Below are 128,872 nucleotides of genomic sequence, written 5' to 3' on the forward strand. Positions count from 1 at the left end.
GCCCATGCTATATAATGCCGCATGCTATTTTAGCAAAGATGTGAACACACACTGAGTGACATATATGTTCTCTTTGAATTACCACAACAACAAAAAAGAAAGAAAAGAAAATCTCCTGGCACCCAGTTAGTGAGTTTATAAAAAGCTCAGACTGATCCTTATTAATCCGGCCTACAAGGCAGCAAGAACAGCACGAGTGCTTCATGGACGGGGAGGATAGCTGGGAAAGACAATGGGAACCTCAGTGCAGAGCGTTGCTTGCCCCCATGGTGAGACCCAAACTTACAGCATGGGAGTTATTAGGTGGTCGTAAGCCAGCAGGTGATACACAGATAACACATTTTCATTTAACCACCCGCAATGCAGGTATAATCCGCCAATATCCTGTTCTCCGCGGCTTTGTGCAGCACATAGATTCATATAATAGAATAAGGATAATGGATAGGTTTGTAATTGACGTCTTTATAGAATGACATACATTATGCTAATAACAACATAGATGCTTTATATTGTTTAGACTGGAACCAAAGAACATGCAAGAAGAACAGGTATCAAAGAGAACAACGCGGAAGAATGGAAGGAACAAAGAAATGATGGAGATGAATGGCTGTCACTGGATGGGGGGCTACATGTTGGTAATTAAAGCTTATCATGTCTCAGAACGCCCGACGTGCAGAACATTTCATGTAGGAGACGTGATGCCATAAAGGTCACATTGAAGTAAATTGTATTCAGCTGGGGTTGGATATATACTCGGAGACAGGAGGTTTTTAACGTAACTTGAAGTTTTTTGTCACCTATGCAAAATCTGTAACAGAACCCCCCCTCCCCCCCCCCCCCCAACTACCATGTGCCATTGAAAGTACTAGCGTTTTCTTAAATGGCAGAGGGACCTTTGGGTCCACTCAGGGACCAGGATCCTGGCATCACTGCCATGGGTAAGGGACTGGCATCCCTTTACAAATGTTCTACTGACAGACATCACCTGGTAAAAGAAGTAATTAAAGGAAGGGGGTGGATTGTTCTATCAAGAAAGGACGGAAAGATGAGGTTATTTTGTCTGGAGAAAGGACGGCAACAGACACGTGGTTTTGCGGACCGAAAAAAACAATCCAGTGTCGTGCACATAAGGCCTTAGACCTCTGTCTAATGATCTTCTTCATAAAAATAGGTTGAGATTGATGGACTTGTCTTTCTTAAAGAGGACCTGTCACTAGGACATATAAGTTGAACTGGTTTACAGATCTGAATAGCGCTGTCTCCCTGATTCCAGCGCTATTTTTCTTTTTTTCCTGGACCCCCCCATTCCAGAGATATGGCCCACTGTTGTGTTGGCTTCCTATATGCTAATTTGCTGTAGCTAGCCAACAGGGTGGAGCTAGCTTCCCTGCCTCTGATGTTGACCAATCAGCACGAGGCAGCTTGAGGGTAGTTATTGAGGATAGGTTGGCTATCTACAGCAAATGAGCATATGGGGAGCCAACACAACAGTGGGTCATATCTCTGGAACGGGGCGGTCCAGGAAAAAAAAAAAGACAACGCTGTAATCAGGGAGACAGCGCTATTCAGGGCAGTTACCAGTTCAATTTATATGACCGAGTGACAGGTTCTCTTTAACTCCAACACATAACCATGGGAGGTCATTAGTTACTGTTGGCCATATCTTCTCTATAAAGTGAACTATATACCTATAAGATTTACTTGGTGATTTTCTCCAAGTTTTATCTGCTTTGCATCTGACCACTTAAGGTTGAGGTTGGGTTATGGAGCATCCATGAGTCCTTCTTCCGGTTGGGTCTATCATGGTCCTATAACCTGTGACCCCCCCTTTGCATGCCTTTAAATCTTCACCAATTATAATATCTATATACAAAAACATTCAATATAAGCAGAAAACCTGAGTATTCCCATAATGCACTTCTATTGATTGGTCCTATTGAATGTAAAGCTCTATAGATATGTAGAACTATTCACAGCTCATCTCTCGGTTACGAATCCCATTTGGTACGATGCTCGGTAATTACTTTTCATTGTAGTTTATCTGTTTGAGAGGTCACATCTGGGGTCTACAATGAGGCAATATATTTATATACCATAGCTATATATCTGCACAGTTCTTCCAGTCTTTTTCTCTTGGGATTGTGTAATATTTGTCTTTATTCCTATCCGTTTTTTTAGTGCTATTAAGTATATACCCATAGTGTGGTGTCTATAAATAAAGAGCTGGATCGGGGCAGGCATTCTGTTATGTCATGGTGATTACAATGTATATTTAAGTGTTCCTAGAATTATAATCAAGCTTTGACAATTACTCCTCGAACAATAAGAACCTGCTAGCACAATCTTCCGAGATGACAATGCCACGGCAGCTTTATATTATCTCTACTAGTTGTCAGGTGAAACCTCGCTCAAGAACAGTACTCAAGTGTTCAATAAGAAAATATATGTAATCTTCTTGTTCATCTTTTTCTTCCAGAATCAAAAAATCACCAGTAAATATATCGGTCCTTGAGTTGTCCTCAAGTTTTTAAAAATACTATTCAACTGTTTTTTAATTATATGTGTATCTTAGAAGGTTGTGTGATAGTCACGGTGGACCGTGGTCATCATTACATCTCCAACAAGGGTTGCTATCCAGGTTTCCTGGAGTCCTGAAGGTCAAATATGGAATTTATGAGGATGATTTGAGGACTAAAGGTCCTCTCACACGGCCCGACGAAGGCCGTGTAAACGATCACGGATCAACGAGACAGCTCGTTGATCGCCACTCGTTTGCTCCTTTCACAAGGTGCTATGTATGGGGACGGCACTCATCCTCATACATTTCTATCATGTCGGCACCACGTCTCAGGATGATGTTCTGCCGACAACGGTAATATTTTGTGCTGCCGACAACGATACAATCGTTTGCTCGTTCATTGGCTGATCGTTGCCCTGTCCACACAGGGCAATTATTGAGAATGAGCGTTTTCTCAATACTCGTTTGCCCCATAATTGTCCGCTGTATAAGGGCTATTAGACCTAAAACACATGGCTGAATTTCGGCCTCTGAAAGTTCAGATGTGGCGGAATTGCAGCGGTAATTTACAGTGCAATACATGGGGATGAGGCTTTCAAAAGCCATAGATTTTCAAAGGGAATTAATCCAACTCAATCTGCGTCAAAATCGGCGTATAATTTTGCGACGGCTTTGCCGCGGATATCCACAGTGGAAAAATTCTGCCACATCTGAACACACAAAAAAAGTTGAGAGATGTACAGAGTCGTAATACAGCACCTATAGAAGTCTACGGACTATACTGTACCTCTCTATGTATTTTATTTAATGCGTGTTCAGAGTTTTTTGAATTTTGGAGTCAAATAGAATTTGCAAAAAAAAAAAAGTTGGGGCATGTTCCATCAGATGCTGCATTACGGAGAATTAACTCCCTAGAAGAATTGCTTCTGTGGTGCCATATGGAGGCACCATCCAGTCTTCATCCATTTCAACGTTTTAGATGTGGACAAGAATATATATCACAGAAGAGTGATAAAATAATCATATATGCGCATAATGAACATAAGGTACCATGAAATGTTCCCTGCTGAGTGTTTCATGTCGTTTCTATGTGTGAAAATCAAATATTTAAGTTTGTTGTGCAAATTCTTATTATTATGATTTCAAGAAAAATGGGAGAATTACTGGAAGCGTCCCAGAATATTATTGAGAGTAATGCTTGGGAACAGGAAAACAGTGAAGGACCATTTGCTAAGACTAACATGGGAATTACAAACAACGCTCAGGCAGGGAATGAAAGGGCAGGGCCCCTTTTATAGTCCAGAGTGATTAGGGCTAAATTGTAATATAATACATGTGCACGCTGGCCCTTTAAAGCCAGGCACGAGCCTATGGGATACAGCCAAGCGGAGCGGAAGTGAGCACTGGCGTCTCCTAATAAGGAGATGCCGGCCAGCACTCACAGATCCATGGCCGCGGCCGCCGATGGTTGAGTAGGAACGTGTGTGGCGGATGCTACAGTAGATAGATTAGATTATTTTATGTTTAGCTGTCTCTCACGATAATTGAAGTTATGCAAATTTATCTTATTAATGTTGTTGAAAAACGACTGTCCCTATAGAAACACAAAATGTGAGACTACCGCAGTATAACACTAACCTACAATGGTAGGGGATTATATATCTTCCTTGTTCATCTTTCAATCAGTTGAGCGACAGGTAGGGGGCAGCATTGAAGCGGGTCATCTCAATCCGCACAAAGGGATGGAAAACTTTGATTAATTCAACAACATAAAGTATCCTCCTGGTCTCTCTTCAATACGCTTAAAAGAATTTATCTAACCTTAGATAGAGTTTCTTCAAGACGTAGAAAACCCACTCCAGCCGGCACGCTTCCTACTGATCGCTCGCTACTTCTTTAAAGTCTAAGTAAGAACATCTGGCCTTGTCTCTTTCATAGAACAAGCAACACAAAAGCCTCAAAAAGCAATAACAAAGATAAATAACTCTGCAATAAAATTTCAGCTCCAGCAATTTTTCCATTTATATTTCCTGACTGAATCATGTAGCTGTCGTCAGCGCATCCCTTACTTTAAGCCTGTATCAAGAAAGCCATTTCATGTCCAATAGCTCTGTGAGCGCCATAGTCACAGGGGATCAGCCTGCATATCTAATGAGTAGCAGCGCCGCTCCCTACATAATATATCTGCCGCTGTCACTTAGATGCATTCGTCACCCTGTCACATCTAATCTTGTCTGTAAATGCGACGACTTGGCCCGTTTCTACCGAGCCGACGATATGTTCTTTATCTTCAGCAAATTTGCCCTTTCTGCATCTTAAAACATTATACTAGATGTTCTATGTCCCAAAATATAGTATAAAGTGGTCCCATGTGGGACTACCATGCAGAGGGGACTTTGGGTCCTCCCAGTCACCAGGACACGGGTGTGACTGCTACCTCTGCACCCCCTATAGCTTTGCTTCTTACCCCATTAATCACACATTGATGGCCTATCCTAAAGCCATCAATATATTTTCCCTTTAAAGAAGACTAGGTCACTAGGTCATAAGTTGAACTGGTTTACTGACCTGACTAGTGCTGTCTCCCTGATTGCAGCGCTGTTTTTCTTTTTTTCCTGGACTCCTCCATTCTAGAGATATGGCCCATTGTTATGTTGACTCCCTATTTGCTGTAGTTAGCCTACGGGGTGGAGCTAGCTTCCCTGCCCCTGATGCTGACCAATCAGCACGAGGCAGCTTGAGGGTAGTTCACTCACTGTTGGCTAACTACAGCAAATTAGCATATCAGAAGCCGACAAAACAGTGGATCATATTTCTGGAATGGGGAGTCCAGGATAAAAAGTAAAACAGCGATGGAATCGGGGTGACGGCGCTATTTAGGGAAGTAAACAAGTTCAACTTATATGACCTAGTGACAGGTCCTCTTTAAGGGGTGATTTCCAACAATATTTTAATCCTCTTGTAGCACATCAAGATGCCTATTGCTGTCAATCATTAGCCAATAATTTTTTGGGGTAAAATCAAGTCTTCGGGCAATCACGGTAGTATAAAGAATGAACTATAAAGAATAGAAAAGTAGTTCCCATGCTGGCAGTGGAATACATAGAAGAGAGGAGGCTCCATTGCAAAGACCAGATTGGGTTCCCCATAATGGTGCTAGGTTTTGTCACCCCGGTTAGAAGGGCCTGGTATTTCTTTTCAACCCTCCACAAATGGTCAAATTCTCCAATCCTGCAAACCCCAACATATTGGAAGAACAAGGGGCCTGTGTTTCCATTTGTGTTAAGCAAAAAGTAGGCCAAGCCTTAAGGGGGTTTTACACTGTGCCTTTTTCTGGCAGATGATCGTTCATAGAACGCTCGTTGCCGATAATTGCCCTGTGTAAACAGGACAGCGATTAGCAGAGGAACGAGCAAAAGCTCTATCATCTGCTGGTCGTAGCGTTTTAAAAAAGTAAAATATTATCGTTGTCGGCAGCACATCTCCTTGTATAAACAGGGAGACGCGCTGCTAAGATCATAATAATGGATGGGGACGAGCGATCGGAGTAACGACCATCCATAGCTCCGTGTGACAGGCGCAAACGAGCGCCGATTAACCATGTCTCGTTGATCGGCGCTCACTGCACCGGCCGATTATCGGCTGGTGTAAAAGGGCCTTTAGTGCTTCCCTCTCCATTAAAGTCTGTGGTAGTTACAACATTGACTTACAGGGTAGATACCTATAGGTGGCACTAGTGAGACAGTTTCTGGAGGAGAGCTAATTTGCATTCTACTTCCCATGGAGCATTGCCTGTAAGACTTCCCACACCAGCTGGTTCTCCGCAAGGAGAAATAGGACCTTTCAAAAGCTGTGGGAGTAATAGGAACAGTTGTGCCAACGCGTTCTGCTGCGTCAGTAAATCCCACAAAATACAACAGAGAGACACTCCCATGCTGTACCTACATGCTGTACCTACACTCTCCTTCTCCTCCCTTTCTCAGTCACAGCGGAATATTTTGGTTGACACAACGACAGGGGTGAAGTCAAGGGGCCCCGTTCCTCAAATAGGTGGAACCCCTACCTATCAGATGGTGAACATACACCTTTAAAGGTCTTATAGATGTTCTATCTGCTGTACAACAGACTGCTTCTCCATGTTACACGGACTTGTTTCGATTCTTTTCACTTAAAGAGGCTCTGTCACCAGATTTTGCAACCCCTATCTGCTATTGCAGCAGATCGGCACTGCAATGTAGATTACAGGAACGTTTTTATTTTTAAAAAACGAGCATTTTTGGCCAAGTTATGACCATTTTTGTAGTTATGCAAATGAGGCTTGCAAAAGTCCAAGTGGGTGTGTTTAAAAGTAAAAGTCCAACTGGGCGTGTATTATGTGTGTACATCGGGGCGTTTTTAATACTTTTACTAGCTGGGCGCTCTGATGAGAAGTATCATCCACTTCTCTTCACAACGCCCAGCTTCTGGCAGTGCAGACACAGCCGTGTTCTCGAGAGATCACGCTGTGACGTCACTCACAGGTCCTGCATCGTGTCAGACGAGCGAGGACACATCGGCACCAGAGGCTACAGTTGATTCTGCAGCAGCATCAGCGTTTGCAGGTAAGTAGCTACATCGACTTACCTGCTAACGCCGATGCTGCTGCAGAATCATCTGTAGCCTCTGGTGCCGATGTGTCCTCGCTCGTCTGACACGATGCAGGACCTGTGAGTGACGTCACAGCGTGATCTCTCGAGAACACGGCTGTGTCTGCACTGCCAGAAGCTGGGCGTTCTGAAGAGAAGTGGATGATACTTCTCATCAGAGCGCCCAGCTAGTAAAAGTAGTAAACACACCCCGATGTACGCACATAATACACGCCCACTTGGACTTTTACTTTTAAACACGCCCACTTGGACTTTTGCAAGCCTCATTTACATAACTACAAAAATGGTCATAACTTGGCCAAAAATGCTCGTTTTTTAAAAATAAAAACGTTACTGTAATCTACATTGCAGCGCCGATCTGCTGCAATAGCAGATAGGGGTTGCAAAATCTGGTGACAGAGCCTCTTTAAGTAACAGTGATCATAAAGCTTCAGGACAAAAATCAAACACGACAATAGGTTTTCCCCATGATAAACATTGATGACAAGTTTCTGGACTCCGCCTAATGGCTTAAGAGGCTGTATATGACCCAGGGATTGACTCTATGGTGTACATTAAATCCCTGTGTCATGCTCTGCCCCTCATGTCCTGCACTAGGTAGAACACAGTATCAGTTTTTCCTGGACTGTTACTTCAACCCTGTCAATTCTGCAGGTATTTCTAAATATTTCCCCCTATAGACAGTATATAAGTAAGTATATTCTCCATTGTTTACGTTGTGCTCTGTATAGCGGCTGCATGTGTAATATGTGGTGGGTAGAAGAGAAATAATACGGTTTTCCTCGTTTTTATTTGTGCATTTATGTCTCAATAGCTGTTATGTATAATTTATTATATATCAGTTACTTGCTACAACTGATTTTTTTTCTAAATATTTTTGCCATATGTTTTATATTTGTAACGTTGTTTTGTAAAGCTGCTTAGAACCATTTATATATTGTATGTCGGAACTGCTGGGCATTCTATAGTCAATGACACTCCAGGTAAATGTTCTTATAATAATATCCTTTTTGAATTAATTAACATTATTACCAAATGGCAATTGGGGCAGGTAGATGGGTGAGAGTTCAGCAGCTGCACCATCCATGGGGCTAGGTGGGAACTTCTCAAAGAGTACCCCTTCTTAACTCCATGGGGGTAGCATCTTGATATATACACAGTCCATCCCTACACTTTTGCATCTCCAAATTGGCAATGGAGATGAACTTTCACCTTAGGCAGCAAAAAAGGTTACCCCAAAAAGAGCACCCATGGGTAGTTGGGATGCCCACCTATCTCGTTCTCCATTGTGAGCGCAGTGGTCACCACACTTCAGAGAGAATGAGGAATGGGACCACTTTTTTCTTGAGAGGACCCCAATGAGGTGACTTTTATGACATGTGTATTTTCTATAGGATTGAAGGTATACATAATGCTTGATGTTAACCCAATGATTCACAAATAATACAGCCCCTTCAGCTCTACCACACTGCTAGCCACATATCCCTTTCCATAGAAACATTCCAAAGCCAACCATGGCTGCTGGTGAAGAACCTATACGTAACTCACTGTCAACCCAGGGTCGGACTGGCCCACCAGAGAACCAAGGTCAGACTGGCCCACCAGAGAACCAAGGTTGGACTGGCCCACCAGTGAACCAGAGTCAGACTGGCCCACCAGAGAACCAGGGTCGGACTGGCCAACCAGAGAACCAGGTGATCCTCTGATGGGCCAAGGTTAAAACACAATAGGAAGCCTCAGCAGAAGGCAATCCCATTTGGAGTTGACTTTGGGGCCAAATGAAGCCTTTGATACAGAAGTAATCTCATTGACCCGAATAATCATATGTCCTATATCTGCAATGAGAACAATAAAGTTTACAATTTCCTCTAGTGGACCCAAGGAACCCCAGTCTGTCCTTGCATCAACTCTACCACGAGTTTGTATGTTAGGCTATGTTCACATTTACATAACGGAAGCCTCAACGCTCTGCAGGATCCATCATACGATGGAGACCATACACCTACAATGGGGTCCGTCTGGTTGAATCTGTTTCTCCCAAATTTGCTGGGCTAGCCGATAGAAGCTTTGACGGCAGAGTGAACATAGCCTTACAGCCCCGAATTTGGAGCCATGAAAGAAACCAAATGTTCAGGTCACGTGATCGTTTCTTCTCACCCTTCTTCCTCTCAACGCAAGACATTTGGGTCTTTCAGTCAATGAGAGAATATGAATACATAACAAAAACCTAATGTCAGACAAAGTGAGAGACAGACAAGAATCCAATTATAGACGTACACAGCTAAGAGAGGAGTTTATGCAAAGCAGAGTTGTGTGTTCTATTGCCGGTTAAGAGATAAGACGCCACAAAGTCTCCGAATTCCAATTTCCTCCATTCCACTGATCACAGATAAGAGGCACAAAAGAGGCGCAGTCACTGCTCTCCGACTCAATAACAGGATTTACAATATTTGGGCAGGAAAATGTCAGCCCTTTCGGAGGGTGGGATCTGTGCATTGATTATTCATTTGCTCGGCTCGTCAGCACAACGGTATAAATTACAGAAATTTTTGCATTAATTGTGGCTCCTTGACATTCATGGGTAGATGGGCAGAAGAGGCACAGCTGACAACCATGGCATCTTAAAACCGCGCCGTTTAGTAAGAAATTAAACATTTATATTATGTCTCTAATTCCCACTTTTAGTGTGCACGGCGAAGATTACCCTAATTCATTCCCATCAGGAAATTGGACAATATTTTCAGGAGGAAGCAGCGTCTTCAGAGTTTAATCGTACCCAGGTGACGGGGAAAGGAGCGTTCTTCATTCAGCAAGGGAGCAATTCAGCTACATGAAAACTGCAGTTCTCACTGATGAAAAAGGAACCTAAAGTAAATGTCCACAACTTTTTTTTTAAATCTAAACAGATCTGAAATTCTGCACTGATTAATTTTATAAAATATCTTTATCGAGATCAGAGCTCGGTTTTTCTGTTACTCAGCTCCAAATAACCTGATTACTTTCACACAGCCATTGAGATGCAATTTTGCTGCCTGCAGCCACCACTAGAGGGAGATTATTTCATATAGATTGATACAGCTTCCTATGAACGCAATAATACATGAGTATGCAGTAAGCTCCTAAGCTCCCTCTAGTGGTGGCTGCAGGTAGTTAGAATTTTATTAAATCATTTGATGGCTATACAGGGATTTGGAGCGCTGTATCTGAAAAATGGAGCTCTGAAACCTATAAAGATATATTAGGAAATTTATCAGCACAGAACTTTGTACCTAAAAATTATATGAGAAAGAAAAGCAGAGATTGGTTTTAAATTAAATACCACTGTTTAGGTGGCCAAAGACGACCAGGAGCCGTAAAATGCAATATTATCTGTATATATGGCCAGATTTAGACATGGTAATGGGATTTATCCGGAGGCAGTAGCAATAATAGATTGGAAGATTGCAAATTCCCACAGCCTCCAAATCCCAGATGCAATATGAGATACCATAAGCAGTTGGGGTGCCAAACCCACAGTGCTACATAGAACTAATGCAGTTGTCTGGCAGAAGCCGTCAGTAAATACGTCACCTGCCGCACAGGTATTCTCTAGTGATGGGGTTATGATTTTTGAGACTATATGGCCCTATGCATGGCATTATAAGGGAGTTCTAACTGGTCTTATTGGCATTATGGACGTTATCATGTGGACACTGATGCTCGTATCATATGGGCACCATAGTTATCAACAGAGCTGATATTGTGGGGTCTGCTGTAATGTGGGCACTCTGGTGGTATATGCACTATGATTGTTTTATATGGGCACTACAGTTGGTATGTTTAATGCATTATGGCACTTACTATGCCCTATGAACTGAAGTGATACTATTTTACATGCACTATAGCGGGGAACGATTACATATGCTAATATATACTATATACTATGTCTCATACTATTATATATCCATTACAGCTAGTACTAGTATATGTGCACACCATAGGGATAGTCAGTGTGAATGGTAGTCTAAGGTAATGAATGGGTTACTGCCAACATCCCTATGATCTTGGGTAGTGATGGGGTTACTGCAAACATCCCTATGATCTGGGGTAATGAAGGGGTTACTGCCAACATCTTTATGATCTTGGGTAGTGAAAGGGTTACTGCCAGCATCCCTATGATCTGGGGGTAGTGAAGGGGTTACTGCCAGCATCCCTATGATCTGCGGGTAGTGAAGGGGTTACTGCCAGCATCCCTATGATGTGAAGGGGTTACTGTCAGCATCTCTATGATGTGGGGTAGTGAAGGGGTTACTGTCAGCATCTCTATGATGTGGGGTAGTGAAGGGGTTACTGTCAGCATCCCTGTGATCTGGGGTAGTGAAGGGGTTACTGCTGACATCATTATGGCCCTAGTGACAGGGTGAATGTCATCATCCCTGGTGGTCTAGAGCTGTGAACGGGTTAATGTCAGCATCCCTGGTGGTCTAGAGCTGTGAACGGGTTAATGTCAGCATCCCTGGTGGTCTATGGCAGTAATAGCGTTAATTATCACCTAGTGTCTAGAGGATTATTCGCCTCCCCGGGATCTGGACTAGAGACGTCTCTGCAGCCTGTGAAATGTAGATACATATAATATAATCATATACAGATGTAGCCACGTTTATCTGGACTCTGCAGCGTGAGATCTGACAACAAAAGCCATTGAAAAAGTCAAGCAAATTTTTTTTTGACACTGTGTATTTAATGCATTAAAAGTCAAGATAAAGATGGCTACATCTGTATATTCATCTTCCCCTTCTGTCCTGCGCTGATCACAGATCATATGAAGATCAGGACAGGGGATAGAGGACTGAGCAGCCGCACCGTTGTCTCTAAGGTTGGGCATCCTGCCTGATGACTAGTGGTCTGGGTGTAGGGGCTGCCTCGGCCTCTTGACTCCTGGACCCGCCCCCCCCTCCCTCCCTTAGTCCTATGGAATGGGTGGCCTTCATCCATTATATTCTTACTACTATTACTGTGGTCTTGATTTAATACTTTATTTCAAGATCTACCTTTAGTTCATAACTTTTTTCCAATCACACAATTCTATATGTAAAACCTGTCTGCAAGCATTACACCTGCACGTCACGACATACGTACACCAGAGGGGTCACTAGTCACCTTCAATAACCGAGGACTCGCCCTGTGCCAGCACCCTACTGGCACCAATTGTGCTTATCTGAAAACCGGATTTTGGAAAGCTCAAATGATGGAGATTTCTAAGTGAAATTTAATCTTGTGTCCTTCCCCCACCTCCCTGCACCGTTGGGTTGAACAATACATAATTTTATCTTTAATCTCAGGCCATGAAAGGTGAGTATGACTATCCTGGGCAATGACATCCGAGCATCAGACGTATTGTAGGACTGATATCACCATACGGCATGGTGAAATTATAATATTTATTCATTGTCTTGATGTATATATGTATTCTAATTAAAATATCCCTGCATTGTGTGCCAGGCCCACCCCGCCGTCTGCCTAGAAATACAACAGTGCCATCTATAGGTGAGACCAGTGAGGCGCAGGTGTGATGCCACCTGGGAGCCTGCATAATATCATTTCCACATTTAGTGTCTTCCAATTAATGAGTAAGTTGTATGTAAAATAATAGTTATTGTTCCGTTCATTGTGGCTTTATATTTATTCTCAGATAATCTCCATGGAGACGTTTCAGAAAGTAATTAATTCCCCATCTTCATTCTTGGTTGGAAGAATCTTCTCTAAGGATTACGTCACATAATATAAAACTAGAAGGATCATGGACGGAAGAAGTTGTTTGAGATAAAAAAAGGGTTTTTTCTTTTTACAAAAACAGCGCCACTTTTGTCTATGGCTGTGTCGAATATTGCACTTAAGTGAATGCTGCAATACCCAACATTGCCTATAGACAAAGGTGGCGCTGTTTCTGGGAATAAATTAAAAAAAATGTTTTTGTAATCTCATACAACCCCTTCAATAATGTGTTAAACTTTTAAGGGCCAAATGTGCACAACCCCATATTATATGTCCTGCTAAGAAATATAGATGTCATAGAGCAGCTCTATCTCTGACAGCTCTGGTTGTCCCTTTGTTACATGGTTGGCCATTCATTTCCTTTGCGCTTCTACCGATTCTCGGGCCCCTTGGTGCTCATAAGAGACAACCCTTTTAATTTCGATGGCCACCCTATGTGCCTGGATTTACCAAGCGTTGTCTTTAACTGTTCTTAGGCTCCCTGCAAATAGGACGGAAAAGCTGCAGAATTTCAGACTTTCTGGTTGGGAGGAGTTTGAACTGCAGTGTAAAGCATAGAGAGAGAGATATTGGCATACCAGAATAGGATGTTCCATGAGATCCAGACTGATACATATTACCTGCACTGATACAGTGTAGCAAACTAACAGGACAGGAGGGAGATTTGTGCCACAGACGTCTTTAGCACAGAGGATTGTCTAGATGATACAATTGTAACAAACTGTCAGCTGTGAGGGGTAAGTCTGGGTTTTAGCTTCTGAATCTAGGCAAGAATGTTTCCATTCACTGATAGCAAGCAGAAATCTTGAAAATGGTAAGGAAGTGAAACTCAAAGTGTAGTAGAAGATGCAGAACTTTTCATTATACAACAATTGTACTTTATTTAAGAAGAAGAACCCCCCTCTGAATGTATCTTGGCTTCTTTACCTATTCATGTCATGTTCTCCTAAATCTTTCTAGTGTTCAGACGTCTTTTCTTCTGCCTTCAAAGTAAAGTCTTTAACAAATCGATTTCACTGTATTCCCTCATTCAGAAACAAAGTAAATGAGATGATCGGCTTCCATATTATCAATTGATCTGTCTTGTTCTATCATAGTGGTCCTTTGTGTGTGCTTGGCAGAGAATGAATGCTGAGATAGATAGATAGATAGATAGATAGATAGATAGATAGATAGATAGATAGATAGATAGATAGATAGATAGATAGATAGATAGATATGAGATAGATAGATATGAGATAGATAGATATGAGATAGATAGATATGAGATAGATAGATAGATAGATAGATATGAGATAGATAGATAGATAGATAGATAGATAGATAGATAGATAGATAGATAGATAGATAGATAGATATGAGATAGATAGATAGATAGATAGATAGATAGATAGATAGATAGATAGATAGATAGATAGATAGATAGATAGATAGATAGATAGATAGATAGATAGATAGATAGATCTACTGGACTTAGGGGGTCTATGATGGCTGTGGCTCTGCTGTTCAAGGTCCCTGATTCTGAACTGTAGATTATAAGCTCACAGCACATTGTACCAAATGGCAAACTCATCACTGGTGCACTGACAATGTCAGCTCTGCTATACCTTCACACACATATATTTGAAGTAGTTTGACCTAAGCAGCCGGGATGGAAGCGTTCCCATTGCAGTCTCTGTACCAGTGTAGAATGTTAATGGCGGATGAAGACGGATCGCACTCTCTTGTCTGATGTCTTTCATTTTAATAATTAATAAGTCCAGACACGAATGTACAATCCAAGGAAAATATAAGAGTGTTTTGTTTTTTTCCTGACAGCATCTGTTGTCCGTCTTATCGAAACATCTTCATATGAAGAGAACTCATATTCTCCAACCCGCGTCTAAATATCTCCAACTTATAGAATGGATTTAATCCCCTTAAATGGAAATATGGGGAAACTGATGGCGGTCTGACCCAGGGACCTGCAGACACTTCTCACCTGCCTGGTACTGCAGCTCAGTCCCATTCAATTGTATAGGACTGAGCTGGGACAGAGATGCAATACCGAATATAGCCAGATAGAGAGAGTGGCGCTGTGTTGGGTACTACAATTATTTTAATATTCGCTTCCTTAGGAATCTTTTTCTGTAGAGCAAGAATGCATAGCTTTCAGGTATGATGCGGGTGCTGGTCGCTGACAATTCGACAGCAGTGAGTAATCAGATGGTGACGCTTTATATTAACACAATGCCACCTGCTAGCCACTTTAAGAGAGTCAGTAGGTTTCCTTTACAATGCTTTATAGGAAACTTTCTTGGTGCCCTCTCCAGTTGTGCCCATCAGAGTCATAGCTAGGCTACCTTTGACCCAGGGCAAATGTCCTCACCAGGGCATTTGGCACTCCCTGGGCATAAGACCCTCCAAGCTTTCCGGCAACACCCCTGGCATTCACGGAAGTTCTCCTTTTTTTTGTGATCACTCAACAGTTCATTTTGGACATATGCCAAAATTTGCAGCTTTTCTACGCCAGAAATTAGCTTTTTAGTACGACCCCTGCTACTAGCAATGATTGTCGATGGATATTGCATGACTGTGTGCCTGATTTTATGCACCGGTTTGCAATGGGAGGGGGGTCTGCATATTTTTGGTCACATGATTGAGATTTTCCTGTATATTTTTGCATAGTAGAAAGAAGTTAGTGTTTATGTAGAAATATATGAAATCCTAAATTCCTTTTACTTTGTGGGTGGATTTATACGGAAAGAAATCGCTGCCTGTAGACTTTTCCCAACAAATCATGCCGCCTTCAATAGAATTTTTTTTTTTTAGAAATAATATATCAAACAATCGGTGCTTCAATTAAACCACTCATAACCCCCCCCCCCCCTTTAATCCTACAGATAATCTCTATAATAGGTGATAGATGCCTACCAAAGAGGATGGACTAAAAGTAATAACCCCCTTGTCACGGACACTGGGTTTGTGGACCCACTAGGCCGCTCCGCCGTAGCGGGGAGGCAGCTGACCAGGTCACAGTCTATGTGAAAGTAAGATAGCAGACAGTAATGCTTAGGTACCTGAAATAGTCCGGACGGTGACTGTGGCTTCAGCACGGATGGAGGCAGGTGCGGAAAGTGGCGCCAGACGTGGCGGGCAGTATCCGATGAGCAGATGGCACTTGACGTGGCAGACGGCACTTGACGTGGCAGACGGCACTTGACGTGGCAGATGACACTTGAACACGGGTAGGCACAGGAACAAAGCGGAATACAGGAACGGTAACAGGGCATGGGTAACAGCTGGAACGGGAGACACTAAGGGACCATTTGCGAGACAGACAGGGAAAGACTAACAACGCTCAGGCAAGGATCAGAAGGGCTGGGGCATTCTTATAGAGCAGGGAATCACGTGGGTTAATGATCATTGTTTTCATGTGCGCGCGCTGGCCCTTTAAAAACGGGCGCGAGCGTGCGCGCGCACCCTACGGGACCCGGCCGGACGGAGCGGAAGTGAGCCCTGGCATCTCCTAGGAGGGAGACGGAGGCCAGCGCTCACAGATCCATGGCTGCGGGCGTCGGGAGGTGAGTGAACCTGACTGCCCGCGGCCATGGGCGCTACACCCCTGTCATGGCGGTAGGGTATGTGGACCCATAAGGCCCCCGTAGTGGAGAAGCAGCTGGCCAAACAACAGTCAATAACAGTCTCACGGATATGAGTACCTGGGTAGATGATCAGGCAGATACTTGAAGTATGGTGAAGCAGGCACAGATGATGCTTAGCGTAACAGATGACACTGGACGTGGCAGATGACACCAGATGTGGCAGACTGCAACAGACGTGGCAAATGGCACCACACATGGCAGATGGGGCACACACGACTCCAACAACAGGCTCAGGAACAAACACAGCAACAGGATACGGGAAGCAGGATACGTGGGACACTGGGGGCAGGATACAACTAAGGGACCATTTGCATGGACGAACACAGGAGTCAAACAACGCTCATGCAAGGAGAGGAAGGACAGAGCCCTTTTTAATGTCTAGGGTGTAACGGGGTTGGCTGGGGAACTTTAGACAGGTGCGCTCGCTGACTCTTTAAGACCGGGAGTGAGCATGCACGCGCGCACCCTACAGGACACAGGAGAGAGCTGCAGCCGTGTGTGTTTCGGCGTCTCCAGGGAGGGAGACGCTGGCCGTAAGACACGGTCCTGCGTTCGCAACAGCTGGCAAGTGGGACGGGCCGGTGGTCAGCAACTGCGGGCACAATACCCCCCACCCCTGTATTGTACAGAACATATAGTACGCATGCACATCTTGTTCATGTCAATAAACATGCTCGTAATTCAGAAGAAATCCATTAGCGGAGCATTATCTCATAAATATAGTCTTAACATTGACTATCACAAGGAAGATTTGGAACCACTGACTGGAACCATCATTTTCACGAAGACGCCATTAGAGAGCACAATGGACGTTTAACTCAAGCTTAAATGGGTTAAGTCTTCTAAACAGACTTTGCACCAAGGTAGAGTGGATAGTAATGACCAATGAGCTATACCCTACCGCGTCTCTCTCTGAATTACAAGGACACCGAGCAGATCCTGAAAGCTTTTAATGGCCTCTTAATATGGCCCAGTGGCATCACACTTCTTACAAATTAGCACTTAACCTTGACAATGCGAATGTGATACATAAAATAGTATAAGCGTCTGCGCTGTTAATTAAACTCGTGGCCGGGTATATCCTTGCGCACCTGCTCCTGACATGGGGATTGAGCTGTAACGGAATTATCTGGTGTCAATTCATCTTCATTCAGCAATGACTTACTGTAATATAAGCTTATGATGAGTATTGTGACAGTATTTATCAGATAAATGACAGTCACATTATATTGTGCAGAATTAAGTCGAACGTTATACTATGGATAGTTATGAGGAAAGAAACATTTCTGACGTGTTGCCTTTAAATGAAAGGTTTCCTGTGCAGAATGGATATGATAGGACTCCAATAATATTTCATGTGTTCGAATATTGTCTTTATTTAAAGGGTTAATGTGGGGACCAAAAATCATTATCAGTGTAGTCCCTGCAGTATGTGATACACTCGCTAATATACATTCCGGTCCCCGTCGCGCTGGTTCTGAGATTTCATCGATTTTTATAGCGCTGCCGGGGGACCGGAGGTCTAGTGGCACAGTCTTCTTTGATGACGACACGACTCTTAGTCATGTGACCGATCCCGCTGTACTCTATGTAATCGCTGTACTACTGCTACTGCTTGTACACGGAGCATAGCAGGGTTGGTCACATGACGAAGAGCCGTATCATCAAAGAAGACTGCCCCCCCCCCCCAGAAAAATCTATAAAAATCTCAGAATCATCGTGACGGGGGCCCGGAATGTATATTAGCGAGTTTATCACATACTGAAGGGACTACATGATAATAATTTTTGGTCCCTGCATAACCCTTTTAAAGGAATTGTTCTCTTTTTGAATCCTGCCCGTTCTCCTTTTCAAATCCCACGACCTCTTAAGAGGATCGGTCCTATTATTAGAAAATGTCTTCCCTAAGTCTTCTGATTGGGACCGCAATAAATAAATACTGGAGCCAGGGCAGGAAAGGGTTAAAGAGTACCATCTGCTATTGGCTGGGATGGGGTCAGGTGGTCTCATTTGAGCGGGATATTATTCCACTGATAGGAGGGCTGGGTCTCTTTTGGTGTCCTATATCAAGTGCCCACCCATCCCCTAATGATTATTAATACAGTTATAGCTGACATAGGGGAATTGGGGCATCGGCCATAAACAAACCCAGGTATGGGTACAGGAATCCAGTGTTGGCTGCTAGTCAATTACCTGTGTAATAAATTAATTGAAAAAATAATATATGGCCTACCCCACCTATAAAAATGAATTGGTGTCTGTGTTCCTTTTATGGGGTATTTGGGTAGGCCTGGCTGAGGTGGTATTTGGTGATCCCTGCAGTCCCCTCAGAACATAGATAGGATCTATTTCTTGTGTCATCTTATCACCCTCCCTGAAAGCAGAGATATAGTTAGAGAAATCTTTCAAGAAATTCTCACTTTTTTTTTTTCATAAACTGGAACCGTCCAAAAACACTAGAAGCAAATCGTAACATTGAGTCTACAAACCGTATAACTGTGCACATGGAGCAATCCACAAATATTTACCCAATGGCAATAAGGCACTACAAATGCCCTTAAAAAGGGAATATTAATCTACATACTGTACTGACCCTCTTTGCCTTACCAAGTGTTTACCATTCGGTGGCATTACCATCTCTTCCTCTCTTCTGTTAGTTCCTACAGTAACTCCTCTAAACAAGAGGGTTATGTGGTCTGTGGTATCAACATATTACTAGGGGCTCTTTAAGCTCTTAAGGTAAGTCTCCACTTTTGGGCAACACTTGGGTTGGATTATTTGCATTGAACAATTGGGTTCCCCCAGTCCGGACTTCAATACCATTAAAGGAGTTTTCGACTTTTGATAATCGCAACTTATTAGAAGGGTCCCTTGACAAAACGCTGACTACAAAGTGTCCTCCTGCTGTGATCCCCAGCAATCAGCTGTGTGTGGAAGAACTTGGCAGTAAGTGTTCAATTTCCCTGCAGCGCCACCACAGGGGAAACGAAGCATGACACAGTGTCCATTCATATCAATGAGTTGTCTACGTAACGCTAGTAAGGACAGTTCCTCCAGAGCAAGAGACATTCTTTGTAACCATTCTTCAATTTGGCGGAGAGATGAGAATCTTGAACAGAAGACCCCCCTCTATTAACTCTGAATTCCTTAATAGGGTATATGTCAATGAGTTTTCAAAATCAGACAACCCTCATTGCCTTCCATTCTTAGGCTGGGTTCACACGACCTATTTTCAGACGTATTAGAGGCGTTTTACGCCTCGAATTAAGTCTGAAAAAACGCCTCCAATACGTCGGCAAACATCTGCCCATTACTTTCAACGGGTCTTACGATGTACTGTGTCGACGACCTGTCATTTTACGCGTCGCTGTCAAAAGATGGCTCGTAAAATTACAGCCTCGTCAAAAGAAGTGCAGGACACTTCTTGTTACGTTTTTGGAGCCGTTTACTCATAGACTACAATGAAAACAGCTCCAAAAACTGCCGTAAAAAAACGCTGCGAAAAGCGCGAGTTGCTCAAAAAACGTCTGAAAATCAGGGTCTGTTTTCCCTTGAAAACAGCTCCGTATTTTGAGACGTTTTTGACTCTACATGTGAACATACCCTACACTACCTCGCTTCCACCATACTCATGTTGACCCAGGAGACTGCCCCAAAAATTACCCATATAATGAGTCATTTCCTATCTAAAAATGTAAAAAAAAAAAAAACACTCATCATATCAGGCCCAAATATGTATCTAATTATTCTTCTGTTAAATACAGCCGGTCAATGCCGCATTCACTAACTGCCTCCACACGTTACATATCCACCTGGTCTCACTGGATCCCATTCCTCTCTTCGCCCACATACCTTACTCTAGTAACATGATACATAATCTTCCTTTAGGGTCAACCGACGATACAATAGGGAGATTTAATGGGATGTTTTTTCTAGTTTCACCCGCTTTCGTCATACTAATGCCATGCAAATTGCTACTCTTGACTTTCTTTCTTCATTATGATATTCCGGAACTGGAGTCCAGGCTCACCGTGACCTCCACCCACCCATGTGCCCTCTCCGCCCTTGTTCTGTATCCCTCTTGTTTCTCCCCTTCCCCTATTTAGGTGATGATTTGTACCCTATAATTCATTGCAATGGCTGTTGATAAAACGCAATTTCGGAAGGAGCCAAAATTGTTATTGTGATTTTCTTCCGATATCTCGCAATTCTTCCGCTCGATATACCTATTCATACTGACACTATAGGTCGTTGCTTGTAAAGGGGTGTGATTCCCACCTTCCCGTTGTGGCTATACCCCTATTGTTATTCTCTTTATTTCTCTATATCATGTCTGTTTTGAAAATCAATAAAAATGTGGAATATGAAAAAATATAAAAATACAGCCGGTCAAGGAGAGCAGGTTACGGAGCGTGCTGTGCGGTGTAGTTATCCAGCCTAACAAATCCACAAAACACAAATTTTTTATATTATACAACTCCGGATCATGATGTGCAAGTGAATCTTTGTTGCTTCTGATATTTAAATATTTACCAACTATAAAACACCGAGGGGTGCTCCGAATCTCCACTGGGATCCCATATTTCCAAGTTAATATTCTTTGTATAATATTATGCAAATAGCAGGAAGTATTTTTCTTCTCTCCTTGCTTCAAGCCGCCTATCCCAAGGCATTTACTCACCAAGTTGAAACAGATCAAGTTTTAATAATAAATAGTGCCGACAAACCAGGCAGAAAGTTTAGACTATGTTAATACCCCCACAAGATGGGCCACTAGCGGTTTATTAAATAAGCAAATATATCTTATTAGCTTTTGAGGTGTCCTCATTTTTGCGCGTTTGGAAATTTTTTTATAAAATATGGAGCAGTGAATGGAACGGATGACCCCTATCATTATGAAGGCAGTTTACACCTTGACGGGAGAGTACTATAGTTAATGTAGTCAATCAAGGGTATATATATACCATAAAAAAAGCCCCTTGGGGCCCGTCAACAGGGGGAAGTCTAAACCTCTTCCCAATGGATGGTCTTCTACAGGTCAATAACCTAATGCTTCTCCCTATATATACACACACCATAGAAAAAGACCCTTGGGACCCTTCAAGAGGGGGAAGTCTAAACCTCTTCTCCATGGATGGTCTTCCACAGGTCAATAACCTAATGCTTCCCCTATATATACACACCATAGAAAAAGACCATTGGGCCCCTTCAAGAGGGGGAAGTCTAAACCTCTTCCCCATGGATGGTCTTCCATAGGTCAATAACCTAATGCTTCCCCCTATATATACACCATAGAAAAAGACCCTTGGAGCCCTTCAAGAGGGAGAAGTCTAAACCTCTTCTCCATGGATGGTCTTCCACAGGCCAATAACCTAATGCTTCCCCCTATACATACACAATAGAAAAAGACCCTTGGCGTCCTTCAAGAGGGGGAAGTCTAAACCTCTTCCCCATGGATGGTCTTCCACAGGTCAATAACTTAATGCTTGAGAACTGGCGTGAGGGTCATCCTAAACCTCCCTCTTAAACGTGAAGCAATGGAAGGCCCACATGCCCAAAGACCTCTTGTCATGAGATGGACCAGAACCAAGTAGGAGGCCATTTTTCTATTAACCTCTCTGGGAGAATTCAGACTCATCTTATACATATCCATTCCCCATGTGAGTCTCAAGACATTCATCTGTCCCGTCCCCCTACAGCACTCACTCATCTGTGCCCACTATTGGTCACCTTTATGGCCCAAGACCTACAATACATATTGGATACCCATCAGAAACTTCTTAGATGTTACAGCACTGACACCTCTATAGAACTTTCTTGGAACATCTTCCAACCATAATTTGTGGACATGATATATAAAGTTGGGCAAATTGTACTAAGATCTTTCGGACTTTATGCACTTTTGGGCATATCGAGAAGACTTGCTAAAAAAACAAAGCACGATGTACAGTATAAATTTATTGGCAGGAGGTTCATGGAAGCAGATCTTGGTGCTAGTGCAGTATCTATGAATTGTTTGGACATTTAGATTGTTTGCTTCATATCAGGCAAAAAAAACAGTATGACCACCATTAGGCCATGTTCACATGTTGAGTATTTCATGCGGATTTAGACGCGGAGCATCAAATTTTGTCCATTGACTTCAATGAACTTCAAAATCCGCTTGGAATCCGCGTGCAAAGTAGACAAGCCACACAAATAATCCAGGGCAGATTTCCCGCCAGGATTCCTCTGAAATCATTAACGTGACCATACCCCTTACAGTGCCCATATGGGTTGTCACTACAGGTTCCAAGGTGCTGAGATAGGCATTATTACACCGTTCTCACATCATACACTATTCTCATAACTAGTTATATTTGCCATTCAGGAATATGAGAAATCTGGGTAGCAACTCCTGTTCAAGCTTCAATGGCAGCCATGTTGGATGTAATCCATCTCAACTAGAAACAAATTTAAAGAGGACCTGTCGTCTCTCCTGACATGTCTCTCTTGGTATATACTTGTATTCCCCATAAAATTAAAATTCTGGAGCACCTTGTCTTATATTTCTACGTTGTGCCGTTCCTCTGTTATTCTTCCTAGGACTTTACGAATAAATTGACAACTGGCTGTTACCAGTTGGGAGTGTGTCCCTACACAGACTGACACTGTCCAATCAGTGCTGACAGAGTGATCCTGTAGGGATACGCCCCACATCAAAAAGGGGAATGGTAACACCCAGCTGCTAATTTATTCATACATTTCTAAGAGGAATAACAGAGGAATGGCACAACGCGGAGTTCTAATAAAATATGAAACAGAATTGTGATTTCATGGGAAATACAGGTATTTACTAAAAATAGACGTGTCGGGAGAGATGAGAGGTACCAAGGACGCAATAATTGTGTTAACCAGTGGCGGATTAAGTAGACCATAGGCCCTGGATTGGTCCCCAAACATGGGCCCCCCTTCTATACTGTCGCCCTGCCATGTCTATAGTGAACCAGAAAGAGTAGCAAATACACACGGCGCCAATAATGGTACGGATCTTCAGGTAAGTAGTTTGGAGTATAAAGCCGTTATCCAATTATGAAAAATCCATAGAACCGCTGCAGCCAGGTACACAAAAACCAGAGGCTAAACAAAGTCACTGCTGGAGAGGATTGTAGATGAGAGAAAAAAGTTGTGAACCATAGTGGCGCTGCTGGTAAGAAGGTTTAGGAAGATGAGGAGAATATATGAAAAACAAAAAGGTTTTATTATGAGTGGCTACGCGTTTCAACGCCGGACCAACGTCATCATCAGGCCAAAAATACAGAGCAATAGAAAACAAACCTCTTTAAATACAGGTGATGTGACTAATACAGACAAGGTTTTGAAAAAAACAGACAAGGTTTTGAAAAAAATCGCCAAAAAACAGGGGTCAAAGTTCGACTGTGACGTCAAATGTGGTTAATAAAATGTAAACAAATAGTGAAATACAATCATGAATGGGGAAGCAAAAAATGATGCAAAAAACAAATAACGATGCAGAACTATTCATTATTATTTGTTTTTTTCTACATTTTTTGCTTCCCCATTCATCATTGTATTTCACTATTTCTTTACTTTTATTAACCACATGTGATGTCACAGTCAAACTTTGACCCGTTTTTTGGCTTTTTTTTCAAAACCTGGTCTGTTTTTTTCAAAACCTTGTCTGTATTAGTCACATCACCTGTATTTAAAGAGGTTTGTTTTCTATTGCTCTGTATTTTTGGCCTGATGATGACACTAGTCCGACACTGGACTATAAGAAGGGCTCAGCCCCTTCCTCCCTTGCCTGAGCGTTGTTGTCATACCCAAAGTTTGTCTATGCAAATGGTCTCGTAGTGTTTTCCAGTTCCTGTACCTGTATCCTGTATCCCGTGCTACCTGGTCAAGTGCCGTGCTGAGCTGTAGTCGTATATATAACAAAATTGGATAGCACTCCTGGTAGAGATGTTGAGGTGCTGTGAGGGTTCGGGTTTAGCAAACCCACAATAGTCATTCAGCAAATAACCCAAGCACTCAAACGTATGAATGAATAAGTATCGTTTAATTCTTGTATTATTTAATTTTCAGTTTATTCTTCACTGAAATAAATCTTCACAAAATTTCAGTAATTGCTAACAAGCAATTGTAAATCTTCAGTGATTGCTGACAAGCGATTGTAAATCGACCTTTCGGCCAACTCTGGCCTTTTTCAAAATCGCTTAAACTGAATGGAGCTGTGGAACGAGGCGTCTACCAGACGCTCTGCATGTGTGTCTGCTCGTGCTTAAATAATACAAGAATTAAACAAATCTTATTCATTCATACGTTTGAGTGCTTGGGTTATTTGCTGAATGAGCTGTAGTCGTATTGTGCTGTATACCACGCCTGTCCTGCTACTCCACGCCTGACGTCTGCCTGCTGCCTAGTCCCAGCCCAGCCTGCCTTGCTAATGTCCGAGATGCCACAGGTACCCTATACGAACTATAGACTGTGACCTGCACCCTGTTGGTCAGCTGCCAAACCGCCAAGGTGGTACGGCCCAGTGGGTCCACGAACCCAACGTGACATTCTCCTTGTCAAATGGCTGTGTTCCTATATACTGACAGTCTCCAACCATCACTGACAGTATCACACTGTGTAGGGACATATCCTCTTGACAATGGACAGGTCATCAGTATATGATTGGTGGGGGTCTGACATCCGGACCCTGCGCTGATCAGCTATTCCGGCTGCCTCCGAGTACGGGATGTTATGCAGTGTTCAGCACCGGAAGCAGATGGCTCCGACCACTGCATAGCGGCCGTGCTGCAGACCTGCAACTCCGCTCCTATTCACTTGAGTAAGAGCAGAGCTGCAGTACAGCTTCTATACTGTCACCGGAGCCAGTGCTTCCGGCACAGACATCCTGTGGATAGGTCATCAGTATGAAAACCGCCCCGTACCCGGACGACCCCTTTAACACAGACTAATAAATTCAGACCCCGGACCTTCTAAACTATTGCAGTCCCAAGACCAGACCCCCCCCCCAAAGCAAATACAGACCATAAAACAAGCACCCTAAATAAAGACCTCAGACAAGACCACTAAATACAGACCCCAGACCTGACCCCATAAACTAATATAGACCCCAGACCCCTTAAATACAGACACCTAAACTAATTCAGACCCCAAAACAGACCCCCTAAATATACAGACACCAGACCCCTCAAACTAATACAGACCCCAAACCAGATGCCATAAATACAGACCCCAGACCAGACTCCCTAAATACAGACCCCAGACCAGAACTCCTTAATACAGATCCCATAAAGTAATACAGACCCCAGACCAGGCCCCCTTGATACAGACCCAAGACCAGACCCCCTAAATACAGACCCCCATAGCCCTTAAACTAATACAGACCCCCAGACCAGACCCCCTAAGTATAGACCCTAATACAGACCCCAGACAAGACCCCATAAATACAGACCCAAGACCCCTTAAACTAATACAGACCATAGACCAGACCCCCTAAATACTGTTCTAGGACCTGCAGGTATCTTAAAAGCAACAAGAACTGCAAACATAAGGTCACCTGACTTTATGTCTACAGGTCCTTTTGCAAGACATACACAATACAGTTTTGTGTGTCAGCTGCCTAGAAAGCCCCTACGATGATCTGCCACTGGTATTGATGATTATACATTAAATGGAATAAAACTGGGGATAATGGAAAAAGAGAGGGACCTGGGTGTTCTGGTTACAAATAAGCTAAGCAGCAGCACTCAATGTCAGGCAGCAGCTGCAAAAGCAAATAGGGTATGTTCACACGAAACATCAAAAAAATCAGCCTCTGATTTTCAGCCGTTTTTGAAGCTGAAAACTGGGGGGTTTTTAGGCGTTTTTTCTAGTCGTTTTTGGAGCGGTTTTTCCATTAGCACAATGAAAAACAACCCCAAAAATGGCTCAAAAATTTACATGCTCCATCTTTTTACAGGGAGTTTTTTCATGTCGTTTTTTTTAAATGGCGGCGTAAAAAAACACCCCGTCTAAACGAAACGCCGTTTTTTCCATCCAATGGGCAGATGTTTGTAGGTGTTCAGCTCCCATTTCGTCAGGCATATTTCGGGGCGTTTATGCCCCGAAATACGCCTGAAAACACCGCGTGTGAACATACCCATAGGATTTTAGGCTGTATAAAAAGAGAGATAAAAACCTGCGATTCAAATGTGATATTACCCCTCCATAAATCCCTTGTAAGGACACATCTAGAATATGGAATTCAGTTTTGGGCTCCAAATATTAAAAAGGACATAGGAGAACTGGGGAGGGTTCAAAGGGGGGCATCTAGATTATTAAATGGGATGGGAGGTGTCGCTTACAATGAAAGGCTAGAAAATTGGGCTTGTTCAGATTTGGAAAAAAGACATCTTAGAGGGGATCTTATTAATATGTATAAGTATATGTGTAGTCAATACCGAGAACTAGCACATAATCTGTTCCTTCCAAGGACTCTACAAAGGACCAGGGGACACCCATTGCGAGTGGAAGAAAGACCTGTGACTTTTTTTCAAACTATGTAATACCCGACCTGGCTAAGTCCACCATAGCGGGTGACACTGTTTGTTGGCGCCTTTCCACTCTGGCTAATAGAGGAGGGTCCTAAATGTGGTACATCACCCTCTATTGTCTAGAGGACATATGGACAGGGTTATCTTCTTGAGACAACCCCCCTAACTAATACAACTAATAGAGTTTTTAACAATTTAATAGAAGACAAATCACAAACGTATTTGTCTTTTAGGGGCAAATTATGAATTTGAAGGTTGATGGGGCAAACAAGAAGATTGGAGATGCCCTTGTGCAGTAAGACAGATCAACCTCCCCTCCCTTCCCAAACACAACGTTCTGTCTGTGCTCATGTTTCATGGTGGGCTTCAGATTTAGTGTAGCGTGCCCGCTCCCTGTCTCCTCCATCCCCATGTATGTAACTCCATCGGCTCCAGGCATCGGAACAGATGTGCTCCTCCTGAGCGTACCTGTGTCTCGTCATGGGGAAATAAAGTCAGAGGATTACTCTTGGCAAAAATTAGGCAATCTGTCGGTGACTTGGAGAACGCTGACTAATTGTTTTGTCAGAATTTGCGGGGAAGCCCCAAGCAAGAGCAGCAGGACGTTCCAAGAGCAAGAAGTGAGCTGAGAGGAGTCATTTAGAAGAAATCGCTTTTTTTCAAAGACCGAAAGAAATGTTGTGTGTAAAGAAAATTCCGGGAATTAATATTTCTCTCCGGTTTCTATCCTGCTGCTCAGGTGCCTCCATGTCCATTAATGAAGTCGCTGGAGAAGACTTCCGTCTACATTGAGAGGTCGTGTAGTCAACTAAATGACAGATCATGATGGAAACCCCCCCCCCCCCTTGAAGACGCTACAGTGTCTTACCATAAACGAGGTTTTATTCTGCATACAATATACCATAATATACATATTCAAATACTCCGGAGCTGCTCTTAAAAGTCCCTCATATATGTACAAAAATATCAAAAAAATCACCTGGAAATAGAAGACCTTGATTGGTCCTCTCGTGTAGCAAAAGGTGACAACCTCTAGTGACAGCCATGACAGTGCCCATCGGGGTGGTCACGCAGCAATCCTTAGCTTCGCCTGTTCTCTCTACTACTGCCCACTCTGTAGTAGCTCTGGAATTCTATTCATGAACAAGACAGCTCAGGATGAACAACACTTTTTGATACATTTCCTCATGAGATATTTTTGTAATAAAAATTCCTAGTTCACAATTCAAGTCAATGGGTACCAAGCATAGCCGAACGTACCATCTTACCACTGTGCCTGGAAAGGTGTAAAAGGGTCCCCTAGTGAGCACCATGGCTCCTTCAGTCAGATATGCGGTAGGGGTCCCACCGGTTAGACCCCCACTAATAACACATTGATTGCCTTTTATAAGAATAGGCCATCAATGTGTATGCAAAGAAAACCCCTCTAAACCCATGTTTTTCTAATCCTAGAATACCCCTTTAAGGCTAGAACCGTACTGTCTGTCTGTTAAAACTGAATATCTAGCTTTTAACACAGTCATAGCAGCCAGAGTAGACAGAGTTAAATGAAAAGGTATAGATCCCTGCAGTCACCACTAGAGAGTGTTGAGGAGCTTACTGTATTCTGTTTTGTTATTCAGTTTAGTGTATAGACAGTATGCACTAAGCTCCTTAGCTCCTACTAGTGGTGGCTGCAGGTAGCCAGAATTTTTATTATTACATTTTCAATTTTATTTCTATAGAGCTCTGACCAGTGTAAAGAGATATTAAGAAATTAATTATATTAAGATATTGAGAAAATATTTAGCACAGAATTCTGGACATATTAGATTAGACAAAGAAAATAGTGAAAATGTAAAATATGCATTACATCCTGCTATGGTTACTATTATATAGAGTTCACCTAATTCCAGTTTAGCGGACTATGAATGAAGGCGGTGACCTTAAATCAGAACAATAAATTAAATATCAGACTTCTCTTATAAACCATGTTATACATAATACATTCAAATCTAAAAATATGGGACACGTCAAATATGAATGATACAATTTACTTCAGGACTGTGCTTATGTCACATCAAATGATATCTCTTCTAAAAGAATAAAAAATTATTTACATCATATTTTTATAACGGTTTTCTGCCAATAAAATGAATAGAAACTTCCAGGATGTTCTTGTGGCTGTTATGTTGACAACTTTCCCCTTTGGGTATTAATCAAAGTAGGCATAAAAGGCATAAGAGTATGACTATGGAAAAAACATATACTAGACGGATAGAGAAGGAGAAAGGATTGGTGGGAGGGTAGGGTAGTATTCGTGTATACAGGTGGGTGACCAGGTGACTACAATACATCGATCTGTAATTCCATAATGGCTGACAATGTTTCCAACTTCCTGTCCTCACAAACAGTAGGAAGAACAGCTCTGGCCCTATGTATTTGGGCAGAGAGAAAATTTTACAATATGCATTATATTACATGTCCCATCCACACAGCCCCTTTTACGGTTGGAGCTGGCCGGCTAAACATGGGGCTAAGGGTATTTTGGGGCTCGATTGTCTGAGAAAACACATTGATGGCCTATTCTTAGGATAGATGGCCACTAATTTGTGTCATTGCTGCAGGTCCCAGAGGTCGGACAAAATCAGAACAAAAGGCCCCCAGGGCTGCAGTGCCACCAGTACAGATGTGCCGCTGAAACTGGAAAAACATTAAAGGGTCTGCGACACTTGCTGGAGTGCCATGGTGCCACAAGTCCTTATATATAGACCCCCTCATTCCTCGGGGGCCCCACCAATCAGCAGCCGCTGCTACAGACAACGTCCTGACTCCGCCCTCTCCTGACCCCTCCCAGGAGTAAAAAGGACTGCACACTGAAGGAACAAGGAGCGGTTTGTATTTATTTAGGGTTCTACGGTCTGTATTCTTTTAGAGGTATTTATTTATGGGGTCTGATCTAGGCTATGTATTTGTTTAGAGGGGTCTGCTCTGAGTTTGTATCTGTTTAGGGTGATTTATTAAGGAGGTCTGCATTAGTTTGGGGGTCTGGTCTAGAAATTGTATTTATTTAAGGGGTTTGGTCGTTTGTTTATGGGGTTTGTGTTTTTTAAGGGGTCTGGTCTGGGTCTGTATTTGTCAGGTCTTGGGTCTGTTATAGATTAGGGGGTCTGGGGTCTACATTTATTTAGGGTGTCTATTAGATTGGGGGTCTGGGTTCTGTGTTTATTTAGGGGTCTGGTCTGGGGGCTGTATTTATTTCGGGGGTCTGGTCTGGGCTCTTTATTTATTTATTTAGGTGTTGGGTCTGAAGTTGGATTAGTTTACAGGGCCTGGTCTGGGGTCTGTATTTATTCAGGGAGCCTCAATTTATTTAGGGTGTCTGTATTAGTTTTGAGGTCTGTTCTGGGTTCTGTGTTTATTTAGGCGTCTGATCTGGGGGCTGTATTTGTTTAGTCAGTCTGGTCTGCGGTATTTATTTATTTGGGGTGTCTGGTCTGGATCTGTATTAGTTTGTGGGGTCTGGGGTCTGGATTCATTAAAGGGGTCTGGTCTATTTTTTGTATCTATTTAAAGGCTCTAAACTGCGGTCTTTATTCATTTATGGGTCTTGGTCTGTATTTCTTTAGGGGTTGGGGGTCTGTATTAGTTTTAGGATGTGATGATGGGGTCATATGCACTACTTGTAATTCAAATGCCTTAGGCTGGGGGCGTGTCTTATATAACTGGGTGGGGCATATGTAAAATAATTTTGTGCGGGCCGCTTCACTTTCATGATGTCACTTCTCAAAAGTTGACACGTCTGCTGCACCTGCACCCCCATTTATGAGTGGCGTTAGGCCATTATACACAATATCAATGTAGGGGTAGGATTAGATACGGCGGTACGCACTTCCAGAATATACTCGTCTTTAAGACTGCAGAGCATAGATCACACCCAGATGAAGAACAAGATCCTGTTCTCCGTCTCGCCCTTTCCTGCGCTATAAATATTTCACGTTAATGAGGCTTCCCTCCAACTTCGCGGCTTCTCGTTCTGCAAATCCATGCACAATTGCCTTCCTTTAACGCCAATAAGAAAGCACATTAAGACGAGGAGATTTTTACATGACCTGCAGCCATGCACCGTGCGCAAAATCCGGAGGCAAAATGCTTTATTGACCAATATTTCTTTATTGCTGCTTAACAGTGAAGGAATATGGGGAGATAAAAGCCGTCGAAGTACTAAAACAAGCGCCATGTGGGTTTTACTGCTCAAGTGAAATTTACCTTCACAATTTTCTTTCCCTGTTAAGCTGCAATAAAGAACAAAATAGTTGATAAAATATTTCTTTTCCGGCATTGTTCAGTGAACACATTTATCCTCCTCCCTCCGTCTTCTCTGCTCATAAATGGCGCTAGACTCACACATCTCATCACCATGCAAGATTACCCCACCAAGTATATAGAGGAAGGGTTATTACAGAGGGACAAGGTCTGATATCTAGATATAATCGGGCCGCCAGTATTCACTTCCCATCTAGAGTATTCTTTTACACGCCATGTTGATGAATGTCTTGTGCCATGTGTGGGAAAGTGGCGCGATTTTCCCCTTAAATAAACCTGAGCTTCTTTTTACGAGTGTTGGGAAAAAAGGGTTAGGCCTGAATGCCTTATGGGGCCTCAGATGTGACCCTTGGCCAACTTGAGGGCCATACATTACATTCGATATCCATTGTCGGCCCGTTTTAGGACTGGTGGTCTCAGATGTGCTGTATCTTTCCATGATGGTAGATGGAAATGGTCTGCAAAACATTGAGGCAAATTTGCTTGTCCCGTCTTTCAAGGTGCTTTTGTTGTCTCTCCCCACCCCTAAGAGTTCTAGGTGTTAAATTGTAAGCTTCATGGGTCCTATAACGCAAGGATCCATTTACTGTTACTTTTTCTTATTGTCCAGTAAACAGTGCCACACATGTCCACTGGTTGTGTGTGGTATTGCAGAATGAGGCTTGGTATTGCTTCAATAAGGCGGAGCTGAAATACCAGACACAACCCATGGAGAGGCATGTTTTTCTAATCCTCGACAACTTGTTCGGTCTGTGTGCACTTCTGATTTGAAGACTCCTTTTAATGACTGCATTGCAAACCCTCTAATATTTGCCGGAAAACAATAGCACAGCACGCAGCGCTATTTTTCTGTTAAAAACGACTTACACTTTGGCGGAACTTGACAACACCCATTATAAGTCAATACAGTCCGTCAGCATCATTGGTGTCCGGCACATTGTTATATTTGTTGTTCTGCCCTTCTGAGCAAAGCAGAACAACAGAATTAACCATCGCAGATGTGAACGAGGCCTCAATGGAAAAAGTTACCTTTGTACACCAAGTTATAAATTATATATAGATATAATCTACAGTATGTAAGAAGTTAAGTCATGGTGTACATACATTACATTACTTATCCTGTACCGATCCGGAGTTACATCCTGTATTATACTCCAGAGCTGCACTCACTATTCTGCTGGTGGAGTCACTGTGTACATACATTACATTACTTATCCTGTACCGATCCTGAGTTATATCCTGTATTATACTCCAGAGCTGCACTCACTATTCTGCTGGTGGAGTCACTGTGTACATACATTACATTATTTATCCTGTACTGATCCTGAGTTACATCCTGTATTATACTCCAGAGCTGCACTCACTATTCTGCTGCAGGAGTCACTGTGTACATACATGACATTACTTATCCTGGACTGATCCTGAGTTACAATTGATAGGAAGCAGATAAAATCCTTTAGAAAATGTTGAATAAGTGAAACAAGTTAATAAATGAAACCTCAGCCTCTGAAACTCGGATGAAAGAAAACAAGGTGATTACATCAATTTTCTACTGTTTTTATCATTCAGTCGGTATGTGTGCTTCTGCTGATTTTACTTCTTCAAGTATGTACTTGATGTTCTTAAAGAAGAAATGGCAGAAGAATTATATACAATCTACTGTGTGAAGATATTATTAAAGAGGTTGTACAGGATTAGAAAACATAGCTGCTTTCTTTCAAAAACAGCGCCACACCTGTCCGCAGGTTGTGTGTGGTATTGCAACTCAGCCACATTCACTTAAATGGAGATGAGATGCAATACCAGACATAATGATGATTTTATCTATACACTGTTGCCATGAACGGTAAAAGCTCAAATTGGGAAGTGTTGTCATGGGGACACTGGGGCAGAGAAGCTGTAGGATTTGGACCTAAAACTTCAATTAATGATAACATCACACTGTTTATGACTGGTAAAGGAACTTTTTTTTACTTCATAGAGATGGGCTCCTTGTGCGGGACCCCCCTCAATGTGCCAGAAGAGAGAGCCGCTCTGGCACTACTTGCATTATGTGGACAGCCATTTATTTGACTTTCCACCATGTAATGCTACATTTGCTACAGTGCTAAATGTGTGGCTGGCCCTGGCGATGACAGTCACCTTCTTTTTAAAAAGGGGTTGTCTCCATGACACAATCGGGCCGGCGTCAGAACCCGGCAAACTCGGACAAGTGCCGTGGCCCACTATGCTTGGGGGGGCCCACTCGGCTGCCGGGTGCTGACACTGCCATCATGGCTCCACCAGGAGTGGAACCCCCGGCCAGAGTCTTGCTTCTAGACGGATCCATGTCTAGGAGGCAGCGTAACTAAAGCTATAGCAGCCATAGCGGCTGCCACACAGCCCGTGGCATGAGCGGGCCCGTGCCGCACGCCATCACGGCCCCCCCATGCCCAGTGGCCCCGCTAGCAGCCGCTATGGCTGATACAGCGGTAGCGACGCCACATTCAATAGTATCTGCGTCCTTAGGACACAGATACTATTGAACGCTATGATAGAGCAGGGAGGTATCTCCCCGCTCTGCCATTTACTACGCTACAGACTACCAGGCAGAGTACTAGTAGCTAATAGCGCTCTGCCGGGACTCCAGCTCTGAGGAAGCCCCAGACATCCCTATCCATATATGGACAGCGATGCCAGTAGGAGAGCAGTGTCCCAGGCAGAGTTCTAGTAGCACTCTGCCAGGGACTTTGGCTCTGGGGTTGCCCCTGACATCACTATCCATATATGGACAGTGATGTTAGGGGCTTCCCCAGAGTTGGATACTGGAGCAGAGCCTTTACTAGCACTCTGCCCGGGACTTCAGTTCTACTCCAGACATCACTATCCATATATGGGTACCTGAGAGGGGGTCTGTGTGGCACTACCGGAGTGGGGGGCAGTGTGCCACCACCTGGGAGGAGGGTGTTGTGTGACACTACCTGGGAGGAGGGGGCTGTGTGACACTACCTGGGAGGAGGGGGCTGTATGACACTACCTGGGAGGAGGGGTCTGTGTGACACTACCTGGGAGGAGGGGGCTCTGTGACACTACCTGGGAGGAGGGGGCTGTGTGACACTACCTGGGAGGAGGGGCTGTGTGGCACAATCTACAGAGGGCACTAAATTTATGGGGGTACAATCTGGGGGCCTAACTTCTATATAAGGGCATAAACAGGGCCTAACTTCTATATGGGGGCATAAAGTGACGTTTTCTGCTATTTTACTGCCGCCGTGAGTTCCCCCGCAAAGGGTCCTACTAAGTCTGTCGCCCAAGGGCCCACATAAACCTGGTGCAGGCACTGCACAATCTCTTTAAAATTAAGATTTGTGGAGGTTACAAGCCTCAGGTGCCAGGCCATTTGTGGCCATCCCTTTAGCCAGGGCTGCTAATGCACCCTGTGCTACCACACAGGGTGCATTAGTCCTTTTTCACACAGCCGAGGGCCACTCAGGACGTTTTTCATGGCATCTGAGGGGCACCCGATAGTTATCACAGACCAATTTACTTCAGTGGATGAATCGGGATCGTGAAAACTGACCCAACTCTCTGATCCGTGGAAAGTCATAAAATTTCCTATCTTTCCATGAATACCAGGCGGGACTCTGGTGGCACACAACGGTCGTGTGCAAAAACACTAAGGCTATTGATACCACAACCATAACTTTTTGGATTTGTTTTTTTTCGATACAGGTGATGTCCCATGCACACGCCCGTAATTTGAATCTGCAATTACGGATCCGTAATTGCGGATCAAAGTACGGATTTATTCACTTCTACTCAGGGCCGCCATCAGGGGGGTACTGGGGGTACTGCAGTGAGGGGCCCGGGCATAAATAAAAAAAAAGGGGCCGCACTCTGCCGCTGGAACTAATATACTCACGGCAGTGTGGCTCTTACGATTTCATTTCGATGAAAGGAACAGGTCCCATCACGAAGCAGGGGCCCGTTCATTACATCAGAATAAAACCGTAAGGGCCCGCTGGAGAGTGAGATGTGCCCGCCCCTCCTCCTCCACAACAGCGTGACCACGTGTGGGGTGTAGACATCACAGCAGCGGGAGTTATGAGCTCAGCCTCGGAGGATACGTCCAGCAGCAGCAGTCATCGCCTTCAGTGAGTACTAATATCTGTGTCCGGCTGCTGCTGCCCGGGGCCTCCTGAAAAAATCTCCTCCTGCCCCCATAGAAAGTAAATATCTTCCCCACGTCTGTATTATGTTAACACCGCAGCATAGGATTGTATCAGCTCTGCGGCTCTTATCTCCCGTCCTGTGTAACATGTGCAATAAACCTGTCTTCTCCCTCTGTTTACACAGGACAGGAGAAAAGAGCCGTCGTGGAGCTGATAGTGATACAATCCTATGCTGCAGTGTAAACTAATACAGACGTGGGGAAGATTTTTGCTTTCTATGGGGAGGGGGTAGAGTTAGATGATAATGGGGGCAGGGAGATGATAATGGGGGCAGGGAGATGATAATGGAGCAGGGAGATGGTAATGGGGGCAGGGAGATGATAATGGGGGCAGGGAGATGATAATGGAGCAGGGAGATGGCATTGGGTAAGGAGGGAAATGATGCTAGAGTGGGAAGGAGATAATAATGGAGGGAGGATGGCACTTGAGTAGGGATGCACGATGCATCAAAACTTCGATACTGTTTCGATACCGTGCACCCCCAAACGGTTCGATGCCGTTATTTCATGTATTTCGATACTAAGCTGTGCGGCCGCACAGCTCAATATTGTAATACATGAATGTATGAGAGCGGAGCTGCGGCTGTGTAATAGCCACGGCCCTGCTCCGGATTCCTGACATGTGCGCGCCGCCAGGATGATGCGATGCGGGCGGCGCTGCACTAATGAGCGACGGCACTGAAAACAGAACATGGCGGGCGCACTACAAAACACCCCCACATGTTCTGTCTTCAGTGCCTGAACCGCCGCTCATTAGTGCAGCGCCGCCCGCATAACCTCGTGCTGACCGCGTGCGGGGCAGGGCAATGGTTGTATTACACAGCCGCAGTCCCACTCTATAAAGGCAGAGATCAGAGAAACCTCTCCTCTCCGCCGCTATTCCCCTGAATGCTGCGATCAAAGCTGACTGCAGCATTCAGGGGAAAATAAGAACGGGGGGATGCCCCTTGGATCACGTCACAGGAATCCCTGTGACGCGATTGAGGGACATACCATATATGGGCAGACAGCCCAGGGTCCAGTGAAGGACCCCAGGGCTGTCTTACCATATTTCCTGTTAGGGCATACTCAGGTGTGTCCTAACAACTGCCTGTGTACTATCCGTATATAGATATATGGCAGTACATTAAAGTTTAAAAAATAAAGTAAAAACATAAAGTAATGTTAAATAAAATAAAAATACACATACACCTTTTTTACAAAACACATTAAAATAAGTCTCAATACATAAAATATACACATATTCGGTATTGGCGCGGCCGTAATAACCTGCACAACAATTTTTTTGCGTCATTTATGATGTGTGCGCTGTAAAAAATAAAATAAACACTTCTTTCACTTAATAATGTGGGGCACGAGGTGTGATGATGAATTTAACCTCCATGTGCTTCACATTAATAGTAATTAACCCCATCATGTACCTTACACATTAACCCATTATAATTGAGGAACATGATGGGGTTAATTACTATTAATGTGAGGCACATGGAGGTTAAATTTACCATCACACCTCGCGCCTCACATAAGAAATGGAAGAACTGTTTTTTTTTTTATTACTGTTGGCAAAGTATCGCTTTGTTATCGAAATCACAATACTACACAAAGCATCGGTACCGAAGTCCAAATTCTGGTATCGCGACATCCCTCCACTGGAGGAGGCATTATACAATGGGGGGGGGGGTAATAATTGGGTGAAAAGTGATGATATCTGAAGGGAGGGGAGAAATTATACATGGGGAGGGGTAGAGGAAGGAGAGAGTATACCTGTGTAGGGGGAGAAAGCTTATACCGGAGGCATAGTTAGCAACAGTCCTGAATTTGCAGGGACTGTCCTGAATCTACAGAGGCAGTCCCGGCAAATTACTGTCCCAGACGTGTCTCAGCCACTGCCATATTCAATTGTATCTGCGTCCACAGGATGCGGATACAATTGAATACTATGGGAGAGCAGGAAAGTATCAGCTTCCTGCTCTGCCATTCACCCATCCAGGAGCGGAATCCCCAGCCAGAGAGTTGCCGACACTCTGGCCGGGGATTCCTCTCCTAGAGGTAGCCCCTGAGGTCACTGTCCATATATGGACAGTGAGGTCAGGGTCTCCTCCTGGACTGGAATCCCCTGTAGAGAGTGCCACACACTCCCCTGTAGTTAGTGCCGAACATACCCCCTGTAGATAGCGCCACACACACTCCCCTGTAAATAGTGCAACACACTGCCCCATGTAGATAGCTCCACACAATCCCATGTGGATAGCGCCACACCCACCCTGTAGATAGCGCCACACCCCCCCCCCTGTAGATAGCGCCACACCCACCCCTGCAGATAGCACCACACACAGCCCCCTGTAGATAGCGCCAAACACAGCCCCCTGTAGATAGCGCCACACACAGCTCTGTACATAGCGCCACACACAGCCCTGTACATAGCGCCACACACACCCCAGTACATAGTGCCACACACCCCCATGTAGATAGTGCCACACACCTCCCCTGTAGATACCGTCACACACAGCCCCCTGTAGATAGCGCCACACACAGCCCCCTGTAGATAGCACCACACACAACCCCTGTAAATAGCGCTCCACACCCCCTGTAGATAGCACCACATACACCCCCCTGTAGATAGTGCCCCACACTCCCCCTGTAGATAGCGCCACACACACACCCCTGTAGATAGTGCCACACACCCCCCTGTAGAGAGTGCCCCACACCCCCTGTAGATAGTGCCACACACACCCCCCTGTAGATAGTGCCACACACCCCCCTGTAGATAGTGCCACACACCCCCCCCTGTATATAGTGCCACACACCCCCCCGGTATATAGTGCCACACCCCCTCCTGTAGATAGTGCTACACACCCCCCTGTAGATAGTGCCACACACAACCCCCTGTAAATAGCGCCACACACAGCCCCCCTGTAAATAGCTCAACACACAGCCCCCCTGTAAATAGCTCCACACACTGCCCCCTGTAGATAGCGCCACGCACACTCCCCTGTAGATAAAAGTCTAAATGCTAAACTCTGGCCACAGGTAGGGGTCTGGTGGAAAGGTGTCTGAATTACCTAACAGGTCTGGTCTAGGATCTGAATTTTTTTCTGGTTTGGTGTCTGAATTAATTTTGTTGCGTGGTTTTTACACAGATAACGCGTGTGCAGCGTGTGAAGAGAATGCAAAAGCATCATCCAGGCATGCCCGTGGCGGTGGGAGATCTTAGGGACTACATTTTGGTGAGTGACTCTGCTGTGTATAGGGCTTCAGTGCAATGATTTTTGTTTATATTGCCCTCCTACACCCACACACACACACACACACTTTCCCTTTTTGCCCCCCACAGAGCCGCAGTCTCTTGTCTCTCCCCTGTCACTCCACAGAGCCCCTGTGAGGTTGCGTCTCCCCCCTGGCTACCACTGCTACCTTCAGTTCTCCCAGCCCTGGCACTTAGTCTCTCCCCTTTGCCCTCCGACACCCACCTCCTGTCTCTGCCCTGCTCCTCCAAAGAGTTTTCTTTTTAATGTGCCCTACCTCCCGCCCCTTTACATTTCACCCCCCCCCCCTCCTAATAACGAGGGGGGCGGGGGCCCAGACTCATTGGCAGTATGGGGCCCAGAAATTCCGTATGGCAGCCCTGCTTCTACTGCCCACGGACACCTTCCCGTATATTTACGGGAAGGTGTCCGGACCATAGAAAGTATCCGCAAAAAATGGTACGTGTCCTATTTATTTATTTTATGGACCGTGCTCTTATACCTTATAATGGGAGCACGGACCGCAAATGTGGGTGACTGTCCGCGGCTGTCCTTGCCCGTAATCACGGAACGTGATGACGGCTACGGCAATGTACATGAGGCCTAAGATGTTATTTCTTACTTGATGTTCTAGAAATACCCTGGCATCAATAATATTGATCTTAATCATGCTCTTAAATCTTAACTTGTAGAATTTCGCCCACCTTATTTCTTGTTGAGAACATTAAGGCTATGTTCACACATGGCGGATACGCTGCGTAAAAGCACACAGCGCATCCACCCTGGTCACGCAGGGAATTCTGGCTGAAAAAAAAAATGGATACTTACGATGGTGACGCGTCCCTCCGACGTCCTGACAGCCATGGGATAACGTTTCTTCCCATGTGACCGCTGCAGCCTGTGATTGGCTGCAGCGGTCACATGGGATGAAACGTCTTCCCAGGAGGCCAGCCTGGACGAAGAAGCACAGAATTCTGGGTAAGTATAAGATTTGATTTTTTTTCTGAGTTGCGATTCTTGCGGCAGAATCATTGCTTTTCCACCGCAAAAATGACAACATCTGCTATTTCTTGCGGGTTTTACCTCCCCATTGAATTCAATGGAGAAAACCTGCAACAAAAAAGTAGCAATTAGACAAATACAATTGTAATGCCGTACGGCGGATTAAAAAAACGCACCGCAGGTCCATTTCTGAGCATTTTTCCGCTTATCATTTACTCAGCGTCTGGATACGATTTGTTTAAATCTCATCCACTTTGCTGCTACTGTATTATTGCTGACGATTTTCTGTAACTAAATCCGTTGTCGAAAAACCGCAGTATTTCCGCTACCTGTGAACCGACCTTAACAGTGTAATGAAGAAGCTTCGTTATCTCAGTCTCCCCATCTTCCCATGCGTACTCCTTGCAGATGGTGTCTTGATAAATATGGCAAATGAAGCAATCGGAAGATAATTGGTGAAGACGTGTAGCAAACCAGCAAAGGAACGTGAGACTATGTATTTTTAAAGGACCGTAGAAGGAGCGCTATCCCTTCATCTTGGCCGGTTTGGTTGACTTCAAACTATTCGCCAGTCTCCCAAGAAGACTCTTTAAACTGATTTTCTTACTTTTTTTTTTTCATTTATTTAGACAGTTTCTATCGTTTGAAGCCAGTTTCTCAGCTGGAAACTTGTTTTTTATTTTTTACGAAGTGTCTGATTTTCTTCTCGGGTGCTTTGGCTCGGCTCCACGGCTTCACTGATCAATGTGAAAGTTTTTGACAGGCTGGCAAAAGAGGTGGGGGAGGGGTAATTTTCTCTCCCGTAGCCAAGAAATGGAATCTTATCCATCACAAATACAGCAAGGTTCGTGTCAAATCCCGGGTAGAGGGTCTCAGGTGCCTTAAATATAACCCAACACTCCGGCAATACTTAATGTAAGACATTGCATACCGAGACTTTGTTTTCCAGACGTTTGATATATTCTGTAATACCTTTTTTCGGTCTTAACCCTTTGATTGACATTGTTACTCAAGAGGTCTAGGAGTAAGCTGGATAAGTGGATCTGAGCTGTAGCAGATGGGTTAATAAGAGAAGTAGGAGACCAATTATTTCTTATTTGAAACAGCAGCAATTCGGAGAAAAGAGCTTACAAAATGGCAGGAGGTGGCGCAGAATGCGGCCGGGTAGACCCAAAAGGTAAAAAAGATTTGTGGCTATTAAAAATACCTTCAAACAGAATGACTGGCTGCCTTTTCCTACAAACTGTTTTAACTTTCTTTAGGGAAAACAGAGACAAAGGGATCATCAAATCCATGAGGATGCAATAGGGAGGTTACGAATGTGGCTTCGAAAGAAAATCGAGCTGTAATGTTACCAAGGAAGAAGATTGGATCCAGTTACTGAGCAGCATGTAGGAAAAAAATCCTAGACACATGCCATGAGCGCACAGTATCTTTTAATCCTGCGCTATTTTGTTAATTGCTTGGAATTGTTTCAAGAAAATTGTATTTGCTTGTTTAGTAGAGGCGCTCAGTGTCAGGCTGCTGCATGCCAAGCTCACCTTTGGAATTCTATGTAGAGGTTTATTGCGGTTTATAAATTTAAGCTTCACTTCCCTGTAGTAACTGCATACATAGAGTGTAATTAATTTTACACAGCTTTGCAGAATCTATATTTATTTCCTTTCTGAAAGATTTTACTTTTACATGCATTGGTGTCTGTGGTCAACCAGTACATTGCAATTGGCCAGAAGTGATCCACCTGCTGTACAATATACTGACTCTCCAAGCTACACAGACTTGCTTTAGCTTCTTCTCACTCAACAGGAAGCATGAGGAAATGTCACAAAAAAAGTTTTAATATAAAAAATATGGTAGACAAGGGGAAATGGGCATGAAGAATAATGATTGTATGTTATATGCTGTCCGTGTACTGAAGCAGAGGCTTACAGTGAGACATTGTGTAGCAAATGGAGATATGATATAATCTTGTAGGGTCTAGGATAGCCACTAAGAGCAGTCACCTAATTGGGTCTTCGGAGAATATACCAGTATATTATAGAAAGTGGAATACACTGTTAACATATAAATAGAAGGCTTGCACGAAGGACTTAAAGGTGTTATCCCACAAAGAATATTATGTTTATTAAAATAAAGCACCAAATTATAAAGAAATTTTGTATTTAAACGCCAGTGAAGAGTATTTACGTACATAGTATGGTGCCACCTGGTGTTTAAAGTGTATAACAATGTGCAAGTCCACCAAATGAGCTGAGTGCCGGCGGACACTAATGCTCAGTCACTCTCTCCACAGCCAGGTCTTTGCATTGTGATCCTCTGTTTACTACAGAGCAACCAATAGAAATAGATTTCTGCCTGCTTGTCAGGAATGGAGCAGAACCTTAGCATTAACATGGCAGTATAGATAAGGAGACGACTTCTCCGTTTGTTAGGATTATAAAGCTGGATTGAAAAGTAAGAAGGGACTATATAATTAGCCGCCGGAGGGGGAAGGAGGCTGAGTCGGCTCACAATGTCATCATAATAAAGCCACAATGCCTAATTATCACATTCCTGTCTGTGCCTATATATATATATATATATATATATATACACATATATATATACTGTATATAGTGTCTGCTACATTCTGGGCACACTGTCCAGATTACGCCATATAGTATCTATAAAAAGTAAAAAAGTAGTCAAATAGTGCTATATTTTGCAAACATAGTGGTTAACTATGCGGGGAATCCCATACTTGAGAGAATATAGATGCATATTGTGCTTCCATACTGCCTGTCTCCAGAGAGTACCATACTTTGCCAGCATAGAGCCAAACAATATCCACATCATGCGTGACAATGCCCAGAAGGTGCCATACATTGCCTAAGGAAATAGTGGATTGCAGTGCACAGCTGTCAGGACCTTCAGGGCTCAGCGGGATGGGAATTGGGGTATTTGGGAGCAATAATGAGAAGCTGTGAGCATGTAATCCAGTCATCTCCAAAACTGATATAACTAAGACATGGCTGCAGATAAATGTTGACTATCTATCTGTCAGAAGAAGACTACACAGTGACTTATACTTTCTGGTCATGTTTGTAGTCTTGGGGGTACAAGGGTCCTGCCCAAATTCGTCTTACTAGATTGTAGTTAGTTAATAGAAGAAGTGTATGTTTGTATGTGTGGGTTTGTTTTTTAGAGTGATTTTCATTTGTTTTCTACGAGTTGGCAACAGACGCTTTTTGATCTTTACAAAACACACAGTCGTTAGGCGAGGTCTTACATCTCCACTTTGTCTAATTATCCCTGACATCTTGCAAATGTTTGTAAAGTTCTTCAGGGTAGGAAATACACACAGCTTTGTCTCTCTGACAACAAAGAAGAAAGGAGAAAGATTTGTTATTTGCATGGTGGGAGACAGCTGTTTACTTCTTGGAGAAACGCATTCTCCTTCTTTATAACTGAGGATTTTGTGGCCGGAGAGCTGTTCTGCTTCCTATTTGTGTGCCATTTAATGTAGCTATTGGATTTAAAGTCGCCATTTAAAGAGCAGCTTGGTGATCATTGCCATGTCCCCGTACACAGTCACATCTGTCTTGTGGAACTACTGACAGGATACTAGGCATTCACTTTCTCTGTATACATTATATGGCTCTGAAGAAACAGTAAAGAGCTAGGCAATTGGGGGTGTTGCACAGTGTAGAGCTGAAAAAGCAGTGGCATGACACATAGCCAAACTGGGAAGGGAGTGGTATGACATATAGCCAAACTGGGAAGCGAGTGGTATGGCACATAGCCAAACTGGGAAGGGAATGGTATGGCACATAGCCAAACTGGGAAGGGAATGGTATGGCACATAGCCAAACTGGGAAATACGTGGTATGGCACATAGCCAAAGTGGGAAGGGAGTGGTATGGCACATAGCCAAACTGGGAAGGGAATGGTATGGCACATAGCCAAACTGGGAAATGCGTGGTATGGCACATAGCCAAAGTGGGAAGGGAGTGGTATGGCACATAGCCAAACTGGGAAGGGAATGGTATGGCACATAGCCAAACTGGGAAATGCGTGGTATGGCACATAGCCAAAGTGGGAAGGGAGTGGTATGGCACATAGCCAAACTGGGAAGGGAATGGTATGGCACATAGCCAAACTGGGAAATGCGTGGTATGGCACATAGCCAAAGTGGGAAGGGAGTGGTATGGCACATAGGCAAAGTGGGAAGGGAGTGGTATGGCACATAGCCAAACTGGAAAGGGTGTGGTATGGCACAAAGACAAAGCCCTGGCATTCAGCAACCCATTCTCCTTGTTAACCCTTTATCCTCCTGAGCTCCTAAGTTAACCCTTGCTGTCCCTGTTACCTGATTAACCCTTAGTGTACAGGGATAGTTATTGCTAGGTGGGAGTGGGATAGAAACAGTGAGCATGTGCATGTGTATTGTATTGTAACGTAACTGTATTCATATGTACGTTTAGGTAAGTGGGTGGTGGTATAACTTAGAATTGTTTATACTGTACTACGTATAGTGTGAGTATACTCAGTATATATTAACTTGTTATATGTATTGGGGTATACTGATACTATACTTTGATCAGTTTCTGTGTTCTGTGTATTTGATATGTAAGTGTGATTATTGTTAGTAATAAATATTACCCTTTATTTACTATACAATTGTATTTATTATACGGTCTTATTTCCTTGAGTAGCAGCAAAATAATTAGATCAACATTAGTATAAGGATAAGGAAGGGGAACTAGGCATAACCCTAGTGACCCTGATATAAAAGAGGTAGCAATGGTGCGTGACACAAGCAAGTGAAATCCACCATTATACCAGCCCTTTTACAGACACATAGCCAAACTGGGAAAGGCGTGGTATGGCACATAGCCAAGCTGGGAAGGGAGTGGTATAACACATAGTCAAACTGGGAAGGGAGTGGTATGGCACATAGCCAGACTGGGAAGGGAGTGGTATGGCACATAGCCAGACTGGGAAGGGAGTGGTATGGCACATAGCCAAACTGGAAAGGGCATGGTATGGCACATAGCCAAACTTGGAAGGGTGTGGTATGGCACATAGCCAAAATGGGAAGGGAGTGGTATGGCACATAGCCAAACTGGGAAAGGTGTGGTATGGCACATAGCCAAAGTGGGAAGGGAGTGGTATGGCACAGTGCCAAAGTGGGAAGGGAGTGGTATGGCACAGTGCCAAACTGGGAAGGGTGTGGTATGGCACAGTGCCAAGCTTGGAAGGGTGAGGTATGGTACATAACCAAACTGGAAAGGGCGTGGTATGGCACATAGCCAAACTTGGAAGGGTGTGGTATGGCACTTAGTCAAACTGGGAAGGGTGTGGTAGGGCAAATAGCCAAACTGGGAAGGGTGTGGTATGGCACATAGCCAAACTGGGAAGGGTGTGGTATGGCACATAGCCAAACTGGGAAGGGTGTGGTATGGCACATAGCCAAACTGGGAAGGGTGTGGCATGGCACATAGCCAAACTGGGAAAGGCGTGGTATGGCACATAGCCAAAGTGGGAAGGGAGTGGTATGGCACATAACCAAACTAGGAAAGGTGTGGTATGGCACATAGCCAAAGTGGGAAGGGAGTGGTATGACACATAGCCAAACTGGGAAGGGTGTGGTATGGCACATAGCCAAACTGGGAAGGGTGTGGCATGGCACATAGCCAAACTGTGAAGGGTATGGCATGGCACATAGCCAAACTGGGAAAGGCGTGGTATGGCACATAGCCAAAGTGGGAAGGGAGTGGTATGGCACATAACCAAACTAGGAAAGGTGTGGTATGGCACATAGCCAAAGTGGGAAGGGAGTGGTATGACACATAGCCAAACTGGGAAGGGTGTGGTATGGCACAAAGCCAAACTCGGAAGGGTGAGGTATGGCACATAGCCAAACTGGGAAGGGAGTGGTTTTCAAGAAGTAGTAGTGTGGCACATAGCTTGATCTGAATATTAAAGAACAGGACAATGGGTGCTCAGGCACAAAGTATTGCTAAAGGTGTGATATGACAGAAGCAGAAGATGATGTGAAGAAGTGATATGGCACATAGCCAAACCGAGCAAACATTGGTCTGACAGATTTAAGAGATGGTGAATAGCTGGTATTGTACAAAAACAGGGGCAGGTGGTCTGGCACCCGCCCATCAATAGCTATTACAGACCAAGAAAGGTGACATGCATGTCATAGGAAAGCTGTATGCCAGTGGTGTTGGGAGCTGGACCTACAGAGATCAACTGATACCAGTGCGACTGCCATATGAAAGAGGTTGTCTCTGGTGAGACAACTCTTAAAGGAACACTTAAAGCAAAACGGATACATTGTGTTATATCTAGTGCAGGTTTGGCAGGGGTGGGGCCTGACATAGGGATTCAATTAGCACCAAGGAGGTTAGTCCCTGCACCGCCCCCTCTGGTGTGACAAGCACAGTGCATCAGACTTGCCTGTTTTGTGTTCTTTGTAGCTTCTCGTGCATCTAAAATATGCTCTTAAAAATGGGGGTGTGAAGTTTTTTCTTTTATGGATGTTTTATTCAACATGATAAATTATACATTATGCAGTACAACTGTTGACAAAAAAACCTCGTCGGTTATAACTGCAGTACTCTAAATGAAAAGACAATATTGTAATTTCTTTCATTTTAATGCCTTGTGTAAATGCCAATGTTTAGAAGAAAAAAATATATAATTTGAAAAAAAAAAATCTAAAAAATGCACTTGGAAAAGTAAAAATTTATTTGTAAGTGTGTAATAAAACTCAGTCTCCTTGTGAGGGTTTTCTGGGATTCTACCTTGATTGGATTATCTTTAGGTTTCCAATGTGGGATCAGTGGGTAGCGACCTTATTGCAGTACCACACAGCGGCACACTGGACCTTTTGGCAACCCAGCCCCGTTTTCAGCCCCGGTTGAGCTGCAATACCACAGACATCCACATGGAAATGGATTTGGCTGTCTAAGTTACTGCCATTAAGGGGCCACTACCCTTTAGTTCTACTGATTGTGGGGGTGCTGGGGATGGGATACCCACCAATTACACAGTAACGACCTGTACTATGGAGTGGCCATCAATACAAAATTTGTGAAAAACCCTTCAATACTGTAGTTGTCTTGGGATAAATGCTGTCCATGGTCCTGAACATATAAAATAAAATAAAAAAGCTAAACTTGTGCAAAAAATTGTGTAGACAAAAAGTGTGAGGTGTAACCGGACATCAGAAGCCCATCAAAACTTTGCGCACTTCACCATTTTTATGTCTAAAAACCAGAACATTACCAAAAATAAAAATAAAAGATATTAGGGCACAAAGAGGAGTTGCATGGTGAGCATGGTAGGGTTTAGTGCGGGAATGGCATGTCCCATAAATAATCTAGGAAGATGGGAATACTTCTTTAAAAACTGCTGTTTTTTGTTTTATTTCTGCCATTAGATACAGGCCCTTATGGAGTCTGGGGTCCAGCATTCGGATGAAGAGTGACGGATGGCAATTGGTTGTCTTTAGATTGTGTCTGTGTTATGCGGAGACCATTTTATGGGTGTTTTTAACTTTTTTATGTCAATAAAAAGATCATTTGTTATTTTGTGTATTGTTATCATTTTTTCTTTTGGATGGTTTTGTTTAGGTTTAGTATTTTATGGTGTCGCTGCCCCCTTTAAATTTGGAACCTGCTCAGTCCTATGGAAGCAACTTGATTATATTTTGTCATAAGTGACTCGTATTTCATTAGTACAAGAAAATGAGCCAACATTTGTTTCGAAAAGTTTAAGTTTAGCCTTGGGAATATTTTAATTTGTGCCGTAAAGTTCCTCGGTGCATACAGTTCGTACATATTCTAAATAAAGGTTCATTAGACTTACATTTTTATATTCTCAGTTCCAAACAAAGACTTTTCTATGTAGATGAGTTATTCAACTTTCTTAGCAGAAGAAAGCAAAAAACTTTATGTTGCCTTTTTTTTTTTCCTGCAAATTTAGCAAATTTGTAGTGTTCAATATTTTATGCTTTCCTGGCAAATAAATTCAGACATTTAAAAAGGCTGTGGATTGTGGAGTTGTTATTGGCTGCAGTCATGGGCAATATTTAGCCCAGATCAGAGATCCAGGGGGTGAAGTAAAACATGACTACAAAGTTAGACTGTACAGGGTTTGTTTGTATTTTGTTACCATGGAGACGCATAGGTCTGCATAGGAGCTGTATACCCAAAACTGTAGGAGATTTTTAATCGATACGGTTTGCAAAGTTGCTTCATTTATTCTCTTAGATGCATCACAATAAATATAAGATTGCAAAAGTATATACCCTTTAAGAAAAGATTTATACTTTTGCTTCCACAGTTTACCCTTACTTCAGTGTCGTTTCCCTATGTGCTGTGCACAGTACTGACCCAATAAGATGTCTGACCACTTCTGCTCCCCCTCCCCTCTCACAGCATACACAGCAGTTTCACAGAAAGACTAAGAGAGAAGCTGCAGCTGCATCCCCCTCCTCCATGTTTAATATTTTTGGTATTAAGACAGTTTGTTTTTTTATGTTTCTACCAGGGTAAAAGGATCTGACCCATGTTCCATTATAGTCCATCTGATTGGGAACTTGTTAAATTGCATATAGTATGCTAAAACCTTTGAAGACAGACAGAGAGCCATTTTTTAATAGTATTCGAATGGTGTCCATACAGAGGGGGCTCCATGGGATTCTATAGTGGAACATCCATACAGCCTCTGATGGAGTAAAGCTCCACCACTAAAATTCTGCTTGAAGTGCACAACCTATTCTTTGAGCCTGAACTATAAGACCATAAACAATATGAGAATTTGGATGTAATTATCCGGTATTACTTTCCAGACTTTTTCCTGATCTTTACCTGCAATGAAGTTTGACCTTAGAGGTGTGTGACCTATGCAGTCCCAGGAAACGGAAGTGCCGCACATGGACTAACAATTTATATATGCCACACCATAGGGAGGGTGTCAATAGAAAGTATTGCAAAGGGCAACATGCAACCCAATATATAGGAAAAGGTTAGAAGAAATAGAATTGCAACTTTTTGGTCAACTCATGGTATACGTTAGGTATCCATTTATTTGAATACATGTGGTGACCATTAAGTGAACCTTGTTCCCACTAAGATAAATCCTACACCTCACATCTTCTCTTGGCCAGATATAGCCATGACTTTGTGAATGCTCGTAACTCTGTTCTATCTAAACCTGAAATTCGCCAAGTCATCCGCTCAATAACCAAGGAAACTGAGCAATGATTGTAATCTAATTCTTTCAGACGAACCCTGGAGCTCTGGAGAACCTGGAACAAAGCTCATTAAAGGCCGATTCTTCCTGTGCTGCTTTCAAATGGCAAATCTGTTGTCAACCTGGACATTCCGTGAGCTTTACATAAAAAGGTTTTTCTTGGTTTGAGGAAACTTTAGTATAAATCAGGAGGAGACACATTCAAGGCAGAGCCAAAGAAGAAGGCAGAAGGCTCGGGCACATCGGAGGTGAGCAGAGGGAAATGGGGTCCAATTACAAATGGAGGATTATTATGGATGGGTCGTAAATTGCAAAACACGAACTACTGAACACAATTGTTTCCTGGGGGTATTTTTTATTTTTCTGAAATTTAGTGACTGTCAATAACATTGAATGATGAAATGTAAAAGCAGAGCTGGAATGTCTCTCAAATGGGGGAACACAGGAAGGAAACTTAATATATGTATGGCGTCCATTGGATGAAAGATGAAGAAGGGGAGGTGAGGGAAGAAAGGAAAGAAGGAAGAAGGAGAAGATTAGGAAGAAGGGGAAGTAGGAAGGAACGGGGGAGGGAATAAAAGAAGGGGTAGAGAAATAAAGATGAAGAAATGGGGGAGAAGATAAGAGGGAAAGAAGGGGCAGAGGGAGGAAGGAAACAGGAAACAGGCAGGGAAGTAGGAAGGAAGGGAGGAGAGAAGGCAGTAGAAAAGTAAAAAGGGGTAGGTAGGGAGGAAGGGAGGATGGGAGGGAGGGAGGGAGAAAGGGAAGGAAGGGAGGAAGGAAGAATGGGAGGGAGGGAGAAAGGGAAAAAGGAAGGAAGGACGGAAGGAAGGAAAGGAGTAAGGGAGGAAGGAAAGAAGGGAGGAAGGAAGGCAGTAGGAAAGTAAAAAGGGGTAGGGAGGGAAGGAAGGAAGAAATATAGGAAGGGAGGAGGAAAGGGGGATGAAATGAAGTAGTAAGGAATGGAAGGTGGAGGGCAGTAGGAAGGAAGGGGGATGGAGAGAGAGAGAAGTAAGGAAGGAAGGATGACTCGTTCCTGGCAGAGAGGAGAATTAGAAAAACGGTATGTGTGGGGGGCAGTATAAACCACTTAAAGTGAGAAACTAGCTTTTATACACATTCTCAATATTGAAGATACTGTAACCATGGAGACCATGCAGCTTCACATTTGGAGTAGATTTTACCAAGTGTATCTTAGCATTTATGACTCGTTTATGACTTACTTTAAATTTTACTAGAATCGCTGTTAAGTGAGAGGGACAAGCACTTAAAAATATGTAATATAACTTAATGCCATTAAATGATCTCATATTATACAATAAACATGTAATAATTATGTATTAATATTGTATAAAAACTGGGGCACGTTCCATTGTACTACAGAAATATTATTTTTACAGTGCTTCAAGGAGAGAAAACGGTGGCACCATATGGCGGCACATGGAGTACCTATGGGACCATACACACCTGTAGGGACTTCATGTGCCACCGTACAGCGTCTATACATGCAGCAATGCTGTGTGCATGGCCCTCTACAGTATTTTTAGTTACTTTGTCCATTTTATTTCAAGTAAGGATTTTGGTCACCCGCGAATTGCAGTAAACAAAATTGCGGGCGATCTTGAGACCTACTCAAAAGTCAAATTTTTTTTTTGCAATGGCCGGAACGTCATCTGCATAGGGGTCTTATTATGGTAATGACACAATTTTATCCCAAAATCTCGTGGGTGACCAAAATTTGCAGCACAGTAATACCCCTCCTCTAAATTTTGTATTTCCATAGACGTAATGATTACATCTGTGTATAAATAACTTCAGGCAATTTTTACATTTGCATCTGGTGATTAATAGGATTTGAGCCTCACAATTTTATCGGAGTTATTTCCCTTATCTTGGTCATTACGACCAGTTTGGCGCGGATTCTGTTATCTTTCATAACACTGACACATTCAATGACACGACTAGGAAATATTGTACATTTACATACATCGCATTACATATATACCCTAGGCTATAAATATATTACTGATTACACATCCCTAGCATCAGATACTGTAGCTCGGGGCGACGCTAACAATGAATATATTGGATCCTATGTATTTACAGCCCCTCTATTTATTTTCAATATATGTCACATTGGGATAGTGTTATGTTGATGTGTATTAACTGAGTTGAGTTGTGTTTGTCATACCCTGTGTTATAATTATTTTTGAAATCCCGATGGCGTTATCACCCCGAACGTATTCATTACACTGGGATTGTGTTAATGAGCTGGTACCAATTTCTTCGATGTCTGAACCTTATTACTCCTACACCAGTCGCTGGTCTTAATCGGCCATTTAAGGGGCACTCCCATCGTGTTGGTAGGTTTGGCTGGTATTTATGTCGTTGACACATTCCTGGACATTACTCATCACATTATGTAAATTCATCTATCTACGGACTGTGATGCAAACAGGACATCAGAGCAATGCGCGGTGGGTAGGGTCGAGGTATGGGACTAAACCTATGTGGTCACCTTTTTAAAAAAAAAATTGTGCAAATAATTCTCTATCTTAGATAGTAACTTCTTGTATTTCATATTAGCCATGAGGAACGAGGATTCAGATGATACTAGCAAAAGGCAATGTCCACACTGTGCATCTATGGTAATAATCCAACCATCTCCAAATAAAATAAATAATACAAAAATAATATATTGAAGGTCTCATGAGCACAAGCAAATAAGAAATACAGTACCATAAAGCAACCAACACAAACTGAACCTCTGAAGTCTCAATATAGTGTGGAGGAACATCAGACTGGGGTTCCTTGGAGCCACCAGAAAAAAAATTCCACCCTCTGTCTTAACAGAATCATATAAGATCTTAAAGGTAATTTGTGAATCATCCCATAAGAAATAGACCCAAGTGGCAAGTGATTAGCTTCAAAGTCAGATCTACATAGGGTTGTCTCCTGCTAGACCTTTAGGGTCTATTGTTGTGTCAGAGCTTGGGCCCATCAGAAGGTCCTCAGGTCCCTCTGGTGGGCCGGTAATCAGTACAAGAACCATACTTGTTCCATTTTATTCTGTATGTCCATGTGAAGACAGACAGAGAGACATTTTCTCAAGGTTTAGCTTAGGGACAAAAATAGTACGCGAATGGTACCCATACAGAGGAGACTCCTTCAGATTCTATAGTGGAACATCCATACAACCTCCAACGGAGCGTAGGAAAATTACTTTCCATATGGCATCACACAGACTGTATACCCAAATAATGCCATACAATGCCAAATAATACTGCCATGCAATGCCAAATAATAGTACCACACAATGCCAAATAATACTACTATACAATGCCAAATAATACTACCATACAATGACAAATAATGCTGCCATACAATGCCAAATAATAGTACCATACAATGCCAAATACTACCATACAATGCCAAATAATACTACCATACAATGCCAAATACTACCATACAATGCCAAATAATACTGCCATACAATGCAAAATAATACTGCCATACAAGGTTAAATAATACTACCATACAATACTAAATAATACTGCCATACAATGCCAAATACTACTACAATGCCAAATACTGCCATATAATGCCAAATAATGCTGCCATACAATGCTAAATAATACCGCCATACAATGCTAAATAATACTGCCATGCAATGCCAAATAATACTGCCATACAATTCCAAATAATAGTACCACACAATGCCAAATAATACTACCATACAATGCCAAATAATACTACCATACAATGACAAATAATGCTGCCATAAAATGCCAAATAATACCGCCATACAATGCAAAATAATACAGCCATACAATGCCAAATAATACTGCCATACAATGCAAAATAATACTGCCATACAATGTTAAATAATACTGCCATACAATGCAAAATAATACTACTACCATACAATACTAAATAATACTGCCATACAATTCCAAATACTACCATACAATGCCAAATACTGCCATATAATGCCAAATAATGCTGCCATAAAATGCTAAATAATACCGCCATACAATGCTAAATAATACCGCCATACAATGCTAAATAATACCACCATACGCCAAATAATACTGCTATACAATGCCAAATAATACTGCCATACAATGTTAAATAATACTGCCATACAATGCCAAATAATACTGCCATACAATGCCAAATAATACTGCCATACAATGTTAAATAATACTGCCATACAATGCCAAATAATACTGCCATACAATGCCAAATAATACTGCCATACAATGTTAAATAATACCGCCATAGAATGCCAAATAATACCGCCATACAATGCCAAATAATACCGCCATACAATGCAAAATAATACTGCCGTACAATGTTAAATAATACTACCATACAATGCCAAATAATACTGCCATACAATACTAAATAATACTGCCATACAATGCTAAATACTACTACAATGCCAAATACTGCCATATAATGCCAAATAATACCGCCATACAATGCAAAATAATACTGCCGTACAATGTTAAATAATACTACCATACAATACTAAATAATACTGCCATACAATGCCAAATACTACTACAATGCCAAATACTGCCATATAATGCCAAATAATGCTGCCATACAATGCTAAATAATACCGCCATATAATGACAAATAATGCTGCCATACAATGCTAAATAATACCGCCATACAATGCTAAATAATACCGCCATACAATGCCAAATAATACTGCCATACAATGCAAAATAATACTGCCATACAATGCAAACTAATACTGCCATACAATGTTAAATAATACTGCCATACAATGCAAAATAATACTACTACCATACAATACTAAATAATACTGCCATACAATTCCAAATACTACCATACAATGCCAAATACTGCCATATAATGCCAAATAATGCTGCCATAAAATGCTAAATAATACCGCCATACAATGCTAAATAATACCGCCATACAATGCTAAATAATACCACCATACAATGCCAAATAATACTGCCATACAATGCCAAATAATACTGCCATACAATGTTGAATAATACTGCCATACAATGCCAAATAATACTGCCATACAATGCCAAATAATACTGCCATACAATGTTAAATAATACTGCCATACTGTTAGGGATCTGCCAGGTACTACGTCTAGGTATACTCCTGGGATTAATCAATCCACACCTGAGGCCAGACCTGTTCGACTGACACCATCTCCCACCAACCAGGGTGGCAGGCTCAGGAGTGGGAGAGCCTATCGCGGCCTGGTCAGTCAGAGTTAGCTCCGCCCCCTGTCCTTTATTACCTGCCGTGTTCTCTTCCTCAGTGCTTGTAATTCTTCCGGATTCCTGGCCCCACTGCTGCTTGCTCCAGCCTGCTTCTGCCGTGCTTCTGCCTTGCTGCAGTTCCGCTTAACCTGCTTTGCCCCTGGCTTGCTTCCTTCTCCGTGCTCACTTTGGTATACTCCACTTCATCCTGGTCCTGACTACTCATTCACCGCTCCGTTTCCTACTGCCCCTTCCCTTGCGTGTCCCCTGTTTGTTCTCCCGTGCACTTAGACAGCGTAGGGACCGCCGCCCAGTTGTACCCCGTCGCCTAGGGCGGGTCGTTGCAAGTAGGCAGGGACAGGGCGGTGGGTAGATTAGGGCTCACTTTCCCTTCACCTCCTTCCTGCCATTACACATACAATGCCAAATAATACTGCCATACAATGCCAAATAATACTGCCATACAATGTTAAATAATACTGCCATACAATGCCAAATAATACCGCCATACAATGCCAAATAATACCGCCATACAATGCCAAATAATACTGCCATACAATGCCAAATAATACTGCCATACAATGCATAAAAATACTCTCATCCAGAGTGTACATGATACTGCATATATAAAGCTAACATAATACCGACATATAGGGCCAAGATAAAACTGCCACAAACAACCCACATAATACACATGTCATAATAATATGCCCATAAAGGGGTATTCCCATCTTATAAAGTGATGACATTTCACCAGGATATGCCATCACTTTATGATCGGTGGGTATCCAACCCCTAGCATTCCCACTGATCTTGAGAATCAAACAGCTGCAGCACTGACTTAGCGCTGTGTCCCCCCATCACTGTTTTTCCCTGCACAGCGGCACCCCGACCTCTCACTGTGCAGTGCAGCCCCTTCATTCTCAGGATCGGTGAGCGTCCCAGAGTTTAGATCCCACCGATTACAAAGTGATGACATATCCACTTTATTGGATGGGAATCACCCTTTAAAAAGGGACTAAATTACACTGCCATAAAGTTCAGACATAACACTTTTTATTCAATTCCCCAAAATGATCACAATAAACATATAAATAATACTCTTTGCCACCCCCTAAAACCAACCCTCAAATACAATGTCCCACCGAAGTATGGAAATCTTAAAAGTAGTCAAGCGTATGGGGCTGAGCTGCAATACCAGACATAGCCCATGGACGAGAGTGGCGCTATTTCTGGAAAAACATAAACCCCTCTTCTAATCCCATACAAGCCTTTAAAATGGTTAAAATATATAAAAATAAAAAAAACATTGCTGGCACAGTGGATAGCATTGGCGTCTTTCAGCACCGGGCAAACGGGTCGGAAATCCAGGTCAACACCTGCATGACGTTTTATATCCTGCGTATATTTGCATTGGTTTCTTCTATGGACATTCTTTTAGGTCATCTACCTCCCTATGAAACTTGCCCTAATATGTGTCAAAAACTGATATTGGTAAAATAGACTATGACCGCTCCCCCCCACGCCCACCCCCGGGACCCATGTAAGCAAACGCATTCTGTATATAGCTGTATGGAAAATCTTGGTCCTCTATAAGTAATAGGGAAATAAATAAAAGTTTATGACCATATGTTGGGATTTTCGATGGTTGAATTCTCTTTTAAGCACTATAAAGTAGCCCTTTGCCACTCGAAATAGCACATCATGATTTATAGACTAGAAGAACGTACTGAGCCTCAAGCTGCGTCCTCACCGGGGGCACATTTGTCTCGCTGGCGGCGTTATCTGGACAGAATTGTAAGAGGGATTACTTTACCTATAGGACGCAGGAGGAGCAGAACTTGTTCTATAATAATAGTATCGGGAACTTAGATATGATGAGGGCGGAAAACCTTTTCTTCTATCCTCCTAAATACGCAGAAGACCCCGGTTATCGTTGACTTGCATGGAGCCATTAACGTACATTGCACTGATCCCCCCCAAATCCATCGCATTTTGCCGCCTCTGCGTCTTCTTATCACAAAATGTAAAAAGTCCCTGAAAGTCGAATTTCATTTCTTGTCATTTAATCCTGTTACATTCTGTGAATTACTTCTCATCGCTTCAATACCAACATAATCTCAGATTTATTATTATTGTGTTTCGGGGGCGTGCGTGCTGCTACATTTTTTAGTTTTACTTTATTATAGCGCTTTGTTCGTTTGGGAAGGACGATTGCGTTGATTTTCAAGTATTAAAGGAATACTCCAGACAAAACTGATAAGTGGGGCAAATTTACTATAGATGTTGCTCCGGAATTCTAGCTTAAATTATTTTTGCCGCAAATCATTTTAGACAAATTTATCAATGAAATGCGCCGAAAAGAACAGACTTTTACGACTCATCTGGCAAAGAGGTGTGGCTTTAATAAAAGGGCGTGGTTTAATATGAGGTGGCCACAGTTGCCATGCCCCGCCCCCTCAAGCCCTGCACTAGGCATAACACAGTGGAGTAGATTTATAAAGTAAAATGTGCAAAAGTTGGCTTAAAAACCGGCGTACATGCTATGCGCCAAATTTTTTTATTGTGTTTAAGACACTTTTTAGACCTCACTTGACTGTCGGAAAAGTGTCTAGAAAAGGGGCGGGGCTAAGTGGAGTCAAAAAACGTGGCAGATTTATTAATGGTTTCCTTTTGGCGCAACATATTGGTGTAAAGGTGGTGTAAGGAAAGTGTCTAATATGTCTCGCAAGGTGCGCCAAATTTATCATACAAGGCACAGTTTGTGCCCGTCCGGTCTAGTTTTAGCCTGTATGAATAAATCCCCCCCACTATATTAGTTTGGCTTGGAGTGTTTCTTTAAGACACTGTCCCCCTACAGTTTTTCTTAATTTAAATAAGTCCAAAATTCTGCGCTGATTAATTTCCTAATAGATCTTTGTAGTGGTCAGAGCTCCGTTTTTCTGATACAGAGCGCCAAATCCCCTGTAGTGTAACAAATCCCCTGCTGGCTTACCTCTCCAGGTAGCAGTCATTCTGATTTCACCCACCAATCCCTTTCGGGGCCGTGCCGTTATGTATGCAGATTGGATATGAGTCATGTCCTGGCCTCTTAAAGGGCCAGCACATGCTAATTGCTGGTTCCAGCCAATGCCCTTGTAACCTGGCGGTTACTAAGGCGACTCCCAAACCACTCTGGGCCTGAGCAATAACATTCATTTAGTTCCTAAGTCTAGTAAGATATGTTTTATTCTGCTAGCTACGTTATCGCCTACCTGCGGTTTCTGCCTACTGTCCCGAAACTGCGATTCGAAAGCGCCAGCCTTTACACGTGTCAGTCGTTGCTAACGGAAAATGACCAGGAGATTCCCTGTAGTAAAGTCCATACCTGTAACGAACTGGCTTGCTACATAACCAGACCAAAATTAACATACAGCTCAAGTGTAGCAGAGCCAAGTTAATCCAGGAATAGTTGAAGTGAGTATGCAGTCCAGGAACAGCTGAGCCGAGTCTGGAGCCCAACAGCAACGGGGTCTCGGCAGGCACATATTAAGACAACAGGCAGAAATTCCAGGTTTCAGGGTCGACAGCACTGAACATCTTTCTAGTAAAGTTTAATTAAAAACGTTATTTCGATTTAGCGCTGCACCTTCTATGTATCCACTTTAAATAGAAGCTTCGTAATGCTGCCGTAAGCCAAATCCGTTAGACTGGTGAACTAACGGCTCCACTGACAGCGGCTCCTGTGTGACTCTAACACACAAAGTATAACCCTAATACCGATTAAATTGAAGTTGATTTAAAGAGGTATTCCCCAAATCATAAATGATTGCTTATCCACAGGATGGGTAATAATTTTCTCATTACTGGGACCCCCACCGATGGTGAGAACAGGGGTCCCGTACCCTTAGATCCTCAATCGCAGTGTGGAGGACAATGAATGTAGCGTCGCTCGGCTACTGCCATCATTCTCATAGACAGTGAATGGAGAGGCAGGCAAATGCTCGACCGACGCTCCATTCAAGCTCCTTCTCATTGCAGGGAGTGCAGTGAGGAGGATCTTGGGGTTCGAAACCCCTATTCTCACAAACAGTGGGGCCCCCAGGAATCAGAAAGTTGGATAGGTGATAATGGTTTTGGGAAAAATTTACCCAAAAATTTGGGAAAAATTTGGGAAAAATTTACCAAATCTGAAACATTTGGTAAATTCAGAGTCAATTCAATTAGTGTAGAATCGATTCGCTCATCTCTACTACTGTTTATACTATACTGAACTATATGGGGAAAAGTTTGGGTGACACGAGTAAAGTTCTGAAGTTTGCGGTTCCTTTTTGTAAGAAAATAACGCTTTTTGAGAAGTTAGGTTTATTTTAAGACTCCGTTCTCGTTACTCCACCGAGAGATACAGGTAGAAGATGCAAAGAAATGTTAAATATTCTCCCCGAGTTCTAGAATTAAACACATCTTCCCTATTCTGCATAACTTAGATGATTTCTTCCTGACCCACTTACCAGTACAGCCTCCGTGTCGTCAGGCTCATATATATATATTTCAGTGTTTTCTCCTGCCAGAGAATGAAAAATTTACTCCGCACTCGAATTAAAAGGATTCAAATTCAGACAGATGCTGACATTTTCCATTTGCTTAATTGTCCATTGATCCAGGGAAGTTCTTGCCAATCTGAGTTCTCTGGCTTTTCAGATAATAACCTCATACACCTCATACATGAGGCAGGCTAAAAATTCTTGTGATGTTTTTAGTAGCCTGTGGAGGGCTGCCGGACTCCAAGTTCCCTGCAATTTAAGTTAATCTCGTTCAATTATATTTAATTCCCCCAAATATTATAGTCAGGGATCATCTCCAGATGTAGGGTCGACCCGACGCACTTCCACCTGTATGAAAGCTCAAAATGTAGCAGTTTATAGCCATTGTTATCAGTGCTGATTAAAAACATTTCTACCGTTTTGTGCATGCAGCTCTACTGCAGACCTATGTATCTCCATGGTTACAGACTATAATAAAAAAAAATCTGTGAGCAGTTCCATCCTGCAGTAAGGGGCCCAGATCTAGGTTGGTGAGGATCCCAGGACAAAAAAAATTGCCCACAAAAGAAACAGTCATATCATGTCCTGCTAAGTTTAAAGGTTTCTTTTGGGAACTGGGAGGCGGAGGCCTCATGGGCATTTGCCCATGTCACCCTTGGCCCTGTGTGTTACTCCCTTCCCTCTACCCACCACTTCTTGATAACCCACACACAGTAAAAGAGATATGAACTGAGTGCAGGCCCAGACTACACTCTAGGTTTGTAGTCTGTAACCATGGAGACACACCCTCCATGGTTGCAAACATACCCAGTGTGTAGTCTGATCTGTTACTCCACTCTCGCTCTTGCTATCCTACAGACAGTAGGAGAGTGGGCGAAGGGGGTGAAGTAAGGCATGACTACAGGATCACTGTTCACAGGGTTTATTTGTCATATGTAAATATGGCGATACATAAATCAGCATAGGAGCTGAAGACACAAAACGGTAGGAGATTTTTAAACAATACTATTAGCAAAGTTGTTTTATTTTATATTTTAGATGCAGTGGAGCAATAAAAAAGGGTTGAAAAAGTATACACACCCTTTACTAATATAGTGCGAATGTGAATTCTAGCTACAGCTATGGGATAAAAGTTCAGCAAATATTTCTATACCTTACCGTGCATAACCTACGTTGCGAGAATTAGGCTCTAATCCATCAACGCTGCTGTATATTAACCCCTTGTTCTCTGAGTGTAATCTATACAATTCCTGGCAGACTGTGCGGTAAAACAGACATTACGCAGATTGCATTCATAATTACGGTTTATTTGCACATTACAGACAATTAACATCTGGTATAAGAATACCTTCCGCAGGAGAACATTTATCGCTTTAACCCTGTGCGCCCCTGTAAATAACTGTTTGCCGCAAGGAATAAATCGCTGGCAGAGAAGTGCGGAGATGTGATAAGCTGAGAGAAGGAAATATTTACAGACAAGTGATCAGTGAGAAGATTTCATATCTGAAACTGGAGAGAAGGAGAACGCTGCAGATAAAACAGACAAACCCAAGATCATTGTCAGGTCCGAAGGAGTCCCTCTGCTATGTAATAGACAATGGGTCCAAATAAATGCCCCTGTCTTCATTCTACTCATTTTTCTCCTAAATTCATTGCATACTTCTCCATATACATGAGTGAGTCATTACTGGCAGTGGCGTACCTACCATAGGCACCCCATGCCACTGCCATGGGGCCCATGATGAGAAGGGGCCTGGGTATTGAATTTCCCTTCACACGGTAATAGAGTTAAATGATAGAATTCTGGAATTCTGAAGCCACCACTAGGGGGAGCTCACTGCATACAGCTATATACAGCTCTAATAACAGTGCAAATCCAGAGAATGGGATCTCTCTAGTCGGGGTCAATGTATAAGGCTCCCTCTAGTGAGGGGGTCACTGTATAAAGGGAAACGGGAGATTTTTTTATTTCAAGCCCGGTGGGCCCCTACCAGGTTTACCACTTTGACTACCAAAAAGTTCCAGATAGATAGATAGATAGATAGATAGATAGATAGATAGATAGATAGATAGATATGAGATAGATAGATAGATAGATAGATAGATATGAGATAGATAGATAGATAGATAGATAGATAGATAGATAGATAGATAGATAGATAGATAGATAGATAGATAGATAGATAGATAGATAGATAGAGACTAAAAACCATCCATATAATGAGATTTTCTTGGTAGAGTTTAGGTTGAGGATCTGCATCATGACCTGCCTGATAACCTGATATTTTGATGAAAGGTTCACTATAATTTAATCTTTCTTCCATCTTTCTTTGATTCATCTCCTGCAAACTGTCCCCTCCGCCGTCCATATAGTCCCCCCCCCCTCCCTTCCTGCACTGGAGATTGGCATGTTAAAAGCACACGAGCTCTTAGACGTACTTTATATGAAAACAGTAATAAAAGCTTTAAGCAGCTCCAATAAAACAATCCTGCAGCTCCGGCACAGCACCCCTACCCAGAATCCATTGCAGGTAACATCGCTACATGAGCTGCAGTGACATGATGTATACAATGTATGGGGAGTTTATAAGATGTGACATGGAACTAATAACACGACTTATTACAGACACGTCCCTTTTGGGGGCACCGGGCAACAAGCGAATTGCACCTCAACCCACCCCCGCATGCCATATCTTTAGAGTTTTTCCCAAACGTTTATATCCAAATACTGCCATACAATGCTTAAATAATACTCCCATACAAAGACCCCATAATACTCATATATACATATCAAATAATACCGTCATATAGTGCCAAGCTAAAACTGCCATATACAGCCCACTTAATACCACCATATAGTACCCAAATAATACTCACTTAAAGAGCCCACAATGACCATCGTACACCACTAAATAATACTGGATGGTCTTAGGCCAACTCTGCTTCTACGAAATAGTAGCCCTGGGCCACTGCCCAGATTTCCACCCCCTAAACCTGTTTATATTAATGGTAAGCCAACCCTCCCAGAAACTCATTTAACTAGGTGTTAGGAATAGGTAACCTCATTAAAATCCCTTCTTACCGTTTTGTGTATACAGCTCCTATGTATAGCAGAACTATGTATCTCCATAGTTACAGACTGCAACAAAACCCTATGTGTAGTCTGATCCTTTTAGTGTTGGGTCTTGATTAAGAGATTCTACGTAATCAGCTGTTCTTAGAAGGGGAGGTTCACCAGGCCATACATTTTCACTGCAGCGGCCCCTGCAGGAGAAATGTAGTATTACATGCCAGAAATTCAAGTGAATGGCCCACCATGTAAAACATGTTAAAATGAGAACTGATCTTTGTCTACTAATAGAAAGGGGTCACCCGCTTTGGGGGGGGGGTGATATCCGTTCACCCTAATAGAGTATATAGTAAGGGAAGTCAATGTACAATTCATAAGGGAATCCTAAGCACCTTAGATTCTAGGGGTTTCTCACCCCCTTGTCATGTTGATGGGTCATTTGTCAGATGAATGTTACATTTCCAGTGGACGTTAACCACTTATTAGCTCCGCCATACAAAGCAATGGAAATATAGCTCCATCTGGTGGCCATTCTAAGGATTACAGTTTCTAAAAAAAATATTGGTATTTTATACACTTTAGTTCTCAGGTCATGTTCACCCATCTTATATCCTGTTGTTGTGACTCGCTGTGACTATTTAAGCTTGAAAATGGAAATATCCCAGTGCTCGAACCTGTTTACAAAGTAATCACTGTCAAATCAGAAATGCTGTACTTTGCACATCCCCACGACAGTCACCATTGCTCTTGGAAAGTAGAATCTCAAGCCAAGCCGGTGACATTATTGCATTTTATAGTGTAGGGTGACGCTGCTCATAGCCCCTTATCTTCTATCGTAGGTGCATCAACCACTTGACATGTCCCTGTCTAATCCCCCGACACTTTAATTACGACACTCCGAAGGATACGGATCAGAAAAGTGGCAGGAGCCTTGGCTGGTCGCTGGGAGATTGGATTCACTTCTTCCGGATCCTCTGACACGCTGGGTTTATCTCTCAAACATGAACATTTATGGAACATTCAGATTATATTAGCTCTTTGTTCTGGGATGTAAAACACAGAGAATATAAAGTGACAGCAAGTCAGAAGAATTCCTGCAACAATACATCACCTATGAGGCTCTTTTTCTGCTTCCAGATCTGTAGGGGTAGGAGCGGAGTTCCAAAAGGGACAGTATTTTCTCTGTCGCCATCTCTACCCAAAAAAAGAGTCAATTTTTCATTATTAGGAGGTTGTCACAGCCCCGCCCCATTTTAATAACAACTCTTCAATTTATTAATAGGGCCAACTAACATCTCTATCAATATTAATGGAAGGTTGTCACAGCCCCGCCTCATTTTAGTAACATTTCTTCAATTTATTAATGGCGCCAGCAAACATCAATATCAATAAAAGGTTGTCACAGCCCCGCCCCATTTTAGTAAAATTTCTTCAATTTATTAATGGTGCTGTAATGACGGGGTAGGGAGACAGACAGGTGATACCTAATCTACCCGCCACTCAGTCCCTGCCTACTTGCAACGACCTGTCCTAGGCGACGGGGTACAACTTGGTGACGGTCCCTACGCTCAGTAAGTGTACGACAGACAAACAGACAAGGGTACACAGAAGCTAGGGAAACGGGGCAGCTGCCCACAGAGACACCGTGAGCAACGAGAGAAGTGAACGAGCCGAGTCAAACCAGGAGTGCACGAGGTACAAAACGCTGAGCAGGAGAGTGGTCAGTAAGCCAAGGTCAATAACAAGCAGAGGATCAGTAGTTCAAGCAGCAGCAGAGCCAGGAAACAAGCAGAGCAGAATCACAGGCAAAGGAGGAACAGGAAAGGCAGGTATAAATAGACAGTGGGCGGGAGCTAGCTCCGTCTGGCCAGGCTGTGATAGGCTCTCCCACTCCTAAGCCTGCCATCCTGAGTGGTGGAAGATGGAGTCAGTCTCACAGACATAGAAGCAGGTGCAGACTGATTACCCACGGGCGTCGACACAGAAGCTGTGTCTGGCAGATCCTTTACAGGTGCCAACTAAAATCTACATTAATATGAATAGAAGGTTGTCACAGCCTTGTCCCAGTTTAAAAAACATTTATTTAATTTATTAATGGAGTCAACTTACATTTTTATAATAGATATGAAAGGGAAATTGTCACAGCTCCGCCCCATTTTCAGTAACATTTTCTCTATTAATGGTGACAAATAACATTTTTCTCATATAAATAATGGGAAGTTGTCACAGCTCCGCCTCATTCTCAGCAACATTAATACCATTTATTAATGGTGACAACTAATATATATTTTATAGAAATTAATGGGAGGTTGTCACAGCTCAAATAACAATTTCAGTATCATTTCATCCATTTATTAATGGAGGCAACTAACATTTTTAGAATAGAAAAAAATGGGAGGTTGTCACAGCCCCACCCAATTTTTAGCAACATCTCATTCTCTTTTTATTAACGGTGAACTGGAATCTTTTTCATGGAAATCAGCAGGAAGTTGTCACAGCTCCGCCCCATTCTCAGTAACATTCCTTCCTTTTAATAATGGGGATGACTAATATCTATTTGATTCAATTGAATAGTAGGTTGTCACAACCCCGTCCCAGTTTCAGTAATATTTCTTCCATTTATTAATGGTGATAACTTATATATCTGTTTTGGAAATGAATGAGAGGTTGTCGCAGCCCCACCCCAAATTTCAGTATCATTTCTTCCATTTATTAGCGATGGCAACGAACATGAGTTAGTAGGTTAGGGTCATAGGTGCTGTATTCTGACTTTGTACAACTTGCAGGCCATACGGAGTCGTAATCATACATTTTTTCCCTCCATATCCCTTATTTTTGAAACATAAGAGAGGCTAAATTTGTTAAATTGCCCTTAAATGAAATAAATACATTTTACAAAATTTTTGAAGAAAATGTCATAAAAATTTAAATTAAACTTTCCTGAAAGAAAATACAACTTCTGACCCAAGATGGAGTGAGCTGACATTATATGTGACTTTTTTTCCTCGAAAAATAACTTTTGAAGTTTTGTATCTCACAGATGAATTCATATTTCAAAAATGACCTTCTCTTTTAAGGATATGTCTTGTTACATTAGAGAGGAATTTAGAAACATTTGGACAAAATATCAAAAAATGTCTTTAAAAAATGACTCAATGCTTAACCTATAAATCATTCCGCTCACATATGGTTTCAAGAAAAACTCCAGATGGGACAAAAAGTTTATTTTGTCTCTTCGAGCCAGTGGTGGATCTCGGCTGCCATATTCCCCTACCTGGTGCCCAGGACTAGAAGTGCTGTCATCGCTTATGAACTACCACTCCTTCCAGGGATGGACACAGCAGTGTGTGAAAACAGTATATGGACCCCTGTCCTTCCAATAGCTCATAGAGCACCCCCCTTAGCCGGGTGTAGTTATATGAGGTGCCGAGGTAGCAGATACACTAGGACCCTGAGCCAGACTACAATCAATAGGCAGACTTCTGATTGGCTCAGATCAAGCAGCACAGCTCTGACATCACACCAGGAAGAGCCCGCCCACTGTAATAATGGAGTGGGAAACTTCTTTGTTTCAGCCTTTTGCTTTTATTGACTGATAAATGATCACGACGAGAACTTTTTGAGAAGTAAAACTTTTATATTCCAATGTTGGCAAAAAAAAATATTATTTTGTATTACATTTGTATTTACAGATTATCCCTGATCAGCAAAATTCCTAAAGAATAAGACAATATTTACAACATACGAATGCCCCAAGTAGGCGACAGCCCTAGTAATTAACCATGTGACTGTTCACAATGAATGGAACACTCCAGGCAAAACTGATACAATGTATTGTGCCAAGTGCAAGGCTTGAGGGGGCGGAGCCTGACACAGGGATCCTCTGTTTTGTGTTCTTTGTATCCCTGTCTTAGGCACTGCCCCCCTAAGGCCTAGCGCTAGGCAGACCACAGCGTATTAGAATTACCCAGAGGGAACCAACTTGAAGGTATCATGTTTTCAAGTGGTATGTAATGAACTCCCTTTTACTATGTCGAATAATATTTACATTTGATTAATTCACTTTCTACTTTTCTTCAAGCATAAAAAATTCTCCTACCTGCTCAGATACATTTTCTCGTCCACAGGTACAGTTTTATAGAAGTTATATTCTAGCCCATAGGGGGCAATATTTTATTCAATAGGGTTGTAGTTTTATAGTAGTTATATTCAATAACTTATATTCTAGTCCATACGGGTCAATATTTTTGTCTATGTGGGTAATTTGATAAAAGTAATGGTCTTGAACACAGGAGGCGCTATTATAGTATTTATAGTCATTTCCATTGGGTACAATATTATATTAGTTAGTAGTGGACCAATAAATATATTCCATTTAAGCAATATTCTTACCTCTGTATTAACAATCTGTGTGAGGCCCATATATTTTTTGGAAAAAACAGAAGCAGGTCCCATCAAAAGGAAAAAGGGAAACTTTAACATTGGGAAATGTTTTTGAAAGGTTCCTGGTTTTTTTCTGATGGGAGCCGCGGTTTGGCAAGAAATGTATATTTCTTAATAAAATGGTGAGAATGATTCCATAGTTTGTCAGGCCAATGGCCGGTTGGGCTTTAAAATAAACAATATTAATGCACTTCCCCTTATCCACTCATCAGGGGGCGACAATGAGCAAAAGAGAAAGCTCTTCCCAGAGTGGAGAGAATATGAAATCTGTGTTCCATCCTGAGGCATGATGGGAGATTTAGAATAAAAACGCTAGGCAAAAACTAGAATTGACCAATTCTATTGTACTAGCAAGTCCATGTTTTGTGATGTCTCTCACCACTCACCACACACTTGTCCTCTATATATAAATGGAAGATCTTTAGAAATGAGTCCAAAGTAAACCAACCACCATTCATTGTCCCCAGAGAAGATATGCGCTATGAAGAATGGATCTCCAATGAGATGATATTTAGAAAATGGTATATCAGTACAAGCTGGCATCCTTGCTTGACCCAATGGAGAAGATATCCTTGAGATGCATCGGTTGACTTTCTTGCTGGGATTATCTTCTCCATTCAACTTGACAGTTCTATACCAGTTGTGCAAACAGAGCAATTTCTGGAGACTCCATCCAGGGCATGCCATCTGCACATTAAGAAGATAAGACTAACCACTCGGAAAGTATGTAGCCCTAGGTGGTTCTTTGTACGTCATCTTTCCTTTTCAACAACAGAACTCTTGGTTGCTCTTAGTTCACGAGATATCTAAGTTAGTTTCTCAACGTACAAAATTCTTCTGTTTAAAGATCGGTTGTGGGAACTTTCATCATGTGGTCTTCACAAATGTTCTCCAGAACGTTGAACTTGGACCCAAAGATCTGAAGATTTGAAAGTTTGACACTACTACCTGAGATGCTGATGGCTTCCAGAGAAGAAGCATGAGAAAGTTCTCCTTCCTCCGCATACACTCGAGGCTTGTACATGTCTTGTGACTTCCTCTGGGCGTGTAGTTTCTGTAGAAATAAGCAATAATTATAATAAATGCCACGAATGTGCTGTACAAATGTATTACATCAAACGCCATAAACGACAACCATCTCCTTATCCTCTCCATGTTTGACTTGAATTGGTAGCAAAGGGGCCAGGCTTAGCTTTTTGGGATTCCCATTGTGATGGTCCATACTGTGCTTGAGGTTGTTCTAATCTGAGGTCCACGAAAAGAAAGATGGATGCCTCCCACAACCAACTCCCCTCGAAACATTTTATAAGATTGGCATTGTGAACGTCTCCTGTACAATGGAGTAGATAGACAATCCTCCGAAGAACTGGTGGCCTAGATTAAGGTCGGAATCCAAGGATCCCCATCCAAAGTCTGCCTGGTCTCTACCATATTTAGGGCTCTCTAGCTTCAAATTCCCTCTCACTACAGCCAAAAGTTCTCCTTTTTAGGACAACCTGCTGCCGTAATCCCACCGGTTTTATTTCTTTAAAATACGGATATCAATCATTTCTATCACTGACAGCCAATGTTACTCTTGCTATGTTAACTCCAGTTACTTTTGACTATTCAACTTTTTTCTTTAAATTATCCTTTGATATTTAAGTGGAGTATAAGACTGAAATTTTTTTGAGCTTTTTTTTGTTGTTGTTTTTTGCAAGATCAAATTTATATGCACGGGCAGACTGAGAGTGATCAGATCCCCAGGGCATTAAAGATCCCGAGTCATTACTTCTTGCACGTTTGGAACTCCTGAAAAGATTGTTGGCTCTTAAGATATCTACAGGAGATTTTTCTTTCCACCACTGGGATCGGGATGGGGGACAAAAAAGGAACATGGTTTATGGTCCGTGTTCTTGACTAAAATCAGTATGTATTTGTCATGAAAAATATTGCTATAATTGTTAATGGAACTGAGGACTCTGCTAAAAATATATCTATCTGTCCATGTAAAGCTAAATAAATAACTGCAAAAAGATCGAATAAAAATATAAAAAATATATACACTATATGGCCAAAAGAAGGTGGACCCTCCTCCTAAAAAGGGGATTAACTCTGTATTAACACCCATGGTTTTGGAATGGGATGTTCAACAAGCCCGTATAGGTGTGATGGTCAGGGGTCTACATACTTTTGGCTAGATAGTATATATATATAAGTATATATATATATATATATATATATATATATATATATATATATATATATATATATATATATAAAACATGAAATTAGTATCAAACTATTTGTTTCCAGTTGTGAATAGGGCATTGGTGGCTTAGATTCTTTTCTATGTCTTAATTATTTTTTTTTTTCATTTTATCTACAGTATAATAGTTTTTATATTTGCTGTATACATATAGACAGTAATTTTTTTTGTGCAGAATCATTATTTTTTCTGTTTGCTGATTTGTATTTTTTAGAGATCTGGGAGCGATCATTAAATGCCCAGAATAGAATGCCGTCTCTTTTATCTGGATTAAAGTTTTCATTCTCATATCTCTGTGTGGCAGGATAAATATTCCATTAATTATTAGGAGGTAAAGATGACTAAAAGGAAAATTCAACTGTCTGATTGGCATACCTCACTCTGTGTGACATGTAAAGGAAAATCCCACCTAATGTCAAATCGGCTTGTGAAATAACAACATTGATGAGGGTCTGTGAGATGTAAAACTCACCCATTCACTCGAGTCCCACAATAAAGGACTGAAGGTCACTGTAAAAGGCTCAAGCCTCTTTGGGGCCCTTCAGCATTTTCCACAGCTTTACTATATAGGTGCGGGTCCTAGAGCTGGGACCAGCATCTATCAAACATTTATGACATATCTTCTGGTATAATGAAGTAATGGATCAAAAGATTATAATAAGACCAAATTACCAAATTTTTAAAAATATGATACAGCCATATACAAGAATTCAAGCTAAACAAGGGCATACATCAACGTTGTAGGATTTCTCAACATGGAACTATTGTATTCCCACTGCCTTTCTTATGCCCCCTCATTTACTTAAAGATAATAGTAAACTGTTACATGCCACCTTGTACTTAATTCTGTCAATATATGTAGGAGCAGCAGGGGGACGAGGCAGGACCGTAAAGGGGTCTGCAGAGTGTCCATGTAGGGAAATGCAGACAGGCTACAAGTCAGGAGCCTTGACTTGGTGCACTAATTGACCAGGCATGTCACTGAATAGCTACTGCTTCTTAGAGGAAGCTGTAATAGGTATTTTGGGATAGTTTGGCACCATATGCCTGCCGCATTACCCCATAGCAGTACCATGTAAATATTTGCACACATTGATCAATCAGTGTGGTCTTATAACTTAGGGATATTCTACCTTAATTAACGCTGTCTCAAGGGTTCTGGAATATTTTCTTTGCAATGAATTGTGATTAGACGAAAGAGTACGATGTCCGGAATTTGCCTGCTAAAAAAATATTACGATTAATATATACTACGCATAATATAACATATTACCACACATACCAAAGCATCTACTAGCTTTCACTTGTATGTCACTATTTTTACCCCTCCACTATTTTCACCCCATAGAACAGGGGTGGGCAAACTTTTTGACTCGCGGGCCACAATGGGTTCTAAAATTTGACAGAGGGGCCGGGCCAGGAGCATTTGGAGGGAGTGTTTGGGCCGGATATACTAAAGCATTAAATGTAGTGTGTGCAAACCTCATAGCACAGTAAGAACACTACAACCCAATTTATTAACTGTCTTTCAAATGTGAAAAATAGCCCTTATCAGTTAATAAATTTGTCTCAAGGAATATGCAAGATATGGCATTTACATACTATTTCGCAGATACTGGGAGAAGGAAATGTAAATAGATTAAAATAACATACGCACTGTGATTTATCAAGATTGCGTCTGTTTTTAATAAGTTTCAATCGAAGGTGCAAAGTTAAAGAAATCAACATTTATTGAAAAATGGAATCACTTTCAACATTCAAAACATATTATTACACAACGAAATACTCAAGCTCAATAATATCTACTTGTGTTAAACTGGGAAAACGTGGGCATTGCAGGGAAAGGGGAAAAAAAAGGAGGTTTTTAATTTGGACAAGTTCGGCGGGCCGGATTAAAAAGCCTAACGGGCCGTATGTGGCCCGCGGGCCGTAGTTTGCCCATGTCTGCCATAGAACCTAGTTGATTGGTTATATGTAGAGATCACTTTTTTTCAGCCTTGGTATCTGTTGGACACTTTACCTAATGTGCCATAATATAAGCAAAAGCTAATAGCATACATTAAATAGTTAACGCGGGTGTTTTTTGGAAGTGTCGTGTTTTCCTCTGCATATTTTAGCCTAACTCTTCCACAATGCAGATTTTACTGTAGTTGGATTCAGTCCAGTGACCCCAGCCATAGGGTTAACTATTGTACTACTAGGCCACTAAGAAAAATACAGTGACACAATGACCCTGACAATGTGTAGCTCTTTGGTATTAAAGGGAACCTGTCCTCAGTTTTGACAACCCTCAATCGCTATAACTGCTATACAGGGACTGGAGACACATTTCAGAAGGTATCCATATAGAACAGAAGTATTGAAGCAAGTGTCCTGTGATCTCGGCATCAATTACTCCCATCTAAGCTTGATTGACACCTCTTTGCAGGGAACAGCGGATGACGCAAGAGGCGTCAGAGATGTCAATCGAGCCAAAATATGAAGGGTTGCTGCTGCGATCGCAGGATACTTGCTTGCTGAAGAAACGCCCAAGGGACACTTTGAGAGTAATTTGCATACAGGACAGGAGTTTTTGAAAACGTCTCTCTCTAAGGTAAGCTTTATTACTGCTGCTATACATGGATATGTTCTGAAATGTCTCTCTAGCACCTACAGTATATAGCGGTTTAGGGTCATCAAAACTGATGACAGGTTCCCTTTAAGAACAGCTGAATTTAGAAGGTCAGCAAAGCCATTGGATTCAGAGAAACTTACCTGAAGTCTCAATGAGTTATTTTGTCTTCTCCCAGTGTGATAGCTCTGAAAAATAATAGACACATTTAGATTTTTTTTAATAACCCAAAAACTTTGATGTTTCTATAGAAAGGTCAACCAAGGACGATGCATGGGACAGCCAAGTATCTACTGAGTAAGGATTTGTCTTCATAGAAGAAGCTCCATTCTTGTCTAATTTACATCTATTTTTGCTTCTTTGCAAAACAAAAGCATTCATCGTACACAGCCGGGACTTTTTCTGTGATTTAAATCATTATTCTAGATTTTTAATAGCTGCAATCGCTGTTTCATCTGGTGTCTCATGTGTATCAATTAAATATTTTTCTCCGTAGATATAAAATATCATTTGTTTTTAGTGCCGCATAGGGAAATAATGAGATGGCAGCCTGGTAGCGAATGATGTTCTACCAGGATAGTCCAGACCCATGGTCAATACATATTTGTTATATTGGGATGTTCGCTGTATTGACCTAACTTGTATTCTAAAAAGTCATTATAAACACATGGCCCAGGGGTGTAGCTATAGCGGGGGCAGAGGTAGCATTCGCACCCAGGTCCTGGTGTCTGAAGGGGCCAAAAGCCCGTCTGACACATAAAAAGACACCAGTATTGTAGTTGGCATATGGTGGGCCCTGGCACAGATTATACATTGGAGCCCAAAATCTTCATGTTACCCCTTTGACAACCCCTTGGTCTTTGGCTTACTGAATGGCGCCGCATTTGGGCACGATCAAAAGCCCCTGTCCCTGTTCCTCCTCGGGTTCCTTCTTGAATCATAATTGAAGGGACCTATAAAATTAAAAAACAATGGGAATTTTGGTAGAACATTGTACCAAGAAAAAAAAGATGTATTGATAAATGCTCCAAATCCAAAGGCTGCTTACCTGTACGCTGTTGGAACGACCCACTCTTGGATTATTATGGACCAGTAATGCCTGTATCATACAGGAAATGAAAACATATCTTTACAAATGTCCGCAATAGATAAACCATCATTACCGAGCATCTAACAGCTACTAGTACAACTGTGACAGGTGCCCTATAAAAATGTCGGCCGTCACTGGTAGGGGTTCTCTTTAAAGATTAAGAAAAGGTTTTGCAGAATTTTTGCCCCCAGGAAAATTAAAGCCTTGCTACGCCATTGCAACCACAACATGATTAATACGTTAGGGGCCCTAGAGAAGAAACCAAAAGGGGCTCCGTCCCTTGTGTGGGCTGGTTCATGCCACCGCTCCATGATGGTAACAGACGGGCCTGCCACTTATTCACCCCCTTACCATGTCTTGTAGGCATGACCCTTGGGCATCTTCCTTCTTCCTATGCCTAGTGGGCGGTATGGAAGGGAAAGTAAGCCCTGCGCAGGGTCACACCAGCAATAAGGAAGAAGAATGGGTCAAATCTCAAGACCAAATAGAATTTTTTGATAGGCCATGTCATTTTAGAAGAAACTTTACAGCAGGTAGTCCAGATCTGTCCTGTTGGTCCACCACCCCTTCCTCCAACCTCAAGCTTAAAGTCCATGGTTAAGCTCTGAGGACTGGTGGGCATTTCCTCCCTCAATACTCACAAGGTCCTCTGTTCTATCCAAGTGACACCCTCAGATCTCCACAGCAGCATGAAGATTGAGTGGTGCCAACTACTGGAGGTGGCACATGTTGATAAGCAGCCACCTGAACTTATTTGAATACTGCCTGGCAAGCACAGTCCTTGCTGAAACTATTCATGGCCACAATTCAAAAATAATCAGGAATATTTTTGCAGGTAATTTTTTTTCTCCACCTTTGCAATGAGAGCAAAAACAGATCAATGTCTTTCTTTTTACCCAACATTACCATAAACAGCTCTACCCCCTCCCTCACACTTATAAACCCTCGAGAAGTCTCTGGGGTATCCGCTTAGAGTAAAGCATGATGGTCTGTTGAAAATAAAAATAAAAAATTGCAAATTGTTTTTCTTTCTAATTAGTCAGCTTTTACCGGTGTCTATTTCTACCTTTTACTTCTAAAAATGTAAATTTATTCCGGGAGCCTTTGCTGTCGACTTGAGAATAATTCACAAGTTTGCTGATTTGAGAATTTCATTGAAAATTGCGAAATTGCTTACAACCTGAACTGAAGAAATGTATCATCTCGCTTACTTAATCCCCTTCGCCACAAATATGCAAAAAGTTTATACTTCAAAATTACTTACTGAAGATCTTTTGGTGCTGGATCTGTGGAATGCCGAATCAATCTCCTCCTACGGAGAGATATAAATGTGTTAAGGATCTCTATGCTCAGAAAACATATTAAAGGGGTTATTATTTTTGATAATCCATTGGGTAAATTGAAAATAAGATGATCACTGGGTGTCCTGCTGCTTGAAACCCCAGCGATCAGTAAGAATCTGCAGGGAAAACTGCCATTAAGTGTTTAATTTCCCTGCAGTGCCACCACAGGTCAAATCAAGTATTACACAGTTCCCATTGTAATCATAGACAGGTCAGGTCCTCCACAGATGGGGATGCACTTCGTAGCTGCTCCCACTCCCTTTAATTAATGGAATGGCCTTTCATGTAGTCTTTCACTTGGGTTTGATTTAAAGGGGCGGTACACGAAGGTAATAATAGTTTTTCAGTCTAATAGGTAACATAGTGAGGGTTTAAAGCAACTCCACCAAAAATGTAAATTTTGGTTAGAGTGACCCCCAATCTTCCAAAGTATGTAAGGTCCGACGTGCCGCACATCGTAGAAGTAGGGTTATATGTCACTGACTGTCATGGGATGCCATGTTTTGTCTCTAGGCAAACACCATTTGCTATACAAACATTTTATATGTGCCTGGCAGATTACCTGGTCATTGGTTGTGACATCCGCCATGTTGCCCACATCTGTGGCCTAAAGCAAAATAAACAGATGTTATTAGTTCTGTATTAAAAAAAATTACAACAGAGGAAAATAAGAACAATTTTACTAGAGATAGATATGAGATAGATAGACAGAGGGAGAAAGAGAGATAGATATGAGATAGATAGATAGATAGATAGATAGATAGATAGATAGATAGATAGATAGATAGATAGATAGAGATAGATACATGGCCGGCCTTGGATACGTTCGACCAGTGCGGTCGCACAGGGCGCCAGCCGCCACACTGCCAGAGGGGCGCCAGCGGGTGTGTGTATCCCCGCGTCGTTGCAACTACCAGCGGGGATACACACACTAACTGCAGTCGCCTTTCCGCCCGGGCGCTTCTTAATTTAGTGGCCGTCGCTACCGCTGTAGCAGCCATAGCGGCTGCTAGCGGTGACACCGGGCAAGAAGGCGGTGGCGCCGCTAGCAGTCGCTGCAGCTGCTATAGCACTAGCAACGGCACTATAGCAGAGCAGGGAGATATCTCCCTGCTCTGCTATCTACTAGCGCCTCTGTAGCTCCCTGAAGGAGCGGAATCCCCATGTGGCCGGGGATTCCGCTCCTGGAGCGTTGCTTGATGTCTCTGTCCATATATGGACAGTGACATCACGGGAAACTCCTGAAGCGGAATCCCCGGTCATAGCGTTGCAGACGCTATGACTGGGGATTCCACTCCAGGAGAAGCCAATGACGTCATGGACACAGACGACAGGAGCTTCTCCTGGAGTGGAAGCGACGGTCACAGCGTCAGCAATGCTATGGATGAGGATTCCGCTTTAGGAGTTTATTTGATAGCTGGGAAAGCTGGGTATTTTGTGTGCTCCTGCACAGTTGTCCTTTTTTTTGAATGTCTATTGCCCGCCAGCTATCAGGGTCATTTTGTAGTCCTTGCCCTACAAGGGGGCTGTGGGCTGTGTGGCACTACCAACAAGGGGACTGTGGGCTGTGTGGCACTACCAACCAGGGGGCTGTGGGCTGTGGGGCACTACCAACCTGTGGGCTGTGTGGCACTACCAACCAGGAGGCTGTGGGCTGTGTGGCACTACCAACCAGGGGGCTGTGGGCTGTGTGGCACTACCAACCAGGGGGCTGTGGGATGTGTGGCACTACCAACCAGGGGGCTGTGGGCAGTGTGGCACTACCTACCAGGGGGCTGGGGGCTGTGTGGCACTACCAACCAGGGGGCTGTGGGGCACTACCAACCAGGGGGCTGTGTGGCACTCCCTGCCAGGGGGCTGTGTGGCACTCCCTGCCAGGGGGCTGTGTGGCACTCCCTGCCAGGGGGCTGTGTGGCACTCCCTACCAGGGGGCTGTGGGCTGTGTGGCACTCCCTACCAGGGGTCTTTGCGTCACTCCCTACCAGGAGTCTGTGCGGCACTCCCTACCAGGGGGCTGTATGGCACTCCCTACCAGGGGGCTGTGCGGCACTCCATAGCAGGGGGCTGTGCGGCACTCCCTACCAGGGGGCTGTGCGGCACTCCATAGCAGGGGGCTGTGCGGCACTCCATAGCAGGGGGCTGTGCGGCACTAAATAGCAGGGGGCTGTGCGGCACTTCCTACATGGGGCTGTGTGGCGCACTCTACAGGGGGCTGTGTGGCGCACTTTACAGGGGGCTGTGTGGCGCTATCTACAAGGGGGCTTTGTGGCGCTACCTACAAGGGGGATGTCTGGCGCTACCTACAAGTGGGCTGTGTGGTGCTACCTACAAGGGGGCTGTGTGGCGCTACCCACAAGGGGCTGTGGCGCTACCCACAAGGGGCTGTGTGGCGCTACCTACAGGGGGAATATGTGAGGGGTGGGCTGATGGTAATTTTACTGTGAGTGGGGGGCTGATGGTAATTTTACTGTGAGTGGCGGGCTGATGGTCATTTTACTGTGAGTGGGGGGCTGATGGTCTTCAAGTGGTTTCCACCTCTGACCTCGAATTGAAATTAATAGGAGGTAGAAAATACCTGCGGCGCTCATTTGGAGCTTTTTTTCCTGCGTCTTTTGCATTCGCTTCAACAGCTTAAGAAAAAACACAGACAAAGGTCACACAACGCTGTCAGTTGCTGAAGCAATTTTGAGGAAGATTTTTTTTGCCTTACAAAAAACGTGTGTGAACACACCCTACGAGTGGAGTGCTTGTTCTTAGCCGTTTTCTGTCTTTCTCTAAACAATTTTTGGTAGGGGGGCCCTGAGCAAATTTTATTTTTTCAGTGCTGTCTCGAGTCTGAAAAGGTTGGGAAACTCTGTACTAGGGTCCCGTCATGGAGCAGCTCAGTTCGTCATGGGAACGGGGTCTAGGTGAGTACAATTTTTGTTCTTGTTTGGGGGCACTGTCTACAAGGGGGAGGTGGGAGACTGTATGGCACTGTCTACAAGGGGGAGATGGGGGACTGTATTGCATTGTTTACAAGGGGGAGGTGGGGGCTGTATGGCACGATCTACAAAAATGAGGTGGGGATTATGGCACTGTCTACAGGGAGGCTGTATGGCAAAATCTACAGGGGGGCACTATACTGTGAGGGGGCCACTAAGCGGACATTATACTGTGTAGGGGTACTACAGGTGGCATAATACTGTGGGCACAATTAGAGGACAAAATACTGTGTCCTTGAAGGGGTTGTAATATATTATTAAATATTATTATTATACTGTATGGGGGCAGTAAATGGGCATTATAATTTTTTTATGGGGCATTATTTTTTAATGATGAGTTGGGGCGCCGAAAGATCATTTTGCACAGGGCGCCATCTATCCTAGGCCCGGCCCTGGATAGATGATAGATAGATAGATAGATAGATAGATAGATAGATAGATAGATAGATAGATAGATAGATAGATAGATAGATAGATAGATAGATAGATAGATCTGCCTGGTTTTGCTTAGGTTTCAGAGGTAGTAAGTTATTTCTGCCTATTTCATTTTACCATTCAGAAGCCTGGGAAAGCTGGGTGACCCCCGCTGTGGGAGCAGTAATGGTGAGTATATTCCAGATAACTAATACATTTTAATAGTGCAGCGCACTGGTCACCAATTCTGACAAACATGCCACGTACCAGACAGTCCTTGTTCTCCGCTTCCTCGTTGTATGTAATCAGTGAGTTCAGAGGCTCAGTCTCTACAGGGACCATAACTTTCTTGGTTTCTATCTTGCACAGCAGGAGACACAGCACTGTATGTAGGAAAAAAGGGAATCAAGGTGAGTGCTTGGAGGAGACACAGCAGCAGGGGGCACTGTAACAAGAACAGAGAGACCAGACTGGTAAAGTGAGTCTTATGAAGCGTCAAGTGAGGAGTTAAGACGGAGGGTTCCATATAATGAGGAAAAAGAAGAGCAGAATAGAAGAAAATCAGGAGTGATTGCAAGAAGCAAGACTGCCCTCTAGTGGACACATTTCAGTAAAGCAGCAGATAACATTTTCTCATTGTCCAGCATTTGGGAAACTACAACTCCTAGCAGCTTGCAAGTTTTAGGAGACACTGGGAATTGTAGTTTAACAGCAGCTGGAGAGACACTCATCGGAAACAAGCGGCACATGGCAAGCAAAATGACCCGTTCTCTTAGGCTACCCACACGTGGCGGATTTGTAGCAGATTTTTCCATAGTGAATCGTTCTACGAATTTTGCTGCGGATTCACAGTCGACTTCACAACTTCTACATTGAAAAGGGTAAAATTCACTGTGAACATACAAAACAGAATGAGCATCCTGCGGATTTGAAAATGCGCACCTTGCTCTGATATCCATGCGGAAACTATTCTGCAGTATGTGGATGAGATTTCTTTAAATCTCATCGGCATGGCAGAGACTGTAATCCGCAGCATTTCCATCCTGTGTGTAGGGGGTCTTAAAGCGGTTTGCCACTTTAAGACAATCCCTTTTTTTTTTTGTAGTTATAATTCTTATGTCTGTTTTTCCTACAGCGCTCCTACAGGAGAAGCAGTGCATAGCAGTCCAGAAACAAGAGAGTGTTCTATGGAATACTATTATTTATATGGAGTGTTGCATGGAAACATTTGATGAAGAGTTGTCCAAATGTGGACACTTTGATAATTGTACCTTTTTGTGTATACAGCTTCTCTGCAGATCTATGTGTCTCCATAGTTACAGATTACAAATAAACCCTGTTTAGTCTGATCCTGTAGTCATGTCTCATTTCCTTCCATCCTGCCCACTCATCCACTGTCTGTAGGTCATCTAAAAAGGTCAGACAGGATCAAAATATACACAGGGTTTGTTTCTAGTCTGGAACCATGGAGACACATAGCTCTGCATGGGAGCTGTATACACAAAACGGTTGGAGTTTTTTAATTGAGACTATCTGCAAAGTTGCTTCATTTTTTATTTAGATGCATTACAACAAATAACAAAAGGCTGTAAAGTATATATACCCTTTCTGAGACCCACTTGGACGGTCAAATTGCGTCTTTTGTTAGGCTGCTTTTGCAAAACGGCAGCAAAAAGTTGACCGCACCTAATCAGGCTCTTCAGTGGGTCTGACATAGATTTTAACAGGTTACATAGGAAATAAAATTACTCACAGAGAAAGGCCACAGGAACTAACAGCATTAGCGCAATGGCGTCTCCACTCAGAGTTGGGGGGTCTGGCATTTTTTCTATACAGACCTCCCCTCCCAGGCAGTCACACACATACACAGTGATGTTCTCCAGAGATACAATGCCTTGGAGGTCATAGATTTCCAGATGTAAGGTGTGATTTCCTTGACGAGCATCTTTCTCTTTCTTAATCTTGAGGATATCATCTGAAACAGAATCATCGGAGGACATCATTATCTTCATCGATCTCTCCTTTACTATAAGTCAGAGATGTCTGCGAGTGGTTGTCATGAGCCCTTGAGGTCAGGGGTATATAATTACGAAGAAACAATGAGAATGTTAAAGGAACACTCCAGGGAAAACTGAAACACTGTGTTATGCCTAGAGTAGGACCTGATGGGGCGGAGCATGACACATGGATAGAAGTCATGCTCCGCCTACTCAGGCCCTGCTCTTGGTATAGCACAGTGTATTTGTTTTTTTCCTGCATTTTTCCTTTAAAACCATGCTCCATTGTAGGTGAATGTAAAAATCTATTATCTTCCTGGTCAAAACTTTAGTTTATGTTGCCTGGAAGCTTTCAACAAATTACTGTTGACTGATCCATAATGTAAACACACCGTAAACTGAAGTTATTAGCCAATCCCTTTATTAAATGAAGCTGACCCAGTGATTAGCTGATCGCTCCGAGTCAGGTTTCTGAAATCCTCAGGGAACCAACGGAACATTTTCCCTACAGCAAATGAATGGCCATCCATATAATACATGGACGGTCTGGGTCCGCCAGAGTGGGAGTGTATTACATGCTTGATAAGATCAATCAACAGGAGGCATCCTGTTTGTTCCCAACCTTTATAACGAACTGTAAATTAAATGGGTGGTCTCAACAAGAAGACGGTTTCTCTAAAATCCACCCACATAGTCGATTTGTTTCTTTTGTCGGGGAAGTCGTGTCTGGCCACTCATTGTCCCCTGTAGGAGACATATAGAATTACATGGCGGCCATGAATGAATTGCGGTCCGTGTAATATATGGCTGGGCCACCAGACTCATCCCCCTTTGACCTCGATATCCCTAATGGATGGGTTTTTTCTTGATGAGACAACCCCTTGTAGCGAGATGATAGATTGGACACTTTTGACTATAGGTGGCGCTTTACTTTAAGGAGAAATTTTACAATACAACGTATGTTGTTGACCTTTTTGATCTTTTTGTTCCAGGAACCTCTACAGTACATGTGCTCTTGGCTTCATTGACAATGGAATGTGGAATGATGTGCGTCTAACAAACGCTTGGAGAATTTTCTAAGAAAAAAATTACCAAGAAACAGACCTAACAATGTAAGTTCCAGGTTATGTGTGGACTCCCATCATTGAGACAGGCCTCATCATGGTCCTTTACTAAGGATTCCGCCTCCGGGGAATGACAAGGAGTTTGTAGGTGCGTCTCATTCTACTCATAACCAGCTCGTCAGGTTTCTTAGTGACTGTCCGTCCATTTATATGATTTATTATATGACGGTAGTTATAATGTTTTACTCAGTGTCAGACTTTGTGACATATAGACATAAACATCATTGTATTTAAAAAAAATGTATTATAAAAATATAGAAGACATAACCAGAATTCGAGCATTCTGTCTTTGGGTCATCTAATACTTCGAGGACAATACCATCTCTTGTCTACATGATCCAGTATCTTTCAGGGGGTTAAGATCAATAGGCTACTTGTCAACATGCTGCTCTTTGTCTCTAGTTTCTGTTCTCATAATGTTAAATAAAGAAGATTTTGACAAATGGATCTGTCAACAGCAGTTTGCTGACGGGTTCCAGGTAGCAAGATGTACATACACTATTATGTCTCTTAAATAATAATATGCAAAACTGGAAGCTGTATAAATCTGTATACAATGAGCTCCCCCTAGTGGTGGGTGTAGGCACACAAGCAGTACCAGGCTTTTTCCACCATATATAGGGCCTATTCTTCACATATGGTGTCTGATGTTGGTGGTGATGACAGTAGGTAGTCTGAGTCATAACTCCCAATATTTAAATCCCCATTCGTGGGACATTTGTTAGCCCTGACCCACCTAGGTATGCCAACAACACCGCACAGGAATGCCCATTTAAAGGATATTGGCATAACCCCCTACCCATTAAGGTCCAGTTCACAGGACAATCCTGAAAAAAACAAGACGGCTGGGAGGTATGCTCTGACCTTGTAAAGGATCTGCCAGGCACTACGTCTGTGGATACTCCCAGGGGATTAATCAATCGACACCTGAGGCCGGACCTCTTAGACTGACTCCGGCTCCCACCAATCAGGGTGGCAGGCTCAGGAGTGGGAGAGCCTATCGCGGCCTGGTCAGTCGGAGTTAGCTACCCCTCTTCTGACTCCCTAGACCAGGTTATGGCCCTAGCAGTACGACTTGACCAACGTCTCAGGGAACGTCAGCTTGAACGTTTCAGTGTTTTCCCCTCTGACTTCCCTGCGATTCCCCCCGAGGTCCCGTCTCCTCGCTCTTCCACAGAAGACTCGGAGGTACCTATGCAACTCGGGGCCTCCGTGTCCCCTCGACAACGTAGAGAGTTCCGCAGGAAGAATGGTCTCTGCTTCTATTGTGGGGATGACAAGCATCAACTGAACACCTGTCCCAGGCGCAAGAATAAGCAGCCGGAAAACTTCCGCGCCTAAGTGATCATCGGGGAGGTCACTTGGGCGCACAGGTATTTCCCGTTAATATGAAACGCAATAAGATTTTGCTTCCCTTTCAGGTTTCGTTTGCTGGCCGGTCTGCCACCGGCAGTGCCTTCGTGGATTCAGGCTCATCTGCTAATATCATGTCTGTGGAATTTGCTATGTCTCTAAAAATGCCTTTTATTGATTTGCCTTATCCTGTCCCGGTAGTGGGTATCGACTCCACTCCTCTTGCTAATGGTTATTTTACTCAGCTAACTCCGACTGACCAGGCCGCGATAGGCTCTCCCACTCCTGAGCCTGCCACCCTGATTGGTGGGAGCCGGAGTCAGTCTAAGAGGTCCGGCCTCAGGTGTCGATTGATTAATCCTGGGAGTATCCACAGACGTAGTGCCTGGCAGATCCTTTACAGACCTCTTCTGATCCCTGGTGGAGAAGAGGCGCTCAATAAATACAATTTGGCTTGGTTATTACCCTCCATGGTTTTTCTATGTTGTAGTACCTGTTGGGAGTAAGAGATCTACACCACCCATGGAAAAGTAGGTGGAGCCAAACCTTTTGAGGAACCCACCAGGGGCCCTGCCTGACTGTGGATCCCTATGCTTGTATGGATCACATGGATTGCACTTATGGTACTTTTCCCCTTGCCCACAAAGGATGAGTTTGACTTGCTTCCTATACCGGGAATGAACCTTTCCACCCTCAGCCAAAGGCGATTGCCAACTATAGGGGCCCCTCAGCCAACAGAAGGTGAAGGTCTACTATAGGGGCGCCATAGCCAACAGAAGGTGAAGGTCTACTATAAGTGGCCCTTAGCCAACAAAAGGTGAAGGTCTACTATAGGGGCCCCTCAGCCAACAAAAGGTGAATGTCTAATAGAGGGGCCCCTCAGCCTACAGAAGGTGAAGGTCTACTATAGGGGCGCCATAGCCAACAGAAGGTGAAGGTCTACTATAAGGGGCCCTTAGCCAACAAAAGGTGAAGGTCTACTATAGGGGCCCCTCAGCCCACAGAAGGTGAAGGTCTACTATAGGGGCCCTCAGCCTACAGAAGGTGAAGGTCTGCTATAGGGGTCCATCAGCCAACAGAAGGTGAAGGTCTACTATGGGGGCCCCTCAACCAACAGAAGGTGAATGCCTACTATAGGGGCCCTGGAGAAATGAAGATATAGTGCTGTAATCTGTATCTTACCATTATAGTCTATTAGCTTGATGGGAATCTTCTCAGGATCTGTGTCTAAGACGTTGACGTAGAAGGGTCCGGAGTAGGGTTTGAGGTCTTTATCGATGATGGGGGTGCTGATAAAAGTCTCCTCCTCATTCTCACACGTTGTTAAGAATGGATTCAGCAGTTTTGGAACATTGTCATTAATGTCCTTCAGGTTAATGATTACGGTGGCCGTGCCGGTCATTGGAGGTTCACCTTAAAGACGAAATACAGGATTATATAGATACATAAGAAAGTCATTTCCATTGTGTAAAATGTGGATGTGTAAGATTAGAAAAACATGGCTGCTATCTTCTAGAAACTGCGCCACTCTTGTTTATGGGATGTGTCTGGTATCACAGCTCAGCCCCATTGACTTGAGCTGTAATACCTGACACAGCCTGTAGACAGGGGGGCGCTGTTTCTGGAATATAGCAGCCATGTTTTTCTAATCCACTACAACCTCTTTAACTGGTGATAATATACATGTTTTAGAATATGATATATTTTTCTCTAAACTGAAAACACATAAATATTCGCATGTATTATATTTCCACATCCTGGGGCAACAACAGCTTTTTTTCTGATTCCCATAGCAACAATATCATTCCCAGGGAGAAAATTCCACTTAAGATTTTCCAAAATATTTTGTGTTTAAATTCCTCACCATTTTTAAGATCTCTGCTTGCTGTCAGTGATTATTCTTGGTTACCGCCTTTCCTGTCCAACTGACACAGCTCGACAGCGTTAATATAGAGGTCTGATACGCTGTGATGAACCTTGCACCTGTGTTAGTAGGACATGATCAAGACGGGTTTTCAGCTTCTGAATGTAAACAAGACTGTTTCCATTCACTGAACGCAAGCAAAGGTCTTGAAAAAGTTAAGGTATTGAAACACAAAGAATATTACAAAGTTTCAAAACTTTTTATTTTACAATAGATAAGTTTTATTTCCAAAAAATCTGTAAAACCCCTTAAGGGTAAATTCACACATAGCATAAATACTGCGAAAAATCGTCAGCATAATACAGTAGCAGCAGAGTGGATGATACAAATCTCGTGCACACGCTGCGTAAATGATAAGCGGAAAAAACGCTCAGAAATTGACCTGCGGTGCGGCTTTTATTCCGCCGCATGTCAATTGTATTTGTGTAATCGCTGCTTTTGTGTTGCAGGTTTTTCCCATTGAATTCAATGGGGAGGTAAAACCCGCAACAAATAGCAGATGTTGCGATTTTTGTGGCGGAAAAGCTGCGATCTTATACTTACCCAGAATTCTGTGCTTTTTCGTCCAGGCCGCCCTCCTGGGGTGACATTTCAAACCATGTGACCGCCGCAGCCTGTGATTGACATGGGATGAAACGTCATCCCAGGAGGCCGGGCTGCAGGACGGTAGGGGGACGTGCCGCCATGACTACGGGTAAGTATGAAACGCTTTTTTTTTTTTTTCTAACGTGCAGTTTTTCCGCCCGAAAGACTGCACCACAATTTAGTGCGTTTTTTCATCCGGAATTCCTTTTGGGGACCAGGGCGGATACGCTGTGTACTTTTACGCAGCCTATCCGCCCTGTGTGAACATAGCCTAAAATAATGACTACAGGCAAAACACACAAAAGACACACAGTATAGAAGAAGAACATCATGTCGGGACAATTCCTTGCTCTCGATCAGTTCTCTCCACCCTGCGACTCTCCAGCTGTTATGAAACTACAACTCCCAGCATGTCCTGACAACCTGTGTCTGAAGCACAGTGGGGTCCACCTATAAGCAGGAGCATAGCCTTAGTGGATGCAGAGGTATCACCGGGGTCCTAGTGCCTGTCACATAAGAAGACGCCAGCATTATAAATGCCACATGCACAAACTTGAAGATCTTGCAAATTTCTTGGCACTGTTCCTGGTAACTTGCCTACTAAAATGGGCAATGTTTTGGGGCATTGGTGGCCAGAAATGGGTTTACAAATGCCTGGTGTTTTGGGATTCAAGTATGATGGATGTGTCATTGTAGTGCATCTATAGGCCATACGAATAGGACTAAGAATGGCGCCATTCACATATATTATTCCATATTGGCGCACGGTGTCACCTTGCTGGATCTATATCGCTACACCACAAATCCTCCTCCAACTGTACTCACCATCATCCACAGCCAGAACCTTCACAATATATTTGCTGTTTTTCACATAATCGGACTCTCTGTCCAGCTCATCTTTGGTGGTGAGGACTCCGGTGTCTTCATTTACATTTAACCAGTCCGCCGTGTCATTCTCCAAAAAGTACCTTAAAGAATAACATAGGATTGTAAAGGGTAGGGGCAAATCATAGGTCAGTCACCCAATAACCTTCCTGAATCAGGACCTTAGTCTTCTGAGAACTTGCCTCAAAGTGGTACTGAAACCCGTTGGCCAATCTTACTAGACAGTTTCCATTCACTGTCAGCAAGCAAAGTTGAGGCAAATCATTAGGCCGTCATAAACAGCTGGGTCACTCAATAACCTTCCTGGTCAAGAATCAGGACCTTAGCCTTTTGAGAATTTGTCTCCAGGAAGTTCTTAGATGTGTTGGCCATGATTGGAAGACTGTTTCTATTCACTGACAGCAAGCAAAGTGCCATCAAATAATAGGGCAGTCAAAAAACAGCTGGGTCACTCAATAACCTTCCTGGTCAAGAATCAGGACCAGTGTCATTTGATAACTTGACTCCAGGGGGTACTTGGACCCTTTGGACATGCTTGCTAGACAGTTTCCTTTCACTGACAGAAAGCAATGTTGAGGCAAATGATTAGGCAGTCATAAACAGCCAGGTCACCCAATAACCTTCCTGGTCAATAATCAGGCCCTTAGCCTTGAGAACTTGCCTATAAGAGGTACTGAAATGGGTTGCAAATGATTGCAATACTGTTTCCACTCACTGACAGCAAGCAAAGTTAAGGTAAATAATAGGGCACCCTAAGGAGGTTTTTGGGTGACCCAGTCATAAAATGCTGGGTCACCCAATAACCTCCTCAGGGTGTCAATATTTCACACTACAAGTCTACTGATACTTTGTTGTAATGTTTTTATACCGATTTTGAGATTTCATATAATTTTCTCCATTCACACCCAGAGCTGCCGTCAAAATTGTGCTTGAAAACAGCAGTGGTTTAGCTCCAACAATTTAGCCCGAAATGTGTCACTGTCATTAGAACTCCCACAATGCACTGCTCTCTGGTTACAAGGAACTATCTGAACTCTAAATTTAGCTTTAGACATGAATGGAGAAGAAAACAGAATGTAAGTCAGAATTAGTACAAGATACATAAAACAAATAACTTACAAAGTTGCTCAACATTTTCTGAATAGTTTAACCCTTGAATGGCAGATTTATTTTTATTTAAAGCAACAGTAAGAGTTTGAGGTCATAGTAGATATGGCTGTAAGAGCATGTCCCCTTTAAGAAAAATACAGTGATTGGCAAATGAGTGGTTAGGGCGGTTGGTTTACGTTAATATTGGCATCCTCTATGCAGCAATGGTGAGGAGTATAGACGCTGTTGGCACCCAGGGCTCCAAAGACAGGTGGGTATCTCGATGGTGTCAGGCACAGGTATGCCCGTCCATGGCCAACCATAGGTTCTACCTTTACATTATCATACATGCTGTTCATTTATAAAGTTATTTCCCATTAAATACCTACTTGATGTTATTGGGTGCAGCTATATCGGGGTCTTTGGCTTGAAGGGTCACCAGCACAGCGCCCGGTTGAATTGAATGTTCATCTAAAGTGGTAAGGATGGTCTGAGGTTTAAATACAGGGGCGTCATTTACATCTAGGACATCTACTGTGATTTCCGACTTTTCCTTGGCTTGCCTCGGTTGAATTTTTAAAGAGTCTAAAACCCATAATCCCGTGAGGGTCTTCTGTAAGACTTTGCAACTATAAATTGGTTCTTCATTTTCAACCCTGATGACCAGATTGCTCTGGGGACTTTCTTCATAATCCAAGGCCTGTGATACAAAAAGAAAACAACGTAAAACACAAAAACTGTCCAAAAAGTCCTAAGACTCGAAAATGTCTTTATAGCACGATGACCGCCTCCATGGTGGAGTTCTTAGCACAGCCTCTTCATGGGTTCCCTCATTTGTCTTGCAGCTGGACCACCAGGGCTGGTTTATTGGGAGGGCAAATTGGGCAGTTGCCCCAGGGCCTCCACCACTTGGGGCCTCCACCATCCCATGTTCAAAAACATTTCAAACTCCAATCAAGTTACTTTATAAAAATGGTGAGAAGACCTAACCTTAAAAAGGAGGAACCTCACCAATGTTGATCCGGCCAAGTGGGCACCGACAGCAATCTTACCTTAAGCACCGTAAGAACGCCTTCATTTGTTTTTGGATCTGTTACAATTGTGTAGTGTTCATTATCATCTCCATCTAGGATAGAAAATTTGGCTCTCCATCCTGGTGTGAACGGGGTATCACCATCTTCGATTCCAAATCGCAAGATGGTTACGTTGGCGTCTCGCTCAGGCACTTCAGCGCGCAGCTGTAGGTAGAAAAAGGGCAATTTTCTAAATCTACAGATCTCTTCCAGCTATTCAGATGTTTCCACCCCTTCCTTTATTTGAATTTGGTTAAAAACTCAATTTCTCATAAAACCAATTCAATATTATATCGCGACATGCTGGCAAAACCCTGGACAGGCTGCAACTCACATCACAACCACTGGGTGGCTACACATAGACACATATGGTATAGACATCCGAAACTGCACCGATCAGCTGCTCCGGCTACCTCCGGGCCCCGGATGTTGTGAAAGGTATTCAGTAGTCGGAGCTGGAAGCAGTTTGCTCCGTACATTGCATAGCGGCCATACTGCAGAAAAGCAACTCTGCTCCTATTCACTTGAATACTAAGCTCGGCCGCTATTCTGTGACCGGAGCCATCTGCTTCAGGCATGGACGTCCGGAGCCCGGAGGTAGCTGGAGCAGTTTATCGGTGTGTGGACCGGGTGTAGGACCACCATCGTTCATATACTGATGACCTTGACCTATCCTGGGTATAGGTCATCAGTTGTATGGTCGTGGACAACCCCTTTAAGGAAGACCACATACTGCAATGTTTTTAGGTACGTACGACTGGCAGTGACAACGTTGGAGGGTGAGTGTTCCTGTCCAGCACCGTAACATAGACCTCACAGCTGCTCTTTTGTTGTATTTCCACACCATTGTCTCGGGCTTCAATCGCCAACTTGTAATTCTTATTAGTCTGAAAAGAGAAATTCATTTATTGTTTTTTTTAGGTCATTTGACGCTCAACCACAGTCCCACAAAAATATATTGCATCCCAAAACAGTGCCACCCTTGTCCATAGGCTATGTTTGGTATTGCAGCTCAAGTAAATTGCAGTACCAGACACAGCCTATGAACAAGGGTGGCACTGTTGCATAAAAAATTAAGTTATCTCACACAACCCCTTTAAGAGGGGACTTTCATCCCATTAAATAACTGATATAGTTGCTCTACAGATTCTCTGTATTTAAGAGCATTTGCCCCCAAGTATCATTTTTGTGTTACTTTTTGTTTCGCAGGTTTTCTACCTCGTAATTTAGGCATCCTTTGAAAGAGATGAAACCTTTGTCTTTGTCAATAGTGAACTCAACATTGGGGTCTGTGGGTGTTTGGGACCTCAGGTAATAGCTGACTATTGAGTTCGGGGTGTTTTCTGCGTCCTTGTCATAGGCCAGCATTGTGTGAATTGTATAACCTGAAAAACAGATAGATCCCTATGTCACGGATGGAACCAAAAAATGTCCTCAGATCCAAACCAGGTCTTCAGTGTCAGCCTAATTATTATTTATTTGACTGGCTCCTCTTTCATATGCAGCTGTGAAATTCCACATACACTCTCCGCTCCAGAGAAGAAGAATATTAAACTGGTCGTCAATGGTTTCCGGGAAAGAAAATATATTTTCATACATAGTTAAAAGGTGACCATGTAAACAAAAAGTCAAGTATCGTATTATATTTTCATCTTTTGCAGCAGGTTATGCTTTACTGCAGAGTTTTATTTTTCCAAAAAGTTTCAAAAATATTTCAATTGTTGATTTTTTTGTTATATTATAATTATTTCATTATTTTTTTTATTGTATTATTTTTTGGGGTTCCAAAATGTTTTATTTTAGGCTCCGTTCACATCTCGGTCAGGACTCCGTTCATGGGTTCCGTCTGAGCTTTCCATCAGGGGAACCCATGAACGGAACCCACACTGAAACAACTGGAATCCATAGGTCTCTGTTTGTCACCATTGTGTAAGGGTTTCGTCGTTTTGACGGAAAGATCCGACGTAACCCATGAACAGAGTCCTGACGAAGATGTGAACAAAGAATTACACATATAGAAGTCAACTGCGATACCAAGTATATTATTAGACTATTATACTACACTAGAATACTATTATTTTATTACAGAATAGTCTAAAAAAAATTCCCATGTTCCTTATTAAAGGGGTTGTCCCAGAATCGACGGTTATCATCCATCCACAGGATAGGTGATTATCATCTGATCGCTGGAAGCTTCACCACTGGGACCCCCACTGATCGCAAGAATGAGGATCCTGAACCCCCGCTCCTCCTCGCTGCAACCCCCACAGAGATGAGGGGCTTGAATAGACCGGTGGTGGAGCATGCACCCGTTGCTCCGTTCAATGTCTATGGGACTGACGGAAGCAGTCGACCAGTGAGGTCAAGCAATGAGGAGGAATGGGGGGGTTCAGGGGCCCCATTCTCGCGATCGTTGGGGTCTCCAGCGGTGTCAATTAGACATCTATCAGCTGTTCTGTGGATAGGTGATAATTGATTCTCCCAACACATTCCCTCAGTGCAGGGTTGTATGTCCTGCAGTGTATACTCTGGTCAACCTTACCGACACCTCAACCGTTCCACTTCTTCGCATTAATCTTTGAAGAATCTTTAGCCCCCGTCAATATCTTAGATCTTATGTCTGATCACCATCCAAAAGTGACCCTTTTACTCTCAAGTTCCATCATATCTCCCGGAGTCCCGGGTAATATCTCTTACAACCCTCTAGAACACTCATCTTCCATCATCTTCACTCTTCCTTCATAATTGCTTCGTTTCTTATCTGTCAGTAACCTCTTCCACCTTTACCATCAGCTTTACCTCATCTCTCAATATCTTCAACCCCTTCAGGACCTGCCTGCTTTCTTCTCCTCACTTTCACCACCTTCACCACCTTCACCCCATCACTTTTCAAACATCCTTGACAACTCAACGTAACTCCTTATTAATATCTTCTCAAATCATTTCCACCACTTGTGTCTTCAAACTCTATCTCCAAACTCAACGTCTTGAATCCTTAATTTTCAATCAACATTCTGTTCAGGGTTGGACTGGTCCACCAGAGGATCCTCCAGTAGATCGAAGCCATGACCCAATAACCTCAAGGGTCCAGCAGAAGACATCCCCATTTAAAGCTGACTTTGGAGCCAATCGCTTGCCACTAGGGTCTATTTTTTGAGATGATCAGACCTTCTTAATGATACAAAGTGGACATGCGCAGGTCCTCTATAAATGGAGGGTGGACCTCAGAATCGTCTGATCTGGTTGGCCCAAGGAACCCCAGTCCGACACAGATTCTTACTGATCAACAACCTTTAAATCTCTGCAGAACATGTCGAATTATTTCCAAACAATATCAATTAAGAAATCAAAGTAAAGGTCTCATGCCCATAAGCGTATTACATCCTCCGAGTTGTATAGGACCGTAATGTGGCACTCATAGAGCGCCCATTCTATAGGAACCTACTGTACCTCCGTATGCCTCACAACTGAAAAAAAATGGTGCCATGTCCCACTGGACACCGTATAATGTAACTATTCTCCACTAAAAGAATTGCTCCTAGGTGAGAATACCTCTGCAATCCTGCACCACCATAGAGAGGCCCATATATGATGGCACACTGCTCCGTATTATGGCGCCACAGGGACTCTGTGTGCCTCTGTACAGCTCCTTTACATACAGCTCTGCCATGTGCTTGACGTCTAAAGGGGGTTTTACACTCGGCAATTATCGGGCAGACAAGCATTCATATAACGCTCATTGCCGATAATTGCCACGATCAGGGCAGCGATCAGCAGATGAACGAGCAAACGCTCAATCATCAGCTGATTGTATCGTTTTAAAAAAGTAAAATATTACCGTTGTCGGCCGCACATCTACCTGTGTAAACGGAGGCGCGCTGCAAACATGATAATGTATGGGGACGAGCGATCGGAGTAGCGACCACTCGTCCCCATCCATAGCTCCGTGTGACAGGAGCAAACGAGCGCCGATCAACGAGCTGTCTCGTTGATCGGTGCTCGCTGCATCGGCCAAAATCGGCTGGTGTAATAGCGGCTTAAGACTCAAAGTACCAACCAACAGGTAACAAAAGATATAATAGAGTAAGACATTTATCTAGCGACTGCTATTAGGAAAACAAAATTTTAAAAAAAGTGAATAAGCAAATAAGTGGCAGCCGAGGCCTGACAGGCGCCGTTTATTATCGTTACATCACGTAGCAATTTGTGCCTCGCTGTGCAATTAGTAACAAGCAGAATGGAGCAAATGAGCTGACCCGACAGCAGCGAGCAGATGGTGCAGAGTTGTCTTGCCATACCGTACCTTGCGGATCGCTTTCATTAACTGATACGTAATAAGTCTTGTTTTTGAACTCCGGGGCATTGTCATTGATGTCCAGGATCTTCAGATGAATCCCGAGTCTTGTACCCACTTTCATAGAAGTTTTGTTGATTGCATTGAATTTCCACTGCACGTAAACAAAAATGAAAAAAGTTGCGGAGAACTTTGACAGTTGGTGCTATTAAAGCAAAAAAGCAGCAGTGGTGAGGTGCAACACAGCAGCTGCCGGCAACTACCGAGCATATGGTCCACGGAAAGTTCTAGGCAATTATCTATGAGAAAGGTGATTGTTTTTAATTGGGGCGCTAAAATGATTTAAATCAACACAAAATTTTCGACATAAAGAAAAGAAAATTTGAGGAAGTGCTGAATAGTTCAAACAACTTTGTGTTATCGACAGCTGCTTGGCACAAGATGCGGAGAAGTCACACCTAAATCATTACAATGTGTTAAAGGGGTCTTCTGATTTTATAAAAATGTACATTATACATAGAATAAGGAAAACCTATGCAACTGTCTAATATATAGAATTCTTGTATCAGTCCCACTTGCAACCAATTCATTCTTTACATTGAAAACCTGCTATGACCTAGTCCTGCTCACACAGGTGTAGGGGTCGTTACAAAAGGGAGAGCTCGGAAGCAGTGGGGATAGATAGATAGATAGATAGATAGATAGATAGATAGATAGATAGATAGATAGATAGATAGATAGATAGATAGATAGATAGATAGATTGTAAAGGATCTGCCAGGCACAGCTTCGGGGTTAACGCCCATAGGTAATCAGTCTGCACCTGCTTCTATGTCTCTAAGACTGACTCCAGCTTCCACCACTCAGGCTGGCAGGCTTAGGAGTGGGAGAGCCTATCGCAGCCTGGCCAGACTCAGCTAGCTCCCGCCCTCTGTCTATTTATACCTGCCTTTCCTGTTCCTCCTTGCTGGTGATTCTTCTCGTGTGGTTTCCTGGCCCTGCTGCAGCTTCTACTATTTGATCCTGCTCCATACTGACCCTGGCTTACTGACTACTCTCCTGCTCTGCGTTTGGTACCTCGTACACTCCTGGTTTGACTCGGCTCGTTCACTTCTCTTGTGCTCACGGTGTTGCCGTGGGCAACTGCCCCATTTCCCTTAGCTTTGTGTAACCTTGTCTATTTGTCTCGTGCACTTACTGAGCGTAGGGACCGCCGCCCAGTTGTACCCCGTCGCGTAGGGCGGGTCGTTGCAAGTAGGCAGGGACAGAGTGGCGGGTAGATTAGGGCTCACTTGTCCGTTTCCCTACCCCTATCATTACATAGATAGACAGATATGAGATAGATAGATAGATAGATAGATAGATAGATAGATAGATAGATAGATAGATAGATAGATAGATAGATAGATAGATAGATATGAGAGATAGATAGATAGATAGATAGATCACTTACTTGGAATAAAGGGTTACTTTCAAAGTCTATTTTCTGGTGCACGTAAATTGATCCATCGTCTTCATTTATATGGAAAAGTCCTTTGGGATCTTCATCCACGCCTTTCCCCTGCAGCTTATATGAAAGATGAAATCCGTCGTCCAGTTTCACCTGCCAGATACCAGTCACAGGATTCAAAGAGATTCTATTCTTGCCAAGCTTACCCACAAGGCATGTGACACCATCCACTACACCCTGAGGGCAACGAAACCCATTAACCAAAATCCAAGTGGAGCATGTAGTCTTTATGTCATCATTCATAAATGTGCCCAACCAAAAGGAATTATTGTTTTTTTCTATTTCATGGCTTGATCAGAAAAATATTATTGAATTCTAAACCAGTCCTCCAGTGACTGCCGGGGAATGCTGAGAGTTGTAGTTTTGGAATAGATGGAGAACCGCAGACTAGAGACCACTGCTCTAGAACAATATGTGTTGAGTGCAGTAACTTCTGGAAACCCACTTAGAACCTTATCCCTGGTCAATCATAGTGACATATTACTTTTTGAATGGAACGATTGAAGGAAGCCGCAAAAACAAAGTTGCAGGATGGTGAATATGGAAGACAACATGGTAAATATGGCGTTCAGACCCGGAGCATGACTTGAGAAGAAAAAATCTTTACTGGGTTCCACACATTAAAAATACTAAAAGGTTTCGGTCACATGGCAAGCAGAGTATAATCTGCACCTTCAGACAACCTGTCACCTGCCCTCATGTGTTATGTTGGCCTGTCTGATGAGAGATAAGGGGGACCTGTTAAAAGGTCAGATGGGGGACATAGTATACTATATCCTTATCCATAAATTACATGGACTGGACTGGGTGGTCCCATACAAATTCGCAAGCTGAAAAAGTTTTTGGGGCACTACCGTTGAGTGGAAATAATTGGACACCACGGACAACTCCAATGGCCATGCAAAATCTATGTGATCACACAGGGTGCTATACCGGTCATTACTGAATAGGGCATCACTGGTCCAGTTGGCCTTGAACCCCACGATCCCGCTGCCTAGCTATATAGGCAATTGTCTGGCATTTGGGCACTATGTGGCACATCATTACAAGGGGCGTCAATAGAAATTAATACACTGGGCACCATTCAACCTAAAGCCGGTCATGACTTCACAGGGCACACATGGAACGCTCAGTAGAACTTCTCCTCCAACTTGAAAATGTTGCATGCTTTAGATGTTTTTACCGTTTTTTTTACTATTAGATCAAACGAATCAACATGAAATATGATTTATAACTAGAGGCAGGTGTTACCTACTAAGCTGTAGGTGGTTTTAAGGCGGGTCAGCCAATGTATGGAATATGAATAGCGGCCCGTCAGTTACCTAGATTCTAAGTAGATGACACTTTTAAGCTTCGTTACTAAAGATGCCAGGCGCTGTGCTGTATATAGGAGAGATGTGGTGCACTGATCGATGCCCTTCTGCCCCACAGTCAGGAATATTCTGACCTCCGTAATTGTGCTCATCCAAAGAACAGAGATAACGCCTCCATGGGCAGGAGCCACAGGGGCCACATTGTCTATAGGGGTTAGAACAAGAGCAAATGTCACTGAGATTGCCCATGCAGTTATTTCCTATAATTATGTATAGGAAAAGCCTCTCTCAATATTGGGCATCATACTTGCCCATGTAACTCTGGACTATCAGTGAAGAAAAGAGCCACAAAGGAATCACATATTTCATAGCCTCACCAGCCCCTATCTGACATTGGAAGTTCAGGTACGGGTCTGAAGTGACAGGGGGCACAAACTTCCACCTTTGGAGACTGTTTTTTATATTGACGTAATGTACTTAAAGTTTAGTTACTTTGAAGATACATAATATTGTGTATCGTACTCCAGAGCTGAATTCATAATTCTGCTGATTGTTATTGGAAACCGTCAACACACTTCTTGACAGACACACCGCTAAATGCTTAGCTAAGCTCAAGGGATGAGCACATTTTAAAAAAAAAATCATTTCGGGTCGGATTCGATTGAATCGGCCTTCCAATTCGATCCAAATAATTTCCCTCAAATCACAATTGTCCTAAAAACTTTTGTCTATCCCTCTGATGTCTTCCAGGACTGTAGCCAAACACTTTTAAGCTCTTTAACGCCAAGCCAGCATTAGTAATGTCATTTACCTATACCCTTCATGACTGGTTGTGCTAGAAGGAGGGATCACCGCAGTGCATTTTGGGAACTCTGCCTGTAAGGCATTATGGAGAAACCCCACCCAAGGTCATGTGATCCTTTTTTTTAATCTCATTGCTGGCATCCGCCATCCCCAATTCATGCTCTACGAACCCCAAATGTTTTTTTTATTTTGCCTAAACTTTTGGGAAATTCTAATTTGATTAGTGTAGAATCGATTCGCTCATCTCTACTAAGCACCTATAATGCAGTGGGGCAGTTAGTTCATCCTAAATCAGAAGAGGGAACTGCCCACAGTGTTAATTACTAGATCAAGCTCTTTGCAGACACTGAACAAGCAGGGGCTGCTACAAGATTTTAGCTTTGAAGCCGGCAGAATTATGAATGCAGCTCTGAAGCATAATACAGGCTGGGTTTCAGGCCACCGGTGGAGATGGGAACAGCTCTGAAGAACATAATACTGCTTTATAAGGAGTGAGAAGCCCTGGTTGGTCCTCTTCCTTTTTATACTGGGTGGCAAGAAACTACAGTGAGCAAGACTCTGGTCCAATGTTATTCAAGGTGGATTTAATTAAAGTGTATCAGTGACAAAATTAATATTCATGGCTCCTATTGGAATATGATGAGTTTGTAGCGCCCCCTATCTACCTGCATTGTAGATATTCTGTCGTGCCTGGATGTGTACCAGAGATATGGACTCACTAAATGACATACATTTTTCAGGTCTGTGTAATTATATGAAGAGACAATTCTATATCAGGTAGTATATGATCGCAGGACATAATTACTTGATCAATACAGAAAGCTTATTAAGCAGTAAGACCACTAAATGCCAGAATAATTAGAAGAAGGTGAGTATCTAGTAAGTTTAACAGATGATTTCTGCATTTCTGAATCCTTAAAGGGACAGTAACCTCATTTCAATGCTGTGTCTAATTATATAAGGCTGTAAACGTGTGGAATGTTATTTGGCTGTAAAAGGGTAATGATAAATTGTGGGCCGTTTTGCAGTCACAAAAACATAATAAAACCTCCAGGCTTTAACATTTGCTGTCTGTTGTATGTAAGCAAATTCATTGCTTCCCTTCATAAAAGAAGTCCTCCCCCTTGTGAATTCTTCAGGTTCTCCTTTTCCCCTTACTAAATACATTATACTTGGGCAAGCGTAGGATCTTATAGGGATGTCATTATATTATTGTCGTTGACATTAATGTCTCCTACTGATCCTGAGTTTTAGCCTGTATTATACTTCAGAGCTGCATTCACAATTCTGCTTGGTGCTATTGGAAACAGTCAACAGTTTGTCGACAGACACACCCCTAAGAGCTTAGCTCTGCACCAATAACGCACTTTCCTACATCAGATTACTGTACAGTGCCTGCTGTAAAGATGAAACTTTGCAGAATGCAAATCATCAGAGCTAGTTCTGTGCAGACACTGAACCAGCAAGGAATTGAATAGGTCATCAAAATCTGATTGCTAGGAAGTTTGAATCCTGACTGCAGTACTAGGCACAGCCACAACCAAATATATGGCGCTGTGCCTAGATACACAATGAAGGAACCTGGGGGGGTGTTTCCGCTGGTCAGCATAGGTGTTGGAGTTGCACCTCCACCGCTCAGATATTGATGGCCTATGCTAAGGATAGGCCATCAATATTACAGTCCCGGAAAATAAAGGGGACTCACATCTATTAGCCAGGGGGAAGAGTAGTTATGAAAAGCATCCCTCTTTTTCGAGGACCTCACTTGTCCTAGCATTACAACGACAGCCCATTGTTTTCAATCGGAACTGTGTAATACCTTATTTCCCCTGTGGAGGCGCTGCAGGGAAATTCAACACTTGCTGCTGGGTTTTCCCGCACATTACAGCTGATCGCTGTAATCGGCTTATCGTCAGGGGATGAAAGGATTATTTAAAGGGGACAAGTCATATTGTCATCTCATCATTAAAAAATACTGCAGTGCTTACCGTGCCAATTAGTTTGGGGTAAGGATCTGGTAACTCTTCTTGAAGGGTAAAGGTGTCGATGATCCAGTCTCTCTTTTGGCGGCTTTGTGCAACCCTGCGCTGCAGTCTCTGTTGAAAAATGAAGAATGACGGAGTAATGTGAAGACATATTTGATATTTACTGGCAGAGGTGTAATGTTAGCATAACCAAATATAATTACAGCGTGTGCTAATTGGCATCGTTTAGCAACATCTCAACTTAACTGGCTGCATGTTACCCTAGGGCTCCACATTTACGGAGGTAATTGCACCACATCGTATTTTAATTAACCAGGCATGAAGACTTTCTAATCCTACCACATAGTCCACATCTCTAGTTTCTAGGCAGTAATATGTGTCCTTCAAAAAATGCTTCAGGCAGCAACAGAGAAAACATCTAAGATAGGACTATGTATGATTAACCCTAGCCAAAAAATTATACCAAGTGTAACGCGGAGTATGATGGATCCTGTTATTCTGCATCCTTAGGTGTAAGTTTAATTTGACCATATGGATGACACTGAGGGGTCCCTCATTTAGGACATATTAAACATTGAAGGCCACAACTTCAATATCAACTGATCGCCAGAGGTTTCTGAAGCTGGACCCAAGGCAACCCAAGGTTGACCACTAGGGCAGCTTCCTTCAGAAAAGGGGATGTTTTGTTGAGTCAACCCCTTCAAACAGAAACTTTAGGTGTGGTGGTACCCAGAATACACAGAGGAAAACACCCAAAAATGTAAGTACATACAGATTTTCTTATGGTTGGAGTCAACCTTATGGTACAAAGTGCCATTCTCATCACGTGTTTAGCTGGGCGCAATGGCTCCTTATTTCGGTTGATTGTGGGATTATTGGAGATTGGACCCCCACCCATCACCTTTAAAGAGCATTTCACCAGTCTCTAAGTTATATTCTTCTGTTTAAGGGTCCTATTAGGCCATATGGACGTCATAGAGGGGGCTCCCAGATTAGGAACCCCCCAGGGAGCCGCTGATAAGATGTCTAAAATTTGAGGAAAGTTTGAAAAGTGAGTACGTACAGTAGAGTGCTCATCTCAATTGATGTTATTTACAAAAAGAAGAGAACCAATTTAATGATCGACTGTCACTGAGAAACCTTCAACACTTGACGTGACTGAGAAGCTCCAATTCCCACAGTCCAGACAGTCAAACCCCCAGACTTTATCCCCATTATCTGCCCTCTTGCATCAACCCTATAATGTGTAATCCATTCTTTCTACTTTGCTGGTGCATAAGCCTCTAAAGCTAATGACCCACATCTAAAAGGGGACATTATGGCCAACAGGTCTTAATCCACACACATTTCAATTACCCTATTAGGACACTCTGATTTAATAGAGGAGGATCCCCCATTCAGGAGCCTTCATCATTTAGTGGAGAACACCTACAAAGGGTCTTTCTCTGGGGGGTTTGGAAGGTTGATTTCTATGGGCACCATGTAATACTTCATTTCTCCTGCGGTGGTGCTGCAGGGGAATTAAGCATTTGTTGCCTGGTTTCCCCACAGATTACCACTGATCTCTGATGGTACCATCAGCGTATTTGTTATTGAGAGACCTTCTTAAACAAAACTAGTGTCCAAAGACCCGAAACATTGCTGTGATAGTTATACTACCATGAAACGTATGTAGGTTACCTGAATACAATAAAAATGTAACTGCATACAATATCAATTTTTGGAGTACAGGACAGGCCCCCACCTTTAGAGGCATAACCTGAAGCTCCTGGACCCTATTGCAAAATCTGTAAAAGTGCCCCCTACCTAACATGTGCCATTTGTAATACCAGTGTCTTTTAATGAGGCAGAGCGGCGCTTGGGCCCAGTCAGGCACTAGGGCCTGGGAGCGATTGCTACCTATATCTACACCCTGACTCACTTTCTCATGAAGAGTATGGCTGCAGGTACAGTATACCTACATCTTAGTGCACTTCATATCTTCCCTATGTTAGGGGCCTCCGTCGCAAATCCGGCCGAAAATACCAAAAACTACGGACACCCTGATGGAACCCATTAAAGTCAATGGGTTCCGTCGGCCACCAGTGGTGTCTGTCGTACAACGGAAACACCGCTTCCTGTATTTTCGTTGTTCCGCTTCTCTGACAGGGCAGAACAATGGAGAAATAAATGCAGGTGTGAACCTGCCCTTGTGGCGGTGGTCATTTACAGGTCTTAATCTCCAGACCCTGGAGAAGGAACAACCAGGTTGTGGAGAGCAGCAATTCATTATCAAGTGAAGAATGTTCCTCCTTGATAGTTTCTTCTTAACTATGGAGACTTACTACTCAACAAAAGCATAAATATCTCTGCTCCATCTCAGAGGACGGACCACTAATGAGAATTGATTTGAAGGCCATAACGGGGCTGTGTGTCGGAGAAGTATTGAATATAGATTAGTGTTGGAGGCACCTAAGAAGGACGTGTGATTTTCTGCCGGCTAATATACATGAATTATGATATTTTGGAGGGGTAAACTTGGCACCGGCCCCCAGGAACGTTCAGCGGAGCAGTAAATCGTCATCACAGACAGTCGTCTTGGTGCAGCTACTTATTTTATGGGAACACTGTGGATTAATCTTGCTGGCACCGGGGTTGTCCTGTCTGGGCAGCATATGTTCTGTCCTCTAGATGACAATGTTCTGACCACTCAGATGAATAGATCAGATACGTGTGATATATAATGGGGTGGATTTATCGAACGATTTACCTTACTAAGCGTAGAATAGGAGCAAATTTTGGTGCACGCCACATTTGTGAGAGAATTTGCTACTTCATATCAGTTTACCTCAAATCAATACAAAACTACCATAAGTTCCTTAGGGTGGTCTTACACGGCCTGATGTGGGACGTGTAAATGAGCATCGATCAACAAGACAGATCGTTGATCGGCGCTCGTTTGCTCCTGTCAGAAGGAGCTATGTACGGGACGAGCGGTCATTACTACGATCACTCGTCCCCTTTCATTATCATCATGTCGGCATCAGGTCTTCCTGGAGATGTGCTGCTGAATACAATAATAGTTTCGGCATTTAAAACGATACAATTGGCCGATGAACGAGCGTTTGCTGGTTCATTGGCTGATCGCTGCCCTGTTTAGACGTAGCAATTATCGGGAACGATTCTGTGAACACTCGTTTGCCCGATAATTGGACGGCGTAAAAAGGCCCTTACACTTTTTTTGAATGCTTTCTTTCTTTTCTTTAAGAAGGTGAATCCAGGTCGGAGCTGTGACCTCTACCACAGTTCACCTATTTTAGATCCTTGAGTCAGTGTAGATGAAGGGAAGGAGGAGACGGGTTAAACAAGGATTTTTAGCTCGGGAGTCGGGACAATAAAACGGATTAATGTGGATTGTATGAAAAGGAATAAAGCAGAATTAGGATCCCACAGCGTTAAGTCAGGCTTTGACTGTGGTTGATTCAAGTTTAGGTTTAAGAGTTGAACTTTTCTGTCCTAGCCTCCCCACCATTAACCCCTTCACCATTCTAAACCATATCATAATAAACTATATAATTCAGTGGCATAACTCCCACTGTAGCAGCCCGCGCCGCCCGGCCCCTAACATTTATGGGCCAGGCAGCACGGGCCTCCTCATGCCCGGTGTTGTCGCTAGCACTGGAGGGGGCCCCAGTGCTAATGAAAGCCACATTCACTTGTATCTGCGTCCCCAGGACGCAGGTACAAATGAATACTATAGGCTGCAGGCATATAAGGCGCTGGGAAGACTCCCTGCACAGACTGGCGTGATGATGACACTCCATCACGCTGGTCTGTGCATGCGTCGCATCCGGAGGATGCTCCGTCGCGGGAACAGGGCAAGGTAAGTGCAATATATATTTTTTGGGGGGCTATGTGGCAATGTACAGGGGGGAGCAGGGTGGCACAATATACAAGGGGGGAGCAGGCTGGCACTATATACAAGGAGGGTCAGGATGGCACTATATACAAGGGGGTCAGGGTGGCACTATATACAAGGGGGAGCAGGGTGGCACTATATACAAGGGGGAGCAGGGTGGCACTATATACAAGGGGGGAGCAGGGTGGCACTATATACAAGCGGGCATGGTGGTACTATATACAAGGGGGGAGTAGGGTGGCACTACAAACAAGGGGGGAGCAGGGTAGCACTATATACAAGGGGGCAGGGGGCACTATATACAAGGGGGAGCAGGGTGGTACTATATACAATGGGGGAGTAGGTTGGCACTATATACAAGGGGAAGCAGGGTTGCAATATATACAAGGGGGGAGCAGCGTGGTACTATATAAAAGGGGGGAGTAGAGTGGCACTATATACAAGGGTGGGAGCAGGGTGGCACTATATGCAAGGGGGCTGTGTGGCACTATATACAAGGTAGACTGTGTGGCACTACTAAGGGGGGGCTGTGTGGCACTATCTACTGTGGTGGCTATATGGCACTTTACAAGGGGGAGGGCTGTGTGGTGCAATCTACAGGTGTCTGTGTGTGGCACTATATACAAGAGGAGGGCTGTGTGGAATTATAAACAAGGGGGCTGTGGGCCACTATATACAAGGGGGGCTATGTGGCATTATATACAAGGGGGGCTGTGTGGCAGTACTAAAGGGGGGCTGTGTGGTACTATCTACTAGGGGGGCTGTATGATACTATCTACTAGGGGGCTGTATGGCACTATTTACAAGGGGAGGGCTGTGTGGCGCAATATACAAAGGTCTGTGTATGGCGCTATCTACTAAGGGGGGCTGTGTGGCACTATATACAAGGGAGAGGGGATGTGTGGCGCTATCTACAGGGGGGCTTTATGGCGATACCTACATGGGGGCTGCATGGCACTATCTACTAGGGGGAGGTGGGGGGCGCTAGCTACAAGTGGGATGTGACACTGTCTACAGGGGGGCTGTATGGCCAAATCAAAAGGGGGGCAGTATCTACAGTATACAATATCTATAAGGGGGGCTGCGAGTGGCACCTTAGCGGGGGACCCAGTCAAAAGTTTGCTATAGGGCCTAGTCTTTCCTAGTTACTCCACTGATATAATGATATCATCATATAATATAAAGTGCTAACTACTAAACCACACTAGACCACCATGGACAATATTAACCCTTTGACCACTCTAGACCACAGAAACTAGGTATTACATCCTGTGCATGTGGAGGATAGAGGGGTTGAGCCAATGCAACTTCTGCCCCCTTGGGCGCTGCACCATGGCCTGCCTGCTCAGTCTGTGTGAATGTATATCATACAATCAGCACAGGAAGGGTTAAAATATATCTGTATATTACAGTCTACGCTTGTCAACAAGACTGATTAAGTCGTCATGAAACAATAATCCCTCAGCTACATTTTTTAAACTGTTTTTATGTTTGCAGCACAGCACGTAAAAATGTCGCTCTCTCAGGTTTCTGAAAGGTGAGAAATAAGTCACTCGTTATTCTTTGATACTTGGAAGAATTTTTTTCTTTTTACCCCCAGAGATCGTTTAATTCCCAGGAGGACTAATTGGTTGTCCGCATTATTTGCAGTCACCTGGTAGAACGATGGCACTTTCAACATAGCAATACCTTGACAGTGTGAGATATTTCCTAGGAGATTAGTTACTGACGCTGCGGGCATCTACCTTTAAAATGTAAAAAAAAAGAAAAAAAACAGCGAAGAACGTAGAAATGTAAGAAAAATCAAACAGAAATTTTAAATTGGCCGGTACAAGGTAATAAATTAGCAGATGGAAGACTGCAAGCGCTGATGTGATTAGAGGAGACAGATGACAAACTGATGAGTAGAATTTGTTTCCTATGAAGACCTTAAAACCTCTCGACAGATTAAACTTCTCATAATAACAGACATCATTAATGGCGAAAACGAAATGTTTAAAGATAAACAGTATATAGTACAGGCATACACAGAGAGACCACTGTCTACATCTGCTCACATCCCTAGCAATGACTAACAAGAGTATATGTACTATGGGGGCCGACCTGGCGCCAGATATGAGGTTGGAGAAAAGAACGATCCCAAGTTCAAGTTGGCCCCATTACCATGGGTGGCAAGAACCTACACAAAGCTCACCCTCTCTACCGGCATTAAATATTACCACAGGAAGGACTAGGATCCCTCCCTAAGGTCTAGCTGCCCTTTTCTTAGATATGAGGGGGGGGGGGCGTTACTAGGACTAGCTTGGCCGTAATTACTGTTATTATGACAATCCTAGTTATTTCAATATGTCAGTCATCACTTTTGGGACTGTCCACCTTTGTCTACAACTGCTCACATCCATAGTAATGACTAACAAGAGTATATGTACTATGGAGGCCGACCTGGCGCCAGATATGAGGTTGGAGAAAAGAACGATCCCGAGTTCAAGTTGACCCCATTGCCATGGGTGATAAGAACCTACACAAGACTCTCCCTCTCTACCGTGATTAAATATTACCATAGAAAGGACTGGGAACCCTCCCTAAGGTCTAGCTGCCCTTTTCTAAGATAAAGATAAGAGATGGGATGAAGGGGGGGGGGTGATCAACCAAGACTACCTTGATGACCACCTTCTTGAAATAACTATAATTATCATAATAACAGTAATCACATATGGGACTATCCACCATTGTCTACAACTGCCCACATCCCTAGTAATGACTAACAAGAGTGCATGTATCATAGAGGCAGCTGACCTGGCTCCAGCTATGGGGCCAGAGAATACTGGGATCATCAGCTCAAGTTGGCACTGTTTACCATACATAAGACTAGGAGCCCTCCCGAAGATCAGGTTGCCCTTTTATTGGACATGAGATGGAGGTGCCCTCAATAACTTTCACATTCAAATCACAACAGATTAAAAGTCATAAAAACAGTCACCACTTATGTCACTATCCACTATTGTCTGCAACTGTTCACATCTCTAGTAATGACTAACAAAAGTGTACGTACCGTTGAAGCAGGCCTGGCGCTAGATATGGGGCTTGAGACGAGATATTTCCCAAGCTCAACTTGGCCTGGTTCCCTTGGGTGGTATGAGTCTACTCAAGACTCTCCCTCTCTACCGGTATTAAATATTACCATAGAATAGTCTAGGAACCATCCCTAAGTTCTAGCTGCACTTTTCTTGAAAATTGAGATGGGATGGTGAAGGTGGCCAAGAAGGACCATCTCTCCTCTATTTTTGCACTCGATGACTTAAAAATCACAACATATTAAAACTGTCTGTAGCGTCCATGGCCGCGGGTCGTTGGGTTTACTCACCTCCCGACGCCCGCAGCCATGGATCTGTGAGCGCTGCTCCCCATCTCCTTCCTAGGAGACGCCAGTGCTCACTTCCGCTCCGGTCTGCTGTGTCTGCGTGCCAGAGGCATGGCCTAATAGATGCCTGTCAGTTTTATACTGACAGGCAGTAATTCTATGGTATACTAAGTATACCAAAGCATTAAATCTGCGATCTAAAGATCGCGTAGTCAAGTCTCCTAGTGAGACTGAAAAAACAAGTAATGTGAAATAAAAATTAATAAAAAGGTACACATAAAATAAATAAAACCATTTTTTTCCCATAAAAAATGGTTTTATTCAGTAAAAGTGTAAAAATAAAATAAAAACTACACATATATTGTATCCCCGCAATTGTAATGATCCCAAAAATAAAGTTAGCATATTATTTAATCCGCAAAATGAACGCAAAAAAAATAAAAAGCAAAAAACAACGGCAAAATTGCAATTTTTTGCCATTGCCCCCAAAAAATAATAACAAAAGGTTAAACAATAAGTCCCATGTACCCCAAAATGGTAGCAATGAAGTCCGCAAAAAAACAAGCCCTCATGGGGACATTGACAGAAAAATAAAAAAATTACGGCTCTTGGAAAGCAGCAGTGATGCAAAATAAAATTACTTTAGTTTAAAAGTGTTTTTAATTCTGCAAAAGTCGTAAAAATGAAAAAACTACATATTTGGTATCGCCGTAATCATACCAACCCATAGAAAAAAGGTAGCATGTTATTTACGCTGCATGGGAAACGGCGTAAATGTAAAACGCATAGAACAATGGCTAAATTGCTGGGGTCTTTCTATATCCCCCCCACCCCCCCAAAAAAAATCTAATGAAAGTTAATAAAAACATTCTGTATACCCCAAAACGGTGCCACTGTAAAATGCAACTCATCCCGCAAAAAACAAGTCCTCGTACAGTCACGTCCACGTGAAAATAAAAAAGTTGTATTCCTTTCAATGTGACGATGGGAAAACAAAGAAAATTGCTTGGACATTAGAGCCCAGAATGCACGCAGGGGGAAGGGGTTAAAAATGTTAGATTTATTTCTTTTAGCCCAGGGCTATACAGATCCACACGTCATACATCATTCAATAAAGACGGAGCAGACTGTTCGCCCTGCAGCCAGTGGGACACACCTATTGTATTAGGCCAATGTGCCAATTTGTGTGACGGCTTTTGTCATTGGGGCTACGACAATATACGGGATCAGATACCGCCACGTGACAAAAGTGCGTAGCCCAAGCCTTAGCTACAGTGAGTAGATTGGTCCTTTAGAACTGAAAGATATTAGGAGACTAAACTGACCAAACACAGCCTAGCCCCACTCCAGTGCAGGCAACTTCTGCTCGCTGTAACGCCGGCGCTCTGCGCTCATTGGCGTACTACCTCTCCCAACAAGCACAACTGCCAGGATACCTTTGCTACACGCTATATGGTCCTGGATCTCCACACTGCCGTGCACGTGCACTTCCCACTGTTGCTAAGTCTGCCTATAGGGTGGTCGCACTCTCACTTCTTGATCCTTAAAGGGGCCAGCGCGCGCACCCAAATGCGTCCCCAGTCTACCCCTGTCAATCACCAGGTATATTAGTCCGCTTCACTGGACACACCCGGCCTGAGCAATATTGGAAAAACCTCGTCGTTTCCAGCGAAGGGTCCTGTATGCTCCTGTATCCTGTCTGCTATTGTTATCACTTATCAGCCAGTATCCAGTCTGCTAATGCTATCAGTTGTCAGCATGTATCTAGTTATCCGTTACCAGCCTGTATCCTGTCCACTAATGTCATCTGTGGTCAGCCTGTATCAGTCTGTATCCGGTCCGCTGTTGCTATCAGTTATCTGCCTGTGTCCAGCTACCTGCTATGGAGGAGGAGAGTTGCATTTTGATTTTGCTATGGGTTTCTATGACCTTGAGTTGCGCTTTATATTTCTCTAAATCACTATATTACAGAGTATGTCCACCAAATATGATTTGCATAAAAAGTTGAGTATCTTGCACTGATCGTGGGCTGCAGCCTGTGTTATACTCCAGAGCTCCATTCACAGTTCTGCTGGTTGTCATTGGAAATAGTTAACAACTTATCAACAGACACGACCCCTAACAGCTTAGCTGAGCTTTAGATTACTGTACAATATCTGGCGTAAAGACAACACTACATAGAATACAATTCACTAAAACATTCTCCGTGCAGAACCAACATGAAATGCTGCAAGATTTTAATTGCAGAATAGTGAGTGCAGCTCTGGAGTATAATACAGGATGTAACTCAGGATCAGTACAGGATAAGTAATGTAATGTATGTACACAGTGACTCCTACAGCAGAATAGTGAGTGCAGCTCTGGAGTACAATATAGGATGTAACTCAGGATCAGTGCAGGATAAGTAATGTATGTACACAGTGACTCAACCAGCAGAATAGTGAATGCAGCTCTGGAGTATAATAAAGGATGTAACTCAGGATCAGTACAGGATAAGTAATGTAATGTATGTACACAGTGACTCTACCAGCAGAATAGTGAGTGCAGCTCTGGATTATAATACAGGATGTAACTCATGATCAGTACAAGATAAGTAATGTAATGTATGTACACAGTGACTCCACCAGCAGAATAGTGAGTGCAGCTCTGGATTATAATACAGGATGTAACTCATGATCAGTACAAGATAAGTAATGTAATGTATGTACACAGTGACTCCACAAGCAGAATAGTGAGTGCAGCTCCAGAGTATAATACAGGCTCAGTACAGGATAAGTAATGTATGTGCACAGTGACTCCACCAGCAGAATAGCGAGTGCAGCTCTGAAGTATAATACAGGATGTAACTCAGGATCAGTGTAGGATAAGTAATGTCATGTATGTACACAGTGACTCCAGTTTAATTGTAAATATAAAGTGTGAAGTGGTGTGCAATCATTGATCGCCAATGAGGATTTTCCATACCTTATTATTGAGGGTGATGCTCCTCCCAGTACCTGAAGAAGATTGACATTGGGGCACATCTGACAGCACCACCAGAAGAACCTAAAATGAGATAAATGTGACTTAGTGAGCCCCATGTACTGTACATTACACACAGTTTAGTTGGATGTTACTGGTCTAGTCTACGTTCTGTGACTTTCCAGCGGTTGCAAAAATACAACTCCCATCATTCTTGATGTATTCATTTTGTAACTGTTAAATAGCCAAAGGTTGCCAAACCCCTGCTCTAAGTTAATATAATACCTTTAACTACAACCCTATGGAAATCCACAGATAACACCTTGAATGTGTAAATGGTGTGTAAATTTTGAAACACCCCTGGGGGATCTCTTCTATGTATAAGGGTCTCTTCAGTCCTGCAGTGACAATAGAATAGATGAAGGAACAGGTGTGACCCAAACAATATCTGGGCCGCATTAAAATTTAAAGAGCGTCATGAATCTGTCATGAAGATATCTGCATGACATTGACAGGTTTAGTCAATTTCAATGTGTGCAGCCCATAGCCAGAAAACAATCGTCTATGTACTGGTTCCTTAGACATGGCAGGGTCTGTGGTTTTCATCATACTGGTTTTCTCTTTAATGCCAGACACCATGGGTTTCATTAATATTTACCTCGAAATACATATATATATATTGTGCTGCCATTTTGCCAATCATATTTATCAGACAAGTGAAATATTTCTGAGAACTACACTATAAATTGACTTCTTCTGACTATTTTCAGGGTTTTTGACTGAATTAAAGTCAAGGCAAGCCAGGTAGGAAACAACATGGCTGCATACCGTAACTCATTAGCCTTGGTACCAATAGGATCATGCAAAAGGGGTTGTTCATTTATAGGGTTTGTCCATTTTGGATAATCCCTTTATAGTAGAAGAGTCCTCCAAAGACAAGCTGATCACAGGGTGTCTCGCTGCTGAAAATCCAAGCAGGAACCCAACAGGAAGTTCAACTTCCCTGCAGGAGGAATGAAGTATAACACAGTGCCCCTTTAAAACAATGGACACGCCGGTTCCTCCAGAGAGATGCTCTTGTAGCCGTTCCCTACTCTGGCTAAAAGATGAGTGTCCTGACTGGTCAATCCCTCTCTGTACTCTGTTTTCCTCCAGTATTAGCTCTGTATTTATCTGTTTGAATGTTAGTGACTGAGATAAAAAAAAGTTGCCGGCCAAAAGTATTTCATACATGGTATTTTTGGATAGGGAAAAGGCAATTTCTTTTCTAGGTAGATGTAGTAATTTTATACATTGAACGAGCAACTTCAGCCTTCCAAAGGAACAATAAATAGTCTTGAGACAGAGATACCACACAAAGGAAGAAGACTTTACCAAAAAGTGGCATGGTCCTGCAGAGGGGTTCGTGCAGGACCATGGTGGAATTTCAGAGAGTTTAGGAATGTAACCAACGCACAAAGAAAATGAGACGTCATTGGCAAGAGTTTACCTAGCAATAGCTAGAGGGTCATTGGGAGGGTCCCTCAACTCAAGTTGGTCCCAGAGCACTTTCTCATGGGCGGTGTAAACCTGAGCAGGGTTCCTCCTATCCACAGGCATTATGTAATGACAGGGGGGTTGGGAAACAGACAGTGAGCCCTAATCTACCCACCACTCAGTCCCTGCCTACTTGCAATGACCCGCCCTAGGCGACGGGGTACAACTGGGCGACGGTCCCAATGCTCAGTAGGTGCACGACAGACAAACAGACAAGGGGACACAAGCAAAGGGAAATGGGGCAGTTGCCCACGGCAACACCGTGAGCAACAAGAGAGGTGAACGAGCCGAGTCAAACCAGGAATGTACGAGGTACCAAACGCAGAGCAGGAGAGTAGTCAGTAAGCCGGGGTCAGAATGAAGCAAGGTCAAATAGCTAGGAGCTGCAGCAGGGCTAGGAAACCACACGAGAATAATCACAAGCAAAGGAGGAACAGGAAAGGCAGGTATAAATAGACAGAGGGCGGGAGCTAGCTGAGTCTGGCCAGGCTGCGATAGGCTCTCCCACTCCTAAGCCTGCCATCCTGAGTGGTGGAAGATGGAGTCAGTCTCAGAGACATAGAACCAGGTGCAGACTGATTACCCATGGGCGTATACACAGAAGTTGTGGCTGGCAGATCCTTTACACATTAGCTTGATAGCAAGCAACAGAGGAGGGATCTGACCTGATGTCCCACCTCTCTTTACTACTCCAAGGAAAGGTTGGGGGAACATCTGGCAGGTTCTTGTGGACCAGAATATTTTCCCGTCTATTCACAATGGTCATTGGTTTTTAGAAGGTTGATAGAATATAATTAGAATGAATTATGTCTTACTTCATTGATCCTAAAACCTTCTGATGTTTTTGAAGTCCACCACCAAGAAAACAATACAAAATAATATAGAAAAAACAAATTAAAAAAAATATTTCCTGATCTATTGTCTATAATATACGGTATATGTGTTCAGAATTACTCATCGATAGAAGAACCTAAGACCTCTTCTGGACCGCGAATGGTGGCTTTACTGGTCTTGAAGCGGTTAATATTGTGTGTGTGTTCATTTAATAAACTCTGTTCTGGCTGTGACCTTGAATATATCTTGCAATAAGCCCTGGGCTGTGTTCTGGGCAGAGCACAGCAAGAATCAACAGAGCTTTAAAAAGAGCCCTAGGTAAGAACTTGAACACTCGAGTTGCTTCCATACAAGATTCGGCAAGAAGACACCTTCTGAAATGGTCAATATCCATCTCCAGGGGTTTAATCGGTGGTCAAGCACCACTCAAGGTCTAGTAAACATTATACGGGAGCCATGAACTGTAAATAACATTTTATTCCCGCTGTCCTCCATCATGCGGAGTGTTGTGTATGGGGAGAAGAACGAGAAAGGATTGGGTCTCCACAGACTCAAAATAAGATCTAGTTACAAGTCTCCTGCATTTTTTTAACTGTTCTTGAGGGTGTGTGGAGGTAACCAGGTCCCCACAATGTGCCTAAGGAACTTCGATGGATTCTAAGCGTAACAACCAAAAAGTTTTGACGTTGAGAACAGCATGTGACTCACAACATGGAAAGTTAGGGCATTACCCAAGCATCTAAAGACCAAGCCAACTCTCAAAAATGAGACAACCATGAAGGGCAATGTGTAGGGAATGACAGTAATGGACTCCTAACCCCACACTTTTTCTCGGATGGTCCGGTTTCTCCTTAAAGGTGTTGTGTGTTTCAGATCTTCCCTTTTATTATGACTTCTAAAGCCCGCCATGCGGCAGCTTTCATTTATGGGTCTTTTTAAAAATGCATATTTTCTCTCTCCATATCTGCCAAGTGGAAAGACTGTTCCTGCTATAAATTAACAGATCTGCTCAGCCCTCTGGGCTAATTAGATGTCCGCTCCCGGCTGCTCCCTCTCCCCTCTCACAGCATGCAGACTCACAGACAAAGAGGGAGAGAAACTGCAGCTGCATCCCCCTCCACCCTGTCTTCAATTTAGTGAGTTACTACAGATAGACTTTCAGGAGGACAGAGCAGGTTTCTGAATATTTAGAAAACGCCTACAGGTGGGGAAGGGACAACTTAACATGTACTACTGATTTATGGGGCTATTTTGAAGACAGGGCATAGACAAACACACATATAGATTGATATTCGTATAAGAATTGATGTCAATTTTGATAGACATTGGGTTTGGTGCAGTAAAGAGTAAAATATGCTGCAAAACAATGGAGAAATATGTTCTTCACCTATTAACTCCACGCTGCACCTACAATGACACAGAAAATCATCCGTGAAGACCTAAAGCCTGTAATGAGCTTACAACGGGCACGCGTTCAGCATGGATTATTGTAGGGGGAGACAACAGCCAAACTGAACTTGTGTAATATGCAATTAGGATAAATATTTGATAGCTGCATCTGCTTGTTAATCTGCACATAATGAGCCGCTGTGCATGTGATGTGTGGACTTTCCCTTTAAAGAGGGAATATAAGCAGTAAAACAAACAGAGATATGTTAATGCGTGCAAATATCCCCAAATCTCTGATTTCTCAGCCAAACAAAATGAAACAGTAACTTTCATAGACTGCAATACAAAGTCCCTACTGGTCAAACAGAGGATAGATAGATAGATAGATAGATAGATAGATAGATAGATAGATAGATAGATAGATAGATAGATAGATAGATAGATAGATAGATAGATAGATAGATAGATAGATAGATAGATAGATAGATAGATAGATAGATAGATATGAGATAGATAGATAGATAGATAGATAGATAGATAGATAGATAGATAGATAGATAGATAGATAGATAGATAGATAGATAGATAGATAGATAGATAGATAGATAGATATGAGATAGATAGATAGATAGATAGATAGATAGATAGATAGATAGATAGATAGATAGATAGATAGATAGATAGATAGATAGATAGATATGAGATAGATAGATAGATAGATAGATAGATAGATAGATAGATAGATAGATAGATAGATAGATAGATAGATAGATAGATAGATAGATAGATAGATATGAGATAGATAGATAGATAGATAGATAGATAGATAGATAGATAGATAGATAGATAGATAGATAGATAGATAGATAGATAGATAGATAGATAGATAGATAGATAGATAGGATTCCAGCAGCACAGGCTTACATGAAAGGGGGTGCAAGCTTTAGGGAGCTGACCACTGTCCCTCTAGACAAAAAGCAGTAAATAGGCAGCACTCACAAAGGCTTATAGTGAAAAAAGAGGGTGCTTTATTGACCACAAAAGTGCAATGTGTGTGCGTATCTCATGAATTCTACGCCACTATTAATATATCACACCATATATCTTACAAGAGACAACTCTGATACACTGTAGCAAGAATGCACCCGTGTTAGCGTGATACAGATCTGGACAGATTTGCAACCTTAGGGTGTAAACAAGAATGTCATTCACTGACAGCACACAGAGATCTTGAAAATGGTGAGGTATTGACACAGAAAGTATATTTAAAAGTTACAAGTATATTTAAAATTACTCCTACATCAGACAGCGGGCACATTGTAGGACAGGGGCCCTGTTACAGATTTTGAATTGGGGCCCAGGAGTTTTACGTTATGCCTCTGAGCCTTCTAACATCTAAATAGATGTAGCAGAGCGGAATTTGTTAATTTTCTTGTGTGCACTGAATGCCAAATAACAATCTCAGCTCTGCTACATCTCTACATACACATATAATAGAAGATACATTCCGAACACATTAAATGCTTTAAAAAGTTGCATTAGTGGGGCCACTCGATTACTGCAATGATGGGTGCAGTCCCATTCAATATTATTAGTGTTATTTTTCTATGCAGTCCTATGTAACCGGCTTGTGTTAGGACTGCATGGGAACCGTAGACAGTAAAATGGCGCAGTCTCTAGTGAAGGAGCTCTTGCGGAGGGGGATGGTCAAGACATTGTAAATGGAGAATAATAACAGAGCTTGTAAGTTCGGCGCTTATTCTATAATTGCTGCACTTAAGTGTACTCCACCAGACATGAGTTTACAACACTAATCCATGTGTCATTCTACTAAGATGATTTATACACTTATGTACAATTAACTCCAACTAATGACCTGCAATACATACAGTGCATACAGGTGTAGCAGAGCTCAGTTTGTCATCTGCAGCAGACTTTTGGCACCCAGCTAACCACTACTGATCTTGCTCCTCCTAGCACCCCTGTTCCTGAGAGACAAAGGGGTGACAGAAGTCTGACCCAGGCAGGCTCCCCCCCCCCCCCCCCCACTGCCCTGACCAAGTATCGGGACTTAAGATGTCGGGGGCTGTTATATAATGATTTCTCATTGCATAATTATTCTTATATTCTTATATGAGTATTATTATATACATCGGCATACATAGGACAGCTGAGTTTGTCATTTGGCGCAGATCATGGTGATATTGCATTTGTGCATTTACATAGGACTGCAGATAAACCAATAGAGTAACCTCAATGTACAAACAATGCCGCCCCAATCCTCTTAATAAACATAAAAACTCAGCTCTGCTACATATGTAAATATACGCACCTGCATCACAGTTGAGTTTGTCATTTTCAACAGTTCATCATGATATCACATTTAGTGCTTTACATGGGGCTGCAGGTAAACTGATAGAGAATGCAGCCTTAAAGATTTTAATGAATAAATCCAGCTCTGTTAAAGTTGGGTAACAATGATGAGCGTCACATGTAAATGGTTACAATGATTGTCTATGTTGGATCTAACCATTTTCTGCCCCACAAATTGCCATAATCCCTATGATCGCAGGTGATCTCCAACCTCTTGCTTTCTAGCTGTTGCAAAACTTTACGAACAGTTACTTTCTACAATAAACCAACAAGGAATTAATTTCTTAGATTAGATTAAAGGATTAGATTAGATTATTTCCTCTTACCACAAGAATTTTCCCAGCAATCCCCTCCATGGTCTAGTGGAAAACCAACAAAGTCAATGGGAGATCCGCAGCACCGTCAGTTTGTTCTGCAACCTTACACCTCAGCAAACATTCCTTTCATCTGTGTACGACTCTCAGTATCCATCTCAGGATGACTCCCCCGCCCCCACTAAACTAGAAATGTAGCCAGTTATGCAAATTTTAAAACTTTTTTGGAGGTGGAAATTAATATGAAGCTGCCCAGTGATATGTTGCGTATTGTAACATGGGGGAAGGGCAGCAGGACTGGTGCATATAGGACAAAAGTCACTTTAAGGGTATTTCATATATAGAATGTCTCTGCCTTGGTTTTGTTTTATTATCTATATTTATATATATATTACCTTTTTTTTATTATATATATTTTTTATCATATAGATGAATATATATGAATAGTTTCTAAATAATATCACCACTAGGGGGAGCTTAGGAGCTTACTGCATACTGTCTTATTATTGAGTTCAGTGCTAATCTCCCCCTAGTGGTGGCTGCAGGCAGACAAAATGTTGTCATTTAACTCTATGTCTATGCAGGGGATTTGGAGCTCTGTATCAGAAAATCAGAATGTCATCCAAGGGTATGTAAACGTTTGCAACCATTTTTTTTAACTATTTCTTTAATGCAAAAAAAATAAAAAATTAAAAACTGTTTTTGTAAAAAAAATATCTCTTTCTTCCGTTTTGTGTATACAGCTTCTATGCAGACCTATGTCCCTCCATGGTTACGATAGTCATGTCAGTCTCTTCCCTCTGCCTCCTCTCTAGTAAAGTCATGACACATTATAGTAAGTTCTCCTGCGGTTTGTCACCAGATCTTTCTTATGAGGAGCAGTGTCGCCGATACATTGTAACGCGTGACCATGGAATAGCTGTGAAGTTCATTATCCCCCTGATTTCAAGACTCGAGCAGATTGTACAGAGTGTGCCGATCTCCCCAGTCTCCCAGGATTTCTCAGGTGGGTGTGAAGGTGATCTTATCACCCTCGCACCCACCTCGGGCAGAATGGCTTTTAGTTCTGAGAAGAGTAGGGACAGACACATCCCAAACAGGCTACAATGTGAACTTGAACAATCCCAGCGAACAATGATTGGACAAGAGGCATCCCAAATTTGAGAGCCCATCACATAAACCTGAGGGTACGTCCACAAGTAGCATAAATGCGCTTAATTTTACATTTGCTGACAAAACGGTCAATAATGATCAGATATGGAACTTCCCTTTAAATGTTTTGTCTTGCTTAATTATATTAAAACATCTTTCAGGACAGAACATTTGCAAAAAGTGACACAATTATTAGAAAAGTTTTTAATGTTTTATTTAATTAATTAATTTTTTTACTTTATTATTTTATTTTTATGTATTTTTTTTATTTGTTCTATCTTATTCTTAGAATAATATCTTATTTTTTTATTTTATTTTTTATTATTAGGTTTTTAATTTTTCACATTTTTTTTATTGATTTTTATATTGTATGTTTTATTTTTGTTTTGATTTTAGTTTTTACTTTATTTTCACTTTGTTTTTCATTTTATATTAATATATATATATATAAAAAAAAAAAAATTTCTTTTCATTACCACTTTCTTTCATCAATCTATTACAACAACGGCTGTCACACGGACGCATGTATTTCAATGGGGCCGTTCACACGGCCGTTGTTTCAATGGACCGTGTGAAGGGTCCGTTGAAAAAAAAGAACGTCCTATTTTCTTCCGTTTTCACGGATCCCTCCAAGTCTATGGGGATCCGTAAAAATGGGTCGTACATGGGTGAAACTCGGAAGTGAAAAACAGCAGTTTTTCACGTCCGAGTTTCCCCACGTTCGTGTGAATAAGCCCTAAAATTGAATTTTTATCCCCCAGTCCCCGACAAATAACACAATCCTGCCAGAAAGAGCCACATCACTGAAAGAATGGAGTCTGTACAGGGGAAGGAACAGTTGCGGCCCTCACTTCGGGACAATAAGGGTCTCTCATCCCGTAACAATCCATCGTAAATCTGTGTCTCCATACTTTGTGTACATTCCTGGCAGAGAATAAATCAGAGAGGATTGTATGGGACTTGTCACTGAGAGACATTATTAAAGCGAATTCTGAAGATGTTTTGTGGTAAGCTTCACAAATCTCCGGTAGAGGTCCAGGAACAAAAAAGAGATTACTGCTCAGATCTGAACAATTCCTATTATTTGTATTATTATCGATGGTGCATCCAAAAAAAAAAAAATTCTCAGTAAAATCAAAAATATCCTCACAAAATTCTTGAGTTATTATTTTCAGTCAAGATGTTGGATGAAGAAAACCTATTAGTGAACTCAGACTTAATAGAAGGGTCTCACCTCAGGACCTTCCTCTATTAGGCCTTATTCACATGGACGTGTCCGTTTTGCATGCGCAAAAAACGCTGCGTTTTTTGCACGCAAAAGGTCCGTGTGACATCAGCATATGGTGCGTGGCTGTGTGATTTTCGCGCAGCCGGTATCATGATGACACTCTGTTTTTATGTTTACAAACAGAAAAGCACGAGGTACTTTTCTGTTTTCATTCATTTATTTTGCTACTATAGCGCGCATCACACGCGGCACCCGGAAGTGCTTCCGTGTGAAGTGCGCGATTTGCACGCTCCCATTGACTTCAATGGGTGCGAGTTGCGCGAAACACTGGCAAGTATAGGACATGTCGTGAGTTTCACGCAGCGCGCATACGCTGCGTGAAATTGACTACCAGTCTGAACGGCCCCATTCACTAACATAGGTCCGTGCGACGCGCACGAAAATCACACGCGTAGCACGGACGTATAACACGTTCATGTGAATAAGGCCTTAGCCAGAGTGCGACTTGATCTGGAGGACCCAGCATTTCAATAAAAACTGCCCATGGATTTTAAAAAAACAACTGTGTAATACTTCATTTCCCCTGTGGTGGCACTGCAGAGCAATTGAACATTTGCTGTCAGGTTCAACCTCAGGTTACAGCTGATCACTGTGATCAGCTTATCTTCAGAAGGATCCCCTGATGATAAACTGATTCAAACAGTAATTAAGTTAGTCCAAAGTGGACAGCCCCTTTGAAAGGGTATCCCTAATATTTACTGGATAGGTGATAAATGTTGGATTAGAAGGGGTCCAACCACTGGGATCTACACTGATCGCTGGAACCGGACATTCCTCGTTCTATGGTTGGATCCCAAAGACTGGGAGCAGAGAAGCTCTAGATTACAGTCATGTCTGAGGGGCTGATGTTCAGTACATGATCTGGATCCTATGCAGCTGTCCAAGCTAGCACCAAAGGTAAATAATCTGTAGCTAGCACTGCTATGGGGTATCTCTGTGAGGTACATTGTTATGGAGAAACAGTGGAAGGTACACTGTTATGGGGGTGGCAGGTACACTTTTATGGACGTGGCAGGTAGACGGTTATGAGGTAATCTCTGGGAAGCACACTGTTATGAGGACATCTGTGTCTGGCACCTTCCTTGTTATGGGGGGCATCAGTGGAAGTCCCACTGTTATTGAGGCATCTCTGGGAGGCCCGTTGTGATGAGGAATCTGTTGCTGGTACACTGTTATGGAGGCACCTTTGGGAGGCCCAATGTTATGGGGAAATCTGTGTGTGCCACTGGTAAGAGGCATTTCTAGGAGGCCCATTGTTATGGGGGAATCTTTGGCTGGCACACTGTTATATAGGCATTTCTTTGAGACCCATTGTTATGGGGAAGCTGTGGCTGGTACAATATAATGGAGGCATCTTTGGCAGGTACAATGTTATAGTGAAATTGTGGATAGAACACTATTAGAGGGAATCTGTGTCAAGCACACTGTTATGTTGCACCTGTGGTAGGTACAAAGTTATGGGGAAAATTTTGGGTAGCACACTATTATTGGGGAGTCTGTGTTTAGCACAATGTTACAGTGCAGAGTCATAGGGGAAACTGTGGATAGCAAACTGATATGGGATATTAAAGACAGGTGCACTGTTTTAGGGGAATCTGTTTCGGTCAAACATTTATGTGGGCATCTGTGGCAGAGAAATTGTTAATCTGTGGATTGCTCCCTCTTATTGAGGCATTTGTGGTTAATTTACCCCTTAAAGAGGATCGGTCACTAGGTCATATAAGTTGAACTGGTTTACTTTTTTTCCTAGACCCCTCCGCTCCAGAGATGTGGCCCACTGTTGTGTTGGCTCCCTATATGTTAATTTGCTGTAGTTAGCTAACAGGGCATGAACCACCCTCAAGCTGCCTCACGCTGATTGGTCAGCAGCAGAGGCCAGGAAGCTAGCTCCACCCTGTTGGCTAACCACAGCATATAGGGAGCCAACACAACAGGGGGCCATATCTCTCGAATAGGGGGGTCCAGAAAAAAAAAAAAAAAAACGCTGGAATCAGGGAGACAGCGCTATTAAGGTCAGTAACCCAGGTCAACTTATATGACCTAGTGACAGGTCCTCTTTAAGTGGGATCAATAACATGAGGAGGCCATATTCTAAGGATAAAGTGTTAACCTTTAACTAAAATTCTTATCCCGAAGTATACTGCTGCTTTGCAATAGTTAATACCCTGTGAAGCGTCGTGTAGCGTATCAGTAATGTAATTGAGAGGAAGGGTCAGATCTGTACATCAGGAGAAAACAATTAAATAACAAATTCCAGATAGATCGTCTCCCAGACTCTGATAGAAGGAGCCATTGGCGGTGCCCGCTGCTTGGCATCACTCATTAGCTGCGGAGAAGAAATGGCTTGTACTCTTTGATCATCAGGAATATAAATGATCCTCCCGGCCAGGATGACATTTGTATCAGTAATTGGTGGAAAGAAAAATTCTGGTACTAATGGGCAGCGGTGCGAGTGATGGTTAATAGTTACTGATGTCTATGAAGAGCAGATCAGGACAATAACGGCACGTGGCATGGGACAAGCATGGGCAGAATTAGCTCTCCTGGGACCCAAGACAGTGACTTAAAAATCCCCCACCACCACCCTCAGTCTCTTAAAATCATCATGATCGCTATCGGATGGTCAATAATTCATTTAGTTGCCCCATGACCACCAATTTATACAAAATGTTCCCCACCCCCTCCACACATGTGCAGTCCTCTTTGCCCGCCCCTCTGGCCTATCTATGAAGTATCCGTAGTAGTCCATTGCCTTGTGCAGCTCCTCTCCTTCCTCCATCCCTCAAATTGTACTCCACACCATGAGGTGTAACGTGAAGCTCCTGGGCCCCAAAACAAAATTTTCAATAGGGCCACAACCTACTATGTGCCATTTATAATACTGGTGTCTTTTTATGTGGCAGAGGGGCATGAGCATGACTGCTACCTCTGCCCTCCCACAACTACACCCCTGCCCAATGGTGCCCCAATCACTTAACCCTAATGCACATGACCGTGTGTGCCGCCCGAGTCCCGTCCGTGATCCGTGGAAAGATAGGACATGTTCTATCTTTCCACGGATTAGAGAGTCAGGTTAGTTTTCACCCACTAAAGTGAATGGGTCCGTGAAAACTATTGGGCGCACTTGGTCGTTTGCAAGAGGGCTAATTCCGCTGTCTACTGTTCAGGCCCCCGGGGTAGGATCCTTGGGATTGGTCGCTTTTCCTTTACTTGCAAAGCTTACAGTTCTAATTAAAGGGAAAGCTCCGCACTGGTTCAGACTATCCATAAAAAAAGGGGTGGAGCCAGTTAGTTGGGGCCCCGTTCACAGCTGCAGGGGCCCGTGTGCAGAATATAGTTTTTGGGGGCCTCAATGCAGAATATTATACGTCTGACTCTATAAACTTCGGCCTGCTGTGCCTAATGAGGTATCCAGCCGTGGCTGACACTGGAGACGCATGGCTGTTTCTCCTGCTAATATTCTGCAGTATGCCAAGAAGTCAATGACGGTATTATCATATCCGCTGCCAAGCAAGATGCCAATGCAGCCATTCCCAGCCGTGATTTATGTGTACAGTGTATTTTATTTCTGCTATTTTTTTTTACTCATCAGGTTTCTGAATATGAATTGGATCAGGAAAGTTGCAGGACTTGTTACTTTATATCAGAGTTCTTGTAACAAGCTCTGCAGCTGTGTAAGCAGGACACATTATCAGCCTTTGGATGTAAACAATTAGGGGGCATTTATTAAGACTGGTGTTTCATACTCCAGTCATAACATAAATAAAGTTCGAGTAAAATGCGCCTAATTTATTAAAAGGTGTATGTCTCTTATTAAACTAGGCGTATATCTAGCTGTCCACACGACAGAAAATGAATTTTACACTAGCCATGAGCGGTCATAGATTTGCGCCATAAATTCTGCTTGTTTTTGGTGTCAATTATAGTAAATTTGCCTGGGATCGGGTGGCCCCGCCCCTTCCTCTAAGCTCCATTCACCAAACCGTAGCTCTATTTCTTGTGCCCTGACTGGTTTCTACGTGTAGCACCTCCACTTATATCCATTAATGCAAATAACGAGGCCCCATTATGGGCTGATCCTCCCAATCGCTCAATTGTACATTGTGAATGAAGGTGGAAGGTTCAGTAGACACCAAACACAAAGATGATGATTTACGACCAGCAGGTTGTGGACCCACTGTGCTACTTCACCGGTTTGGCTTAGGGCCGTCTGTAAGGGCGTTATCTAAGTAGCCTACCCGGTCTTCACACTTTCACCCCCGTACGGGGATCGGGTCTTCACTGCGGGGAGGCAACCAGGTCACTAAGGTGGTCCCGGGGGAGTAGCTGCTGGTCAAGCAGCCAAGAAAAAAACACTGGCAAGTGGTACCTTGAAGGATGGATCACTGGTCACAGGTGGATAGCAGATAGCTGGACACAGGCAGGTAGCTGGATACCAGCAGATAACTGATAGCAACAGCGGGCTGGATACAGGCAGGTACAGACTGACCACAGATAACAATATTGGACTGGATACAGGCTGGTAATAGATAACTGGATAGAGGCTGATAACTGATAGCAATAGTAGATGGGATACAGGCTTGAACACAGATAGCAATAGCGGATTGGATACAGACGGGTAGCTGGATAACTCTAGGTTGTTCCAATATTGATCAGGCACCTGGGGTATTGTGAAGGTGGCTAAAATAGTCCTGGAGGGCAACAGGGATTGGTGAGACACTTCTGATTGGAGCAGTGCGGTCACGGGCGGGGGACACAATCAGACGCCGGCGGCCCGGTGGATGGACAGGTTGCTGGACAAGGTACGAGACCGGGCGGCCTGGACCATAGTATAAATTGTCCAGGAAATATTCAGTCTGGCTAATCGTCCCCTGCCCCCGAGAATAGGTATGTCCGTCCGTCCCCCCCATAGCCATGGATTCTGAACTTTTTTGCTGGAAACAATGTAAATCATATGGTCATCTTTAAAAAAAAGTTGGACCCTTTGGACAATGCCTGCACGTTAGAAGTGTATCCCAATGATCACAAAGTTTCCAATTGCTGGTACCCCCAGTGATCAGCTGCAATCCAGAGTTTACATTTCCTGCAGCAAGTGTTTAAATTTCCTGCAGCACCACCCCAGGGGAAATGAAGCATTGCACATTGTCCATCGAAATCAACAGGTTATTCGTGTAAATCATGGTCATATTTGGTCCTCCAGAGTAGGAGGACCAAACAGCTACAACTAATAGAGGAGGGTCCTGAAAAGGGAAATAAGAACCAAAAGGTTTTATAGAACATTCAGGGCCCCAAAAGAAAAACCAGTTGGGCCGCTGGATCATTTTATATATAGATATTTTTATTCTTAGTTTTTACATCATTACTGTGGCCTGTGGGTATTGGGGATTGACCTTGTGGCATGTTAGTACAATGCAGGTTATTATAGGAATGTTTACTATGAGATTTTATAAAAAGTTTGACGTCATGAGACTCTGAAAAAGATTTTTATAAACATTCAAAAACTCATGAAGAGACTGAGGCTCTGAACGGTACAGAACGGAGGGGTTATAGGGTCAAACTTCTTAACTTATCGACCTTGGAACTCAAGTTACCATGACAGCCATGATGTCTGAGGGTACTGGAGAATTGGGAGTTGCCTACAGCCCCCTCACCCTTCATTAGTTGCTCCATTTTAAAAGAACTTCTCAAGAACAATTCAAGTTTTAGCTTTCGAATGATATCTCAAAAAGTTCTGCATGGTTGGAAGAACAAAAATATTCAAGGTCAAATGAATGTATGTAGAAAAGGAAATTATAGGCCTGAGCCCAACTTGAAGTTTCCGCAACTCTCATTGAATGCATTGTTCTATGCCATGAAAGGTGAAGTCATTTGTTTAAAGAAATAATGGAAGGATTTTTGCCTGAAGCGGCTTTTGTTCTGCCTCTGAATCATTGAGAAGTCCCATTAACACAATCCCATTGGAGAGATTACATTAACAGCCATACGCTAATCACCGTATCGGGGCCGTGGGTTGTCATATATAAGAAAACTCCTTTCCCAATTAGGGGAGAGACATTGGCACCAGACTTGTAAGGGGGGAGCGCCAAACTCAAGACGACTTCCTAAATTGTTTTATTATGACTGGAGGGATGACGCCGGATAAGACTTTGAAGGACAAGTTCTTTTATTACGGGAAGAAGCCGTACTTGTAAATATGGATGAATAACGACTTTAATTTAGATCTGATTGGAATACTGTGCAGGCATTCTTCTCTTTCAATACGTAAAGAATAAAAGGGATTGCACCATCAGGACAACCCCTGTCCATATGCCCTATTACGGCATGCCCCTCCCCCCTCTATCTGCCATATTTGAGCTTTCCATGTGTTACATATATATTATATATTTCATCTGAATGGCCGCCATGTAATACTATGTCACCTTTGCCCCCCAGTTAACAGTTTACATATAATCCACATAATACGCCGATTTACTTTCTAAATACATTAATTACCTATCTAGTTCTAATCATGGGAGATAGTCAGTATTATACTCCAGAGCTGCATTCACTATTCTGCTGGTTGTTACTGGAAATAATCAGCGAGCTTGTTTGTCAGACACACCCCTAACAGCTTAGCTCCTTTAATGCAGACGCACATTTGGTTTTCCTTACATCAGATTACTAAATAGTGCCTGATGCAAAGATGACTTTCCATAATACAAATCATTGCTAACTCCAAGCAAACACTGAACAGGGAGGAAATAATGAGATAATACAGGATGTAACTCAAGATCAGTACAGGAGAAGTAATGTAATGTATGTACACAGTCACTCCACCAGCAGAATAGTGAGTGCAGCTCTGGAGTATAATACAGGATGTAACTCAGGATCAGTACAGGATAAGTAATGTAATGTATGTACACAGTCACTCCACCAGCAGAATAGTGAGTGCAGCTCTGGAGTATAATACAGGATGTAACTCAGGATCAGTACAGGATAAGTAATGTAATGTATGTACACAGTCACTCCACCAGCAGAATAGTGAGTGCAGCTCCGGAGTATAATACAGGATGTAACTCAGGATCAGTACAGGAGAAGTAATGTAATGTAATGTACACAGTGACTCCACCAGCAGAATAGTGAGTGCAGCTCTGGAGTATAAATACAGGATGTAACTCAGGCTGTAATGTCAGGATAGGGAGACAGACAGGTGAGCCCTAATCTACCCGCCACTCAGTCCCTGCCTACTTGCACAGCCCGCCCTAGGCGACGGCGTACAACTGGGCGACGGTCCCTACGCTGAATATGTGCACGACAGACAAAACAAGACAGGGTACACAAAAGCAAGGGAAGTGGGGCAGTTGCCCACGGCAACACCGTGAGCAACAGAGTAGTGGACGAGCCGAGTTAAACCAGGAGTGTACGTGGTAACAAATGCAGAGCAGGAGAGTAGTCAGTCAAGCCAGGGTCAATATTAAGCAAAGGTCAATGGTAACAGCAGAAACAGCACAGCCAGGAAACAGAAGGACAAGCAGAAAATGAAGGTATAAGTAGACCAAGGGCGGGAGCTAGAACCGTCTGGCCAGGCTGCGATAGGCTCTCCCACTCCTCAGCCTACCAGCCTGAGTGGTAGCAGATCGAGTCACTCTAGCAGACCAAGGAACAGATGCAGGCTGATTAACCACGGGCGTCGACACAGAAGCTGTGTCAGGCAAATCCTTTACACAGGCTCAGTACAAGATAAGTAATGTATGTGCACAGTGACTCCACTAGCAGAGTAGTGAGTGCAGCTCTGGAGTATAATACAGGATGTAACTCAGGATCAGTACAGGATAAGTAACGTAATGTATGTACACAGTGACTCCACCAGCAGAATAGTGAGTGCAGCTCTGGAGTATAATACAGGATGTAACTCAGGATCAGTACAGGATGAGTAATGTCATGTATGTACACAGTGACTGCACCAGCAGAATAGTGAGTACAGCTCTGGAGTATAATACAGGATGTAACTCAGGATCAGTACAGGATGAGTAATGTCATGTATGTACACAGTGACCACGAGCAAAATAGTGAGTACAGCTCTGGAGTATAATACAGGATGTCACTCAGGATCAGTACAGGATAAGTAATGTAATGTATGTACACAGTGACTCCACCAGCAGAATAGTGAGTGCAGCTCTGGAGTATAATACAGGATGTAACTCAGGATCAGTACAGGATGAGTAATGTCATGTATGTACACAGTGACTGCACCAGCAGAATAGTGAGTACAGCTCTGGAGTATAATACAGGATGTAACTCAGGATCAGTACAGGATGAGTAATGTCATGTATGTACACAGTGACCACGAGCAAAATAGTGAGTACAGCTCTGGAGTATAATACAGGATGTAACTCAGGATCAGTATATAATGAGTCACACTTAATGATTCATTCATTATGTAAACTGAAAATAAAAGGTGTTACAGGGTGAACCGTGATGAAGTTTAGCCACATCAAGGTCCATGAGGTGCAGCAGTAGATAACCTCAGCTGATGCTAATAGTGGAGTGCAGTGGCGGATTATCATATGGGCGATTAGGGCGGCCGCCCGGGGCCCGAGGCTCCCAGGGGGCCCATGGCAGCCTGAACCGCACATCATTTTACAAACCTATTCAGCGCGCTAGCGCTGCTACAAGCCGAAGATGAGGAGGGGAGGAGCAGAGAATTGGCCGGGATCCAGGGGTAGGACACGCCTCCCTGACAAGTGCGGGCGCCGCCATTGAGTAACAGAACAGCGACGGACGGCTGTTCTGTTACTCCAAAGCTGCAAGAAGAGCCGGGCGGGCAGTCACCGGCGCTGAGGTTAGTTGGCTTATCCTCCTGCCCAACTGGTTCCCGACCGCTGGCTGTATTTTTACGGCCAGCGGTCAGGGACGGGTCCTTAAAACCCGAGCCATAGACTTTCTACGGCTCAGGTTTTAACTTGCTGCCCGCGCGATCGGGCAGCTGAATGTCGGGTCTCCGGCTGTCAGTGACTGCCGGCGACCCTGAGGAGAAGACAGAAGCAGCTATTCTGCTTCTGTCTTCTCCGATGTCTTACACAGCGTTCAATGAACGCTGTGTATAGGAATAGAGACAGCAGCAGCGGCGCTGTCTCTATTCCTCCCGGTGATCATGTGACTGGTCACATGATCGCCGGGTGCCGTTAGTGGCAGACTGTTGCTGGGTCTAACTAGACCCAGCACAGCCCTATTAGTGACAATCGTCACTATGAGAGGGCTGATTTCCCCTGTAACTGGGGCTGCTGGTGTAAAAGAAAGAAAAAGTATATATAAGTATATATAAAGTTCCCCAAAGGTCTTTTTTGACCTTTGAGGATCAGACCACAGTAATAAAAAAATAATAAAGTAAAGTAAAAAAATTAAATAATAAATACACATAAAATACCCACCCCAAAAAAACGTTCCCCCCGCCAATCATTGTTGTAACGCTAGCGCTGACCCAATTACCCTAATATAGACATGTAATATATAAAAATTTCCGGTAGACAATGACGATCACAAATAAAAGGTCTATTTTAGGGTAAAACTATGTTATTACCAAAAAAAAATAGCTGAAACGTAAAAAAGCTTATTTTTTTACTATTATTTTCAAACTTTATGAATAAAAATTCTAAAATAGCTAAAAAGGAGTGCATAAAAACGATAAAAAACGAAACCTGCATTGTCTACGGAAAAAACGTCGCAAAAATCCCGTCGTTTTAATTTATTTTTTATAAAAATGTGTGTTTGGTGCAACTTTGTAATTACGTTTTATTAAAAAATATTTTCACTTTTTGAGATACAGCTGCTTTGTATCCTGTATCCGTCAGGTCAGCAGGACTGACGGGATCAGTGAAACGGGCCCTGAGCTAAATTATAATCTTAGATGTGATAGATTTGAGGTGGATCCTGTGTGTCACTGATCCTGTCAGTCCTGCTGACCTGACGGATACAGGATACAAAGCAGCTGTATCTCAAAAAGTGAAAATATTTTTTAATAAAATCAATCAATCACACACATACTAATATATATATATATATATATATATATATATAAAATTATGATATAAAGTTTTTAAATGTGTACATAACCTTGTGCCACTATATACAAGGGGGGGCGCTGTGTGCCACTATATACAAGGGGGGGCGCTGTGTGCCACTATATACAAGGGGGAGCGCTGTGTGCCACTATATACAAGGGGGAGCGTTGTGTGCCACTATATACAAGGGGAGTGCTGTGTGGCACTATATACAAGGGGGCGCTGTGTGGCACTATATACAAAGGGGGAGCGCTGTGTGGCACTATATACAAGGGGGGCTGTGTAGTGCTATCCACAGTGGTATGTGTGTGGCGCTCTTTATAGGGGGGGCTTTTTGGTGCTATTTACAAGAGGGGGAGGGCTGTGTGGCGCTCTCTACAGGGGGCTGTATGGCACTATCTATATGGGGCTGTGTGTAACGCTCTCTACGGGGGGGATGTGATATATAGAGGGGGCTGTGTATGGCGATATCTATGGGGGTGTGTAATATCTACAGGGGCTGTGTGTGGCACTATGTACAGGGGGCTGTGCAGTGGCGGACACAGACTGCAAAAGGCCCCTGTGCAGATAATGTGCCAGGGCCCCCCCGCCCCCCCCCCCAATACCGACAAAGTTACCTAAACATATATATGCATATAAAAATAAACCTTACTAATAAAAATTATGAAGGAAGATTTATATTGTACATTTTATTACCAGTTTAGAACACAAGTAACACATTTTTTTCCGGGTTAAATTCTTATCTAAACTAAGTCCCTAAATGTGGGCAAAGAAAATGAAAAACCTATACTCACCTCCTCCGGCGCCTCCGTTCCCCCTCCGCAGCCCCTATCCCTTTCTGTGTTTACAAAGCTGCTGTGGTGACGCGCGGTCGATGGCACATGACCGCTGCAGCCAATCAATGCCCTCAACAGCGATTTGCTGTGGAACTACTGTCCTCAGCAGCACACCAATGAGGAGTTATTGGCAGCAGCGGTCACGTGCCATCGGCAGCGCGTCACCAGTGCAGCCTTGTACACTTGTAACACAGACCGAGACAGGAGGATGGGGGCTGCGGCGGGTGAACGGAGGCGAGGGAGGAGGTGAGTATAGTTTTTTTATTTTCTTTGCCCACATTTAGAGACTTAGGTTAAATTGAATCATTGAATATAACACAAAGCACTCATGCAACTGAGATGCAATAATTTAGATGATCTTATCATGCTTAGCTTACTGCACTGTTACCTATCAAGCAGGACTGAATCTCAAGATATCTACAGAGGGGGCTGTATGGCGTTATCTACAGGGGGGACTGTATGGCGCTATCAACAGAGGGGGCTGTATGGCGTTATCTACAGGGGGGACTGTATGGCGCTATCTACAGAGGGGTCTGTATGGCGCTATCTACAGGGGGGTCTGTATGGCGCTATCTACAGGGGGGACTGTATGGCGCTATCTACAGGGGGGACTGTATGGCGCTATCTACAGGGGGGACTGTATGGCGCTATCTACAGGGGGGACTGTATGGCGCTATCTACAGGGGGGACTGTATGGCGCTATCTACAGGGGGGACTGTATGGCGCTATCTACAGAGGGGGCTGTATGGTGTTATCTACAGGGGGGCTGTATGGCGTTATCTACAGGGGGCTGTATGGTGTTATCTACAGGGGGGACTTTATGGCGTTATCTACAGTGGGGTCTGTATGGCGTTATCTACAGGGGTTCTGTATGGCGTTCCCTACAGGGGGGGTCTGTAGGGAAAGTCATACAGCCCCCCCCTGTAGGGAACGCCATACAGACCCCCCTTTAGGGAACGCCATACAGACCCCCCTGTAGGGAACGCTATACAGCCCCCCCTGTAGGGAACGCTATACAGCCCCCCCTGTAGGGAACGCCTTACAGCCCCCCCCTGTAGGGAACGCTATACAGCCCCCCCCCTGTAGGGAACGCCATACACCCCCAATCACTCAAAAAAATGCGACCTACAGTGTGAAAAGACAAAAGACATGTATCCCCTATCCACAGGATAGGGGATACATGTGTGATCGCTGGCATTGATAGGGAGAGCGGGGGACCGAAAGTCCCCCGAAGTTCTCCATCACTCACCTCTGACTTCCGGTGTCTGCGCAGCTCAAGTGTGACCGGCGCTCCATTCATTTCTACGGAGCTGCCGACACAGACCCCGGAAGTCCGAGGTTTGTGATGGAGAACTTCAGGGGACTTTCGGTCCCCCGTTCTCCCTATCAATGCCAGCGATCACACACGTATCCCCTATCCTGTGGATAGGGGATACATGTCTTATGTTTAATGGCAGAGCGGGGAGATACTCCCTGCTCTGCCGTAGTGTTCCGTGGCATCGCGCTGTAGCAGCCATAGCGGCAGCTAGCGGAGATTCCGGCCAAGGTGGGGGCCCGTGCCGGCAGGTGACGCGGGCCCCCTCATGCCGCGGCCCCGTAGCAGCCGCTACGGCTGCTATAGCAGTAGTTACGCCCCTGTGTTAGGGGGAGTTCACACTGAGGTTTTTTTCGCGAAAAACGTCAGAAAGTGCCTCCCATTGAAATCCATGAAATTTTTCCTGCGAGCAGTAAAAACCGCATGCGGGAAAAAGAAGCGCAATGCCCTTTCTTCGGGCGTTTCTGTCTCTGACTTCCCATTGACAACAATGGCAGGCAGAAAATGCGTTTTTTGCTGCGTTTCCCTGCCCA

At 43.1% G+C, this 128,872-nt stretch overlaps 1 protein-coding gene and 1 long non-coding RNA gene across 3 annotated transcripts; one reads left to right on the top strand and one right to left on the bottom strand.

The window, feature by feature from the left end:
• Nucleotides 1-35,443: 35,443 nt before the first annotated feature.
• LOC142665709 (uncharacterized) lies at nucleotides 35,444-82,897 on the top strand. Its single transcript, XR_012851549.1, has 5 exons — nucleotides 35,444-35,547; nucleotides 38,765-38,851; nucleotides 49,155-49,371; nucleotides 80,097-80,316; nucleotides 82,072-82,897. It is a non-coding gene; the product is annotated as an uncharacterized LOC142665709 (long non-coding RNA).
• LOC142665707 (cadherin-like protein 26) lies at nucleotides 65,619-113,841 on the bottom strand. Of its 2 annotated transcripts, none has more exons than XM_075845458.1 (20): nucleotides 113,721-113,841; nucleotides 107,266-107,346; nucleotides 97,046-97,153; nucleotides 92,884-93,033; nucleotides 91,441-91,585; nucleotides 88,356-88,522; nucleotides 87,893-88,024; nucleotides 87,117-87,302; nucleotides 86,454-86,764; nucleotides 84,916-85,058; nucleotides 82,764-82,994; nucleotides 78,861-79,082; nucleotides 77,375-77,490; nucleotides 74,272-74,316; nucleotides 73,631-73,678; nucleotides 72,325-72,375; nucleotides 72,146-72,229; nucleotides 71,420-71,464; nucleotides 69,799-69,885; nucleotides 65,619-67,471 (listed from the first exon to the last, which is right to left on the bottom strand). In XM_075845458.1, exons 1-20 carry the CDS (start codon nucleotides 113,748-113,750, stop codon nucleotides 67,259-67,261), a joined length of 2,595 nt encoding a protein of 864 aa, XP_075701573.1. In that variant the 5' UTR covers nucleotides 113,751-113,841; the 3' UTR covers nucleotides 65,619-67,258. The 2 variants fall into 2 exon arrangements, with proteins under 2 accessions (XP_075701573.1, XP_075701572.1); XM_075845457.1 differs by having other exon boundaries at nucleotides 69,799-69,888.
• Nucleotides 113,842-128,872: the final 15,031 nt, after the last annotated feature.

The sequence above is a fragment of the Rhinoderma darwinii genome, chromosome 13 (genome assembly GCF_050947455.1).
Source record: "Rhinoderma darwinii isolate aRhiDar2 chromosome 13, aRhiDar2.hap1, whole genome shotgun sequence".
NCBI lineage: Eukaryota > Metazoa > Chordata > Amphibia > Anura > Rhinodermatidae > Rhinoderma > Rhinoderma darwinii.

What these genes read in the sequence shown, in the direction of transcription:
- LOC142665707 (XM_075845457.1), bottom strand. Translation starts at nt 113,750, where the DNA reads ATGGAGGGGATTGCTGGGAAAATTCTTGTG. An exon ending in GGTTCTGGCTGTGGATGATG is followed by an intron (nt 82,995 to 84,915) that starts GTGAGTACAGTT and finishes TTCGTCTTTAAG; the next exon opens with GTGAACCTCCAATGACCGGC. An exon ending in GTCGTTCCAACAGCGTACAG is followed by an intron (nt 72,230 to 72,324) that starts GTAAGCAGCCTT and finishes TTAATTTTATAG; the next exon opens with GTCCCTTCAATTATGATTCA.